At 33.6% G+C, this 144179-nt stretch overlaps 17 protein-coding genes across 17 annotated transcripts; 6 read left to right on the forward strand and 11 right to left on the reverse strand.

Moving 5' to 3' along the window:
• Window positions 1-748: 748 nt before the first annotated feature.
• TRIADDRAFT_52791 (uncharacterized protein) lies at window positions 749-1558 on the reverse strand (the record flags this gene model as incomplete). The annotated part of the gene is made up of 2 exons (XM_002109066.1): window positions 749-1264; window positions 1556-1558. The coding sequence occupies 2 exons, from the start codon at window positions 1556-1558 to the stop codon at window positions 749-751; spliced, it is 519 nt and encodes a 172-aa protein (XP_002109102.1).
• Window positions 1559-28141: 26583 nt separating this feature from the next.
• Window positions 28142-31409, reverse strand: TRIADDRAFT_52793 (uncharacterized protein; the record flags this gene model as incomplete). Its single annotated transcript, XM_002109067.1, has 3 exons — window positions 28142-28231; window positions 28607-28745; window positions 29896-31409. 3 exons carry the CDS (start codon window positions 31407-31409, stop codon window positions 28142-28144), a joined length of 1743 nt encoding a protein of 580 aa, XP_002109103.1.
• Window positions 31410-35548: 4139 nt separating this feature from the next.
• Window positions 35549-37072, reverse strand: TRIADDRAFT_19080 (uncharacterized protein; the record flags this gene model as incomplete). Its single annotated transcript, XM_002109068.1, has 1 exon — window positions 35549-37072. One exon carries the CDS (start codon window positions 37070-37072, stop codon window positions 35549-35551), a length of 1524 nt encoding a protein of 507 aa, XP_002109104.1.
• A 3881-nt stretch (window positions 37073-40953) lies between these two features.
• Window positions 40954-43372, reverse strand: TRIADDRAFT_19242 (uncharacterized protein; the record flags this gene model as incomplete). The annotated part of the gene is made up of 2 exons (XM_002109069.1): window positions 40954-41269; window positions 41868-43372. The coding sequence occupies 2 exons, from the start codon at window positions 43370-43372 to the stop codon at window positions 40954-40956; spliced, it is 1821 nt and encodes a 606-aa protein (XP_002109105.1).
• Window positions 43373-46990: 3618 nt separating this feature from the next.
• On the forward strand, window positions 46991-51538 carry TRIADDRAFT_52796 (uncharacterized protein; the record flags this gene model as incomplete). The annotated part of the gene is made up of 11 exons (XM_002108342.1): window positions 46991-47026; window positions 48712-48829; window positions 49154-49459; window positions 49716-49825; window positions 49934-50004; window positions 50120-50268; window positions 50424-50558; window positions 50745-50823; window positions 50950-50993; window positions 51098-51191; window positions 51322-51538. The coding sequence occupies 11 exons, from the start codon at window positions 46991-46993 to the stop codon at window positions 51536-51538; spliced, it is 1359 nt and encodes a 452-aa protein (XP_002108378.1).
• A 2481-nt stretch (window positions 51539-54019) lies between these two features.
• On the reverse strand, window positions 54020-55361 carry TRIADDRAFT_52797 (uncharacterized protein; the record flags this gene model as incomplete). The annotated part of the gene is made up of 2 exons (XM_002109070.1): window positions 54020-54869; window positions 55258-55361. The coding sequence occupies 2 exons, from the start codon at window positions 55359-55361 to the stop codon at window positions 54020-54022; spliced, it is 954 nt and encodes a 317-aa protein (XP_002109106.1).
• Window positions 55362-62980: 7619 nt separating this feature from the next.
• TRIADDRAFT_52798 (uncharacterized protein) lies at window positions 62981-63938 on the reverse strand (the record flags this gene model as incomplete). Its single annotated transcript, XM_002109071.1, has 2 exons — window positions 62981-63461; window positions 63865-63938. 2 exons carry the CDS (start codon window positions 63936-63938, stop codon window positions 62981-62983), a joined length of 555 nt encoding a protein of 184 aa, XP_002109107.1.
• A 2839-nt stretch (window positions 63939-66777) lies between these two features.
• On the reverse strand, window positions 66778-68050 carry TRIADDRAFT_52799 (uncharacterized protein; the record flags this gene model as incomplete). The annotated part of the gene is made up of 2 exons (XM_002109072.1): window positions 66778-67447; window positions 67977-68050. The coding sequence occupies 2 exons, from the start codon at window positions 68048-68050 to the stop codon at window positions 66778-66780; spliced, it is 744 nt and encodes a 247-aa protein (XP_002109108.1).
• Window positions 68051-74733: 6683 nt separating this feature from the next.
• TRIADDRAFT_49836 (uncharacterized protein) lies at window positions 74734-75599 on the forward strand (the record flags this gene model as incomplete). The annotated part of the gene is made up of 2 exons (XM_002108343.1): window positions 74734-75194; window positions 75233-75599. 2 exons carry the CDS (start codon window positions 74734-74736, stop codon window positions 75597-75599), a joined length of 828 nt encoding a protein of 275 aa, XP_002108379.1.
• A 10687-nt stretch (window positions 75600-86286) lies between these two features.
• Window positions 86287-89676, forward strand: TRIADDRAFT_63592 (uncharacterized protein; the record flags this gene model as incomplete). The annotated part of the gene is made up of 10 exons (XM_002108344.1): window positions 86287-86665; window positions 86780-86889; window positions 87013-87077; window positions 87216-87352; window positions 87446-87580; window positions 87742-87876; window positions 88007-88088; window positions 88449-88492; window positions 88641-88740; window positions 89469-89676. 10 exons carry the CDS (start codon window positions 86287-86289, stop codon window positions 89674-89676), a joined length of 1395 nt encoding a protein of 464 aa, XP_002108380.1.
• Window positions 89677-92924: 3248 nt separating this feature from the next.
• Window positions 92925-94667, forward strand: TRIADDRAFT_52802 (uncharacterized protein; the record flags this gene model as incomplete). Its single annotated transcript, XM_002108345.1, has 2 exons — window positions 92925-93075; window positions 93121-94667. 2 exons carry the CDS (start codon window positions 92925-92927, stop codon window positions 94665-94667), a joined length of 1698 nt encoding a protein of 565 aa, XP_002108381.1.
• A 1717-nt stretch (window positions 94668-96384) lies between these two features.
• TRIADDRAFT_37121 (uncharacterized protein) lies at window positions 96385-97708 on the reverse strand (the record flags this gene model as incomplete). Its single annotated transcript, XM_002109073.1, has 1 exon — window positions 96385-97708. One exon carries the CDS (start codon window positions 97706-97708, stop codon window positions 96737-96739), a length of 972 nt encoding a protein of 323 aa, XP_002109109.1. The 3' UTR covers window positions 96385-96736.
• Window positions 97709-100278: 2570 nt separating this feature from the next.
• Window positions 100279-103312, forward strand: TRIADDRAFT_18345 (uncharacterized protein; the record flags this gene model as incomplete). The annotated part of the gene is made up of 7 exons (XM_002108346.1): window positions 100279-100458; window positions 100831-101088; window positions 101413-101613; window positions 101816-101955; window positions 102379-102541; window positions 102916-103018; window positions 103134-103312. Coding segments are annotated over 7 exons (1224 nt in total), but the record flags the coding sequence as incomplete, so codon positions are not given.
• Window positions 103313-108825: 5513 nt separating this feature from the next.
• Window positions 108826-113088, reverse strand: TRIADDRAFT_18703 (uncharacterized protein; the record flags this gene model as incomplete). The annotated part of the gene is made up of 5 exons (XM_002109074.1): window positions 108826-109098; window positions 109392-109676; window positions 109987-110097; window positions 110511-110587; window positions 112995-113088. 5 exons carry the CDS (start codon window positions 113086-113088, stop codon window positions 108826-108828), a joined length of 840 nt encoding a protein of 279 aa, XP_002109110.1.
• A 3720-nt stretch (window positions 113089-116808) lies between these two features.
• TRIADDRAFT_52806 (uncharacterized protein) lies at window positions 116809-121969 on the reverse strand (the record flags this gene model as incomplete). Its single annotated transcript, XM_002109075.1, has 18 exons — window positions 116809-116925; window positions 117064-117180; window positions 117290-117472; window positions 117564-117659; window positions 117740-117843; window positions 117933-117999; window positions 118070-118155; window positions 118771-118861; window positions 118964-119043; window positions 119135-119252; window positions 119507-119554; window positions 119700-119775; window positions 119863-119938; window positions 120061-120235; window positions 120341-120409; window positions 120611-120730; window positions 120893-120947; window positions 121758-121969. The coding sequence occupies 18 exons, from the start codon at window positions 121967-121969 to the stop codon at window positions 116809-116811; spliced, it is 1890 nt and encodes a 629-aa protein (XP_002109111.1).
• A 2083-nt stretch (window positions 121970-124052) lies between these two features.
• TRIADDRAFT_18427 (uncharacterized protein) lies at window positions 124053-125921 on the forward strand (the record flags this gene model as incomplete). The annotated part of the gene is made up of 4 exons (XM_002108347.1): window positions 124053-124202; window positions 124566-124635; window positions 124939-125289; window positions 125356-125921. Coding segments are annotated over 4 exons (1137 nt in total), but the record flags the coding sequence as incomplete, so codon positions are not given.
• Window positions 125922-126673: 752 nt separating this feature from the next.
• TRIADDRAFT_20295 (uncharacterized protein) lies at window positions 126674-128284 on the reverse strand (the record flags this gene model as incomplete). Its single annotated transcript, XM_002109076.1, has 8 exons — window positions 126674-126778; window positions 126914-126993; window positions 127168-127307; window positions 127408-127485; window positions 127596-127670; window positions 127777-127833; window positions 127929-128017; window positions 128123-128284. 8 exons carry the CDS (start codon window positions 128282-128284, stop codon window positions 126674-126676), a joined length of 786 nt encoding a protein of 261 aa, XP_002109112.1.
• Between the last annotated feature and the right edge of the window lie 15895 nt (window positions 128285-144179).

The raw sequence follows: 144179 nt of genomic DNA on the forward strand, positions 1-144179 counted from the left end.
ATGTGAGTAACTACCAATGATCTCCGTATCCTCAGAAAGTTACAGCAACCACTGGTCTTTATGCGATAAAAAGTGAACTTAAACTTTATTAAAAGTTGAGTCAATTTGTACTTCAATGGCACTATCCATTAGTTATCAATACTTAAAGATAGAAATATTAATTAACATAGTTATCGATTAAAAATATTACACGCGTAATATGTCAATTTTATGATATTATCAATAAATTCCAAGATAAAGCCTACTAGAAAACTGTATTAGTCGGATACCATATTTTTCTATGTCTTACTTTCACAACGACAACAAAATCAGTTATTACGGTAGAAATTCTTGTTTACTTAGTTGCTATAGATAATTAAATTATTCACAGTCGTGATATACAATACTGATAGTAGTCCAACATTGCATGATAAATTTAAATTCTGCAAAATTGGATGTAGCGCGGAAAAGCTTGCCAGGGCAAATAAGCGAAGTTAGTCTATGCCTATTAGATATATAAATAGAAGTAGTACTTGATACATCTTTCTATAATCATGTCAACTTGAACAATATATAAGCTTAAACGGGATGTATATGACCCGAATATAATTTATAATTAAGGGCAAAACGGCCACTAATATAAACAAGGGAAGGATACAAAAGTATTTTATCGTGGTACTAAATTTAATAATTCTTTATCTGATATTAATTTAAACTTCTTCTATGGCAAGTTATGATCTTTGACTTATACAGCATAACAGAAAGTAAATTACGGTTCTACTATCAATTTAAATTTTACTTCCTGTTGTATACATGCACAATGGATTGGTACATATAATGAAAACACTGCTTTCTTATCCACTGAGGGCCAACTGTCATCTAAAACATCGTATTCAAACTCAATTCGCTGCTTCATATTCGCTTTTTCACATTTTTCAATCATTTTAGGTGAACAGCCTGCATAATCACAGCTTGTATAGGCATATTGAGAAGGCCCACGAAGCGTAAAGTTGGATAATACTTGTGGAGGTATGAATGCTTGTAGTTTCTCAGCGACAAAGCAAGTGAAACCAAAGTTGTCTGTTTCTAGCGATTTTTTAATCTTTGTGGATGTATGCTTCAAACCTTTGGTGTTATCGATTTCTTTCACTGAATGCGAACCCAATTTTGTTTCCTTGCACATTGCATCTTCGGATTGAGAAGATCGTGCACTACCATAGGGTAAGGCGATTAAAAGAATCATCATTACTGGGATTATCAACAATTTTGAAATGGTGGAGCGTACCTATATTTTCAAAGACAAAGCAAAATCAGTTAATGTTTCTCATGCATTCCATTGACGTAAGTTAGCAATGAATTAAGCTAAATAAAGAATTGAGACTAATTATTTAAATTTTAAATGTTATAAACTCTTAAATGAAATGGTTAGTAATAAACTTACTATGTATGACAATAATACCAACAATTACTACCATTATTATTACAAAAAACTAAGACTAATATCTATTCGAGCTAGCTAAGCAGGTTAAGAATTTAAATTAAGAACAAAAAACAGTACATTCTAAATTATTCTCACCATTTTGCCACTTGATGTCAACGATAATTAGATTGAAACTGACTTGAGAGATTAAAACTTTAACGAGTCCAAATTAATGATCGCCTTTTTAGTTTAGAAACTACCGGTGCTGGTGATGAATTGAATTTTGTAAGAAGATCAGCCCTTTTATGTTGTTCGCTTGCTCTCCAATTGTAAGTCGAGATGATGATCACTATGGCATAAATAAGCAGCATTGTTTATTATTTTAATATTATAATGTAGCAATATTGCATAAATTACGCAAATTACTATAAAATCACCTTCTAAATGATTCCTAAGCAGATTTTTTCCCTTTTCGATGATTTAATGAGATCTGGTTATAGACTGTAAATAAATAATCATGGTCTACACTGCTATTCAGCTATGAGCAAGTAAAGGGTTGTAGCACCGCATTAGCAGCACTACTGTTTTAAAAGTCTATCGAGATATTCTTCCCTGAAAACAGATAGCTGCAGCATCACGAGCGGAAAGTTCGACTAGTGCTACTTACTTCATTTTGGGCGATAGTTCGATTCATGAGGTTGAGCTGAGTTTATTCGAATTTATGCAAAATAATATGGATTCATTACAGGATTGTTGCTATTTGTTTACATAATGAATTGTGATGATGATTATGATACAGTATTATCTGTCGATACCCTACTTTTTCACTGTATAAGATATTGCATATTCTACAGTAATGACTGAAGTATGTCTATCGTATTTTGATTTAAAATTGGGGGAGTTGATATTACTGTTGAAAGTATCCCAATTATTCTAACCACTATGTTGAATTACTGTCAGTCCATGTTTAATGGACAAAGCGTCTTTATTGAGTTGAACAGCCCCTGACGGATTCGAAGATTACTTGCCAAAGTGTATCCTTTTCCCTACGATTGTATGTTTAACTAGGAGTACACCAGGGATTTGTCTTTCCCTGATGATTACCCATCCTCCTGAAAGGATACTTCGTATATAGTTGTGATACACGTCCATTTATCTCTACTAAACTAATATACACGCATTCATCCTCGGGGAAGAATTCGAATCCCAAAAGAAATGGATACCCCATACATGCATGTCACGATAGACAGAATTTCTAGATTATTTTAGAGATCTAAGAATGTAAAGATGCCGGTTTTATTTATTTTCTTGAATTCCCAAAAGGTGAAAGCTCGAATATTTATGGATTAAATTCCTATTTTGTAGGATAGACTAACAACCTAAAGATAATTAGATAAACGTAGATGTGGTTGATTGCTAAATCTATTTTCGTAGATAATCATTACAGTAATGAATTTTGGACTTTTCATGATCAATACATAAATAGCCAGCGAGTGTGATGTTAATTTTAAAGACACTTTGATATTGGATAGTTATTATCATAACGAGCATATAAACAAGAATCAATATCCTTCAACAACTAAAGGTCTAGCTCTTAGTCTACGTCCTACGGCAGTAAGCCAATCAACTCAATCTATTGGCAAGAAAACGATATCTAGACAGAATGATATTATTCACATGATATTATATCTAAAGTTAAAATTCAGCATGCTTTATGATATAGGACCGACGCTAAATTTTAAGAGGATGATACTATTTGCTTTCATGGCCAAGGTAAATCTTGTAATACAAATTATAAATGAATGGATTGAACTGGGGTTTACCTATGGAAGTCATTTATACAGTTGCGATTTAATTTCTTCAATTTAAAAGCTGACTAGCGATGCAGTACTGTCAAATGTTATAACGTTATCGTAGACAATGCCTTTGCATTTGTAATAAATCTGTTCTACTAACTCTACCCAGCATGTGAGTTACAAGAAGAATTTTATAATAACCAATTATATTTTTGATTCTCTAATGATTGAGATACTTCACTATGAAATAGTGTAACAAATTCTAACAGTCGAAGAAGAAAGCTTCTTGCAATAGATCTTGAAAAAGGAGAACTAAGAATAAAAGCGTAAGAAATGCATATCTGCTTGAATATTTAACCTACCTTATTTACAAGATAAAAATTAGTAACAAATCCCTTAATACTTAAAGAGCTACGTATAATGAAAACAATTCTATGATTAGTATTATATTTTTCAAAGTTCCAATCATTCTACTGAAATTGTCATAAATATTATTGTACGGGTATATACTTATTATCATCAGCTCTAGATTGGGTATTATATTCAAGTTCTACTTAGTTTACTCGACATAACCTGCTGATAAGAATAACTTTTCCAGCAGCTTTATTACAACATTGAAATGACATTTAATGACGGCAACTACACAATGATTTAGTCAATATCAATCGATTCTTCTTCAATGATTGCTTTAAATCAAGCGAATCTGATGATTACCCTTCCTCATGAAAGGTGCTTGGTGGTATATGGTTACGATACACATCCATTCACTTCTATAGCTCTACTATAGATGTACTAGTATTCATTTTTGGGGGAAGATGGCGAAACCCAACAGAAATGAGCATGCTATGCATGCATATAGTGATTGACAGAATTTTTGTATCACTTTATAGATCCTAAACTAGATTCGCAATCACTCGAATATATTGCTATAAATTTCATTCCTATTTCGTAAGATAGCTCAACAAAGTCAAGATAACGGCCGTTCCATACTTTATAATCATTACATAATTGGTCAGCGAGTGCCGAGAAAATTTGAAGGCACTTTAATATTGGAAAGTTATTATTATAATAAGCTTATAACTATGGGTCATACAATATCCATTAGTGATTAAAGAGCTTGCAGCTTAGTAAATGTCTTATTACAGTAAGCTAATTGACTCTGTTCTATTGGCCTAAAAACTCCATCCAGATAGACTAGTATTATGTGCTTGATATTACATCGAAGGAAATTTGAAGGGAAATATGATGTTATATTAATGATCATAGTGAAATCTTATAACAAGCATCATGAATCGATTGAACAGAGGTCACGTATGAAGATAATTATTCGTACAATTAAAGGTTTACTTCTTCAACTTCAAAACTAGCAGTTAAATATAATACTAGAAATGGTTATTATATTGTAGGCTGTATCGTTTAGTCCAAATCGGTTGAATACATGACAAAATGATCCGATTCCAAAAATTAGGGTAATTCCACATCGATGTTCAAAACAAATATTTTTCCGCACTTTTAATATGAACAATAATTCTTGCGTAGATAGCACAATCCATTCGGGGGTACATTGCTGATAATTTATGCATTGTCGTATTAAAAATGTGAAATGCTATCATGACTAATGTAGCTGGAGTCATGCTGTTCATCAGCAAGATACTCCACGGTGGTCTAATTGTCTCTTTGTTTCCGGTAAACTGCCACGGGGAAACGGCTGCTTGTTGCTATTAATAATTAATCTATGTTTTTCGTGCCACTTAAAGCTGCAATTTCGCTTCTATATGGGGATTTAAAGCAGTAGCTTTGGTTGATACTAAAACTTTTAATCGATTTCTCCATTTGGAGATAAAATAGCACTTGGGATTGTTGGCAGCTATGCCTAATAAGGGAGAAGTGAGATTCCAGAAGAATTCAGATTTAATGGCATTCCATAGAATTAAGAAACATCCTAAGGGATTGAAGCATATTGAAAGTCTTCCTAAGGGTGTTGATCTTTAAAAAGCTTCTGTAATTTTGCAATATAGTGAAATTGTTTTCTACATTGTGTTTTTTGTCATTAGATTATATTTCTGCAGCCGAATGTGGATAGGATACATCGAGCTGAATTTTTAAATATGCAAGGTTATGAGCACTGAACAAGGTAATTCTAACCTTAATTTAATAGAGTTCAATTATTCGTTATTCCTAGCACTCGTCCTTTTTAGATTAGCAATAATTCTCTTATGTCAGAACTTTGGGTCAAATTAATACACTCTATTATAATTGCAATTTCAATAGAATTTCAATAGATAGTCTATATCCTATATGTCAAACTTAGTTATTCTTCAATTGTAGTTTTTTTCATCTGAACTCTCATAAATATTATTTAAATCGAAAATACAAAGTGATACGAAGTTAGGGTAAGAAACGAAAAGGCCAGTTTTCAGCTATGGCTGTTACTAAATTTTATTTTAAAGTTTTTATGTGGTAAAAGGTTTGCATTTTGCTACTGTTGACGAACTATAATAAGCTAAAGTATTATAGAAATAGTAGATGTTGATAGGATCATCACGTTCAAATAAATAGGACCAGCTGTATCGTGAGCAAAATTAACTAACTAAAATAGCTGTTGAAATTAATATAAGAGATTCTATACTAATAGGGATGTATTATCCATTGTTAATGATTACAAGAACATTATCGATTAAAGGTTTATGAACAAGGTTATCAGTTATTTATGCCTTATTGGAAAACGTAGATAGTAATATGTGGTATATTGGTGTCAATAGAAGTCGCTACTGCACTAATTTGCAAGTTAATTTTACTTATCAGACGATAAATGATGTTTTTGTCAATTGCATATAAAGTAAAATCTTTCTCTAATGGGTAGTTTTTATCCTTCGTTAAGATTGCACTCCCAATAAATTGGAAGACAAGCTATTACTATTACTCCATGCTAAGGTTTTCTTTGGATTTGAATTTTATTGCACGGTCAATTTAATTTCCTAGCATAATGAACGAGTTATTTACGTTATTTTCTGGGGAATATTTTCTAACTTTGATAAACCTTAGAAAAATTTTCGAATAGGCGACCATAAACGTATACGAGTGTATATATACATACAATCTACAGGGCGATTCATTCTTTCAATTTGTCCTATAAATGAAGAGTTGTCTGTCATTCGTAATACCAATTTCATTATTGAGAAGTTAAAATAAATAAAATTGTATGAAAAGCATATTCAAGCGGTGTCAATATGCTATCATACAGCTCAGTTGGGTGAATTAAGATCATGCAAAGAGCTTAAATTAATTATATGCAATTCGGTCTTTGTGGACGAAGGGAACTAGTCAGCTTAAGAATAATCAAGAGCCGAAAATACTAATATTTTCCAGTAGACTTTGTAACAAGGGCAACATCAAAACTGTAAAATTATTTGCTGTAGATTTTAAGCGGTATTCTCTCAGTATTAATTATTATTCACTTGGGAATACATAACAAGGTGAGAATAATCAAGTGTACAATATGGCTTTCATGGAATAGTTATTGTATCTCTCTGCCACAAATTGCTTGTAACAAAGACACTCAATCCAAAAGTTTAGAGTAAACACTCTGCGATAATGTTGTAAATAGTGTTAGATATTACGATATATGTTACATTAGCTATTAGATAGAGCGTTAAGTATATGATTAGAATATCATGAATATCATCTGTATAAGTACTTACAATATGATGACTTGTATGTAGTCTTGTAATACCGTACACGATTATACTGTAAAAGGCGGACTGATAATTTATTATATATATATGTATATGTTGTAAAGTAAATAATAGCTATAATAGTTAGTAATTAGATGTAAGCTTAAAATGCCACGACGTAAAAAGGCAAAATGTGTAAACTGGAATATCTATAAATACCCAGCGTTTTTAATAATAAAGGCAACATAACAGGTTCTTTATTTAGTCAACAGCAGGCTAAGTTCATCTACGAATGCATGGATTAACTTACGTCTATTATATAATTATCCAAAACGATTGCATAGCATAAAGGTGTAGATTAACCTCCTTTTATTATCCAAGACCGATTGCCTGGTATACAGTATATTATACAGTATATTAATACAACGCCGACTATACTTTGAGTAGAATAAAAGACAACTATTAAACACTCATGATCAGTGATGTCAAACCATCCAACTTTGAGCTATAATTACGCCGAGCTTCTATGATTTTCTCAGCCTTTGCTGGTACACACGAAATTAATATTTACGTACAATGAATAAAACAAGTTAACGATGAAGAAGTTATTTTAAGGGTAAAGGGCTTTATTCGCTAATTCGTTTTTCAATAAAGATAGATAGCTTCTTCTATAACCAAGACTTCAAAAAATTCTTTAATCAGGCCAATCTCCATATAGATTTCATGAGAATATTGTTGTAACAAGCAATTTTAGTTCAAATAGCTGCTATCCTATCATCATTTACAGGCTCATATAAAGTTTCAAAGCATTATAGATTGCAAAACTTTTTCAAAGGCAATGAATTATGTTTTCCAATTGCGAGATAGTATGAGAGCACTCTGTATAATTATAAATTATATACCGTAGTGTATATGTTAATATATGCATACTTCAACTGTATTCCCTAACACATAACTAATGTAATTAGCTAAAGTCATTAAAAATGCGAAATTGTGGTCAATCCTCTTTCGCCTACTGTCGATCATATTTATAGCAACTTTATGTTTCGTAACAATTGAGTATAATTATAATTAGTTATGTTACATAACGTAGAATAAGACTAATTGTATATGGATAATTCAATGGATCGGTAGGATATAGGATTAGTTGCCATTTAGAGAATGGCACAAATGCCCTTAAAAGTAAGCAGATATTTTATGGTAGATAACAATTTGCATTCAAAAATGGGATAGTGAGTGAAAGCATTGAATGCGTATAAGCTGCCATGTACAATGTGAGAAATACAAGCACTGTAACTAGCACAAATGAAATTAGAGACAGGAATAAGTAGTATTATTGTTTGTATTATTTAAGATGGAAAGCATGTTGTGAGTAAGATTTCAGGATGAAATACGTCATTTTTTTTTATAATAGTAAATAGAACGGCGAAGAGTGAAGGATGGTAAGAAATGGTTAAACTGCTCGTAATTGCTGTATACGGTATAACAGGATGTACTACATTTTTATCTAGGGCAGGAGAACCTAAATAGAAGGTGTATTTAAAGTAATCTAGGATATCTATGATCAAGGAAATGCTGAAAGCACAATATATTTCTTAATCTACTGCAACTGGCGTCTTTACAATCATGATGCATGTTGACTTTGCTACGAAGAGAAATTGGATTTAGGATCTCACTTTATTCACATAATACTTCCTTCCAGTTCAATGTTCCATTTTTAATTAATCAATCATCTTTCACTTAGTGGTATTAACTTTTATTCATCAACTTTATACTTCTTCATTATAAATTACTGGGACTTGTTTCCTAGTATACAAGTACACTATGTGATGATACAAATAGTATATTACAACACTAAGCAGGTATGCTTCGCTATACGGACAAAAAAAAGTTAAAATTTTCACTTTGTTAGCGTGATTTCTCTCTCCTACTCTACAGCTTACTACCAAGGAATATCTATAATAATATATAATATATTTTGATCTGAAGCAAATTTGAGCTGCACTACATATTATAAGCTAATAAGATCCAAGAGAATACTCGTCCCATTCAAGCAAGTCTTGAGATAATAATAATATTATAAATGACCAGATCAATAAGGATTCAGTCGTCTAAAAATGTTTTAAGATCGCCACTAGTACTGTGATTGTATCCACAGTTCTTGCACTCCTGTTTGTTATCATCGTCTCATCCACGTGCATCAAAAACGAATTTTATTATTAATAAATTGTCTTGCTAATAAGAGCTTAAGAACATTAAAGGAACACATCGCGTGATCGGTACGGAAGCATAGCAAGAAATTACATGTTTATAATGGCTATGAAAGCATCCATTGAAAAATGATCACGAAGTGTTAGAATGGGGAAGACATAAAGTAATTGCATCCTAAAATCATGGTGATATGCAAATGAGACGGCTTCAAGGATTGAAGCGAGTAGAATTATCGTAATGCAGCATGCTTAATCCCCTTAGCTAGCTAGACGAATGATTTAACGCTGTGATATCATCGTATATGATAGCATTCTGTATCATATGCCGTCATCAATTGAAAAATAACCCAATAATAGCCAGTATTAAGATTACGGAAATAGTATTATAGCCAAAACAATAATATCTAATAGTGTGATATTGTTTATGAATGTTATCATCCACGCGTATCTTTCTTTTAATCAGTATCGCTATTATTGTTGTGCTGAAGATTATTGTTCTATCCTAGCGGATATAATCTTATTTACCCTTTCAAATAGTGACAAATAAATTAAATGTTATGATAATTGCATAAAAAAAATTTTAAGCGGATTCACTAGTTGTCACAGCATCAGTTGCATAATAGAAAAATGCTTCTTTCTCATTCATGATTATTCCGAATTGATTGGAGAAGAAATTAGTTGACGAGGTCCATAAGTCGAATGTGATCTTCATTCATGGTAGAATAATTATTTTGATACTGATTTAGTCGAGATATTGCGACTTTTTTACCCCTTGCTATAGTATAGTTATCACAGATTAGAGAAGAGCACTCTTGACTTGTTCATATTCGGAACTACAATAAATATTTTTAAATAGATTTGGGTAATAGTAGGATTTGTACTTTTTCGCTCAAATTCATGAAAACGATTTTCATCACCAGACACTAGTGGAGCCAATCCAAGAAGGAAACTACAGGCTTATTCATATCACAAATAAATTTAAACTCTACAATTAATGGTAAGTACCGGTATTGCATTTCAAGTTTTCGTGAGAGATGATTTTTGATTAAAGTTCCTCAAATAAGGGTGATTGATTGCCGTCAAGTTCTAGTTACTGCTTCGCTAGAATCAAAAATAAAACTGAACGTGACTTTGATGGTGATATTATGGATTAGAACTATTACAAGAAAAGTTATATATATTTAAATATCAAATACTGAGGGATTCTTCCTATTTTTATTGAGCTCTAGGTAATTAAGCAGGAAAGAAATTAATATATGCTGTACCTTTAAGGACGTTTTAATTACTATTACAATAGCGAGATCATGAATTCAAATGACTCAAATAAGGTATTCGGGATTTTTACGTATAAAATAATGAAAAGGCCCATGTAGTTCTAGCAGATAGTGAAAACAGGATTTGGAATTACTTATGACAACAAGTTCTGAGTATAATCTTAAAGATCAAAGATCCAAGGTGTTGAGTAGACATGCTGGATTTTTAAACCACTGATGATGCGAAATAATTCTAGATGGTGAACAACTAGTTTTGGCTGATAATATTTACTAGTTAGTAAAGATATTTAATGTATAAATTATCACATGATGATCGCATGAGTGAAATAGTATGTGCAACCTAATTTAAATTTCTAATTTGTTTCTGAATCGCCAAACCTTGGCTATTGTTGATTTATAGTCCTGACTAATGGCAAAAGGTGGCTGTGGATAAGTGAAATATGAAAGTTGCAGCTTTATTAAAATTAGGCTACGTAAGTTTAAAATTTGTCTACTCTGATCAATCTATTTATCTTTATATTATTTTTTCCTAATGTATTTCTCTAAAATTGTACTTAGATATTAATATTGTACCTAAGAATTGTGGTAGATGGCCATTCAATTTCCTTTAATAGTGAAGAAATCAATTTCCTTAGTCAATTTGTACATACGGAAAGCACCGATGTAGATGAAGTTTCCTACCCATCCTTGCAATCCAGTGCAACTGCAGGTATAACTGGGCATAACAGAAAATCAAAATTAACTTTAGAGAATTTATTGATGAATTACTCAATGCTTAAGATTATTAGCTATAAGTTTGATCACTAATCTGTAAGAATTGAACTTTCGTTTAACCTGTGTGTTGCCTGGATCACGTAGGATTGCAAATTACTGAATCGAGTTTTGATAAACCAACAACAATTACGGAATATTTAACACTGCTAGACGATGGATCTCACATTTTCTCAGGATCAAGTAGCTCCTTTGGTGATCTCACATCAGTTACTGCATTTTCTACACTAACTTCATCAGAAATTAAAGGTGATATTTTAGGACGCTTTCAAGCTTCTTCACTTGTTATAAAAACAAGTCTAATAGCTAGCATAGCTAAATATATATAGGCCGTAACATATACACCTTTATTCCGCTTTATCAAGCTGTATTAGTTTTACTAATCAAAAGTGTCGATATCATTCCTCCACAACAACGAATAATCTTGTTACTTTTACTATATTTTCAGATGTTCTTGCTGAAACTAGCAAAGCCAGCTCCAGCGAGGCCTCCTTAGAATGGATGGGATTTTCTTCTTCTAATGGGAGTATCATATCAGCGAGCCGTATTTATACTCTTAATAATCAACAGGAATCTTTACAAAGTTTAGATACAGAGGATCGTCAAACAACGGTTACTTCCGTGTTAACCATGTCTATCTTATTAGAAGACGACAGTAAAGCTTCCAGAAGTCAAGATAAATTATCACTGACTACTGCTACAGAAAATTCTTTCGTTATTTCGTCTTTTGATTCTAGTTCGTCCGATATTATAACATCAGCTATTAGTAACCTACATGAAGAAAACTCTTTAGATACGATGAAAGGCGAGAATTTAATATTATCTGTAATATCTACTCTAACTACAACTTTGGTTGATATGGTAAGAGAAAGTAGCAATACTGTGAATGTTAAAGATTCCTTATTGACTACAATAACTAAACGTGATTTCCTGTCTTCCACCTTGGATAATGCAGTCAAAGAATCGACTGCAAGCATGTCCAATGACGATATCATAACTTATCAGGATAAAAATTCGTTTATTACCTTTCTAGTTGACACTTCATCAACTTTAAGCGAAATGCCTACGCTCTTACTTCTAGAGAATAGCAATAGTTTAAACCGTGTAGATGATTCTATCCATTCGAGTGATAAATTCTCATCTACAGTCTCTTTGCCGTTAACGGAGGAAGCTTCTACAAAATCCGTTACGACTACCATCATTCCAAATGATCAAGGCGAAAAGCCATTAATTTTGCCCACAGACATTTTGTCATCGTTAAAATTCGACCATACCATATCGACGAGAAGTTTAAATACCCCGGATCAAAATGACTCGTTATCGAGTTTGCATCCAGAAAATCTTTACATGATAACCACAATTACTACAAGCGTAATCACATCTTTTATATTGAAAGAAAACAGCATGATTTCCAGTGATCAAAATACTTTTTCAGTCATTACCGCTACCGAAATTGTTTTAATGAATTCATCTCTGGCTATTAGTGCATCAAATGTCGCGATATCCAACAGTGATACCGTCAATGAAGACGAAAGTTCTTCAAATAAGATAGATACAGACAATTTGGCATCAACCATAACATCCAGTCTGACTACAACTTTAGTTAACATCGTAAAGGAAAGCAGTGGGACTGAAGATATTGAAGACAATTTATTATTGACTACGATAACTAAATCTGATTTTCTATCTTCTTCTTTGGACAATTTGGTACGAGATTCTGTAATAAGCATAACCAAAATTCAAACCTTCAGTATTCAAGATAAAAGTTTATTCAGTAATTATCTATTAGTCATGACGTCAACTTCAACTTTCATTTCTTCAACTGCAGCTACTGATGACCGGTACAGTCTAAACTATCTAAACCATTTCACGGATTCCATTGGTGAGTTTTCGTCTTCAATACCTGCAAAATCAACAGAAAACCTTAATACCTTAGGTGATCAAAAGGAATCTTTGCCGAGTTTTGACACAGAAAATCTTTCCATTGGAACCATAGTTACTTCGATATTAACCACCTCTTTCATAAAAGCAGAAGCTAGTATGGTATCTAGTAGTCAGAATGATTTTTCAATTGCTACCACTACCGAAAACTCGTTTCAGAGTTCACCTTTACCCTCGAATATTACAAATATCGTCATATCCAGTAGCAGTATCCTAAATGAAGAAGAAAATTCTTCAAGTAGGATAGATAAAGACAACTTGGCAACTACCATAACCTCAGATTTAACCACAACTTTAGTTATAACAGTAAAGGAAAGTAGCAGTACTACTGATGTTGAAGATAATTCATTATTGACTAGCATTACCAAATCTGATTTCCTACTTTCTTCAGTGGATCATTCAGTGAAAGATTTTGTTATAAGCAAGACCAATATCTATACCTTCAGTATTCAAGATAAAAGTTTTACTTCAATTTTAACCACTTCTTTAATAGAAAAAGAAACAAGTTTAGCTTTAAATAGTCAGCACGACTTTTCGATCGCTTCTACAATTGACAACTCATTCCATAGTCCATCTTTACATTCGGAAATATCCCATGCTGTCATATCAAGTAGCGGTATCCTAAATGAAGGAGAAAATTCTAAAATTACGCTACATACAAACAATTTGACATCTTATATCACATTTGATTTGACCACTACTACTTTGGTTGATATAATTAAAGAAAGTGGCAGTACTTTCGGTACTAAAGATGGTTCACCGATTACTGCATTTACTATCAGTAAAAATAATTTCCAATCTTCTTTCATGGACAATTCCATAAGAGATTCTGCTATAACTGAGACTGATGCATATACACAGAACATCCAAAATTCATTTCATAATCTCCTGTCTGAGTATACATCAACTTCAATTGAAATCTCTTCTATCCTATCCATAGGCAGCGAGAGTAGTTTAAAAAATCATGATGGTTTATCGTCCATTCCCATTACGAATCAACTTTCTACCATCCATAATTCATCCTTGATTATGACTGCAATAAATAATTATAACAGTCAATCCACTACCGGTATCAACGCCATAAATGATGAAAGCCTATTGCCAATCATTTCTGCTACAGACGATGTGGCATCTAGCATAGATTCGACTCCAGTGATAATGGCCTCGATGATATCACATGAAAATAACAGCATTGCCCCCTATCATTCTATTTCATCGACAATTATTTACACTGAAAATGTGTCTACCATTTCATCCATTAATTTTATTGAGGAAGAATCGAATACTTTAACCTCTAAGATCAATATCTCAAGTGAGCAAGAAGTACTCTCAAGAGTAACCACACCGGAAGATTATGCACTCAGTCTTTCATCGACTCTACCTGCACCCTTTTCTACTACATCCGAAGAATTTTCGAGTATCAATCATCCAGAGCGATCTTCTTTCATGGCCGATATTGACGGCAATTTACTCACTTCCTCTATCCAGCATACGGTAGGTGATTTTACTACACAAATCAGCAGCATCAACACTTTAAGTGGCCAAGATGAAATCTTAACCATCGTAGACACAAATATTCTGCTGCCGAGTACCGAATCTATTCTAGGTAAAATATCTTCCATATCCTCGATAAATAGCAATAGAATATCAGATTATCAAGACCATTTCATTTCAACCATAGAGAGTGAAGAACTTCCTACAATAGCATCTTCAATTGAAACGGAATATACTTTTACTTTAAAAACTCCAAGCCATTATGCGCAAAGTAACCAAGATGGTCATCAGGATAACTCTTTATCGATAATAAACACATATGATCGCTTCAATAGCATTACTTCTACTCTAGTTATAGCTGCATCCATCTTGCCAATAAGTGATAGTAGTCATAGTAAATTAGAGTACGACGAGAGTTTATCATCGATTGCTAATGTTGGCGTGCCAATGAATAGCGCCTTATACTTCTCAGAGAGTGAATCTGTTACATCAATCGCTAGCATCGCTATTCCAAGCGATGGAAAGAACTCTTTCATAGTCACAGATTCAAAAAATCTTGCATCCACTATTTTCTCCACGGAAATTGATACTGGATTGATCTCATCAGTGGACAGCCATAGCGCTTTCGAGTATCTAGAAAGCGTATCCTTTCAGCAAGCTATAACCTCAAAGGATTACTCGCTTAATCCATCTAGCAACTTGATAGAAAATGTATCTAGTGTAACAAGTAGCAATACGATAGAGCAAATTGACCAAGACAAGCCTTCATTTATAAGTAATGTAAGTCTACTTAGTAACGTTCTGTCAACTCCAGTAATGGTAGCATCTATCTTATCAACATTCTTCGATCATAGCAGTATTTTAAATCATCCAGATCAATCCTTAGCTAGTGATAGTGAACAAAATCTTGCTTCCATCACCGAATCCAATTTGGTTCTAATCCCATCTATTTTTCCAATCAATAATAGCAGTATTGAAGGTGATTTAGATAGTTTCTCCATCATTGTAGCATCAGGTTCGAATGCTGGTCCATCCACTGCAGATTTCAATAGAACACAAACGAATACTATTATAATATCAGCTACTGTTAATATCCTGAGCGATCAAGATGAATCTTTACTGATTGATGATACAAAAGAAGTACTAACCAACATTAAATCTATATTAGAAGTATCGGCATCGGCAACATTAAACTATCTTGATAATACTTCTGAAAACAGAGAAGAGTCGTCCATTCTATCCTCAATTGCTACAGCAGAGAATTCATTCTTTGCCAACTCTAAATCGAACGAAAAGGATTTCATTGCAACAACTATCGATTTATTAAGCGATGTAGATCTATCCTTACCTTTTATTAACCAACAAAATAGTCAATCCACTGTATCCAATCCGTCTGCGATGCTATCCATTTTCCTAACGGATGATAATAGTCTCGTCGATTCTTCAGACAGCCTGTTATTGACTCCAGATATTGGTCTTGATAATGGTTTATTGACTAAGAGCTTTGATTCAATACAAACTGCTACCACTATCATATCAACTAACGTCCATATCCAAAGTGATGAAGACGAATCTTTGGTGATCACAAATACAAAAGATTTCCTATCGAATCATCAATCCACGTTAATCATAACAACATCTACTACAATCATGAACAGTATTGATATCTCTCAATATGCAGAGGATTCTTTACTGGTATTCTCCATAACTACTGAGGATAATTCGTATGTGATTAGTTCTAAATCTGTACAAAAGGATATAACTACAACAAATGTTAATATCCTAAGTGACCAAAACGGGTCTTTGCTGATGATTACCACGGGAGAAGTGCAACAAAATGTCTTATCCGTCAGCGAATCTAACCTGAATATAACCGCATCGAATGCTCTTATAATCACATCTGTTTTATCAATAGACGATGACAGCTTTACAGCTTCTATAAGCAGTCTGCCATTGACTACAAATACTGATCATGAAGATAGCTTGCTAACAAATAACTCTGATTCAAAACAGATTACCTCCTTTACAATATCAACCAACATCAATATCTCAAGTGATGAAGATGAATCTTTGCTGATCGCGAACACAGAAGATTTCCTGTCAAATCATAAATCCACATTAGTTACAACCGATTTAATAGCGCTAATAAATACTAATGGTATCTCTCAATATGGAGATGATTCATCATTGATGTTACCCATTGCCACTAAAGATAATTCTTTGATGACTAATTCTAAATCTGTACAATACAATTTAGCCATTACAAGTATCCATATCATAAGCGATCAATCTTTGCTAATTAATACAGAAGAAGAGCCACAAAATCTCTTATCCATTAGCGAATCTAGCCTGGATATAACCGCGTCAAATTCTCTTATAATCACATCTGTTTTACTGGTAGACGATAGCAGCTTTACAGATTCTTTAGGCAGTCTGTCGTTGGCTACTACAAACACTGGCCTTGGTGATAGTCTGTTAACCAATAGCCTTAATTTAATACAAACTATTTCAGCTGCAGAATTAACTAATCTCAATATCTTAAGCGATAAAGACAAATCTTTGGTGATCGTTGACACAGACGATTTCCAATCGAATCATCAATCCACGTTAGCTATAACGGCGTCTGCTACATTTATGAACACCAACGGTATCTCTCAATATGGAGAGATTTCATCAATGATATTCCCTATTGCCACTGAGGATAATTCGTTCGCGACTAGTTCTAAATCTGTACAAAATAAATCAGCTACAACAAGTATCACCATCCTAAGTGATCAATCTGTACTGATTAATACAGAAGAAGTGCCACAAAATCTCTTATCCATTAGCGAATCTAACTTGAATATAACCGCATCTAATCCTCTTATAATCACATCTGTATTACTGTTAGACGATAGCAGCTTTATAGATTCTTCCGGCAGTTTGTCATTTATGACGAACAGCGGCCTTGATGATAGTCTATTAACTAACAACCTTAATTTAATACAAACCGTCTCTGCTGCAGAATCAACCGATCTCAATAGCTTAAGCAAAGAAGATGAATCTTTGGTGATCGCTAACACAGAAGATTTCCTATCGAATCATCAATCCACGTTAGTTAGTGGGGTATTCCTAAATACTAACGGTATCTCTCAATATGGAGAGGATTCATCATTGATGTTACCCATTGCCACTGAAGATTATTCGTTCACGACTGGTTCTAAATCTATACAAAACAATTTAGTTACAACAAGTATCGCTATCCTAAGTGATCAATCAGTACTGATTGAGACAGAAGAAGTGCCACAAAATCTCCTATCCATTAGCGAATCTAACTTGGATATAACCGCATCTAATCCTTTTACAACCACGTCTGTTTTACTAGTGGACGATAGCAGCTTTATAGATTCTTCCGCAATTCAGTCGTTTACTATGAATATCAATCTTGATAATAGCCTGTTGACGAACAGCCTTAATTTAATACAAACCGTCTCTGCTGCAAAATCAACCAATCTCAATAGCTTAAGCAAAGAAGATGAATCTTTGGTGATCGCTAACACAGAAGATTTCCTATCGAATCATCAATCCACGTTAGTTAGTGGGGTATTCCTGAATACTAACGGTATCTCTCAATATATGGAGGATTCATCATTGGTATTTCCTATTACCATAGAGGATAATTCGCTCACGGCTAGCTCTAAATCTGTTCAAAACAATTTAGCTACAACAAGTATCACTATCCTAAGTGATCAATCAGTACTGATTAAAACAGAAGAAGTGCCACAAAATCTCCTATCCATTAGCGAATCTAACTTGGATATAACTGCATCTAATCCTTTTACAACCACGTCTGTTTTACTAGTGGACGATAGCAGCTTTATAGATTCTTCCGCCATTCAGTCCTTTACTATAAATACCAATCTTGATAATAGCCTGTTGACGAACAGCCTTAATTTAATAGAAATCGTCTCTGCTGCAAAATCAACCAATCTCAATAGCTTAAGCAAAGAAGATGAATCTTTGGTGATCGCTAATACAGAAGATTTCCTATCGAATCATCAATCCACGTTAGTTAGTGGGGTATTCCTGAATACTAACGGTATCTCTCAATATATGGAGGACTCATCATTGGTATTTCCTATTACCATAGAGGATAATTCGCTCACGGCTAGCTCTAAATCTGTTCAAAACAATTTAGCTACAACAAGTATCAATATCATCAACGATCAATCTGTACTGATTAATACAGAAGAAGAGCCGCAAAATCTCCTATCCATTAGCCAATCTAACTTGGATACAACCATATCTAATCCTCTTATCATTACATCTGCTTTACTAGACGTTAGCATCTTTACAGATTCTTTTGGCAGTCTATCGCTCACTACAAATATCGGCCTTGATGATGGTCAGTTGATGAACAGCCTTAATTTACTACAAACTATCTCCAAAGTAACATCAACTGATCTCAATATCTATAGTGATGAAAAAGAATCTTTGCTGACTGCTGACACAGAAGACTTTCCATCGAATCATCCATCTGCATTAGTCATAACAACTTTGACTACATTAATTAATACCAACAGTATCTCTCAATATGTAGAGGATTCATCATGGAACTTCCCCATCGAGGATAATTCGTTTACGACTAGTTCTAAATCTGTACAAAACAATTTAGCTACAACAACCATCAATATCCTTAGTGATCAATCTGTACTGATTAATACAGAAGAAGTGTCACAAAATCTCTTATCCATTAGCGAATCTAACCTGGATATAACCGCATCTAATCCCCATATAATCCCATCTGTTTTACCAATAGACGATAGCAGTTTTACAGGTTCTTCAGCCAGTCTGTCGTTGACTACAAATTTCGGCCTTGATGATAGCCAGTTGACGAATAGCCTTCATTTAATACAAACAATCTCCGCTGCAAGATCTACTGATCTCAATAGTTTAAGCGATGAAGATGAGTCCTTAATGATCGCTGATACAGAAGACTTCCTATCGAATCATCCATCCTCATTTATTACTACAACTTTTACTACATTCATGACTAGTAATAATATCTCTGAATACGTAGAGGATTCATCATTGGTGTTCCCCATTGCCACCGAAGATGATTCGTTTACGACTAGTTCTAAATTTGTACAAAGCGATTTAGCTGCAACAAGTATCACTATCCTAAGCGATCAATCTGTGCTGATTAATACAGAAGAAGTGCTACAAAATCTCTTATCCATTAGCAAATCTAATCTGGATATAACCGCATCTAATCCCCTTATAATTACATCTGTTTTACCAATAGACGATAGTAGTTTTACAGGTTCTTCAGCCAGTTTATCGTTGACTACAAACACCAGCCATAATGATAGCCTATTGACGAACAGCCTTAATTTAGTACAAACCGTCTCCTCTGCAAGATCAACTGATCTTAATATCTTAAGCGATGAAGATGAATCTTTAATGATCTCTATCACAGAAGATTTCCTATCGAATCACCAATCTGCATTGGTTATAACAGCTTTAACTACATTAATTAACACCAACGGTATCTATCAATATGCAGAGGATTCATCGTTGTTGCTCTCCATGGACACTAAGGAATATTTGTTCACGACTAGCTCTAATTCTGTAGAAAAGGATTTAATCACAACCAATATCACTATCCTAAGTGATCAAAACGAATCTGTACAGATGATCACTATAGGAGAAGGGCCACAAAATCTCTTTTCCATCGTCCAATCCAATCTGGTTATAACTGCATCGAATCCTCTAGTAATCACATCTGCTTTTCCAATCCATGATGGCAGCTTAGTACATTCTTTAAACAGTCTATCGTGGACTACCAACACTGATCTTGTACATAATCTGTCAATAAACAGCTCTGACTTAATCCATACCACTTCCATTACAAAATCAAGCAACATTAATATCTTAAGTGATAAAGTTGATTCTTTACTAATCACTGACACAGAAGATTTCCTATCAGATCATCAATCCACGTTAGCCATAACTGTGTCTACAGTCATGAATAGTCACGATATCTCTCAATATGTACAAGATTCTACATTGGTATTCCCCACTGAGGCTAATTCGTTGACGATTAGCTCAAAATCTGCAGAAATGGATTTAGCTAAAACAAATGTTAATATCCTAAGTGATCAATCTTTGCTGATTACCACAGAACAAGTGCCAGGAAATCCCTCAGCTATAACCCAATCCAACCTGGGCATAACTACATCAAATCCTCTTACAATTCTAATTCCGTCTATTTTACCAATGGACGATAGCAGTTTTACAGATTCTTCAACCAGTCTATCGTTGACTATAAACATTAGTCTTAAAGACAGTTTGTCCACAAGTAGCTCCAATTCAATGCAAACCTCCCTCATTCGAATATCCACCAACATCAATATCTTAAGTGATGAAGATGAATCTTGGCTAATCACTAACACAGAAGATTTCCTATCGAATCACCAATCTACATTCGCCCTAACTGCATCGACAATATTGATCAATACCAATAGTTTCTCTCAAAATGGAGATGATTCAACATGGAGGTTCCCCATCGCCACGGAAGACAATTTGCTAAGGATTAGCTCAAACTCTGTCGAAAAAGAATTGACGACAGCCATCATCCCCATTTTAAGTCATCAAGAGGAATCAGTGCTGACAACAAATCTTGGGAATCTCCAACCGCTTTCCAGCATAGTATTGAGCATAGGTCCAGCTACCTTCCAACTCGAGGCAAGTATTTCAGAAGATTACCATGATTCCTCCAATGTTATTGCTAGCAACGAAATTCCTATTCTACCATCCTCTATCCTTACCGTCAAGGATACTCTACTCTTTAGCAGTGTTTTTAGCGCAGTAGATCAGTCTTTCATGACAAAAATGACCTTAAACGACCTATCTGACATAGTATCAATATCGGATGTCTCGAATCAATCACTAGCCATGTTGGACAGAAGTAGTCGTTCAGAATATCAAGAAGGTTCATTGCTCATTTCGCCAACTACTTCATCTCTAATAATGTCGCCTTCACAAATGGATGAGAACGATTTCATTTCAGCCTTTAGCATCACTCAATTAATCCATGATGAGGAATATTCTTCGTCAGCAGAAGCATTGCTTCATCAATCGCTCTATCTATCCAATTCTGCCTTTTCGCAATTCTCCCATCTACCAATCTACAGCAATACCATTCCAAGCCATCAAGGCAATTTACCTTCAACCATTTCCTCCTTGTATTCCAATGTTGTTCCCTCTAGCGGGATAGAGCTCGTTAGCAGCCGTGATATCTTCACTGATCAGGATGAAATTTTACTAGTAACTACAAAAGTAAATAACTTAATTTCTATGACAGCATCTGGAAATGTCTTGATCATTTCAACGAGTAGGATAAATGCTATAAGTGATGGCGAAGATTCGTTATCGTATGGAAGTACAAATACGATTCTATCTGATGTTCCATCGACTACTATTGCAACATGGTTGGACTCTAACACCATTTCAGATTATCAACAAGACTTATCGTTTGCAAGCACCAATATCCTTCAGCCGGATATTGCATCCACTACCACTGCTACCCCTATCCTCTTTCAACTAGACACTAACACCTTGTCAGATTATCAAGAAAATTTGCCGTTTGCGAGCACTCACAATCTCCAGCTGGATATTGCATTGATTACCATTGCTACACCAATCACCTTCCAACTAGATACTAACACCTTTTCGCATTACCAAGAAAGTTTATCGTTTGCAAGCATAAACAATATTTATCCTGAGATAGTGTCGAAAACCATTGCAACATCTATCGCTTTACAGCTAGATACGAACTCGATTTCAGATTATCAACAGAGTTTGCCGTTTGCAAGCACCAATATTCTTCAGCCGGATATTGCATCGGCTACCATTGCAACTGCAAACATCTTGCAGCTGGACACCAACACCATTTTAAATTATCAAGGAAGTTTATCGTTTGCAAGCACTAATAACTTTCAGCCGGATATCTCAAATTACAAGCAGAGTTTACCGCTAGTAAGCACTAAGATTTATCAGCCGGATATTGCATCGACTACCTTTGCAACACCAATCATCTTGCAGCTAGACTCAAACACCATTTCCAATTACCAAGAAAGTTTATCGTTTGCAAGCTCTAATAATCTTCAGCAGGATATTTCATATTACAAGCAGAGTTTACCGCTTGCAAGCACTAAGATTTATCAGCCGGATATTGCATCGACTACTATTGCAACGCCAATCATCTCGCAGCTAGACACAAACACCATTTCAGATTACCAAGAAAGTTTATCATTTGCTAACACAAATAATAATCATCTTGAAAATGCATCGACTACCATTGCCACACCAATCATCTTACAACTAAATGCTAGCACAACTTTAAAGGACCAACAGGGTTTATCATTGGCAAGCACAAATATTCTCCAATCCGATTTTAAATCGACTGCCAAGGAGAGTTTACCAACTACTGCAGAAACACATTGGATTCAAACACGATCCATTTCTGATTACAGTAATTTCTACAGTAAAGATGATCTATCAGCTGTAGTTTCCTTTGGCTTTAGTAGCATATCTATGAAACTGTCATCAACCCTCCTTGAAACTTTTCCAATGACCAGTTCGAAAGTTTATGAAGGTTTATCCAGTACTATTTTGGCTTCTGAAATAAGATCTTCTATAACGCTGTCTTCAACGGCTACCTTTAGCTTACCTACATTTTACACATTCAGTTCTAATCAGTACGTCTCTAGCTTTCGACCATCTTCATTAACAGCATCGACTGCAGCCAACATCAACACTTACGAAAGCTTGGCTTTCGCTTCGAACATTGCAAAGTCAGTGGAATCCATTAATACTCCATTTATTCCACAAAGTGAAGAATCCACGCAATTATTATCCAATATCATCACGTTATCCTTTCCTTCGTTCAGCATAGGCCATGTTACTTCATTCTATCCTCCTACGAGTAATTCGCCAACTCCTACTTCTGCTTTGGTTAACACTACCTTGCAGAGTTTATTAGACAGCATGCACACCTTGACATCAAGTTCTTCTGATATCAATGTAGCATCATCAGTTATTCCTAAACCTATAGCTAGCAGTTTAGACACTATCTCTCTGATTTTTAAGATAGACAATACGACTGGTAGCCTAATGGATTCGTATACTCCCTCTTATTCTCCAACATCATCTATCAATATCTTGCCCATATCGGCGAATCGATCATCCGCAGCATCGACTACCATTTCAGCTGATGTTGAAATATCGAGCTCCATCATCAGTATAGATAAATCCCCTTCTGGGTTAATAACTACTAAAAATTTAGCGTCTTTACCTTTATTATCTGGCTCAACAGCAGGAATGATTAGCTCTAAACTATTTACTACCGATATTCTATCCTATACGAACAATTCCACTTCAAGCATCCAAGTAGAAATATCTGCATCCAAGCCAATTTTAATTGCAACAAATCCTCTTACTAGCGGTATAAATAATTATAATCCAAGTCCAACAACCTTACTTACAACAACGTCTTCGGCTGTGTTTTCCGCTACGCCAACAATTAATCCTTGCCAAAGTAATCCTTGTAAACCGTTTGCAGTTTGTTATCCGCAACAATCTTTACCTAGCCAGTACTTCTGTCGATGTAGAGTAGGCTATTACCAGCTAAATCCGAACATTTTCTTAACAAGCAGCCAAGGATGTTTAGGTATCGTGATTGGAGTAATTCTGCATTATAGATAGTTACCTGGGGCTATAAATTGATTGCCTTGCCATACGTCTTGAAGAGCGTAGATTCTCCATTTATCGTTTCATAATGAATAATTTTTCGTGCTTGTGTACAAACTGAAAATTTTTACCGTCGTTATTTCAATCGTGTACTACGATGGCATTTTAAATTATTGTAATCGTATGTGAAAAATCTGAGGCTAAATATATCAATCTACAACTAAACAGTTTAAAATAGCGATTGATATGCTTTGTATTTTATCCACGGAATTGTAGAAGGAATCTATTTTTCTGGTCTGTTAACTCTCGATGCAGCTTTTTTCCCGTCGTTAAATGATGCCACTAGCCAAAAAGGACAACAAATTAAACATGAAAGCAAATTACTGGTATCGCCCTTTATTCGCACTAACGATAGTACCTTATCCAATCTATTAAACTACTGACATCTTTAACTGATCATTTTCATGTTGTCCTTAGATGGAAGAAGCAATACGAAATAGCGCAGTGACTGCTAGCAACTTTATCTATATTTTCATTGTTGGCCTTAGGTAAGGAAATCATGTTAAGTAATCCTTAATAGATAAAGCAAGCATGAGTAAAGGAATGGGAATCAGGCAATTATTTCTTACACATTACAGCAATCTACAAAGCTGTTTGCATTTTAAAATGGCTTTTACTTTAACCAATAGCGAATGATATTTGCAGTATATCCAGTACAAGTAATTAATAAATTAATAACTGTGTTTATATTATAGATCTGGAAGCATTCTGGTCGATTTTTATGCTATCTATGATAGTAACGCGACAGTCAATGAAATCATTCTTGAAACAACTATTAAACAACATGTACGATTCGTGGATAATTTTGTAGTTCAAACTGTTAATATGACAGGTAGGACAACTCGCTTTACATGTAATATTAGATATATCCGTTAAGTCTAACTCAGATATTACCATGGAAAATTAGAAACAAATGAATGCTTAGACGATAATGATCCCTGCTCTGGTGAAGAAAAGCTATGCATCGATTTAGAATATGGGTTTAAATGTGAAAACTGTCCTGTCGGCTTTCTATTTAATTCATCTAGCAAAGGGTGTTCAGGTAATTATTGCATACTATTCAATTTACAGTTTGCCATTAAATAGCCCTAGTGAGAGTATAGTCTTAGTTTTGACAAATCAACATTTATCAAATGCGAGAAATTATGTTTTAATAGAGTTAAAGCAGATTCATATCATTTATGCTGGTACTTGATCGATAATATGTACTAATGGATGAAAATACTATCTAGTGCTGCCTAAAATTTGGCTAATAGCAATAATCATTATTCCCGTACTAGACATCAACGAATGTATTGGCGGCACCAATCCTTGCAATAGCAATAAGAAATGTGTTAATACCAATGGAAGTTATGCATGCCGGCCGGAATCAACTACTAAACCACCTCTCGGTATTTGCCTCTTAGAGATTACATCAATAAAACTTAGAAATGTCTAAAAGTTCTAAATAGTTATTAATAAGCACACGTCAGTATCTAGGTCGACTAATCTTTTCCTTTTACATTTTGTAGTGACTTGTAGTCCTTCCCATTGCAAAAATGGCGGAATTTGTAGTTTTAATACTTCTTCAAATGTCACCTTTTGCAGGTAAGTTTCATACTCACTGATTATATATTAGAATGCTATATTAACCATTACGTTAAATAAAATAGAGGAACAGAATTGTTAAAATTACGGACTGTTGATCATTATTTCATAATGTATAGCAATCGAATTTTTATATTTAGTATCACTAGAGATACTATAATAGGAATGTAATAAAATCGATTTTAATTTTCTGTTTGCAATCTTTTTCAGATGTACAGCCTTCCATTCTGGTTCTCAGTGCCAAAATTTAAGCTGTAAGATTATTTTTATTGTACAGTACATAATTATTGGTATTCTTCTAAATTGATTATCATTTTTTAATTAGCGATCAGTATTATTATTATCACCCTTGGAATAGGAATATCTTCCGTTTTTGTTGTCATCATCGTGGTAATAATCTATTTTCGGAGTCAAAGGTAATAATCAAAGCAACTTTTAATGTTTCATGATAATAAATTTTATTGTAGCTACTTTCATGCACAACTGCTTCTTTATCTTTGGAACGTGAAAAAGCTGCATATGTGAGCTGCCGCTATAGTATTAAAATCATAGACAATGATGCAAATTTCGTAATAGTAAACGTAATATATCAATTCATCTGTTGCATTTCATGCTTATTACCAATTACTTACTTTATGTTTAAATATGTTACATCACCCTAAATTTTCTTGAATCAAAATCTTTTTAAAAGAAAAAGGTCAAACTTAAATATTGAACAACTAGCTGGAAGTTCTGATCAAAGCAGTGAAGCAATTGACTTGGAAAGCAGTAAATTGGAACCTATTCCTTCTAGACCTTACACCGGCCGTCTTGGTGGAGAGGATACTGTAGTAATTTACGATGAATAGTGGCCTAAAATTGGAATCAGTTTCGGGAGAAAGTACTTGCTAGTATAAAGACTTCGTATTAATTAATTGTATATAAAGTTGCACTATAATTTTGCTAAATTAGCATTTCAATGATAAAGCATAGAAAAATGACTTGTAAGGAAAAATTCTCTACTTAAAGTAATGACTTTTTAGGCAAGATACGTATAATTCTATCCTATATATCATAAAATAATTTTATCCAAGTATGTTTATGTGTACTTTTCAGTGCATACTATAAATAGAATAGACAAATATAGAATACACGAGTATTACGAGCGATGGGTGAACTAGTCAAGAAATAAATTATTTTTGAACAAATAAAATTATGAACGAAATAGATTACTCTTCAATTGTATCTTGATTATTAATTGTATCAACTTTATAGTGTTATCTAATATTCTTTATCTTATGTTGTGTTAGTCCTTGGAATTAGCACAAGAGCCCTAGCCTTTCGAATTTAAATTTCACTAAGCAAAGGTTCAATTACAATTTCTAGATGATATCTAAACAAACTGACATTAAATTTTGAGGTTCAATATACTAATTTTATATCGATCTACTGTTTATTATGGACTTTTTAAAGATAATCTTAATTAATCTAAATTTTAAATTCAACGGGCCTTTATTTATACGATACTACCTATTAACAGAGATAGACTAAAAATAACGGTAATATATTTTTGGGCAATAATTTCATAAATGGCTTGTATATTTTAATAACAATATTTCAAATTTTTATTTTGTTGTATTATGATGCTAATACTAAACTTATCAATCTTAATATGCTGTATTTTTGAAACTCATTAATAAAATGGTATAAGAAAAAATATCCAGAAAGACTAATAATCTATTTGATTTCTTTAAAACTTGTTACCTTCATGAATTGTCATGGTGACTGGTAAATATTATTACGCGATATAAACAAATAAATCTGCAATTCTACGATTGCATGTTGCGATAGATGCTATTCAATGGTGTTTGCACGTACTGTATAAGTGCTTATAATTGATAATACGATTTCAATATAAGGATGGGCTTTAGTTTTATATTCTGCTATAAAGTCATTGAATGCAGTGAGCATGCATGCAAGATAGAAAAATATACGTGCAAGAGTTAATGTTTTTGCAGCGATAGTACAGCTCCAAAATTAGCTTACAACTAAAGTTATAGGATTGTACGAAAATAAATGAATTAAACGTTTTATCGTAAGATGTTTAGTATCTGTTTGTAGGAGGTGATTATAGTAAATATACTGACATGTTCATGTTAGGATTCTGAGACATAAATTAATTGCATAAAGTATGTGAGAATTGTAAGACTTTTATTATCACATTTTAATTAGAAACGCGAATTTGAATTGGGGGCACTAGTAACTTCGATATGCTGATTGCAGCTAGATCGTCCTTGAAAGTTGTACGACAAACCTAATTTACGAGTGCATAATGTATTGAAGTTAACAAGAAAATAATAGTTCTTGTTTCATTATTTGAAGTTGCTTTATCACAAGCAATCTTAACTCTCAGAAAAATACTCCAAGAAGAAAAAAATTATAGAATCAGTAAGCTTCATAAGAACAAACAGCAATGTACTTATGGTAAGGAAGTGCAATTAAAACGTGTATTCTATCAGCAGAGCAGCTAAGTACTTGTTATGCACTGCTTGCTTCGGATACAGAACAAATTATATCCGCATTCCAAATTCTATGGAATAGCACCGAACTATAGCTCTTGCTTATTTCGACTATCTTCCTGTGGATTATGTGTATTTGCTGATTCAAAATTGCATTGAAAACTTTTCACCAGCGAAGGTAAAAGCTTATTCCAAAAGTTCCTTGCAGCTGGTATAAAATTCCCTTCTACTTGTAAATCTTTTCTAACTAGGAGATATCTTTCATCACCTTGAGCATAAGGACGCCAATCATCTATATCCATTGGTTTCCTGGTTGTAATATATAATAAAGCACTTGATTAAAATTTATAACATCTTGCTAGATTGCTTCCATGGTTTTTACTGAATTAGATAATTTTCAGAAATTTGCTAGCATAGGACCAATGAGGCATGGACTATCTACTTGATTCAAAGATATCCTGCATTGCTCAATTACATCCATATTTTGACAAGATAATGTTTAGAGATTTGCTGGCACAGGATTAATCAGGTATGGTTTATCTACTTGATTAAAGGATATCCTGCATTGCTCAATTATATCCATATTTTGGCAAAATAATATTTAGAGATTTACTGCCACCGGATTAATCAGGTATGGACTATCTATTTGATTAAAATATATCCTACATGGCTAAATTACATTTTAATTTTTGCTTTACAAAGATAATTTTACGGGATTTGTTGGCACGGAGCTAATCAGGTATGGACTCTCTACTTGATTAAAGTGTATCCTATATTGCTAAATTGCATCTTTTTTTTGCATATTAAGATAATTTTACCGAGGTTTACTAGAACTTGATCATTGAGATATGCACTATCCCTACGCGTATTCACGACTCACTTAAGGATTAAAATTAATTTCTGCACTGGATTTACTTGTTATCGTTACGTCAATTTGCGATCAAATGATGCAGCTAAGCATTTTCATAACATAGCGCTTGTAAGCCATTTTAAGCTGGTGCAACACAGAGAAAGTTTGTATCCAGTTAATTATGCCTATCGTCCAAAATTTGGACAAGAACTGCAAATTGTTAGAGATGTATACTTTTTGAAAACAGAAGTCATAGTATTGTAAGTCGTACATGCTCAAGATGGACTCATATTTCTTCAATCTAGTTTCCTAACGTATCATATCAATTTAATTAAATGTATGAAATATCGTAACATGCAAGCATCTCGAAATGATATAGGATAAACAACGCCTAGCTTTTAGTGTTCTAACGATATACTGTCATAACTGATACCGTTAGTCGATATTGCACACATCTTTTATCGCGATTGGAGATTCTAACTTGACGTTAGCTATTCTTGTCTTCATTCTTGCCGTTTAGATCAAGCTTTAAAATCAAATTAGCTTGTTCTAGCAATGTATCAAACTGCTAATGTCTTACTACTGGCAGTATTGATTTAGATTACTTACTCTCTTCTGGCTAATCCACCCATGATTCCCATCATATGCTTACTCACTTCTACATCATCTTTGGTATACGTATCTTTAATATAAGCTGGATGATGCAATGGATAGCCAAATATATAGGGTACTTCCATTTGATGGATAATTCCTGCGGCAGGTGGAAAATAGGCTGAACCCACTGTAAATTGATCAAATAGCATCATATATGGCGAATAGTTGTGGGTTGCTAATTGACCAGCAAGATAGGCAGCTGGGACTTGAAAAAGTGCATGAGTTGCAAGTCGATCCAATTGACAACGATTTCCAATGGGATTATTAATATCTGTATAATTTGTATATTCATGAACGATGAGAGAATGAAGAGAGTCAGGTATAAAGGGTAATTTTGTAATTTGAACGAAAGATTCCCTAGAAAAACCGGCATTATAGCCAGGGAGCGAGGATGTCATGACAGCACCATCATTTTGCACCGTACTTATAAGTACCTTTTCCATTGGATTGATTAAACCTTTATAGAGAAGGACTTTAGGATCATCAGGTATAAATTGTTTATCCACTGCTGGTCGAAATAGATACGGATCCAGATTTCTTATTTCCAGTTGTGCTGTTTGTAATTCATCTTCACTAAGCTTTCGTAAGCATTCTACGGATTCCTCAACCGAATTTTTGGTATTATTGCATGATGTCTTTGAAAGAAATTTAGTAAATGCCCCATCTAACTGTTCCCATTTGGTATAATATGCATTCATCATCATATTGGTACCACTAAACATAGCCACACTATGGAATAAACCACGACTGACAGGAGAAGTTAAATGATAGGATATTGAAATGGATCCCGCAGAATGCCCACTTAGCAAAACATTATTGGGGTTGCCACCAAAGGAGGCAATATTGGCTAGGACCCATTTCAAGGCTAGAGCTTGATCATAAAATCCTACGTTAGGCTCAATTAAGACTTTATGAGCAGCATTTCGTGCGGCTAGAAATCCAAAAGAACCTAACCGATAGTTGATCAAGACCACAATCACATTCTCATAGCTGGATAATGTTTGTCCATGCCACCATGATCCATCTCCATGCAACAAACTACCACCATGAACCCATACGATGACCGGTAGTTGATCTGAACTTTTTGTTGTAGGCGTAAAAACATCTAGGTAAAGACAATCTTCACTTATTTTCATTTCAGGACCGTTTGGATTACTTCGATCGAAAAACGACGTTGGAGATCGATACTGAGAGCAGGTTGATTTATACTGAAAACATGGAAGAGGTTTTTCCCATTTCGATTCATAAGGGACAGGTCGTTGATAGCGTAGCGAACCGATCGGAGGTTGTGCAAAGGGAATCCCTTTAAAGCTATAGATTGTTTTATCCAAAATTACTTGTTTTTTGCCTTGGATAGGACCATTACTAATATTGATGGTGATGGAATCATCCTTAGTGGCATCTAAATGAACGGCTAAAGATAGCAAGATCATCTTAATGATGATCAGATTACGCAAAAGACAAGCCATATCTTGCACTGCTTATTTCTTCGTCAACGGCAGTATTAGCAAATTGGAATGGTCAACAGGTCCTCTAGCAATATCCGACTGTCGAAGAGCTAGGCGCAATGCATCTCTAAATGATTTTTTTCCCACTTGTTCAATAATTTATAATTAAAATGAAGCATATTGCTTGACCAAACTGCTATCCTAAGGAAATAGTTTATGTACTCAACCATCACGTGTTGATTTAAAATAACAATCATGATAACCTATACTCCCATCACCTTTGCTTTGTTCGTTTATATTAGTATAATTACTCCTTATTTTGAAAGAGGGGATTGGAAAGAAGAGCAAGGGTACTGTTAGTTATGGACAAATCATGATACACCAACCGTATTGGCATTGAAAGCGAATTGGAGTGGCATAAACAACGTCAATAATATAAATTTCTGGATAAACGCTTGACGTGGGAATTTATGCTAATGATGTCTCATAAGCTAGGGCAAAAATGGTCGAGGTTGAAAATGATTTGATGATAATTCATTATTTTACTATTCGCTTAAATCACTATTCTATATTCTGCTTTACTCCTTCTACTTTTAAGTCTTTAAATGGCAGTCTCAAGTCCTAGAGCGATAAGTAGCAACTATACCTTAAAATGTGATCTATTCTATTTGACTTTAATTGCATTCGTATACCTTCCACCACATAAAAGGCCAGCAATCCAAACATACAAACTAGTTTGTAATAACTGCAGGGTGTTAGCAGAAAATCTTGTCTATTCTACATTCTTCTTTTACATGGTTTTACTGTTTGCTTGAATAACTATTCTATATTGTGCTTTACTTCTAATAAGTCCTTGCATAGCAGTTTCAAGTCCTAGTACTAACAAGTAACATCTCTAAATTACAATGGGATCGACGATACCTAAGCTTAGATAGAAAAATAGAAAATTTTTCCTAAGCATTCTAATTTAATTACATCGAAGGCCTCCCACTCCTATAAACGGCCAGAAACTCAAATATACATAACAGTATACTCGTATAATTACTATAGGGTATAAGTAAAAAATCCTGTTGCTTCGCCGATAGTATGCCTGCTTTTTACGTTTGCAAATATCGAATCGACAAGCCTGAAATACTCTGGCGTCTATCGCAACATCTTAGCCAAGAATGGCTACAAATGCCAAAAAAAATTAAACGCATTTCTGTCATAAAGGCCATTCAAAATGAAGTATCTTGTCAACACCATGTATTTGTGGTTACCTTTAGTTCATCTTTTGTAAAATCAGAATGTCGACTTAACTGATCAAAGACTGCTGCTACGGTACAAGGAATAGTTCAAGGTAGGATCAATCATTGTGTGCCGCAAGATTTTGTCCAAAATTTGCAAGCTATACTCCCTGCGGGTAAAAATGCTTTAAGAATAGGAAGGCTAATTTGCAATATTTCTTACTAACAGTGAATCGCACCAACTACTGCGTTGGCATGCATCTAATGCCGTCTAAATCAACATTGATCGCTAAACTAGGCGTTTTCTTTGCACAAAAGGCTTGAATATTTATAGATTTATACGTACAGTAAAATGATTTTAAGCTAAAGTAGAAAACAAAGATGTAAGGTATCACTGAGACTACATTCATGATACAGCGAATAAATTTTTTTAACTGCGAGAAGGGTTTTAATTTCTAGTTTCCTACTGGAAACATGAAATATATTTTTAGTCTTGCAATGACTCCAATGGCGCCATCATAAACCTTGATCAAGGATTGCAGCAGTATGAATGATGGCCAAACCCAATAATTATTTAATACAATTATTGCAATGAATCTCACATCATTCGACATCAGCTTGCAGCTAGAATAAATGGTCGGTAAAAGGAAATATATAACGGTTGATGACCTCCTTGTTGTAAATGGCCAAGTTCAGAAAAGATCATAGTACAGAAGAACTTTGTTTTAATGTTGTACCACGTATCAATTATGAAAACAGCTTTCCAATCGTAGCTTACGACGAGTAGCTCCAATGATCAGCGACAGGACATATTGTCTCCCACATTAAAAGACATTCAGAAATATTTCTTACACTATCGCCTAGGACTTGCATCACTAGCAATGCTATTATATAAAGTATCCAACTAATATTTTAATTTTAGGAGATCAATTGATCTCTCTTGATACATAGATGACAAATATTTTCCTTGTATTACATTGACTTTAAAAGTATTAGCATCAACTAAAATAATGGCGATAGTAGCATTTTTCTCAGATGAATCAGGTGTATCGGATACCCTATTAATTGATATTGATATTGCTATACCATCTATACTTTTCACATAAACCGAAATCTATATATTAAGCCGAAGAAAAATCGCATGATCAAGGCCTCCACTCTGTAATTAATTCGTAATATGCTATCTATAGTAGCTTGTTTAATAAAGTTCAATAGAATTGATATCATGTACATATACATTACAATAGCTGCAATATTTTCAGTAGTAAATTTGTTCATAAAGAGTAAGACGACTTAATACTACTAAAAGATGAGGCAGATTCCAAGTAATTTATTTAATTATATGCAGTTGGTACTAAATGGAAAGTTCATAAATATATCATCCAACAGCTTATAATAGATGAAATGATTAATATGGCCATTAATATGAATATAGAAATATCTTGTAAAATAGTTAACACGAAGAACACTTTTAACGTACTCATTTTACATACATGTCGGCATGGCTATAAGATATTATATCTGTGTCATGATTTAAAATAAGTTAACCTAACAAATACTATTATGTTTGTGTCGTAATTACAAATAAGTCAACTTAGCAAGTACATTATTTCCTTACAAACGAGTATGCGAGTATGTTAATAATTTCAACTTTTAGGTCATTAATTTGCAGTGGTCTAGAATATTCCTGTATCAGGTATGTAGGCTTATTTTAGCTTTGTTTCTCTTTCTTTCTTATTGCATACCAATTAAATACAGAAAAGAAGATAATTATAAAGGATAACATTATTGCAGTATAGAGATAGAAAATATTTTCTTGCTTTAGTCGATCATTTTCCATTTCGAATGCTTTGTTGGACGACTTTAAATCACTTTCACTATACTTCAACAACGAAGGAATGATTTCATTCCAAAACATCGTGGCTGCTGGTATAAAATTTTTCTGGACTTTCAACTCTTTCCCAACTAAGAGGTATTTTTTATCACTGTCGGTATAAGGAGTCCAACCATCAATATCGATTGGTTTTCTAATTATTGTAAAATATAATAAACATGTTTAACATACTTCCAATATTGCTACATGGCACAACAGTATCATTCTTTATCACTGCCTAGATCTGTTATCGAAGTTGGAGTTTTATAGAGAAGCAATAAAGAATCAAAAATGGTGTTAGTGGTATCTTATTGTGGTTCCTAAAACATAAATTATGGTCAGTTAATGCTAAAATGGATTAATTTTAGCATTATTTATTGGATAGTGCATGATTGAATTACAGCAAGGCCGAATTATGATTGAGTAAATTATCAAGCCAAGTTAAAGTATGGATCAAGTTATACTAAATTTCAGTGAGTTCAATAGCTAGATTACTAATAAACTTACGCAACTTTGCGATTGTGATGATTTTGTGAATTTTAATTTCATACTGTTATCCATTTTTATGCTAAAATCGATACTATACGTGTATATGCAATCTCCTATAGCGCTGTAATTTAGACTACCCATTTGACCTTTAGACAGGGTTGTCTATATTTGCTTAATTAAGGTACTGATACAAAGCAATGTCGCTGGTTTTACCATCGCTATTCTATTCGATATGTATCTCCTATATATTCACAAATGCATATATACTGTACATCTTGTATGCTATGCACATTAAAACTAGCCTTATCTTAAGCCAGCTTTATCCAGTCAAGCTGCCCATTTAAAAGAAGTTAGTAAAGGATAATGTATTGCTACGAAGAATGTTATAACATGTCGTCAAAGTGATGAATTATTCATAGCTTAAAACGAATAAATTACGACAATTAAAAATAGCTATTTACCACTTAATCGATGCCGAGACTGTTTAAACTATCAAACTAACTCAAACATAGACTCCACGCAAAATATCACCAGATTGTCTATCGCATTTTAATGTTAAAATAATCGACATATTACCCATTCTTAGCTAAACTGCTCATCATCTTCATCATATGCTTGCTCACTTCCACATCATCTTCTGTATAATTATCTTTAATATAATCGGGTTGATGCAATGGATAACCAAAGATATATGGCACTTCCATCTGATGAATAACTCCAGCATAATGTGGATAATATGCTGAACCAGCAGTAAATTGATCAAACAGAATCATGTACGAGGAATAATTATGCTCTCCTAATTTACTGGCAAGTTCAGCAGCGGGTGCTTGAAAAAATCCTTGAGTTAACATTCGATCGAGTAGATGGCGATTTTGAATGAAATCATTTACTTCCACATTACGAGTATATTCATGGGTGATTAGGGAGCGAATGGTCTCAGGATAGTCACTGTAGATATAGTGAATCATTTTATCCAGTACTTGTCGAGGGATACCATATTCCGAGCCCGGAAGCTCAGCGCTAAATACTGCACCATCATCTTTTACTGTACTTATAAGTATATTATTCATTGGGTTGATCAAACCTTGATCAAGTAGTAGTCTAGGATTATCAAGTATAAATTCAGAACCAACAACAGGTCGAAATGGAAATCTTGACGACTTCATGGCTTCTTCTTGCGCTATTAATAATTCATCATGACTAAGTTGCTTTAAACACTCTACCGATTTTTCAACTGCATCTCTGCTGTTATTGCAAGATGTCTTTGAAAGAAACAAATCAAATTCCCCATCTAACTCTTCCCATCCTTGATGATATGCTTCTTTCATCATATTTGTGCCACTAAATAAAGCCACACTATGAAACAAATCTCGACTCTCTGGAGACATCATATGATATGTTATAGAAAGGGATCCTGCAGAATGGCCACTTAGCACAATGTTTTTCGCGTTACCACCAAAGTAGGCAATATTATTTTGTATCCATTTCAATGCTTGATTTTGATCCCACAAGCTCAAATTGGGTTCAATAATTACTTTATTAGCGGAGTTTCGAGTAGCAAGTAGCCCAAAAGATCCTAAACGATAATTTATCGTAACTACAATCACATTCTCATGACTAGCTAACGTTTGTCCATGCCACCAAGCTCCATTACCATGCAACATGCTTCCACCGTGAATCCACACAATAACTGGTAGATTATCCGATGCTACAAGTGTAGGTGTAAAAACATTAACATAAAGACAATCTTCGCTGAAATTATATTCCGGACCATTTGGATTTGTTCGATCATAAAATGAGGTTGGAGATCGATGTTGAGAACATGATGATTGGTAGTGGAAACACTGGCGTGTTTTTTTCCATTTCGATTTAATTGGCACAGCTCGTTGATAACGTCGTGAACCGATCGGGGGTAGGGCATACGGAATCCCTAGAAAGCTATAAATTGTATTATTAAGAATAGCTTCTTTCTTGCCTTGGATAGGACCATTTGCGATATTGATCGTGGCTGAATCATCGTTATTGGCAGATATCAATACAGCTATAGAGAGCAAACCGGCATTAATGATAATCAGATACCGTAAAACATAAGCCATATCTTATACCAAGAAGACGAAGCATCAATCTATCCTATCCAAAGCATTCGGGCAATAATCATTCGCAAGCCTGAAATTTGGGTTGTAAAATAAAATACAATATTAGTATACAGATATTGTACCCTTGCCAAGACTACTAGTGATACAATATCCGACAATTATCACAACCATTTTGCATAACACAGTACTTAATAGAATGCCATGGATTGAATTTTTCGCCACAGTAGAATGGCTAGCGATACAATATCAAACAATTTTTCTAACCATTTTGCATGACAGAGAACTTAATAGAATTACTTGGATTTAATTAATTTTTAATTTTTATATTAGAATGGTTTATGTACGATATAAGCACGTGCCCATATCATATAATAGCTTTTCTACTAGTTATGCTTTGTTTTTTGATATTAGCATAATTGGACCATACTTTGAGATAAATGATTGAAAAGATTATATTTTAAGTCTAGGGTTAGTAATCTACGTGTAGTAAAACTTTTTTCTGATGAATATTAACGCTGCCTGCAGTAGCATAAGAACAATGAATGAGCAATGATGTCAATGTTTCGGTATGAATGAGACATGATTATATATTAATGAGATTGTTAAATTGGTATAAATATGATTATAGGTTGAGTCCAAAATTGGCTAAGCAATTATTATTTTACTTATAACTACAATTGTACACAATATGAATTTCTCTTCTAATTATAATCATTTAGAAGTAGCTTCGATACTATCGGATATGAATAATTGTAATCATATTATCAAAGATGACAAAACACTGAATAGAATATATCCTCAAAATTCTCTGTATTTGCTAATGGGATTTAATTCATACAGTATTGGCGAAAGGCTACGAGTGGGTTTTGATGATAAATATTAACGTAGCTCATGCAAAAACATAGACTTTATACATACGATATTGCAACAATTGAGTGAATCAATGTTACATTATTGCTCTTCCTATTGTAAATAAAACATTTTATGCAGACATTTAGATTAGACAAGATTAGTCAGAGTCAATGAGACATAAGTACCGTCTACATTGGCTTTGGGGACTAACTTGCTATATAGATTGATTCAAATTTCTTTTAAAAGTAAGTAGCAAATCTTTAGCTGCTACAAAAAATTTTGCCATTCTTATTGCATAGTAATAAAAAGAAATTGAAGCATATAAAATCCATGTAGCGAAATTATTGGCACAGATGATTGATGTAATTCATTTTTTATACCTGTAACTTTTATATACTGCTGGCTTCGAAAATTTCTTAGTTTGAAATTATTCATGTATCAAACATGAATTTAATTTACGATTAAGTTGGTGTTTGACTGATTTTCTGATATGTTTCTGCGGTCAACAAAATTTCATGCTAGCATTTTATTTGTAAATATATCAAACACCAACTTAATTTACAATTTAAGGTTCATATGGGCGACTTTCTGATAAAACAAAAAATTTGTAATCGATAAAATGTCCAGTTTAGATGCCAATTACTATAATAGCACAAATTATGCCGTATCTTTAAAAGGAAATGTAAGTTTTTGCGTTATGCTGCTTGTCTAATTGATTTATGAGTCAATCGCAAATTTACGATTGATTAACTTAAGTTAATCCTGTGATTCACTTAAGTTTCGATAAATCATTAATATCAAACTTTATTTCTAATACCAATTAAAATTCTCTCCGCTTCCGAGAAATAGCAAAAGTATAATGCTCCATTCACTATCTTCTATCATCTATGAATCTCATGGAAGCATCATAATGTAATTTATTTAAAATATTACAAGTAAATGCAAAATTTGAGATTTCTTTATCTCAAATCAATGGCTGTTAGTTCCTGTCCAACAAAAAACTGCCAAACTACGATTGAAAAATAGTTGTACATGCAATTTAATGAACATGCTTTGCCATCCTGAAAGGAATAACTAACTAGCTGTTGTTACTGTATCAAGATTAAAATTTCTTAAAACGGTGAATTTATTCCTGTATAGTAATTACATTTCATGCACTGAATAGACACAATTTATAATGCTAGTATAACAATTTATAATTCAATAGTGAATATTTCTATAATATAGGAAAGTACCGGTACGTACTTGTGACAAATTTCCACTTCTTAACCAGTGATTTGAAAGTTTAATTTTATTCACAAGAGGATAATGATGTAGATTGCCTTTAGTTGGTCTATCAGGAGAACTGGAACCTAAACGGTATCGGCCAAGAAGGTGCTAATATGGTGAAGGTACTGGTATGAATAATCAGTTAACAACTACGATAGATCATGAATATTTATGCATGCATTATTTACATAATGATTACCTTCGCCAGAGATCACTTCAAATAAGCTTTTACTTGTCGAAAAGCGCCACCCGCAGCGGTGGCATGTATCCAATATCATCTAAGTCTAGAGCATTGCAAGATTTGACATGACTCCTGGAGTTAGTATTGATGATGCTAATGATTTAAGTCGGTGCACACAGTATTTACTAGTTGCAAATTTCTTGGCCTACAGCATGAAATTGCAACTATCGAATCTAAAATCTACAGATATTTATAGTTATTAAAACACTAATTTTTATGGCTAGAGAAATTTCCGGCTGCAGGAATAATATAGTCTAGAGATTTTAGTAAATATATTAATAACCTTGTTTCATACTTGCAGAACTATACATTTAAGAGCATCATGTGTGTTTGTGTAAATGTTCCAATCCTTGCTCTTTATAGCTTTATAAATATCATACAGTAAGAGTAATAATTCATTCCTGTGCCATAACCATGCAACTTAAAATAGAATGATTAGTACACTATAGTTATCAAGAATCTGTAAATTGCAGAGTCTAATATCGAAATGATTCTGAATTGAGCGAAATTCACGCAAATAGTCAAAAATGTATAAACCACAGAATTTGGTTCTGTATTACGTTTATTTATCAAACCCTATCTTTCGTAGCCGCCTTTATTGCATAAAGACGTACGCAGATTGTACGCTAAAAAGTAAACGAAGGATAGTTGCGATTCCACTTCGTATCATGAAAACTTTATGTTTTAAGAAAGGAATAAGAAACATACAATGATGTATCCGATTTGATCATTATACGTAATACTGAAGAACAAGTAGCGATAATTATATATGCAAAAGAACCAAGTAAGCCCCAAAAAATACATTTAAAACGTTTAAATAAGTAAAGAGATGAAATTCTTAAAATTTTGCTCTATAGTATCAGAATATGATCGCTAGACGAGAGCTAAGAACGTTTAAATGGTCATCTATGAAAATCACTGTCTAGAATATCAACGCTACTTTGCTAGTGATATGTAGGATAACTATTGAAAAGAATATTTAACATTTCGCGAGAGCTAGATAATAATAACAATGTGCTAACGATTATGGCATCAAGTTCCCTATGAATCTAGAATAAAAATTTTTGGATAAATGAAGTATTTGATAGTTGAATAAATGCTAAATAGAAGTACTAGTTATAAATTGAAAGTAATAACTTGATCATCCATCAAGCCTTATTTCCTTCTTTAATAAATAGCCGATTAAATTTTTAGGCTATTGGTGATTAGTATTACCTTGATATAAATAAAAGTTCAAACAGGCATCCAACACCTTCTTAACAAAGATTGCCAAGATTAAATATCAGCAGAATTTACTTCTAGAAGAGCTGAATGATAGCTCATCTAAATATCTGTATTAGAAGTCCCCTCTTACTGCCTATATGGAGCACCAAGATCTAATTTTATGAAAGGCTTGATACAGTGTAAATTAAAATTTTTACTGAAATCTGTAACTACCTTTATAGTCTGCCATCATTTAAGATAGCAATTAGGCTACCAAAAGGGTATCATCTTATTATTCTCGAAAGCCTACTAGCAATTAATCTTGTTTGTTTTTGTCTTTGTTTAAATACTGAACTAACAAAATAATACTAAATGAAAATGCCAGTGATCCAACAGTAATGTAAAAATAGTTTCTATTTTCCTTTCGTAATTTATCATTTCCCAGTTGACATTTTATGAAAGACATTTGCGCGTCTGAATCACTTCGGTCTATAAGAGATGGAATCACTTTATTCCAAAATGTAGTTGCTTGAGGGAGGTAATTCTTCTCAATTTTCAATGGATTTTTAATATGCAAGTAAGATTTGTTACTGGATGAATAAGGCTGCCAGTCTACATCAACTTCAGGTTTCCTAGATACGTGGACATCACGAAATAAATTTAAAGCGAGAATTGAAATCTATATACATTGATCATGACTGGATTATAAGCAAATTGCCAGGATACTGTACGACTCTATAAATTCTTATATAGCTTATCCATACAGTGGTTGTTATTAAATTTTACGTTCGAGAATCTATTAAATCATTTCATTTGTAAAACTAAAGCGATTTGTAAGTAATGCTATGTAATTACAAAAATCTTATTTCATGCAAAATGAAATTATCAGAACATGCTACTTTTAAACCACATTCTCAATGCCTTAGATATTTCTAATTGAAATCAAGAAAGTAGCACTTAATAAATGAGAAGTAATACTTATTCGTCTTCAAAATGGGCCAGTCAATTGATTTAAAAGTAGGCACTATTTCTATGCATTAGCATTCATTTCCATGGAGTATTGTTGTATTCGCTACTTGGTAAATAAGTCTATCATGTTACCGTAAAGGAAAACTCTCTCATTTGTGTTTCTTTTCTTAATTTACATTCATATCAAAACTAAAGTATTCCTTTAATCCTGTTAGACTACCAGACATAACTACTAAACATCATTAAAGCCATAATACTGACCCATTTCGAGCTAGACCACCAATTATTTTCATCATGTTGATGCTAACTTGCCGATCGTCTTCAGTATAATTATCTTTAACGTAATCTGGATGATGTAGTGGATAACCGTAAATGTAAGGTATCTCCATCTGATGTATAACTCCACTGTAGGATGGATAATAAGCTGATTGTTCTGTCTTTTGATCAAATATAAAGACGAAAGCAGGATAACCTCGTTTAGCTAATTGAATTGCCAATTCATCAACAGGCGCTTGAAACAGTGCTTCTGTTAGAAATTGATCCACCATTTGTCGATTTTTAATCAAGTCATTAGGAAGAGAGTAATCAGTGTAATGATGAACTATAAGGGACCGAATCTCGTCTGGATAACTATGATAGAATCCATAAACCATTTGATTTAATAGTACGCCTGGAAAACCTTGTTCGTAACCTGGTATAGTAGCGCTAAATACAGCACCATCGTTGGCAGTGGTACCAATGATAACGTTGACTGGGTTAAAGGAGCCTTGAGATATTAGAAGGGCTGGATCATCTGGTAGGAAGTAGGAATCAACAATTGGCCTAAAAGGATAAATAGCAGCCATAGATGCTTGATGCTGAGCAGTTAATAGATCTTCAGTGCTCAATTTTTGTAAACATTCGAGAGATTGTTGAGGAGTGAAATGGCTGTCATTGCATGAGGTCTTTGATCGAAAGAGGTCAAAAACACGATTAGAATCGGACCATTTTGTATAATAGACGTCCTTTAACAAGCATGTACCTCCATATAAAGCGGCACTTCGAAATAAACCCCGACTTTGAGGCGATATCATATGATAAGTGGCAGAAATAGAACCCGCAGAATGGCCTGCTATAACAACATTCGTTGGATCGCCTCCAAATGCAGCAATGTTATCGCGTACCCAAGTTAAAGCCAAATGCTGATCTAATAAGCCAATATTAGCATCAATAACTGTATTTCCGTCGGAATCTTGAACTGTTAGGAAGCCAAGTGAACCTAATCGGTAGTTAATACTGACTACCACTACATTCTCTTGAGATGCAAGTGTTTGACCATGCCACCAAGCCGCGTTGCCAACTCTCAAACTACCTCCATGGATCCAGAAAATAACCGGCAATTTATCGGATGATTTTAATGAAGGTGTCATTATATTAAGGTATAGACAGTCTTCATTTAATTGCCAAGAAGGATCATTAGGATCCGTTCTCTCGAAAAATGCAGCCTCCAAGCGCTGCTGAGGACAAGACGCTTGAAATTGGATACTTTCTCGCGTTTTCTCCCATTTAGATTGAATTGGAACAGCTCGCTTGAAACGTCTTGCTCCGATCGGTGGTTCTGCATATGGAACTCCTAAAAACTGATAAATGGTCTTGCCTAAGACGACATCTTCCTTTCCACGGATTAAACCTTTATCGGTTTCAACAACGTTATTATCAGCTAGAACAGGTGTTAAAAGATAGGCTAGAAAGCAAGCTAGGATATTTGTCGCTAAAGATTTAGCCATTACTTCGTTATTTAGCTAAGAATTGGTTGATTTCTTGGTTTCGACGCCTAGTGTGATAAATTAGCATACGGCCACAAGTTACATCCACGACTAGTTGCTGTGCTAATTAAGGACAGATTTAAATAATTAGCAATTATAGAATAGAATTGTGTATCATCAGCGGTTAAGCTCACAGCATTGGAGCTGGTGTTTGAGCATCGTTGTTGCTATGCTAACTAATCTTGCCGACGCCCATCTTATAGCGACTAGGTAAATAATTTAGACTATTAGGCTTGCCGATACATTACTAGTTACTAGATACTAGTTATACCTTGTAGTCGTATTGATTTTACGGCACCTACGGCGTGTTTGTGATATATTATAGTGATATAGTAGTAAGAACTTCTCATGACTTATTCATATAAAGTATCGCAAACATGATATCGATTAGCCTATAAATATATATATATCATATACATAGATAAATATATATACAAATGACGTCAACATCATTTACAGTTCTAGTGTAGCCATTTAGCATCCCAAACAGTTCGTAAAGGTTTCTACTATTTACTGTCTCATACACTGTATTCTTAATATTGAAATAGCAAAGGATTTGAATGAGAGCATCTAGCCAAACCGGTTAACCTGTCAAATTGCTAAAACCGCAAAATCTGATTCGAGATGATATTCATCCGTAGTAATTTATTTTAAGCGGTCCTACCATATGATCATGTATTGCTATCTTCATGTTTACTCTTATTTACGACAATACTAAAAATAGTTCATAATAACATCTAATAACGTCATCCACGAACAAGCTATACCAGATTACATGGCTTACTATAGTATTATCACTGATCTTGCTTTGAATCAACGCTAAAGATTATAAAATATTATCATCTTCTTAAAAATTTTTCAAATATTGTATACGTAGTTGTGTACGAAGTATTTCCTGAGAATTTGTCCTTCGTAATTAGGATGCTTTGTGATCAATACCGATAATTATAAATTTCGATTTACTTAAAAGTTGTCCCAAATATTGTAATTAGACATTTATTAATACTTAAGCTATTCCTGAGAATCTGTCATCGGAAAGGATATCGAAAAAGAATGCTTGAAGATACGAACGCTGATAAATCTCTTTTTCACAATACGGTAGTATCATGCTATGTTTGAAATAACTATACTATGTATTACCCTAGATATTCAGGATGAGAAATATCAAATTATATAAATTTTCTGCCCTAAATTCCATATTTATAGTTTTATCTGTCTATGGATTTAATGCAGATAGGTGCTTCTGCTCAAGCCTAATCATAGACGAAAGGCAAATTGGTAATACTAAATTTGGTACAGAGCTTATTCATCGAAATGTGTAATAAAACTCTAAATAGTCCTATCCTATAACACTTGCCCCATATATTCGTAGATAGTTTTCTTCAACCAATCTATTCCAACTGATATAATAATGCAATAACTACCAAATTTCAGTAACTCATTTTATTATCCTGCATTATGAAAACGACAGATAATTATAAAATGCAGTCTCATTGCTATCCCACGTAAATTCTAACTAATTAAACCAATTAAGGCAACTGTCGTCAAAATATGGCCAAAAATTAGACTTGTAAAATTTTGATATAAAAAACAATTACGCTATAAATATATGCACGTAATGGCACTAACTATAGCAAGGGAAATGTCTTAAAATGAACGATATCATAATTTTTCCATAGGTAAAGTCATTGATTAGTGACTCTTGTATCCTATATGGCAGCATATTGTAGTAATAACTCAATAATTTTAAGGCTAACTGCCAAAAAATAAGTGTAAACAATTAAAGTATGATCAGTAAGAGCCTAAAAGCAAAATTTTCTATCGCTAAGAGCTTTATTTGATTCGATATTTTTAGCTTAACAAGATACATTTATATGTCCAAATTATTTGAGCATATTATTTGGCCTTAGCAAAGCCTAGATATGACAGACAACATTCGAGTTCGAAAAGCGGAGAACTGTAATAATTATACCGCCAAAGATTGAATAATAAGACCAAGTTATTTTAAGATTTCAAATATAAGGCTATTATAAGGCCACAAACTGCTACATAGGAACGAATTAAGCCAGAGTTTACGATCAGGATACATGCTAAGATAGTACTCACTAATTAAGTATCTAATGTAAATAATTATGTCTCTTTCATAAAGTAACTGTTAAGGATCGCGTCGACTTTTATTTATAAACAGGGTTGATAGCTGCTTATGAAATGTTAAATAAAGATTATAGTCTTAACTATTTAAGTCAGAAAATAGTTTCTGCCAATTTTAATTAATCACTATACTTTAGAGCTCGTCCCAACTAGAGTAAAATGCTTAATATTAAAATAAATCTAGTGATCTTATTCCTGGTGATTTTCTAACACTTAAATGCTTGGCTACAATTGCCAATGCATTAAAAGAAATGAACTAAAAATGAAATCCTATTGTACCCTACCAACTATGGGTACAACAACTGCTGGTAATAAGAAATTACCTTATTCGTATATTATTGTTAGTTGGTCAATGTTATTGATATTTATAAATAAACTCTATTACCCTTTAAAATTATCATCAATTGAGGCGTTATGGTTATTCGAATGAATGGTCTATAGTTATTTCAGTATGAAACCACAAATTATCAGTTACCTGTGAACAAAATTTATCGTTTTTATCATGAGATACACTATGTCAAAATAAGATAATCTATTTGTTCAAATACTCTGCCTAATTCAAGTTAAGAAATAAATTGGCTGTCAGTTCGTATACTTCTTACAATAAGCTAACATATACAGAATGATATCAAATCACAACCGTAATAGAACGCTTATTTCTCTCAAAATATCAATTCTACAATAGCTTATCACGGTCTTTTTAAAATATCTTATTGCTTTCTATTCTTAAGACAAAAGTAGTGAAGACCCATGCAAGACTGGAAATTTGTAAGAAACAATTCATCCTTGTGTATCTCCCATTGAGCAAGCGATGGAGATTTTTTAAACTCTTAAGTGGTTGTTTCGTGTTAAATGGAGAAACTAAGAAAATTATTTGTATTTCATTTTAGTACCCAGTTTGCTACTGGCAATTTATTTTTGCTGTATATAGCGATCAACAGTCAACTATTTGATTATTTATGACATAATACGGGCTATTTTAATGTAGATTATTTTTATAAAGCTGGTCTAATATTTCAATAGATGCTTTCCAAGGCTATTTCAACTACTAATTCTTTACCTGGAAAGTATTCTAAAACATCAATACAGGGTGGAGTTTATTGACATTAGCAGAGCTTCGACACAATAGCGATCAGCCAATCCTATAGCAATTCTCTAATTTAGAACAATAAAAATATAACTTATGTTTTGCATGATAGTTTACGCCTAATACATTATTTTCCACATTTCTGCGTAGGAGCCTGACTGCACTATAAGTTAATTAAAACGAGACAACGTGAAGTTATATATAAAAAAGGTTACTGCCTTTATTTCATAGTGTGCCAAGCTATCCCTTCATCCAAGGTTTGCGACCTAAATTGTTGATTTGATAAAACGTATAGAAATTTCGAATAAGTTCTTCAACGCGTCGATCGTTATTTCCTTAACATGAATTATTTGAAATTTTCCATCTCGCTTTATGTGGTAAGTTTATCCTTCAATCGATAATTGGGTTCAATATGAGGATAAAAGATGTCATTTAATGAATTAAAGCTTTATTATATGGATGATGATGATATCATGTTGAAAGTCGATACTTGCCAATCGTAGTCGAGTAGAGTTTCAATTAGAAGAAAACTATCTCAGTTGGATATTATTAACTCTAAACGATACTATTTTCTCTATTCGTCACGTCGTAAAATAGGAATAAATTTATTATAATTATCTTTCGTAGACTAAAATGCCATAAGTAGTCAATTTTCTAAACTAAAACGAACAATTTCCAAGAGTCTTTCAGGGCGTTATTAAGATAGTTTTTATATGAGTATAACTATTTACTATTTTCTCTCCTTTTAATTATGGATATGCATGTTTTTAGACTTTAGAATAGCAGATTAACAGATTATTCTTGGCATTACACCCAAGTAATTTTACACTAATTGAAAGCTGATTTATTTTCAAAGGAAAATTTGATGATTTCAACCTCGTGCCGATAAATGTTGGCTAGTATCATTAGAAATCTTGTTGGAACCATACACTACTTTTAAACACAGCTACAAATGTTAAACTATTTCAAGTCATCAACTTGAACTTTTACTAGCATTATCTTAGTCCAAGAGTCCAACATCGCTATTCCATTGGTTCTTGTACCATGCACTGACATCTTAGCTTACATTATTCATTTCTATTTACTTTAAAAATATTCTACTATACCTTCTATTTATTTTCTGTATGATGTCACGAGATGAAATTAACTAGCATTGCCAATTACTGTTATTTCTTTAACCTGGACAGAAATACTTTCATGACACATTTTGACTGATTACTTTCACTCGATGTGGAAAATCGATTAAAAATCATGATCATTTGGGTCGGTGATACCACTACTATTTCATTTCTTATTTCTACAAAATTCTCACTGGTGTCCGTAATTTAAAAAATTAAAGACATTATACTACAGGGCTAAATCGCAATAGAAATTTATTCCTATTCATCAATCACCCATTCAATTATTTTACAAATTGAATATATAGTATATACTATAGATTTGCCATAAAATGTACCTTTTAGCAAAGTATAAGTTGGCTGGAAAATCACACATTGTAAATTAGTTAAAGGATCATATAATCTATACGTCTTTATTAAATTTTAATTCTGCCATCTAGTAAATAGTAAACAGTAAGTTTGGCTGATTAAGTATGCTTTAGTTTGAAGTAGAATTAGCAACAATAAATATAATTAATTGAATATTCTAGTAGACATTTCTTACTACTATGCTCAGCAGTATTTTATAGCCTCCAATAGTGGATATTTTGTCAATGACTGTAGTCAAATGAATCAGTAAATTAACTGAAACAGCAAAACGCTCAGAGAAAGGAATCATAAGAATTAAACAACTAACATAAAGGGGGGGGGGGTAATCTAAACTCTATGAAGCTGCTAGAAAATTATCTTTGCCAGTCCTAGAACATATCCTCGAACTCTCATATACAGGACTGGCTGTAATCCTGCGTGCTTTATAGGAACTAAATAATTTTAAAATTTTAACGTATCACAACTCGTATAATTTGCCCATTTAGCTAACTTTCTAAATTTAAAGAATTAGCGTATCGTTACCAAATTATGATGAAATTAAAAATGATATTCTTTTCTATTGCGCTTCCTGCTAGGCCTTCATCCTTAGTTTATTTGCCAAAAACGATGTGTTTGCTCAGTTGACTATTTCAGAATTATCGGATCAAATCTTGATAACATCAGTTGACTATTTTGAATCCTCTTTCAGTGGAGGTAAGAAAAAAGAGTAGTGTAATGATCAATTAAATACTCCACCAAATGAAAGCTAGAAGTAACAATAATAGTGCAGATTGAGCAGGCTATTATCCATTTAATTCTAATTAAAGTATTCATTTTATGCTATCCTCATCGGTAAAGCTCCTAGCGCGGTTATCCAATCCTCAGCAGCTTTTGTAACAACTACTTCTGCATTAATTATGACCATTTCATCTACTTTACTTCCCACTTCTAACGTTGTTAGTAGCAAACCATCTGTAGATACCTCGACAAGTTCTCCAATGTCTACTACTACCAGCATTATCCAATCTTCATCAACAGCTTCAGTAGCATCCACAGCAACCTCTTCAGTAGTATCCACAGCAACCTCTTCAGTAGCTGGAACTACCGCTACTAGTATATCAAGTGCTGCTAGTACATCGGCTACATTAGCTACCACTGGAGCAAGCAGTCAAACTCCTATAACACCAACTCCAACCACTAATCCTTGCCTTCGTAATCCTTGTGGGCAAAAAGCGGTTTGTGTACTTAATGCGGCTCTCCAAAGTGGCTATAACTGCCAATGTCGAATAGGCTATTATCAACAAAATTCGACAGCCACTTTACAAAATGACCAAAGTTGCCAAGGTTAGTAAGGAATCTAAGTTATGCTTGAATGGATATATATATAATTCCAGGATATTAATTCCGAATTATAGCAAACACATAGCATACAGTAGCAAAAATTTAACCATTTATCATAATCTTCTAAATACTAAACGCTCATGCACTGTAAGTAAAGCTTCTGCAATGTAGCCTAATAATAAGAGCAGCAACCATTATTTCGTTTTAAATTCAACTGTTAATAATGAATATCTTCTACTTGTTTTCAATTTCTCAACAGCCGCAAAATACTTTACTGGTAATATTTCTATCAATACTGCCTTCAATAACAATCTCAATGATCCTAATAACGTAGAAGGAAAGAAAATTCGAAATCAGGCTAAACTAGAAGTCAGTTAAAAATTCTAGCATTCCATTAATTATAGTTGGATTACTGTATGTCTAGGCCAGATCAAGCAATAAATTAAAATTCATTCTTATTGTTACCCATCTTTCTAGTTGGAAAAAGCCATCAGAAACTCTTCAGACACCGCTCAAAATTTCTTAAGTGTCGTTATCGAAAAGATTAGGTTAGTCAAGTGGCCATAATTAGATATTTTTAGAAGTTCACATATCTTTTAGGAATAGACTATTGCATGATATAACGTAGAGTATTCTAATCTTACATAAACTTGTTTTTCTTAGCCAAAAACCTGGTGGTGGCATTACAATTTCATTTTATGCTGTATATGGTGCCAATGCAGCGGTTCTGCCTGCTGCTATTCAGAGTACCGTGGAAAATAACGTTCAGAGCATTGATAATTATAATGTTACTCAAGTTGCAGCAATAACACGTAAGATCAACTGATAGCTTGCTGGTTAAAATTTTCTATTTTTAGTTAATACAGCGTTGCATCAATTTAAAAACTCATACGATTTTATATACTGTTGCCAAAGTGTTGATACGTATCAAGAGAATAACAAGAGTTATTATGATTTCATATTATAGAAACTAACGAATGTCAACTTGCCAACGATCCATGTTCTGGAGTGATGCAGGAATGTCAAGACACGAATGATGGTTATACTTGTAAAGTCTGCACAACAGAACAGTATTTTAATTCTTCTACAAAGAAATGCACAGGTAATAATGATTGATATAAAGTGCGATGAGTTTAATACTGCTATCATATTTCTCTCTACTTTCTCACTAAAATGCAGAATAGGCTATAATAATAGCTCATCGTTAATATATTCACAAACCTTGTTCAGTCTTTTAATTTACAGAATGAAAGCTTTTACTTATTTGTAAATTAACTATTTTGATTAGCTAAGCCTATAAAGAGTTGTCCCAGTCCATGTCTCAATGGGGGCACTTGCCAGACTTCTCTTTCAGTTCCTACTTGCAGGTAATCCTTTACTCATTTTAGGCTATTATTCATCGAAATTTTAGACTAGAGTGATACTTGGATCATAAGCATTTTTAATTGGGTAGAAAAATATAAAATAGATGTCAATTTGATCTAATTTTCTAGCTGTACTCAATTTTTTACCGGTTCCGCGTGTGAAAGTCTTTCTAGTAAGATCTTTAACATTAAGTTAATGAAAAAATGAATAATGCTGTACACAGAAATCATTTCTGAAACTAAGACTTTCATTGTTTTTAATCTATACCTTCTATAGCTTTAACTATCATTTTAATTACCAGTGGTAGCACCGTCTTGGTCTTGGTTGTCATTGCTCTAGTAGTATGCTTAATTTATAAGAAAAGACAGCGGTAATGCAAAATTAGGAATTTCGTACATTATTTTGTAATAATGAGTTGACATTAATACGATATACAAGTAAAGATTAGTTCTATATTATTATACCTAAAGTTATTTTTAAATTATTCGTCATTCCTGTAGACCTATTAGATCAGGTACGAATTTATACGAAAATTCTGAGGACGGTAAAGGCCACGTTAACAATTACTATGAGATGGCAACAACGGAAGATTACGCAGAAGTGGATGCGGGAGTTCCTAAGCGACCCTATGCCGGCGTGCTTGGTGGAAATCAAACTACCGTCATTTATGATAGTAAACAAGCTTTAATTCGCCAGAGCCGAATATTCGAGGAATAGCATGGCAATGACTCTACTTAATTAGTTTAATGTACTTGCTTTTCTTTTTACAATATGGCAAGATCATATAAAAAATTGTAAAGCATTCTTCCAACGCCGGGCTGAATATCCCTCAATGTTTTTTAATGCAATATTCAGGAAAAGTTCAACTGATCGTGAGTACTTTAATTGCTTGAAACATTGTACTAGACATGGATTTAATCAATATTTATCATTACTATTACTGTTAATTTTTGTGTACCGGTAATAATATGATTAGTTTTAAATTTCAATGAATACCAACCACGTAAATAAGCCATCGATTTATGGTTGGTGCTAAGCCTGGCCAGCAGTTTTAAATTACCGGTAATAGGGCTTAAGTTTTGGTGCATCGATTCAACCAAAAATTGACAATATTTTTAATTTATGGAATGATGATCTATAAAAGAGATTATAAATGAAATCTAAACCATTACGAGATGTATTTTTAAATCAAGCTTTGTCATTTTTAAAAGTAATGATATATATTACACATATACAGTAAATGATTGGCTTATAGATCTGTAAACTCTTCCTTGTTAATGTATGAAACTCCACTTTGATAAGAAAAATTAGAATTGTAACATCTTGGCAAACATTCCTTGAACGATCATTCATATTTCGGACTCTTTTGCCATTTGATAATAAATCATTTATTCCTAAGATGATTAGTGTGATATTTATCCTCGTTGTCGATCTATTTTTGCGCGCTGTCTCCGTATTTTCTATCAGATTGTTTATAAAGTATGTGCAATCTGCTATTCAAATAAACGGTAAGTACGTACTATGAACGTTCTATGTTTATGCTTTGATTTTAATGATAGTAAAAATATACTTTTGGTGTAACAGCATGATAATGTCATCAATTCATTGTGACGATTAATGTAATTAGCAGTACTAGGAAAAGTGATGGATAAGGTTTCTATTTGGTCATGGATTACTCAAATAGCAATACTAGTAATAAATAATTTATTCCTGAAATGGATAGCGTGATATTTATTCTCGCTTTCGAACTGTTTTTGCGCGCTGGATTAGAGTTCTCGGTATTTTCTATCATCTCGTTAATGAAATATGTGCAATCGACTTTTGAAATAAGCCATCAATACGTACCATGAACGTTCTATATTTGTGCTCTGATTTTGATAATGGTAAAAATCATTTTAGGATAACAGCATGATAATATAACCAATTATTATTTTACCAATTAATTGTGTCTGTGTGTAATATGATTACTAGTGCTAGCTAGGAAGTGATGGTTAAGGTTTCTATTTGGGTATGGATTACACTAAAATTATTTTTTAAGTGGCCCATGATTCTATGGTTCGGGATTAGGGTTAGGTTTTAAATTAAATACTCGTAAGACAGATCTTTGGAAATGAGCTGATTTATCGATATGTCATGGAATACTAGTAGGGTAATATCATCTGAAGCTCCTGTATTCGAGTATTTCTAATTGCCTATCTACTACCGTACTTAGTAGAGGCTATAAAGGGGATAAATCGAGCCTATCTATGTGCTAGTCAAGCTGTAAGCGAGTTACCATAAGTTAATGTGTACGTCATGATAGCAGCTTTCATAATTCGTACTGCACAATCTATGTAATCCGATTCGAAATCATAAATTTCATAGCAAGCCATTTTATTTCATTGCGATCGACGTAAATTATTATCGACATCGGGGATGAAATAGGATCATCAAACATAATCTAGCATAAGTCGAAATGATGGCTAAACAGGCCATGATGCCAATGTAGAATATAGGCCGTAAGCAACGTTTTAAGTCATCGGATATACGTTTCAAAAGATGTTTATTGCCGCAATGAACATTTTGAACGTTTTTATTTACGTTAAGTTGTTAGTAGTAAATTTGAATTGGGCGACCCGTTGCGCATATTAGATATAAATGATCAGGAAAATAAATAATGCATAATGTTTCATTGCTGATGGTGGCAAGAATTTTCGAATCAATATCAACCAGTTAGAGAATTTCATGATGGCGTATTTTTATTACAGAATAGAGGCTACAGAGTTTCAACACCTTCATAACTAACTTAAACTATAAGCAAAGGCGACGGACTGTGTCGTCTATAACCTTGGCTTGTTTTGAAACACAAGTAATTGATTATCATTATAGGCAATCAAGCATTCGTTAAGGCCAATTAACAAGTTACACTACAACACTGTAAATGTAAATACTTATAGATATTTACTGATTCCATTTTCACTAGTTCATTAAGCTTCAGTAATAATATAATCGAGCGAAAGCAAAAGTACGTATGCGTACAGAACTCAATTCAAAACTACGCTTACAAATTAAATAGTGCAAACACGATTGTATATAGACGTTGGATACTAACTCAGATGCAAGTCATATTATAGGTAGGGTAAAAAAACTGAACGAATGATATCAAACGTAAACTGCGAGTAATTTGGCCATAACAATCCTTTCAAAAGCGCTAGGATGCTATTGATCTTTAGTTAGACTCGGTTCGGCGGATGCAGAAGCTGTACTTTCTGTAGGATTTTCATTTATACCAATATTATTATCCATGATGGACTCTTTACCTTCATATTGGCTATAAGCTTTTAGATCGGTTTCAAATTGTTCCACTTGATTTTCATGTACATTGATGTAATCCTCCGTAGTCTGCTGATTGCCATCTGCATCAATCAATGTTGTTAGCGTATGCTTTCGATCGCCAATACTTCTTGTGACAGTCACTTTCTTCTCTCCGTTACTTTTTGTGATGGTCGATTTATGATAGGTGTATCTCGCCTTGTCAATATTCTGATTTGCTTGTTTTGAAGAAGAATTATCCTCTTGCATTTTCCCCTCGCTCTCTTGGGGAAATGCGCGATTGTACATAGCGTTTCTTAATTTTAGATGGTGTTGAAACATGCTTTGAGGCGATAGTTCATCTAATGCTTCTTCAACAAATCTTAATGGCCATGCTGGCATGGAGCCAAACCATGGAGAGAACGGCTTACACCTTGCAATGGATGTTTTATAGTATACATCATTATCATCCCGGTTATTCTGACTGGAACTATTTTCAGACTGCTTTGTCGTTGTTTTGCCACTTAAATTCTTGGCTTGAGCTTGATTTTCATCGTGAGACGGTTGATTTTGTTCCGCGGAAGCATGGCTTGATTCATCTTTCGTTTTACATTGTGATTTGTGTCCACTTTCCTCTTTCCCATGTGATTTTCGATCAGTCGTTTTAACTTCCCTTAATTTTTCCAAGTGGTTGATGAGCGGATTGAAGAAGCATGCCTCCGATAGAAAGGGGGGTCTAGCCAGTCTTCTCAAATGCCTATCAACAATGTAGAAGTCCATATAGAAAAAAATAAATAAAAAAAAAACATCATGATCGAACTTTCCTTCAATTTACCAGATACCCTTCTAAAACAATATGCATGAAACAGAATTTTATAACAATAATTCTGCAGAATTTCTGCTACAGTACTGCTGAGCGATCGATATAAATGTAAATAAAAAAAAAAATCATCATTTTAATTCATTCCCAAACATCAAGTAAAAACACGCCGTCGCTATTGCATCATTGCTGATCAACATCATGACGGCTTCAATATCGATCAATGAGGTCGATTTTTCTTAGCAATGAGACATGACTAAAGCATCGGCTACCATCGTTCAGCAAACAAGGATATTGGATCTATCTACATGTGCAACTATACTACCATGGCAAGTGGCTGGCGGAGGCCCAGCTATCCAGGACGATTGCTCGCGGAGATTGATGCACCGCATAAGTCACCGTTCTCTGTACTACCGCACGGATGGACATTTTCCCAGCAGATCCAATTGGCAATTCTTCCAACAACTTATTTTTTTCAACGCTAAAGCAGTTGCAATGTGGCTTGCCCTAATTAATGGAACAACTGAAAGAATTGAAGCTCTTTTCCAACTTGGACAGAAAATGATATTTATATCCAGATACCGGTATCTATATATATGGGGCGGAGGACCGCTGCCGAACTGCTTGTTTACCTATGAAGATTTTGCCCGAGTTTTCTGGCTTTTTCTACGGTATCGCCTTACCGTACGCACAGTACTTTGCATTGTCATCATGCATTGTAACATGCGCCGTCATGCTTTTCATACTAACTAGTACTAAGTTTTATTTATAACTATTACGAAGTTTCTATACTAACTAGTACTAAGTTTAATTTATAACTAATACCAAGTTTTTATACTAACTAGTACTACGTTTTATTTCTAACTAACTATTACTAAGTTTCTACACTAACTAGTACTAAGTTTCATTTATAACTAATACCAAGTTTTCATACTAACTAGTACTAAGTTTTATTTATAACTAGTACTAAGTTTTATTTATAACTAGTACTAAGTTTTCATACGAACTAGTACTAAGTTCTATGTATAACTAGTACTAAATTTTCATACTAACTGGTACTAAGTTTTATTTATAGCTAGTACCAAGTTTTCATACTAACTAGCTGCCATAGCCTGGCATGGCCTCTTGCAGTACTTTACACTGTACTTTACAGTACTTTTGCAATGCCATCGTACCATACCTACTGTACATTCGTCAGCAAAATTGCCGCATCACTTTCTATCCAACGACACGAATAACACTTTCCGTTCTATAGTACAGTATATCCAATTGCAGACTCCAATTTGGTTGGCAGATCGGACAGCGAAGGATCGTGATGATGTAATATTGCCAGCAATTTTTGCAGGCAGGAGGTGGGTTGGCTCGAGCATTTGCATATCCACAATTCATGGTCAATACTATCAATCAAGGATAGTAATACCAATAGAAAATCAATGACGAACATCCATTGATTGACTTTAAACAGCCTAAACTGTAAATAATTTGCAAGTGGAGGCTGCAAAGTAAGAGCAAAGGTCCTCCGATTCCTTCTGTCATTGTGGTGGTGTGTCAATAGTGTACAGTCGACTTTTGAATGGTGCAACGGGAAGAGCATTTGCATCTCGAAAATTAGAGAATTGTAGAAGATTAATCAATGACTAAACTAAAATGAATTCATTGAACCTAAACGGTCTCAATTGTATCAATACTTTGCAAATGTAGAGTCAAAAGTAAGAGCAAAGGCCCTCCTATTTATTCGTTCATCGTGGTAGTGTGTCTATAGTGCACACTTGACTTTTGAACGGTGCAACGGGAAGAGCATTTGCATCTCGAGAATTGTAGAAGATCAATCAATGACTAAAATAAAATGAACTCATTGACCCTAACCGGTCTCAACTGTATCAATACTTTGCAAATGTAGAGTCTAAAGTAAGAGCAAAGGCCCGCCCTCCTATTTATTCTTTCATCGTGGTGGTATGTCATGAACGCCCTAAACTGTACATTATACAATAAATACTTTGCATAAGTAGTGTGCAAAGTAAAAGCAAAGGCCCTCCCATTATTTTTTTCCCATCGTAGCGGTGTGTCAATAGTGCACAGTTGACTTCTTAGCGGCCAACATTTGCTGTAGGTTAGCTGTAAAACGAGCTGGTCTTGTAAGGCAGAAGGATAACTTTTGCTCGATTACACCGCCATGAAGTGATCGATCGATTTGGATTGAAAATTATGCATCGTTTAGTTAATGATGTAATATTGCTTAATCAAATTTTCAGTTTCTTTTTTTATTTGCTTTCATTGCGATAAGATTACAGCCAAGATGAGTTGTTCCTGACATGAAATGATAAACCATCTCATTTATGGCCATGTGTGGAATTGAAAATGGAATAGTATTTTGTAGCAGACTAATCGCTTTTTCGTGGTCACATTACGAAGAAATGGCCACTATAGGATCTTAATCTGGAGCGCTGTGTGATAATAATTGCACTCTCAGAGTAGACCCATCTTGACGTTGTGGAATACTTGTAGATGATGCAATCATGCAGAAAATTGCATCTTTTTTTTCTATACGTTACAGTATGTCAAAATCGTTGGTCCATCTATTGGACTAGTGTATTTTTTCTTGAGCTCAGGTGATTGAGTTTAGAGTCAAATTCTTGCTTGTAATAACCGGCATGAAAATTACGTAAGTCATTTTGTACTGCTGTGCTTCTAAACTGTTGGATGGATTGATAGAATGATTAGGTTGCCGGGATCTATAAACAATCTGTGGCCGACTTATCACTATACCATTAAAATGTACATTTTTAATGATATATCCATTGGATAGATAGTAAAGACTAATTTACTGACGATTTAACGTTGGGGATCGAATTCAACAATTCTTCAAACACGTCAGGTATTACTCCTAACATCATCCAAGTGGCAGAGAACTAAACTGTAACGATACCCTTTCCCGAGAGCAAGCTACTAACATCCCAAACAACCAATATGGAGTTTCACGTATTCTGATTTTACGAATTTAACTTAACAGATTACTTGTTTTGGATCACTATAATCTAGAAACCAAGTCGGCATATCATGTCGGTATAGAAATCATACAAGAGAAATGAATTGAGATGGAAAAGATACCATGGTTAGGAACTACAATAAAAAAATTGGTACCTTTCCCTCCCCACTCTTCCACTTTATGAAGGAGACAAAATTGATGTTGTAATCCTTGCTATAGCTTAGCGGCAAGATCATCTGATGACGAGGATGATTAGAGAGAACTTGAGAAATAGATGAACAGTAATATCCGACTCCCTGTAGTTTTGATGAGTCCGGTAAAGCTAACGCTTTCAATCTCAACCCTATCGTCCTTCCTGTACGGATATGCTGTTGAGTAAAACTAATGGTTAATAATACCCTAATACCCAGAATAAAATCACAGGCCAAGAATTCTTGGCAAGTGATATATAAAATATCAAAAGAATGTATGAGAGCACATAAATTATCTACGATATAAGTTTTAACCTTTACCTGTCATAAATAGGAGTCTTACATAGTAAATCAATTACGAAATTTCGACTGTGTAAAAATAACTCCTACAATATTTAATACTTCTAAATTTCCCCCAATTTACGCTTACTTTGATGTATCACTGGATATAGAGGAGGTTGGCTAATGATGTTTCACCAACATCATTCAAATGACATGCTAATAATCATTCTAAGTATTTTCCAATAAAATATTGAAATGCCCTCGCTATAGCTAGTAATGTACCACTTTACGATATATAATATTACTTACTTATTTTTATTTAATAATTTGCACCGTGGAAATCCATACATCTAATCTACTTCAATAGTGGATGGATCATTCATTCATTCAGTATTGCCTTGGTCATCATTATAGCCGTCGATCTTAAGCAGATTTTAGCGCTTGTTGCCGCTATTCGTCTGAAATTAATAATTAGAAATAAAAACTTCTTCGCCCGCCTATTCTTTCTTCTCTCTACTCTGTCTCAGCTGCAACACTTTGTTGTTTAAACCTATTCTTACGCGATTTGCGATTCATTCACTGTCAATCATAAAATGCAAGTGCAGCTGTCTGTTAATTGCCAAATCATGTATCCTTGATACGTAAATTTTTACGTGTTGAATATATCGGACTTTTGTTGTTAGGCAAGTACGTGGGTCATAACTTTTAAAGCAGCAACATCGAGACAATAACGGAGTCTAGAATAGATCGTATGCAAGTTATAGCACTTATAGTAGGCAAATTTCCTTGATTTCACAGTCAATGTCATAAAATTGTTTGGAGTTACGTGAAAATTAATAGAAATAAACGCAATAAGCAGAATCCTGAATTGTCAAATTTCTTTAAATATCGACTAATTTTAACAAATACAATTTTACGTTGGAAAAATATTACAATTTAATGATATGCAAATTTATTTGTCCTCATCTAAACAGTCGCCTAGAAATGGATCCATCATCATGGCCACTATACAAATTAATCCAAGATCAGCGTCTATTATATCATAACAGGAAGAGTAAATTAAACTTTCAACAATAGATGATTGACAATTCCATAAAGGCTAGTATGTTGTATTACCTTCAACATCGATATCAATAGGGATAATTATGTCGATCCCAGAGTTTCAATGTTTTTTTGATTCCTTTGATTTACTTAGAGGGTATAGTTGCTGAAATTAAATATAGCTGACCGTAGCTAATTGAATTTTCTATTTAGACTTCTGCTTTGTTATTTTAAATAATTTATAACGGGTATTTTTGTTCAATGGGTCCGGCTGATCAGAAATTAATGTCACTATCATTTCTTAGTAATTGATACTGATGTCTTAGTGACGTATTGTACTCCAAAGTGTTAACAGGAAATAGATTACGCTAAAATACAATATCGATCATAATTATTCAAAAGTCCTAAATTCTAATTCAGTTATTGATAGATTACGGACGTTAAACAATTATCGGCCTATTAAAAGTGTACCTACATATTATGTACTTCATCTTAGAATCTGAATTTGGCGGTAGGGAACATTTGAATTTGTTAGCTATAAGTCATGAAACTAGAGGCACAATATTATATTAGCAAATTAATGTCATATTCTACCTAAATTCAAGTCTGTTCGATTTTAATTCATAACATTTCTAATGACACTATCGTTAAATGAAATTATGAACATCGAAAGAAGCAAAAGTTCTCTTAAACAAAGATCTAACTTGTGACTTATTGCCTTTGGGATATCATGTAAAAGATCTCTTCTTATTTTTCCAAAGTCATATATCAGTCAAGTAGCTGTACATTATAATATATCGAAGCTGTTGATCAAATAAATATTACCATACTAACTCTAATTATATTCGAATATAATGAAAGCTTCAAATTTGAAGCTCTGTAGGCATATATTAAATATTTAGCATGCATACCCGTAAGTGGATGACTTGTATTATTTCACGGCATAATAATAATGTCGTATTAATATTAGCCAGCTTGCTAACTAAAAAAAAATCATCTTAATCAATTATAAGCCAAATCATACCAATAGATACTAGCTAAATATTATATTAATGTGTTAGGCTTGTGTCTACTTTGACATGGATAAGCAATTTAAAGGACTATTTTAATATCTTCATAACGGAAGTAAGCTACATCCGATGACCACTACGCTTTTTAGTAAAACATTTTACTAACCGACATAATTTGTGATATTGAAAACATACGCAAATAATATCCTACATTCCAATTGCTAGCTTAATTGCTATTCAAAACCTTATCAGTAGACAGTATCAAGGCTATTTTAGGCTAGAATAGCTATGGCAATAAATATTTTAGGGCTTAGTATCTGAAAGTTAAAGTACTTAGCTTAGGAAGTGTAACACTGCAAGCAAATTACTTAAGTCTACGGTCTGCAAATTGCGATCTATTATGGAGCCTAAATCCTGGAATTGAGCTTTTATGCTTCAACGCTTCAGAAAAAAATATATTGGAAAACTTATTAACAAAGAAATAATTTCTTTCATAGTTATTAAACTTCTAGACTTTTTTGCCTATAGTCAAAGTAAACAAGCAACAAAACTTAAAATCAGATTCAACGATGCTAATCTTCCATTCTAATGAATAAAATGTTCTCGAGAAGTTGATAGAATAATAAAATATAGACTGTAATAATGCATTATTTAAAAAGTTAATGTGAGTGGCTACACTAGAATTTTACTATAATAACCAGCAAAATAGATTGATATTATTATTAAGTGCTAATAAATTCAAATCTCTGCCACAAAATTTAGATATTTACCTATATCATAATGTCTTAAAAATTAGTAATTCATAAACTTACCTCACTAAATTGTTTTAATAGGACACGCTAATGATACTAAAGGTTAATCATGCGTAAATTAAAACGATGTTATTTCTCTTTAATTAATAGTTACCTACGCAAAGGATATATAAACCAAAACTCTTAGTAATGATTAAGTTTGCATTTTGCTACTAATTCGATAGTATTTTTTCTTGTGTTATCGCATGAATTAGCTGACCAAACGAACTAGCTAACCTTGGATAAACTGAAAATTTATAAAACATATGCATATAATCAATTCAGTAGTATAGCCAGCTTACTTGGCCAAATAACTTCTTTTCAATTTTTTCTTAATTTCTTGTCCCGTAGCATTCAATTTCAAGTACAATTTTTACTCAGTTGCCGACATAACATATTCGCCTTACTGCAAGCGGGAAAAGCCAGAATAGAATACAGGTAGGTGATAAGTGATTAACACTAAATTGTTTGATTATGCTAATACGATTAATTTTCAAAATATGTTTATACAATATATTTTTGCTTAATAAATTAAATAGAAATTTGTAGTGCAAATGGATGTTTGGCAATAATATCGATCATTTACAGCCAGAATAAAATATAAAACTTACCTAAATGATATCTTCCTGATTTTGAGCGAGATCAGACAGTACAGAATGACAGTTGAAATTTTTCACCTTTATTACCAACACTGATAATAGCATAACTTCGTAGCACTGACTGAATGAAAAACACTACGAGCAGTATTAAAGCTATTTTCATGATATTACAGAAATAAGTAGAGAAGAGATTGAGAATTTTTCTTTATTACAGTCCTTTTCATAATCCATAGTCACATAAAATGAAATTAAAACAGGGACAAATACGACGATAAAATATACAACATCTGTAATTGTACCATCGTTGATAAGTTACATTTGCCTGTTAAATGTCTTACCGCGGATCAATACATTCATATCGCTAAGTGCTCGTAAAGTTGTCGCACTGTTTAAACTATAACTGAACCAAATGAATAAGGCCAAAGATAAACTGCGAAAGAGTTATCCATTTCATGATACACTGTTGCTTATTGCGAAATTATCAGATCAAGTAGATTTTAGTAAGTAAGCCATGTCATGAGTGAAATTTGGAGATGACGACTTACTGTACATGTACATTGCTCATCACATTCGCAATAAGAAAGAAATATAAAATTTCAAATTTGGAAGATTAGGAGATTGAATAAACATATTTGCGAGGTCTGCAATGTATTTACAGGTCTTACATTAATTTAATACCCAAAAATACACGACTTTTAAAGTAGCATCATAAATAGAATAAGATAAAAATAACTTGGGCAGATTTTTTGCAAGTATTTTATACACCATTGAACTACGGCTGAAACGTTATCACGACATTTTGATAATGACATATTTTATTTATCGTACCTTAACTATTAAGACTAACTTAAATAGGTGCTTATGCCATCAAGTATTTTTTTGCTGTTATGATTTTATTTTAGTAAATTTTACCGTAAAATTGCCGTATTTTTTCTCTTTATCGTTGGCATAATTGATATAAAGATTTCTTGACCTACATATGGATTGGAAGGTGGCGTTTCAAATTTGAAGATGGATAGTATTACTTTTGCATAACTGTTGAGCACTGTATCCAGTATTTTGGCGTTACAATAAATTTCAATTTCTGTAGAAGTTCGAACATCACTGGTATTTTATCTTCACTTCGTTTTTCTTTCGGTATCTATTTGCTACTCTTTGATTTTAATACAACTACTGGTATTTAATGAGCTTTGATTTATATGTAGACTTTCATTAGGCGGATCATCTGTAGTTTCCTCTTCTGTCACCTCTTCGATTCGCTGTAAAGGATAAGAAGGTACCACAGGAAGCCAAGTCGATAAGGGTTTATAAAGTCTTGTGATCGTCACAGCTTGGTAGTCATCCTTTCTACCGCTATCACTGTAGCATTTATCCTCCGGATGACATGTCGAATCAATATCTTCGCTTTCAAGTTGATTTTGACCTTGAAGCAATAAATCGCTTTCTTGATGAGAATCTGCAGGCGTTGTTTGATGCTGATATTTGGATTTACAAATTTTTTGCCGATTTTTTTTCATCGTGCATTTTCTGGAATAAAATTGCATGGATTCTTCAAAGTCATTGGTTATTTTATTTAAGAACCACCCATCGGAAGCTATCACAGGATTGATGACTGTTTTTCTATAATACCTAAAAAATTGCATTACGTGAATCAGTCAAGTTGTAGACGCGTACAAGAAAAAGGAGACCTTAATGCAACAATCATCGCTTTCGAGAGAATCTATATCTAAATCGATATTGATATCACGGATTAAGGTACACTATCGTATGCAAGTCGATTTTACAAAAGTTAAATACATCATAATTTCAAGTAAGATTACACTTTACTGTATTCATATCACCTTGGCATTAACATATCAAAATAAGTCATTTATTTACTTTATTTCTATCCTGTTCCACTATCCAAGAAATGATCAAACTAGATGCATTTCGTATCGATGCTATGCATGATATGTGCTACTTATTGGTCAATTAAACAAACTATAGCATAAGTAAATTAAAACACAGCAGTCAATACTGTATTTGAACGTACCACCAAGGCAAATTCTTGCAAGTTGTCCACCTTTCCAAGATAACTTCACGCGGACAAAAAATGGTAAAAGCCATGCTGTATTTGATTTAATCTATTGCTGGAGATGCACCAGTACCTATCGACAGTAGCATAATTAATTACAATCTACGTGACTCTAAAATCCACTTCAACGATCAGCTACTACGATCAATAAGAATGCACTATCCAATTACTTTCCAATCAATCGGATGATTGCTTTCACTTCTCACTGGTCTCCTGCTCAAGATCAATCCCTAAACAACCGATTCAATTCGACGCTAGTTCTCAATTTTTAAAGCTATCTCCATTCGCTCCTTCTACTGGTTAGCGTATCCAAACAATAGCACCACTAGAATATGTTCAAGATTTATATATATATATATATACCGTGAGCAAGGTTTGTTTATCTAAACTATTCTATTCTTCCTTTCTGGTCTATTCCAGAATCTCAGTCAGACGCTATAGGACGCCTAGTAGTGAATAGGTTTGTATACTCTTGTTGACTACGTTAGAATAGTTTAAAAATTTTATTGTATTGGCCTTATTTCCTGCAATTGTCTTTCCTTCAAGTATAATTAGACCAATATACAAGACGTGCTGTTATGCACGTTTAGCAGGCGGGTAATGAGGTAGCAAGAGTGCCCAATCCATCCTATTTATTTACTTATCGAGTATAGAAATCGATTTTTCTCGATGCAAGTATAGGCGATGTGCTTTGCTAATATTAGACAAGCCATTTCAATATCGTGGCTGCAGGATGACCTTGGTGACGTCAGATTGGGTGAAACCACTATGTACCGTATAGAGTGGTTTTGCCATTAGAAATTGAAAATTTTGAGCACTAAGTTTAGCTTGGTATTTTTTACTATATCAGTAGACTACAGCAACATGATTCATTCCTACTTAGATTCAACTGTGGCATGATAATGTGCTTGCAATGATAGTTAATCTCTGCTTGAGCTAGCAGTATACTGTATCCATGTCAATAATTTCTAGTCGTTTAGATAACATTAGAATTGGATAGATAATAACTCTTATCAATTCATTTGAAGTTATAGTATCTTGTAGAAGGATGTTTATTCAGAAAGCAAAAGCCAGCCTGCAATTAATTCGATGTTTAGTTACTACATACCCAAAATAATGTAGTAATAAATCGATATTGTATACGTCTTAATACAGAGAAATTGAATGGTGCTATTCAAGGTCAACTGAACAGTATCCTTAAATAAACCGGTGACATTTTTGCCAAATACATTTAGCAACAATAGCACGATGACGACTAATCTAAGGAATTAAACAATAGTAAAGTCTATATAATCGTAAGGTAGGTTTCCACGAGACAATGTATTTATGAAAAACACAACGATTATAATTATCCCCCAGTCACGTAGAACTGATCATTTTCATGATAAATATAGTATTTTAAGGTATCTTTAGAACGTCAAAAATTGGCTTTACAATTGTGAAAAATGTGTGCATTGAAGAAATTAAATTTAGACATAGTACTGGTACTCATCGAAATTTGTTGCCCTTTACTGAAATAACACTATCAAAGTACAGTGAGCAAGAAAGAGATCACCGCATGGTTAGTATTACCGTTCAAGTCAAATTCTTATTTATTGAGTAATTAATTGCTTAAGTAGAAATAGCTGTTCTTGTTGTACATAGGTACGGTGCGGGAATGCACCGAAGCAAGGCACTCTACTGTAAATCACCAATTCATCATTATATTTATAGAGTAATGAAAGCTTCTACGCGATAGTAGATAGATATTTATGTGTGTAGTGTTGCAGTTCCTTCAATAAATTTATCATTTTCATGAGTAGTAAGTAACCTTACTGCCACAGTGAACTGCTAGTTCTTCATTAACAGTCCAATTCACTTTACGAAGTATTGAAAATCAAAATTTCATTTAGTTTCAGAATAGAATGCTTTTAATATTAATTAGTATTAAAGCATTCTATTCTGAAACTAAATGAAATTTTGGATCTAAGTAACAGTTATATTATATATCACACGTTGAATAATGGTTATCAACGGGCTGGGAAATAGCCAATCACAATCTTTAGTCTCATTGGAAACGCTATATTTATTCCTGCTGATAATTTCAAAGAGAGTTGGAAACATCTTCGTGCTATCGATACTCACAGCAGTCCCGGTACTTAGCATTGGATCCTTGATTTTCAATACTTCGTAAAGACCAGTAGAAAATTTATCCTATCTAACCATCTTTTATTTACTACTAGATATTAAAATATTTTATTGTTGCAAATTTAAATTTTACTCCGTGAACCTTAGAACGAAAAACATAATAAAACTCGTAGATTAGCTGCTATCGGAATATCTTCGTATCGAAACCACTTCAGAGATCTATTTATGAAGAACACATTAACAAGTCAAATGCTTAAGTTACAGCAACTATAAATAACGTTTGTAATCGTACGATAGTCTAAATTAAAGGAATTCAATCCTTACTTTCCAGCACAAATTGCAAGCTATAATTACGGCGAATTAATAATTAACATTTTACATTTTACACCGATAGCCTTTTACAGAACAGTAAATCAATTACTGGAAATAATATTCCAATAATTTACGCCGTACAATAGAAGCGTGAAGTAAAAACAAAGCTGAATACAATAAGTAGAATAATACAAATTAATTAAACTAGTGAACTGTTAATTAATTAAAGGAGGTTGCTGATAATAGAAACTTCTAATGCATGAACTTACGCAGAAATTACTAGAGCAAGGCAACAGTTTATAGATTTTACTAAGTAATTGGCTTTGGTTGCTCCTGTTTTTCAGCTGCATCCAATGAGCGACCTGTCGGATTTTTAAATAAGTCATGCCACTGATCCGGTTTGTTAAAAACTTTCAAATTTTCGTGAAAATCTTAAATGTTATCCGTATCGACATTAACATAGTTCTCCAATTGGTGCTCATTACCATCGGCATCCATAATGGATGTAACAATATGTTTTTGATCACCGATACTACGAGTAATAGTCACCTTGTGTTCACCATCCTCAGAAATGATCGTTGATTTATTGTAGCTATAACTTTTTCCTCCATTCACTCTAGTTTGTGAAGTAGATTGATAGCTCGAGGATTTCTGATGGTGTTGATGTGGTATAGTTCCATGCTCGCTCAGGTAGGGATTTTGAGAGTCGTGCATAGCGTCGACTGTCAGATCGTCCATTGCTGCTTCTAATTCTTCTAGCGGATTTTGTCCGAAAAAGTGCAAATATCCTGGTACTGGACGGTAGAATCGTGATTGGCTGCGACGTTCTTCATGTCCAGGTCTGACGGCATGGTGTCCATGTAATGCCTGGTTTGCATGTCCATCTTGCTCTTTGCTTTCTTTTTGATCATTATTTACTTGATTACTAGCATTTTTATCCGTAGTAGCAGACCCAGGAGCATTCTTGTTACGGTGTTCATGCCTGCATCTTTCGCTAGGTAGCATTGGCCGAAAAACAAAGCAATCGCCAAATGCGTCCATTTCAACTTCTGGCATGTCATGGTATGGCCAGTAAGAAGGATATAAACTTCTTCTGTATGGCCTAGAATCAGCACATAATTTAAATATTTTACTTCTTGTAAAATAGACCAAATAAAAGTTATCCAAGATATGGAGATATAACCGATAAAGAAAATAAGAGTATAAATTCTCTTCAATTGATAACGTGCAGAGTGGTCAATACTACGTTTAAAATTAGATATAGTTTTACTTATTGTTTGATCAATAAAAAATTTTAAAATTTATAGCAGCATCTTTTCTAGAAATTTTAAATCTGCGCAGTATACTGTACTAATTATAATCGCAATTTTCAATATTTATTCGACAATTTCTTAAGGAATACAAGTAGTACAGTAGGTAGATGCACATCCATACTCATACAGTACAGCCAATATCCAGTAAATGGGTCTATTAAGTTACAGTAAGTAATCATAAGTAGTAACAAAACACTTACTAGTCGTAGGCTACACCATTCTGCATTTAAAATGTAGAATTAAATCATTGAACGCCTATATCAAATTGCTCAATCTTAAGTTACCATTTCCATCGTTTCTCAATAATATTCTACTTACCACCTAGGTGGCTGGTCGAAGAAATTTCTCCTACCGGATCGTAGTCCTTTAGGATACCAGGGTGAAAATGACATTCTGTTGATGGAATTGAGCAATTTCAGTCTCTAATAGTATCGATGAGTGCTGACTATTTATGTACCCAAAGCGTAGAAACAAATCTGGAAACTGATTTATCAACAAGCTAAAGGCAAACGGTGCAATTGGAAGAAACTGATCTATGCCATCGACAGCATCATCAAGTTCCCAGGCCGGCCACTTATATATCTTTGCCACCATGAATTTCTAGTTCATTCTAGTTCTCCTTGGTCTCGTAGACTATCCTATTGTTGCACTTACCTCTGTTGTGTATATCCATTAGCTTCGCTATTATTCAATGGATTTATTTACAATTTTTGACTAGGAATAATATTCTAAATCTTTTCTTCATGATGATAATCAATGGTCCGATATTGTAAATAGTGTATAACTACTGTACACAGTGTAACAACGTTATCCAAGGTTTAAGAGTTGATTTATGCTGTGATCATTGATCTGGTGCACTAGTTACTGAAAGTTTGCTTGTATATTAAGCGCCTTAATTAATAATGAGATCGACTTGAGTTGTAAACAAATAGTAAATGAATTAAAGATGACAACTTTTAGATTCTAAATATCGACATTATGCACTACACTTAACCTACAGCTATTTTACTGGCTGACTATGAAAGAAGCATTGAGAAACTACTGCTTCTGTTATCAAGCGGCCAGCAGAGTACTAAGAAATTACAGCATTACTTAATCAAGTGTTTCTTTGCTGAAGTCTATTGATGTTTTTTTGCCTTTTCCAGAACTTGATCCTAGCCGCTAGAATGGATGGCTTTACTGTAAAAATGCATCCGAAAAGGATTGCCTCAACTATAAATCAAGGCGCCGAGTAGTAAGGAACTGTTTATTCGTTTTGGTATGGATGCACTAACGTCCAGTAAACAGAAGGTTCTACGAATTGTTAACAACTCCAATCAACTTCTAGCAGTTCAATACTGACTGGCTTTCAAAACGCTACTTGAAAAGCTTTTAAAGTCCTGTAAAGCAATGTGTTAAGTAATAACAGACTGTTTATTAGTTGACTTAGTTATTTACCAACACCTACGGGAAGTACCTTATTATGCACCATTCTGGAAGTTTCGGGTAGTTCTAAATAACTTTGCTAATGTTAATTTCTTCTCAACTGTCAAAATGGCAATCCGTCCCCTACTGTGCAAATATCAAGGAAGCGTGAAATAGCAGTAATTTAGGAATCCTTAATGATGTCACTATAGTACGGCATCCATATTTGAAGAGTATTTGCAACGCTGCAGTAGACTACGTCTTCGGAAGCAAGCTCACCACTGCATCGCATAGTGCTTCAATAGCATACCCAGTCAAGTTTTTCGATGTTTCTGCCTTACCGAACGAGATATTGCTCTAATTGATTTTAACTGAGTTGAGAGTATTAGCAAATCAATTATGCAACGCTTTAGACCATCCAATACCAAAGTCTCATTTCATAAGGCAGACATCAAAAAATATTTGATGGAAGCGCCTGTCTAATACACATTGCAGAACTCGTCAAAGTCTACCGTTTTACTAATTTAAAATAGACGCCTAGAATCACCGAGTTTTCACGTCGAAAATGGTGTGCCTAGTCGTGTAATATCCTACAGAAATTTGCATTGACTTGTACAGTATAAATAAGGCATTTTATTGATTTGATGAATTTGGTAATTTACGTAACCTATTAATTACCCGTTACTTGAAGTTGTGAGCTTAATTTAAAGCAGTAGTTGCATCCATTTGATCGACAATCAAATCCCTGATAGACAAATGAAAGTCTTGCTTTGAGATTAACTCCAGGACACTTAAAGGGATAAACGAGATGAGACTACTATCAGCAGACCTTCACGTATTTTACTTGAAATTTCTAGAATGAAGAGATACTTTATGATATATTCACTCTTGTTTTTCTTAATTTAGAATTTATTTTGCTTCTGTTCAAGTATACGTAATATAGCTATTGTTAGTTGCAATGGAAATGCATTTGATCCGCAGTTTTATATTAAAATATAAATCCTAAACTAAACACTGTCATAATGCTTGGATCAAGTGCGTTTTAGTCAACATTTGTAAGATTTACTGCAATAAAAGCTATTTATCTACTGCTGAAATACGTAGAAGAAAAGTTTTATCCACTATGGATTTTCGAAAGAAACCTATAAATACTTCAAATTAAAGAGACTACCCATACTTGAAATTTATGGCATATTTTTACAATGAATAAAAAGAAATGACCTAAGGTAACAGGAACTGTGAGATAATAGTATGATTTGTTCCGTTTGAAAGTCAAAAACATTGTCTGCATATTTGCACTTGCTATCTATCATACTATTTTAAGGAATGTAAAGCTAAAATTTCTGTAATAATTGAATTATAGAGTTTTTATTATCTGTTTGGATTTGATTGATTAAAAATAATCATCTAACCGTAAAAGGTTATTCCAACTTTTAATCATTAATCCTGTACAGTATATACGGACTTAAGAAGCAATGGGGTTGAAAGATTACAGTTACTGTATACTATATAATAGCTTGTTACCTCCAGTTGGTAGTAAGAAGAGAAAAGAAGATAAAAATTCGAGATAAATAGCAATCCCTTGCGGCAAGGTACGATTGAACCTGCTTGATCAATAGACAGTAATGAGTAGGAAAAGAGGTAATCTGGAAACATGTCGGCAATTCTTACACGTAGCTAAATCCACAATTTAAATGAGATTGTACATAGTGCGTAATAGCTATAGCCTGATGTTTATCCTGTTTTAAGGCTTGATTTCAATTGTCACAAACATCATAATTATTTACGGCAGTATTTGAAAAGATGTATATCATTAATATACGAGATTTCTATCTAGTAATTATGAATGCTGTAGACAGTTATAACTTTACTGTAGAGCGAAACCTTAATCTAGGTGAATTCAGAAAGATCTTCATTTTAATGTAAAAGTATTAGCGAAGTATTTCCAGGTAGTTGCAGCTAGCATTTTACAGATATAATAAATAACACATTCGCATGATTCTAATAAAAGAATTAGCTAGCTTATTATTAGAAGACAATCTTTGTTATAGATAAGTACGGTAGTGTTAATGATGTAACTTAAACGAATTAAATATTGCATCATTTGCTATCATATTCAATCAATTACCATGTTCGTATATGATGCAACCCGTGTTCTTAATTATTAAAAATACAGTCACGAACTATAACTAGTGTCTAACTATAAATAATAAACTCTCAAATTCAGCAATAAAGCCTTTATCTGTAGATTTATGATACAGCTATGATGGCAATATTATCTTCTTAGGGAAGCATGAGAATAAAAAGAGGTTTTCTCTTATCAGACCAAGCTGATTCTAAATCTCAAGAGAATCTTTCTACAACTCGAATCAATATTTTAAATAGAATTTTGTTATCTTATTATACGCAATTAAATCGAAATTTGTCAGCAAACGCATGTGTTACCGAGTAATTTTTCATAGTTGTCGTAACATAGGTTCTATAAGATAATCTTTCTAGGAACGTATCTACATACCGCTATCTATATCCTTTTACCTATTTTTAATAAATAACTGCATAGTTTTCTAATATTATCTATAATTACTATTTAAATCGATTGACTATAAATTAACTGACTTCCCAATAAAGTCTAACGATAGAAGATCGCCAGTATTTAGTGTCATACTGTAGGTTAATGTCAGGGAGGACAAACCAGACAGTAGACTCGTAGTATAATTTCCAAAGCATATTAAAGCAAGTTTAGAATTTCCTAACTGCCTAAGTATTTAACAAGGGTATACAAGTCCAGAGAGAGAAATACCATGCTGACTTCGAGTATACATGTAATAAGATCTCCCTACCAATGCCTTTATAACCCTTACCATTATAATATGGTAAGATGGTTTAAAGTAATCTGAATTATTATTTTGATATTTTAGCAATATCTGCAAGTCTTTTGCTTGCACTCGTTGTCGTGTAATTAAGGAAAGAATCATATTTTCAGTTAACATTACATCATATCCCACTGGCGATGCTCTAGCGCTAAGGTTTGCTAAATTATGCAAAATTTAGATTTTATTTCGTCAAATAAACATCAATTATTAAAAATGTTTTTCTTCCATGTTATTTATTTATGTCGTAGCAATTAATGTTGTAGATCAGTCATAGTATTATTTCGATTGTAATGGACTTCAGCCTATTTTTTGATTATAATTTACCCGAAATGAGCATCATTTTCTTTATAGACGTAGATCATTAACTCGAAAGATAGCAAATAACATAAAAGAGGTTACGGGAAATTGAGTAACGGCGATTATTATCAATGTAAGTGGGTGGATATTAATCATAAATTTGGTGCTTATGAAAATTTTATTATTAATCTGTGCATGGTCTGCAACATATCGACAATTGATCGTGTTTCATGTAGTGCCATAAGCTTCATATTTCACTTCTAAACTGTTTCTTTGTGTTCATTTGAAGTAAAATACAGCTTAACACAAGCACAGTAAAAACTCATTTTAGTAACCTGTAAAACTGTAGTAAGTCATAATAAATCTGAATTATATTTGCCAATCATATAATCATACAATCATATCGCTGTCAATCTATTCCATCAACATTATTGATAATCTTGATGGAATCGAATTATAATTAAATTTGACCCCCCCCCCCCCATTCTCACCTAGTTGTAGCTGGATGCCATCAAATAGTTGAGCAATCCGTGATTGTCTAGCTATCATGTAATCAAATACAGATCGTATTAAAATCGCTGCAAAGTTAAATTCACCTGCCAAGGAAAAGAGAGATATTGCTTTTTTGAATAACGGCAAAGTGAATAGGTGTAACATTGCTCACCGGTCCGGTAACAATCTAGCGTTTAGCGTTAATTTGCTACTTTATAGTGCAGTAGTACACTCACAAGCTGGAGAATAGAATAGAAAATCCTTTAAACCTTGCTGTGCAGGGTGATGCGAATATCTGGAAACGCTTTACACCTATATGGAGGCAAAACTGTCATTGCTATAGGTATGAAATTTCGTACTTAGAAAGTTTCAGATCAAGAAAATATATTCCAGTTGTAATTAATTATTGATCTACCATCGTCGGGAGTGAAGCTATTTCACTTGAAAGGTTAGATAAAATGACAAGAATCAGTAGTAGGAGAAAGATTTGTAGCAAAATTCCTCATTTTCTCGTCATAATAGTAATTGTAGTTGCAGTAAAGACAAGCTCATAGAAGATTGAACTAGTAAAATTGTATCGTCAGAAAATATGAAATATGCAGTGTGCCTTGCCGCCAGGTTAATTCTTATAACGAAAATACATGCTTAATCATAGAATTTATGCACTATTTCTATTCCTCCCGACGATAGGATATCATCACGATTTCAACACGTACAGTAGGTAAATATTTGGATGAAAAATCTGACATTAGACTCATTATTTTACTTTCCTGTAGTAGTTTAACTTTCCTCTTTCCAACTTTGGATATTTGGTAATCAACTGCATGAGCTAAACGAGTTCTTAGGATAATATTCTTATATTATATTATATTATATTATATTTAGTCCGGTGTCCAATGTCCACTTTCGTTGCTTTAATTAATTATTATTCATTAATAACACCAGTCACAGAAGCAATCCGTCCATTAATGTGATAGTGTTAATTTATTTCCAACAGGTGTCTCAGTTAGTACTTTGACTACTTTCATCTTATTGTAAGCCATGTTGCTGTATAGGGCGGCAACCATACTGGAGGAGGATCTCTAATCTTCCTCAAAGCAGTACAGCACCTGCACAGGAGAATCAAAGTTTCCTCCTTCCAACTGTGCCTTGAAGCTTTTAACCCAAGGTTAAACGGTGATCTTAATAAACCTTGCGATCAATCGCTCTCAATTCTATAGAGTTAATTAATATCTCGTTTCACAAAGTAAAAATAAAAAACATTTGGCCCAAGCACTCGTCTAAGCCGGCCGGCATCGAAGAACTCTTCAAAGTCTACTCTATTGGAAGAGTTAAAATTCACTAAACTTGGGCACAAAAATTGGTGTGCGTTCACTATAATCGGAGTGCTACTGAAATTTGCTTGGATAGTACAGGACGTATATATAAGGAACTAAGGTGCGGTATTTTATTCATTCGATGAATTTTAATTTTACTATGTAAACGGATTAATTGTCCCTATTTCAAGTGGTGAGCATAATTACATTTCCATCAGTAGCCGTATCCATTGGACCGGCAATCAAACTGTTGTTAAACAAGGATAAGGCTTGATTTGAGGTTCATTTCATTGCACTAAAAGGGATGAACCTTAGAACCCTTGTATTTTTGCTAGATTATCTTATTACAACCGTAAGCTAAGTCTAAAATAAAAGCAAACTTTACAGTTTGAACTAAACAGTTAACATCGTCAGGATGCTTGGATCAAGCTCATTTCAATTTCAATAGTCATTTGGTCAAATTTACATTTACTGCATGATGAATGTTAATTAAAAACACACGAAACTACTGTATGCGCGTATTTACTTTTATTTTTTTATCCATCTACACTATTAACAGAATTACTAGATATCATCGTCATGAAAGATTCAACCTTCGCCATCACCACTTGTAGTATTGCTGCCGCGATTGGTGTTTCCCTATTTTTCTTACGTCGATACTTTGCTGGTAGATATTGCAACAGTAAGGCGATGATGCATCAGAAAACTATCATCATCACCGGCTGCAATACTGGCGTCGGCAAGGAAACGGCAATCGATCTGGCAAAACGAGGAGCACGCGTTATCATGGCTTGTCGTGATGATCAGCGTGGATTACAAGCCGCTCAACAGGTTCGCCAGCAAAGTGGTAACAACAATGTTACCTACAAACACTTGGATCTTGCATCTTTTGCTTCTATTCGTCAATTTGCCAATGATATTATTGATAATGAGAAACAAATTTCTGTACTAATCAACAACGCAGCTGTAGCTCATTGCCCTTATAGCACAACACAAGAAGGATTTGAGATGCAATTTGGTGTAAATCATCTTGGCCACTTTTTACTAACCAACTTGTTATTAGACAAGCTAAAGGAATCTGCTCCCAGTCGAATCGTTATGTCTCCTCCGGTATATACAAATATGCAACGATTGATTTCGATGATTTGCATGGTGTTCGATATTACTCACCTCAAGTAGCCTATAAGCAAAGTAAATTAGCTAACCTTCTCTTTGCCCATGAGTTAAATAAGAAACTTCAAGGCTCTGGTGTCACAGTCAATTCTTTGCATCCTGGAGTAGTCAGAACTGATTTAGGAAGGCACTACGAATGGGCCAAGTCATATTGGGTTGTTCTATTAAGGCCTTTGCTGATGTTAATATTAAAAACGCCTTTGCAAGGTGCTCAGACATCTATTTACTGCGCTGTTGCAGAAGAATTGGAAGGTGTTTCTGGTCGTTATTACAGCGATTGCATGGAAAAGAAATTACTACCAAGGGCTAAAGACGATGAAGTTGCCAAGAAACTATGGGATATTAGCTGCAAACTTGTCAATCTAACAGAAAGTAAAAAGAAATAGCCCCTTTATTACTTTCCTACCTACAGTCAATTCTGCTAGTTTATATAGTCAGTACGACATCAATGACGATGCTAAGAGATGTATCTGGCTATTAGTTGTGCTTATAAATAAATAATATTCATTAAGCCATACTGTAATTTTAGAGTTCTCAATTTTAGTTAACTAGTTGAAACTGACTTGGTACAGTAGTTGCTCCAATCGACCGTAAACCATTCTTGTCGCAGCTTCCAGCAATAAAATAGCCACTGCTGTTATGTCTACTAAAGTAACTTAGAAATTATTTTCGACAGCTTTTTATACATTGCCAGTCTTCTCTAGAATCAGAGGTAGAGCTCCCTCTGATGTAAAAAGTAACTACTTACATGCATTTGAGCTAGGTTTGCCAGCAATGATAACTGTACTCGTGTATGAGTATATTACACCTGAAAGTTTACGCAGTGTAACTCATATATAAAAATTATACTGCTTAAATTTTCAATTATTTCATCTGAAGGCAAGTGGTCCTTATTGTAAGCGATTATCTAATCTCTATAGACAATTAACTAGGTCATTTACGCGTAAAACTTCAAAATTGCTGGGAAATTGAATGATATCCATGGAATGGATAATACTGGTAAAGATGATACTTGCATAATGAAAAATAAATCGTTTATTAAAGTGATTTCTCTTCATGTTATTACCAGTTAATTTGCAAGAATTATAGGTGAATAGAAGTAAATACTCTTTTGCAGTAATTATAAGATCATGTACAATGGAAAACAATCGATTACACAGATTTCTTTTCATTTTTTAGACCAGCTCATTTTACAGGAGTTGTAAGTTAGTACCAATAAATGTATATTTGGGTAATTATTACATCATGTATATTGGAAATGGAATCGTTATTAGTGACTCCGATTTCTTTACCTTTTTGACTAACTAATTTGTGAGAATTGTACATTACTGTCGTATCAATAAATGTTCTTCTTGGATAATTATAAGATCATGTACAGTGGAAAAGGAATCGTTATTAGTGACTTTGATGCCTTTTCATTTTTGACATGCTCATTCGCAAGGATTGTAAGTTAGTATCAATAAATGTTCTTTATGGGCAATTATTACATCATTGTCACAAAACAGCTTGTGTGATCGAACCTAAACTAGCCTATCTACTCTATTTAATGAATCACCGATTAACTACGGGATATACAGAAACTAACCTATCCAATAGTCGAGAATCGAAGCAGACGGCAGGGGTTTAGTCGTAATCAAGGAGCATCAAGCTCCATAACAATCCTGTACAATGGTAATAGAATCGTTATTAGTGACAGAGAATTCTTTCCATTTCGGACTAGCTAATTTGCAAGAATTATACATTAGTGTTACGGAGTTCGCTCCGCGTATTTGGTAAATATTTTGATTATAAGTAGAACCATATTTTGTTACAGATTGTTGTGCTGATGAGTTATATAGCGTACAGTAGTATCATTTAAGACTAGTAACATAAAAAGTAATTAACCACTAGCATTAATTGGACTATTCACTGAAGGACAGTCAAGGAATAAGTTAGTTTTCCATACTGGAGCTTCCAGTGTGAATTAGACTAGGAATCGTTGATAAAGCTACTTTGTGACGATTAGTATCGATAAGTGTTCTTTTTTTGGGGGGGGGGGGTAATGATTACATCATGAATAATGGAAATGGAATCGTTATTAGTGACAGAGAATTCTTTCCATTTCGGACTAGCTAATTTGCAAGAATTATACATTAGTGTTACGGAGTTCGCTCCGCGTATTTGATAAATATTTTGATTATAAGTAGAACCATATTTTGTTACAGATTGTTGTGCTGATGAGTTATATAGCGTACAGTAGTATCATTTAAGACTAATAGCATAAAAGTAATTAACCACTAGCATTAATTAGACTATTCACTGAAGGACAGTCAAGGAATAAGTTAGTTTTCCATCCTGGAGCTTTCCTAAGTTAGCTAGAAAGCCTTCTAGAGTGAATTAGTTTGAGAATCGTTGATAAAGCTACTTTGTGACCATTAGTATCAATAGTATCAATAAGTGTTCTTTTGGGGTAATGATTACATCATGGATAGTGGAAAAGGAATCATTAACAGTGATCGAGATTTCTTTTAATTTTTAACCAACTAATTTGCAAGAATTGTACAAGAATAAAAATAATTATTCTTTTGGGGTATTTATAACATCAGAAAAGCTATTGTTCATAATGCAAATCTGTAACGTGAGAAAATTAAACTAACTACTGGACTTATATTCATCTTGTATATGTCTCCTAATCATACTGTCGATTGCTGTTGACATCATTGCTGTTGATATATCTTGTTGCTTTTACCTTGGCTGCTGCTGACTGTGGAGTAATTATTACTTTACTAGCAAGAAATTATTTTCTACCCTTGTTTATAACTACTTCAGCTTACATCTTGATAGCAAAAAGCCAGTGGAAAAGCCGATGATTGATATCTAAATGCGATCAGATCTACATCCAATTGCGCCTTTATTTGCGCTCATGTTATATTCTATCGTGCCATCCACTACTCCTTGCATTGCCATTACATATCAAGTTTGATGAGAGTATTTATAAGAAATAAGGTGAATTTATCAAAGGACACGATGCAGGAGTAAACCCGATCACTTTATCTGTGTTCTAATTTAGGGATATTAACCTATTTTTGCTTTTCATGATTATACTGTCTGCAGTGGTATACGAACGCATTAAATAAATATGAAATAGCGAATGAATGTTCAATTTACTTTACACTGGATGATCGCTATCATTTCTCAAGAAGAAAAATGGTAAATATCATTGTCAGGAATGAACCTATTTAAAAGCAGATCGATAAACATATTGAAAGTGTTAACAATCGCTTTCTCTCGAAATAAAAATTGTTGTTGCAACTCCAAGTCGTCCCAAACCTATTACAATGAGCAAGCTAGAAAATAAATCGAACCAATTTTTTATTGCTTGTTATTTGGTTAGGATGCTATTAAAATTAGAAGAATGTTTCAAGTCATAAGCAGAGATCGGTACCAAAAATTTAACTAATGTTGATCGCTAGTCGAAAATTTTTCATATTTTTGCCTTTCCCTGCTGTATTTCAATTAGCAGCTAATGAATGATTGTCGTATTTACTTCTTTATAAAAACAAAAAACAATCGTTGCAGAATAGTAATAGATTGGATAAAATAGTCCCAGATACTCTTATAGCAAATATGACCAATTTGAAGACGATCAAGGACCGTAGAAATTCTTTAACTACAAAATAACTATCGTAGCAGCTAGGCTATGACAATGATGTAACACTAGTTGTCAATTTATCGTATCAATCATATCATTATGCTAACTGATACCTTAGGGAAGAAAGCGTGTAATTTAGATTGATATATGTAGCTATTTATTATTCTTATAGAGTCGATAGTCATGGCGCTCTCTTTCAATGAAATTTGCCTCTCCACATCATTATCATTGCCGAAGTATTTACATAGAATGATATCATGATTGTGATATTATGAATTCCAGATTACTCCTACTCTTCGCTTCGTTGATACCTTAGCGTGGTAAGTTGATTATCGTTGATCAATCACTTTAGCGACAGTAGCTATTACCCAACTGGCTTACCGGCCTAACAAAATGGACGCCAATGTTACTATCTTTAACTTTTGTTTAAGTTCAGTATTGACGAAAGCAAATAGCTCAGTTTCAGTATTGGCCCTAGCCAAAGCACACTAATCATAATAATAACATTGAAATACATTGTCTCCTACTTATGTAACCCAAGGTAGGAATTCAATCATTTTACAACCTGAGCAATGACGATAACTAACGTTAATCCAATTCTCCTTCCTAATTGTGGTGTAATATTGACACAAGTCATTGAATACTTATTTATTTACGATCCTGTCATCATTGATTACTATCTTTGATTAGCCATTTTATAGAATAGGTAATGATGTCATAATATATGGATGATGTCGGTGCTCGATAGAGCGCTGTAGACGCAAATTGAGTGCACCCAATGGAGATCAACACAAACTCATGGCTGAAAATAGCATCACTGTAGGGTTACCTAACCTTGATCTATCTTCTTTAATCCATATTTATGAAGCCATTATAGATAGACAATATTCAGTTGCCTCGCCAATTTAACACCCTAATGATGAGTGAGAATTCAACCTGAAACAAATTGCTATCCATTAGAGCAATGTAGGTAGGGGGTTGGGTGGAGTAGGCAACTAGAGAATGGACCATATTCTTAAAGGCAAATGATGACAAAATAGAATCATTAATGTTCTTTTTCCACCATTCAATGATTCCTGTGAAAGTGATTGAATAGATTCTATGGAAATACAAGTCTTCTTCCATTCGGCCATCTATAAACTTCATTGTCTCTATTACTACGTCGACATAACTATTGATGATTGATCTACCGCATCGTATTGATGATCAGTTACACCCACTGAATGTTTATTCCTATTTTTTTCCTTTAATACAAGATTTGCTTTGTTTTGTCTTGTTCTTATTATTCCTCAATTGGACAAGTACCAGTCTCCTTCATTCACATCATTTCTCTATAGGTTATATTACTATTCTCTTTCCTCTATGTATCCATTCGATAATTATTTCGTCTACATCGTGGAGCGAGGTGTGGTAGAATGCAATCCTGGAGAATAAAGGCTAGCCATTATCGTAGTCCATAGTATGACCGTAGCGATATAATTAGATAGCGCAATTTTAGTTATAAATTGGCTGATTGTTGATTAGTTAAACTAGATAAAAACTCCATCCATTGACTTCTTTCATTCATATCATCATTACTTGTGTTTGAATGAGTACTATCGTATTTTAGATATTCTCCTTTTTGATTGAATTTCGTTTCTGGTCAGTCCTTCATCGTTATCTATAGTTTCGTCGGATTGAATTTCATATCTTGAAATCATTTATACCACTGTAAATTCAATTCTTTCCATTGATTTCAATCCGTTGGTTTGGGTTACACAATCGTTATATCGATCTTTGAAGTTAAATCTTTATTGGGTAAGAAAAACCATAGAGTACAGAAGGAAAAAAGAAATGATGCTGACGTCCAAACGTGTTCTCTTGGTAAGATTTGATGATGGTTATAGCCATCAAATAGCGTTAAACTCGGTTTATTTGCTGTATTAGTATCTTTTTTTCACGGATAGTCAGCCAATGAAGAATTTACTCGTAGAAAACTTATTCTATCATATCCTGAATATCATTTAAATGCGTCTAAATTCAATTTTTTCTTATACTCTTCACAAATCTGATCCATCGGTTCGTTGAACTCCATTTGACTGTAATGGATATTCATATAAAATTAGTAGACTCCTATTTGTTCCTTTAGCTATTTCAAAGTGATGCTTAGATAAGCATTTGCTTCTTCTAGACTTGCAAAATGACTTGATATTTTTGAAAACCACAACCAAGCCCATGATAATGTCCTGTCCGTAATACATCTTTCTTCTTAAACTCGGATAGTCCTGAAATAATACAACAAAGTCACAGAGTTGATTCTTAAACTGTATCATCCAACAGCAATCCAAGATTAATCCATTCGCGAAATAAGTTCAGCCATTCTAAAGTTGATATTCAACTACACTACTGTATAAACTCTCGTATTTTACAGACAAGAATAATCTGCATAATTTAAATATAGAGAGAATGGATCAAGTGAAATGATTGTCTACGGGTAATGAAATTCAATTCATCTTTACTACGTAATTACATTATCATGGACTATCCCAATTGAGAACTTTTTCTTCATTTCCTGGGAATAATCGTCCAAAGTCTACAAGTCCGCCTTGTATTCTAAAACTAAAACTGTTAATGTAATTACTTGACAAGAATTGAAAGATAGTTTACCAGTTGTTTGTTTAATTCACTTTCATCTAGAAGCAGTTATATCATCATCGTAGATTGACAAGTTAATTTACTCTAACCGTGTTTTATACTCATCATGATTATTGCAGTTTAATCGATTGGAAATGACCTCGTCATGATTTTAGATAATTTATTCTTGCTTCTAACAGTCCTTTCAAAAACATTCACTCAATCCCTACGTTTTAACAGTATTTCTATCATGATAACCATGACAATCCATTTCATTATCCAACAAGATGTAAAATATGAAAACAAAACCGTTTTTCCTCGGCAAGACAGCTTTTCAAATTGGCCATTTTCTCATCATTCTTTGTCGATTTCGTCTTGCATTCTTCCTCACTGATGGATCCTATAATATCAGTTAAGCTTTCTAAATGGATTTGACCTCGTTTTCAAGCGGCATAATTGAGCATAAACTGTCAAGAAGTGTGCCATCATTTTAGTCTAACGGTAGTTATAAATATAAATAGAATTTTAAAAGTGAATTAAAGGCAGTAAATCACTGGCTTCCATGGTGAAATGATTGATTTTTTTGCCTTACGCTATTGCTGTCAAGAAGGAGTGGAACAACCAAGATAAATGGATTGTTTCAACTCAAATGAACTTTCCGAATAGAGGTTACTCTTTTAACAAGGAAAATGTTGACTTTAGCGACGATGTTTGTTTAACTGGATCCGGAAATTGAATTTGAAATGATCTACCATCTCGTAACTTGTTTATTCCTACTTTCTATCTCTATTGCAATCCTTTTAATAAGGGAGAATGAGCTTCATTCCCCTATCCTAAGACCGACTAATATAGGACTAGTAAACTAGAAAATTAAATGGCAGCAAGCTTGATCAATATTATACCGGCTGTTTAAGGTAGTTTAATAAGGCGTGCCGTCGCCATTCCTTTAACATCTATTGTCATCGATGATGAAAATAGTCTAAGGAATTGAATAGCTCGAATGCAAATGTGAACAAGGTGTTGGCTAAAGGGAATTATATCCTGCTGATTTGCCTATCAAATTATAATACTATTCACCATCCATTTGTAATAATAAATGGTTTAAATCATTGCCATCAAGAGTAATCGTAGGACTACTGTCTATTTTAGCTTGAATCGAGTTTAGGTTACCAACGATTTGATTGTGCTCGTGAGTTGAAAAGACGCCTTCCATGGGGGTAATTTTTCATCTTTGTACATTACTTATGCTTAACTGTATTGATATGTTCATTCTTAAAGAACGTAATGGATGATTCACAACAGCAATGGAAAATACTAGCAGCAGTAGTCTGTTTGCTTAAATAGGCAAGAGTGGATTACGCCAATTGGCCTTGCAAGGCGTCTATTCTAAATCAACATCTAAATCCAAGTAGTTAGGAAATGCAGTTGTTCAGTTGTCGTTATTGACTTAACAAATTAGCTGTCAATATTCCATAACTTCTGGACTATTTAGAAGAAATGAAAGTTAACAGATGCAATTAGTACCGCCATTTTAACTCCATTCTTGCCACACGTAGTCTTGGGCAATTTTTTTATTCCCTAAATAATTCTCAGCGAGAAAAACGCTCCTGCCACGACATCAATATGCCTCCAGCACCATAGACTAGAGGCCGTATCTCGAATTACCCGATCGTCTATCATGCAATGGATTCTCTATCGATCATGATGGTGTCTTGCTGATGGATAAAATTTTCGAAAGGATTTTCCATTGATCATTGTTTCAAAATCACCCTATATCTGAAATACTTTCTTCTACTGACTTATTCTCAATCGTTCCTCTCAATCCATTGCATCGTACTATCGATTGAAGATATAAACAGTGTATTGGTAGAATAAAATATCGCTTTATCATAATTATCCATTCATCTTCCTGGGCAATCTTATGTTATTATCGATCCCCTATTTGGATTTATTCTATAAGCGATTTTTTGTATCCATTTTCGTCACATTTTCATTAGCAGCTAATTAACTCCAAATAAAAAGTTCATAAATAACAGTAATTACTGTAAGATGATACTACTACGACAGTAGAATCAATTTGTTTTTGATAGCATGATAGCACATTTTATAAATCATTCCCTCATTTCGATCTAATTTTCTTGAACGAAATTTATTGCGTGGCCAAAATCGAATGGAGACAAAAGCAGAATAAGCTAGTTTAACTTTTTGACGTATCTATTTTTAACAATGCTAATGGCTATAGCTCGATTCTTGACAATTGACGATGTGCATGCCTCCACATATTCTAGTCCAAATTTACTTTAGTTCCTAAAGTATTTTTCCAGCTTTTCTTCCTTGAACACTCTCCCTACCTTTTAAATGATATGCTGGAGATATTAAATGATTGGACAGAGCAAGGTATATCATTTCCCCGATCAGATTCAATATCGTTCCTCTAGATGGGCTAGGTAGCAGTCGAATAACCACCATATAAGTTACCAATTGGCTAAAGATGGATCCATAATTATAATCACTGTTAAATTATGGATTTTATACGATGATAAAATTTATTTGAATTCATTTCTTCGCGAATCTTCTCGTAATTTATTGGCTTGATTCGAGATTGATTTAAATAGAACTAGATTGAGATATGCGGTAGATTAGCGACAGATTCTACTGAATAGGAAGAATATTGTTACGTTCAACATAAATCTACAAGTATCATCGCTTGGAGAGACTTTTAGCCAGATTACAGATTTGGAAAGTAAGAAGTATTTTGCTCATGTTGTATCTTAAGAACTGAGTTCTCTATTCTATAGGATTATATTCTACGGGATAGAACAACTATTGCGGTGCTCACCATGAATTTACACACATTTTAGTTTCGAAGATTTTTAAGCTAGATTATGCCTTTAGATATCAAGCATAAATTGCCCATGTTGATTCGTTGGGTATCATGAATTGGGAATTTTTACTCCACGGGACTATAACTTATGGTGAATTGTAGAGTTTTTTTTTAATCGTTTTCTTGAATATTGTCGTCTATCTTCCAAACTAGTCTATTCCTAAATTAAAACTGCTGCGTCGTAGATGCCGCTGTGAAGATTCAATACGGACAGCCTTAGACCGATGTTTATTATTTCTTTCCGTACCATGGACAAAGATTTAATTTCACTTGCCTCAATCATCGTTTTACGTCCGTGTACACCTTTTGAGTTTTCTTGTAGAATATTGCAATTCGCATATACTGAATTGGAATTTTGTTCTTCACTTTTACCGGTTCAATTTGCTCTTTAACTCATGGATTGTTGAGTAGAAATACTAATGCGACAACCAGTAATCCAGTTGTGCTATTTCTATCTATTTGAATTCCAACAATCATTTTGAATGGCCCCAAAATCGAAAAGAGTAATAGTACCATTGTATCTTCACATCAATTCGTATATTGATGTGAAAAATGGCTAAACTAAAGTTCCATTTTCATCATGTTTGCCAGAATACTGGAATAATTGAGAGTTTGCCATGATTATTTGATGATAGAAAGGATTTTATTTTACTGAATCAGTCAAATTTCATTCTTCTGACTCATTGTCATTCTAATTATATGACACATTGTCATCATGCAAGACTGATTCTATCCATTTAACTTATGCTCTTTAATTTATTTTAATCATTCGACTGCAAATAACTTTGTTCCTCAATTCAATGTATTATATTGAGAGTTTATGGAGGGATTGGACAAATGCAAGCTAGAGATATGCTGTAAAAGGTCAGGGCAGATAGATGGGATAACGAAGCAATTGAAGGCTACCAAGAATCAATTTCTATTTATTTGTAGAGTAGATCCTCCTCCTCCATCCAATTGCTCTATAAAAATACAGTTAACTTGGCTTTTGTTAGTGGATTTCTAGCACATTTATACTATATATAGATTGGCAATAAATAAGAAAAGAATGGATCATCTCAGGCACAGAAATGAAAATATTTCGTTCTAGTTTGATGCGATTTTAAGAGAGGATCTTATACTTTTGTGTGTAGATTTCTAGTACATTTACACTATACCTATATAGATTAGTAATAAATAAGAAATGAATAGGTCATCTCAGGCACAAAAATGAAAACATTTCGTTCTAGTTTGATGCGATTTTAAGAGAAGATCTTATACTTTTGTGGGTAGATTTCTAGTACATTTATACTATACGTATATAGATTAGTAATAAATAAGAAAGGAATAGGTCATCTCAGGCACAGAAATGAAAATATTTCGTTCTAGTTTGATGCGATTTTAAGATATAGGCTGAGTTTGAAATGAATGCAGTTGATGATTGACGAGGCAATCTCTTCTAATGATAACTTAGAATCAGCTTAACTATCCCGATCAAATGAACTAAAATTAATTCAGCCAGTCTCTTTATTATGAACATTGTTTCGAATATTTAGGATATTTACGTATTATCTTTACCTTCTTCCGCAATGTTATCATTTTATTTCAAGCTTAGCGTACTCATTCCTAAGTGATAGTTATGATTACCTGATTTTCTATCTTCTTGATGTTCATAACCGAACAATTACAATCTTTTACATATATAACATAACATATATATTACATAATATTATCATTTCATTTCGAGCCCAATATGCTCATTCCTGAACGACAGCCATGATTAACTGGATTTCAATCTCTTGATACTCGTAGCCAAATAATTACAATCTTTAGAATATTGATATATTAGCTTGACTTCCTTGCATGATATTGTCCTTTCATTTCGAGCTTAAGATATTTATTCCTAAACGATAGCCATAATTAACAGGTTTAAAATCTTCTTGATACTCTATAGCCCTTGTTCTTCATGCTCTTTGCTACAACTTGCACTTGCTCAACCTCAAGCGCATCTGGAAATGATGAAATCTCTTTAGTTATGTTTATGACCAGCGAATATGTTATCGCGACAACAAGTGATCTCCTAATATCCAGTAAGAGTTCCATGCTTTTATCCGTGCAATCGTCAATGCAACCAACTAGTCCACCACCGACAGCACCTACCACAATAACTCCATCGCCAACTACTACCACCAATCCATGCCAAGGATCGAGAGCTTGTGGTAATACTGCTACCTGTGTAAGTAAATCGGCAGGCTTGTCATTTTATTGTCGATGTAAAGAAGGTCATTATCTTCGAAACGAATCTCTACCAATGGTCGAGAATCAATCCGGTGACAATTGCCGACGTAAGTTGATAGAGTAGAAAGATAGATGACAATATCATTAGATTACAGACATTAAGCAGTCATTATTTTGCATTGCTTGAGTTTTTCACGTCGAAATTGAATTAATTTCTTTAGCTGGACAATTTCTTGGTGGTAATTTAACTCTTGATACGACATATACTCCTGAGTTAGCCAATAAAAGCAGCACTCAATATAAAAATTTAGTGGCTACTGCCAAGCAAAAGGTAAAAAAAGTATTAATTTAGATATTATCGACTCCTGGAAATGTCCAAATCGTTTTGTACTCATATACCAATGTATTGGATTATTGAGCTCATTTTCAATATTTTCTCATCAATCTGTTCTAGTTGGAAGGAGTGCTACGGCAAGAATATGGAAATGTATTTGAACGTGTTGTGATTGATAGAATTAGGTACGAAAATAGATGGGATTAATTTGATTGCGTGTTGGAAACGATGGATGAATTATCGTCACAACACCAACTCATAACTTGTTACCCCTTCAAGTTTCTCGTAGTTCAATCGTTCATTCTTATTTTAATTTTATATAGAAATGGAAGCATTATCTTTGATTTCCGCATCATCATGAGATCAAATTCAACAAATAATGCAACTCAAATAGCCTTGACCATTTCCGACCTAGTAACAACAGTGGGAAATGCCAACGTTTCAAAAACTTATGTAGCAGGTAAGGATTTCAGAATTTTATACCACCAATTCACAATGACATCCAATTTGTTTTAACAGTTTTTATTTTCTCCCATTTTCAATCGTTTCATAGCACTTGATGTATGCGTTGGAAGTAATCGCCCATGTTTAAGTACAAATCAAGTTTGTACTCCTACAAATGGAGGCTTTCAATGTGGAAATTGTCGGACTGGTTACCGCTATAATAGTTCGACCAATATTTGTAATGGTAAGTTTTTATCCATTAAAACTATCTATTTTAATGAGTGTTTTTCTAACTCGTGATAACTCCTCAGTTAAGCTTAGTCTTTCCACTTCGAGCAGTTCCTACCTTTCATAATGCTATTACTTCATAACATCGTCCATAACTTTGCTCCCATTCTGTCTAAGATATCAATGAATGCATAGCCCAACCATCATTCTGCCATAATCAGAATCGTACTTGTACAAATGCCGTTGGCTCATTTAGCTGCCAGTCTTGTCCATCTGACAAGCAATACGATAGAGTCAATAGAAGTTGCGTTGGTAAGGCAATTTCTTTATGGATAGAAAACTTTAAAATTTTTCTCTAGTCATAACTGTTTGACAGCTTGGATCTATCATTTGATGACATATCAACTCAATTTTGTATTATCTTCTTTTCATTATCCTTTAGTTGCAGTATCGTGTACTCCAAATCCTTGCAGATATAGTGGCACCTGTATACAAATACGTAATGCTAATAGCATCACTTGCAAGTATGTTTTCCGTGTGTTTTAATTGATTTAATATTGCTAAGAAGAAACGAAATAATCTTGTCTTAGAAGCTTTACAGCAGTACATCGCTATTACATTAATGGAACTGTATATATTGATAGTCTAATCATGAGCTAATATGTGGATTGGTAATGAAAATATCAATTAGATTCGTATCTAACCTTTTGCATGTTATTATGGCCCAATATTCTATTTGGATAGCATAGGATGATTTCTTAACCCCCTTCATTCATCTTAGAATTATGATTCATTATTTAGCTATAGCTCGATACAATAACAATAGCTTAACGGAAGATGATGGCAAATAGACTTAATACTAAATTTTTTACTTATAATTTTAGGTGCATTATTTTTTTCAAAGGTGATCGATGCCAGAACTTGACTGGTATGTCAGTTAGATCAAATAGTAACATCCTTTCGAGCTAAAATTGTATTCTGAATATGTTCATTACTAATGCAATATAGATCCACTACAGTTGATTGATAGGGTTTCAATTTTGGAATTAACAATTGATTTATTTCTATATCATCAGATATCGGTATTGCTATCATTGCTATTGGTAGTACGGTGGTAATTCTGATTATTTTAGCTATTACTGCCGTTTGCTATTACGTTCGTACCAAACGAAAAGGGTGAGAATTCATCTTGAATAGAGAAGATTAGCAATTGCTTTAAAAATGATTTCAATTTTATGCATGACTAGCGATTTAAGGCATGAGGTAGTAGCCATAGTATGATTTACTTGATCTCTATAATATAGCATAGATTAACGCGTATACTCCGTTCATAGTCTATGGCTACTGTAATGTCTAATCATCACGATTTAAATTTATACGTACAATTAATCTTGATGATTTTTGACTACGTCATGAATAATATGCTACACTTAATGACCTCTAGCCTTATAGCAACATATAGAGGCTAAGATGAAAACAAAGTATTGCATTTAGACCCAATTCGTTCTATAGCACATTCTCCAATAATATTGGATAAATTAGCCTAATTTAAGATACAGATTTTTGATATCCTTTTGTTATTACGATCAATTTAGCGATATAAGGCACAAAATTTTGCTTCTACATTATAAAAATACATATCTGATACGGGACTCTATTGTGACATTGCTTATCAATATAGACGTATAAATCTATTTAGTTTTATTTTATATATATATGTGTGTGTGTGTGTTTTATTTTATATTAAATCGAGAAAAATAAATGAACGACTAGCATCCATATCTACTGTTTTGGCTAAATTAAATAATGAAATAGATATGTATTAGTGCAATTGAACGATCAAAATAAGTTTCTTTATCCCGATATCCCACTAAATTTTATTTTAAATTGAAATTTGGATTCAGAGTACGCCATCCAACTCGGCAATGCGCTGGAGTAAATGAAAGTGAACAGATTGTCATGGATAAATTACTGAAACCACAAATCAGAGCCGCTCAGTTAGAAACCAATGTGCCTACAAGACCTTATGCGGGTGAAATTGGTGGCAAACACACAAGTGTAACTTACGAAGATAGGCAAATGTTGACTAGAAGTAAAGTATTTGAAGAATAAGATGTGGCTTATTATAAATGTCGATCGAGATCGGTCTCCATCTACTTTATAGTTGAAAACTAAAGATACATAAGCAAGCCTATTTTCAAAAATAATCTTTTCAAGTGTAAACGCTATAATCGATATTAACATATCGGGATATAATCAAAGCTCGTTTTAAGCTAAGATTTTAATAATAAATTTCAATAGTAATGCGCTAAAACCACTAATAATGGTTTAATGATAATTCACATAATCCAAAATTCTAATGTAAAATTTCTCAGTATATTTGAAGCAGTTTTTTCGTCAATTTATTTATCATATTTTCATTTTTAATACTATATCATTCCTATTAGAATGAGGATTATTATTATTACACACCAGCAAGCAAAGCAATTTTTGCATACGTAAATTGAGCAACTGGTAAAATAACCTTGTGACTATAATTGATTTCTTATCCGGGCATACTTTAAATATTTCTATTCAAGGATAATCTATCGCAGTGCTGATTTAAATTATAATTAAGTGGGCTATCATTACATCTTCTGTGTGAATGTCTGCTTTAATCTATAACACCAGCAAATAATAATTGTTATATTGAATAAAGACTTGACTTTATTTCAGATATCGTGAGAGCTATGATTTATTAAAGATGGCATACACGAGGATAAATGAAATTAGTTTCTCGTCAAACAAACCTACTCCGTTAGCGTAATAAGCTAGTAGTATCTACTTGTTGTAATCACTATACAAAATAATTGTCCTATTCCAACAATTACTGATTAATTAACATAAAAATATGCTACGAATATTGTGCAAGATTGGAAACCATGGCAATAGATTAAAAAAATTACTTATTAAATGGGAAATTAAATGTTATAATATTCTTAGCAGGGCAAGTATGATGATGCTCTTACCTATGTTGAACGAGAAATTCCAAATCTACCTGGCAACACTTGGTGGGAATCATCCTCATGATGCTATATATTATCAAATTAGGGGCAGTTCATCGATAGAAGACTATCATCAAGCTATTCTCTTCTATCAAGAGTCCATTTCTATCATATACAATCTTTACGGAGAAGACTACCCTTAAATTCTTGACAATTTTTTACAAGTAACCGAATGTTGTGATCAACTAGAAGAATATCCTTAAAATAGCAGCAATGCCGGAGACAATCAATATCATACATCATCATGCACGGCTTGATCAGTAAATCAATCAGTTAATGATCATTCTACATCATCAGAAAGTAATCTCAACATTCGTGTATTATAGAAATAACTGATAACACAAACTTTAAATTCCATCCTACTAGAACGGCAGCAGTAGTGTCTGATGATACAGTCTCTTCTCTACTCTATGCCGTATCGCATTAGTCTATTTTACATAAAAGTAGTGATAGTATAAGTGGTATAGCATAAATATTTGTAAATTGGACTAAAGCACACTAATTCCGAGTTTTATTTTGTATTCCAATTGATTTCAATACTAGTTATAGTTATCACATGTTCAGAGATACGATATATTTTCATGTCTATTGTAATGCGATCCTAATAATTAACATAATTTAAAGCTACCAATGCAATCTTGGAATATTTCTAATTCTTATCAGACGCATGATTGTACTATATCTCCTGCTTAATAAATTCCAGACACACCCTATTAACGGAATATCAGTATTTATTCATTGTTTTCTAATTAAATAAGAAAATGTATTTATTTTATTGCTATAGTTCCATATGTATGCATTGAAGCAACTATTGTCAGTGTTGTCTTGGGTATGGACTTTGTAGTATATTTTTTTTTGTTTTTGGTTGTTTGATAAGTTGCTACAATCAAGTGCTAGGGTTATTAAAGTGTTGTTTTATGGATATTTCTGGACCGTTCGTACCTTATAATATACTGTTATTCTCCTTCCAAGCGTAGCAATCATACAGCAGATAAGGTCTAGTGAAGGTGTAGGATGGAAACTTGATCGCTTTATCCGGGTCATGATTTATCCTTGCTAGGTAATATTAATCTTTATGGAGTGTTATAGATAAAAGTCAGGTGTAATTTGTGCACCAGGTACTGCTTAATTTTAGTTAATGTAGCACCCAATTTGTTAGCTATTCAGAAAGACTACTGCAAAGTTTAGAGTAAGAAAATACATAACAATAATTCAATTAATCAGGAGTAATAATATAGGTTATATCAGCGGTAATACTCCTAACCGATTTTTTTCTAATTATACTCGCATCACTGTCTAAAATTGACATGACAAACCAGAAGCTATAGCACTAGTATTTTAAAAATTATTATCTAGTTTTATGAAGATATACTGTATGTATAAATCAGTAACTATATCATGTTGTCTGAAAATTAAAGTCAATTTACAATAAAATGATTCATCCTTTCTTACTGTCAATTCTTGTACGTTATTCAAGCTAATACAAAATTATTACAACGATACTATCATGTTAATTACCTAGTTCCTAAAGTTAATTTGCTATAAAATAGTCCATGCATTTTTAATGTATTATATATCATTAAAATATCATTTTATAACGGTATGCTGACTGCACAGCAAGGTGTGCGAGTTAGCTAGTATATGTATAAATCAGTACTTGTACCACGCAATTTAAAATTTAATACTACTTATCGATTTTTTGATGTATTGTACGTTATTAAAGCGAACACAAAATTGATATAACGATAATATCATGTTAATGTAGTGATCTAGGCATTAAAGTAAATTTACACTAAAATAATCCATTCATTTGTGGTGTATTAGACGTTATTAAAGCGTGTAAAAATTGATATAATGATATTGTCATGTTAATTTTCTGTTCTATTTACGAGGCTTTCTCTAATTTTACATTCATGATGTGATTAATACTCGTATTTACTCATTCCACACCAGCTTTATACTCATGCGTGCGTTATAATGATGATGGTAGATACCGTGGATTACTGATGCTGGAATAATGTTGATGAAAAAAAAGGATGGAAAATTAACAATTACACAGTTTGATCAATATTTTCTTCTTTAAAATTATGACAATCATGATTTGCACGTGGTAGTCGTTCCGTAAATTAAGCATCGCTAAATTGAAGTCCGCCCCTAACTGCAATCAAGGGGAAGGTAGCTATTTTATATATTACTGCCTACATCGACTGAATTCTTCTTTGGCACAACTATCAAAGTGGCATTCTATTTGGAAAAGAGCATTGGTGTCTATTTTATTTATATGATATCTTGTCATTCTTGTTCAATAAGTTAAATATGGCTAGCCAGTCCGAATTAGCGACTTTCCGTAAAGCAATAAAACATATGCATAAAATAGGCATGAAACGAGCACAAGAAGGCGATTCTGAAGGAGCATTATATTGCTATAAAGAGGCTGCAGCTCAAATTAAAGCGATTCCTGATAGAGGTAATTATTTTGATAAAGTTGAGTACTCTATCTGTCTGGATATAGCGATTCATTATGTACAAGAAGAGGAATTGGAAGAAGTTGATCAATGGCATAGTCAAGCGGAGGAGTTGGCTACAAAACTGCAAGATCAAACGAAAATATCGATGTGTTTAGATGTTAAGGGAGACATTAAACGATTAAGAGGTGATATCGACGGAGCTTTAAGCGATTACAAGAAAGCACTTGAAACAAAATTGACCAAGTTAGGGAGCGAAGACATCATTGTTGGCCTTTCCTATATAAATATTGGCAAGGTTTATGAAATTCAAGGCAAGTATGATGATGCTTTATCCATGCATAACAAAGCACTACAAACGCAATTAGCAGAATTTGGCGACGATGATCCATGTGTTGCCACATCCTATCACGACATGGGACAAATCCTTTATCATCAAGGCAAGTATGATGATGCTCTGTTGATGTATAAGAAAGCGCTGAAGATTAGGCTAGAAGAATTTGACGACGATGATCTTGACGTAGCCAAGACATATCACAATATTGGACTGGTCAATAGTAAACAAGGCAAGTATAAGGATGCTCTAGTTATGTATAACAAATCCCTGGAGATTGAACTTGCACAACTTGATGAAGATGATGCAAGTGTTGCAACAACTTATCTCAATATTGCAGTGGTCTATCAACATCAAGGCAAGTATGATGATGCTTTATCCATAATGAAAAAATCACTGGCGACTCAAGAAGCAAAACTTGGTGGAAATCATCCAAGTAATGCCACTACCTATCTCAATATGGGCCATGTCTTTTACAAGCAAGGTAAGTATGACGATGCTCTGTTGATGTATCATAAATCGTTGGAGATTGAACAAGCACAACATGGCGAAAATCATTCAAGTGTTGCAACGCCATATCACAATATTGGACAAGTCTACAGTAAGCAAGGCAAGTATGATGATGCTCTCTCCATATTGAATAAATCATTGCAGATTCAACTATCACAACTTGGTGAGAATCACTTCAGTGTTGCCACACTCTATCACACCATTGGACAAGTCTACTATGAACAAGGCAAATTTAATGATGCCCTATCCATGTATAATAAATCACTGAAGATAGAACAACCCCAACTTGGTGATAACCATCCAAGTATTGCCACATTATATAATAGCATTGGGCTTGCCTATATTGATCAAGGTAAGAACGATGATGCTCTATCCATGTTGAATAAATCACTAAAGATTGAGCTAGAACAACTTGGTGACAATCATCCAAATATTGCTACAACATATCACAACATGGCAAGTGTCTATGATCATCAAGGCAAGTACGATGATGCTCTATCCCTGTATAACAAATCGCTTACCATCCAACTAGCTCAATTGGGTGAAAACCATCCAAGTGTCGCCCGTTCATATCATAAAATTGGACTGACTTATGATCATCAAGGCAAGTATGATGATGCTCTAGCCATGTTAAACAAGGCATTGGCAATCTACATAGCAACACTTGGTGAGAATCATCCTGATACCGCTACTTGCCAAGAAAATCAAGCTGAAGTTAAGCATCATATCGCATCTTTCACATCAACATAAGATAGCTTCCAACGGCTGCTTAGCACAGACCCAAGTTTTCTTGATCATAAAAACTAGAATTTCCTTTAGTATAAATGGAGCTCATAATATGCCTCATATGTAGATCACTAGTAAACCTGCTGTTCAAATGGAGGGTCAGAAAAATTGATCCATTTCATTATCTCCTCTAGAATCTGTCATGAAGTTAACGATTGCACAAGCAATAGTAACTTATCGGTCAAGTACCTTACTGTACAGTTTAACTCCTTTCATAACTACCATCCAATTACTGACTGATATTTTTGATCAGCTTTTGCTGTAGTAGAAAGAATACACTACCGTATAATATAACTCGTTTTATAACTACCATCCAATTACTGACTGATATTTTTGATCAGCTTTTGCTGTAGTAGGAAGAATACACTACCGTATAATATAACTCGTTTTATAACTACCATCCAATTACTGACTGATATTTTTGATCAGCTTTTGCTGTAGTAGGAAGAATACACTACCGTATAATATAACTCGTTTTATAACTACCATCAAATTACTAACTGATATTTTTGATCAGCTTTTGCTGTAGTAGAAAGAATACATTACAGCGTAATATTGATGACATCTAGTCCGTAAATAACCTGTGAGATGAATACTTTTATTTCATTACAAATATAGATAGTTGAATAATTAATCTCGCCATACTTTCCAAATACTCCTTAATAAAATGTATGTCAACACTAACTTCCTGTTCCCTAATTGTTTGGGTTTAGACATTTCGAATGTAGAAGGAAGAATAAAAATTGAATTTCTGACTAGTCTATTGCGTGCATCTGTTATATCCGTATATCAAGAATAAAATTTCCCTGATCCCCATCTACTTGGATTTAGACATTTCGAATCCAGAATCTGTATGGAATTAGACATTTTGAATTCATAAGGAAGAGAGTAGTCATTTCATTCTCCATTAATCCATTGAGTGCATGTGTTATATCTACGAATAAATAATAGCTTTCCTGTTGCCTACTACATGGAATTAGACATTTTGAATCCATAAGGAAGAGAGTAGTCATTTCATTCTCCATTAATAAATTGAGTGCATGTGTTATATCTACGAATAAATAATAGCTTTCCTGTTGCCTACTACATGGAATTAGACATTTTGAATCCATAAGGAAGAGAGTAGTCATTTCATTCTCCATTAATCCATTGAGTGCATCTGTAATATCTACGTATAGATAATAGCTTTCCTGTTGCTGATTAAGTCAGTTTGGTGAAGATATTTTCAATCCGTAAAAAGGAAGAATCATCATTTTTATTTTCGACTACATGTAGTCCATTTAGTGCTTCTGCTATACCTATCGTTATTTACCCTGACTACAAGTATGAATCCATTGGAAATTGGTCATGCTATGCCGTTAATACGTATGTCATCGAAAATTAATGATAATTAGGTGAAAACAATACTAATCTCGCTAGCTCATTGCATTAAGTAGTTAGAATAACCTCAATTCATTTTGCTATAAATATAAGCCACATTAGCACAAGACAATAACATGCAATAGCTATCATTTATTTGACATTTTCAACTATTTCCTTTCAGAAAAGGAAAACTGTATATCATGCTTTCAATAATTATTGCAGTCATAAACACAAACGCCATCCTTGTTCGTTAAGTAGAAGAACCTATTCAATAATTGCCAACTGTTGCGCAGTTAAGGTAACGCAAATCAATTAACCGACGATGACCTCAATAAATGCTTAGTTTTAACGCCAAACACTTTCAATGCATTATCATCACTGCTGATATACGCATATTGTAGAGCAAGCTGGATAGTACTTCAAGAATAAACTATTAAATGATACTGTTTACGGATAGAGTATCTACAGATTATGCAAACGCTATTACGTAATACAAGTATTTGCTATCCTACGATCAAGACCTGATTGCATTTAGCTGAAGCAAAACTTCATTACTTCTATCACTGTATAACTATCTATGGATGAGAAATTGCTAGAATAAAAATACAAGTTTAGACCCTACTTTTAAGCCACCTACTAAGGAGAGAGCTTGATGCAAAGTTGCCTTTCTTTTAATCACGCTTTTTCGACAACCCTGTCAACTCTTCACTCAGGTGCCACAACCTTTTAGCAACATCATCGTCATAAGCCTGTTTTGCACACGTTTTTTCTCGACAATCGCTGAAATATTTACCACTAACTCCTTCTAATGATTCATCTACAGCGCAAAAGATGGAGGTTTGTGCTCCTTGCTTGGGTGTTTTAAATCCAAGCCAAATCAAGGGTGTAATTAGAGAATTGAGGAAGCTAAATTTACGAACACTAAAGTGACGCTGGAGTTCCGTATCGACAGCTCCAGGATGTAAGCTATTGGCAGTGACTGCAGTTCCTTGTAATCGTTTGGCTAATTCACGCGTAAACAAGACGTTGGCTAATTTACTTTGAGAATAAGCAGCTACAGAACCATACCCTTTCTCACTATTGATATCATCAAAATTGATCTTTCCCATCGTATGAGCCAACGATGATACATTGATAATCCTACTGGGTGCACAAGTTTTCAATTTATCCAGCAATAAATTGGTCAATAAAAAGTGGCCAAAATGATTGGTTCCTATCTGCATTTCAAATCCATCTTGTGTTTTGGAGTATGGACACATCATAATACCAGCGTTATTTAATAAAATATCCACTCGATCTTCTTTCTCATTGACATAGTCGGCAAAGTCTCGTACCGACTGCAAAGATGCTAAATCGAGTGGGCAAAAGATAACCTCACTATTGCCACTTTGCTGTATAATATCTTCCACTGCTTCTTTACCTTTGCTTTCACTACGACATGCTAAAATAACGCGAGCACCACGTTGAGCTAAATCGATGGCAGTCGCTTTGCCAATGCCAGTATTGCCTCCAGTAATGATGACGGTCTTATGATGGAGTTTAGCTTTACTATGGCATGAACCTCCTTGATTATAAGAACGTAAAATCAACAGAGCGATGCCAGCGACGCCGACAACAGCAGCAATTTCAGGTGTAGAAATCATGGTAGATCATCCAATAGCACACTTATCAACTAAGATATTATAGCCCAACACTAGACCAACAAGATGAAGAATAACGAGGAAAAAGTGCAACGTTGTGGAGGTTTTACTTCCTCTTCTACGTTGATGATCGATGAATATAATTTGTTTAATGGCGGCGAGAAAGCTTAAGCAGTACCGGCCGGTATATAACCTTACTGTCAATCGCCGGACATCTCCATCATTTGCTTCCTTCCTGCCGTCCGTCTCTTTCGCTGAGTCATCAAGAGTTGTACAGTACAATACTGTAGACCGAGTACTGTACGGTAGCATCATGGACGACTGGAATAGCGGACTTCAACGGCCGAGCTTGGAGCGAGAAAGAGGAAAATAGTACCTAGACCTAACCAAGGACTTGTAAGAGGAATCAATTTTCCTCTTAAACCAATCGCTGGCCTAACCATAACCGAATAAAGTAGCAATTTCCTTTAGCATGTCCTGGCCTAACCGAAATCCCTGGATTGAGGTGAGATTGTACTGTAATTCTCTGTACCGTAGGCCGTACGAACGGTACTGTAGCCATCGGATGAACGGACGAAGGACATACGGACGGCAGCCTACTTGGGCAAATCAGGTCTTGTTGGGCCAGACTTTCATGTCTACTTCTTCATTCCATGGCTGACAATTCATGATTGGTTTCTTGCCTTAAGCTACTTTCCTTCATCGTAGAACAATCATGCATAAGGATGATAAGGTAGGCAGGTTGCCTGTTGTATTGCTGTTGATTGTAGAGATGGGCATATAAAATGAGGTGTTTGAAGGATGCATTGATGGATCCATCAATCAATCATGGCCTAACATGCAATGCATTTTGATTGCATAGATTCGCTACTATCCTATCCATACTGTCACTGGTGTGAATAGTAAAGAAACTCTGGCGACATCCAATAATCTTCGTGTTTGCATTAAAGTTATCCTGGTTATTTCTGCCATTGCCATGGCTCTAATCTTATGTTACCATCGCCCATATGATATTTCCACCCAACATCCGCCCAAGCAATCGCAACGAGATGATGACCAAAACAACATCAATCTCTCTCAAGATCATTGTCAGTAAGTACTAATATTGATCATCATGTCCTTCCTTGTTGCTGTATTAAGAGCATTAATGGGATGCCTAAATGACGCACGGATGTTCTAGTAAAGTACATGTTGAATGATTATAATGGACTCAAAAACTAAAGTACCTGCAGATATGATCTAATAAAATAACGATAAAGACTAGACTAGTCAGTCGCTGGAGTGCCCACCATTAGATTTATTTAATCTGGCTAGAAAAGAGTTATATCAACACTTGTCTCCCGTAGCGCTACGAACGATAATTATTAACTGAAGGTCTCAATCGTCAATTACCATGTACTTGTTAATATTCTAGTCTACTCGCATTTATTATGTGAATAATAGCAATAATAATATTCGACTCAAGGAGTAAAATTTCTGCAGACTGTTTAAATAAAATAAGATAAGGATAAGACTAATTCCATCACTAGAGTGCTGACGATTTAATGTAACCTCACTAAAGAAAGAGTAAGACGTATTAGCAGCCATCTTCCTTGATTGCTACAAGCTTTAACTGAATGCCTACGTGCCCAATGATTAATTGTTCGTTAATGTTCTAGTAAATATCGTTCCTGTTGAATAATAATTACAATATCATCGACTCATAAACTAAATAAAAATACCTGCAGATTGATTGAATTAGTTAACATAAGGACAAAACGAGTCAATTACTAGAGTACCAACGATTTAATTTAGTCTTTTAAAATAATAGTACTATCAACGCTCGTCTCCTTTGGCAATGTTTAATACCTACATGCTCAATGACCATTTGCTTGCAAATGATCATAGTGACTACTTCTTGAATGATTATAGTCGACCCAGAAACTAAAGTACATACTGTGCAGTGCAGAATGATCAATGAAGACAAAGGCTAGAGTGTTGACGATTACATGTAGTCTCACTAGATAATAGCAACACTCATCTGCCGATGATTTGATTTAGTCGCCCTGAAAAGTAACAATGTTAACACCCATCTCTCTTGACTACTACGAACGTTAACTAAAAGCTTATGCTCAATGATCCTTTACGCATTAGTATTCTAGTACAGTACGTACAGCGTATCTTAAATGATAATATAATCGACTCCAAAACTAAATAATTATACCTGTAAATGAGTGATCAAATAAAATGAGAACGAGAGTACCGACGATTTGATGCATAACATAATCTCGCTAGAAAATAGGAATAGGAACACTTATCTCGCGTGGTTGTTACGACCGTTTAGCGAATGCCTCAATGCTTATGGGATCATTGGCTTTCAAAACTAAAATACCTGCAGAATGGTTAAAGAAGATACGGATAGAGTGCCAACGATTCGATTTAGTCTTGCTAAAAAAATACTAATACAGTATCAACACTCATCTACCTTGGCTGATATTCCAATTTAAAGCACTTTCGCGCATTCATCGACCATTTGTACATCCTATCTAATTATAATTATTTTACTTATCCATTCTCTGTTTCTTTCAAGAGCTGAACTGGTGGAAAGTGTACCTCAAAATTTAACTTACCCGGCCAAAGCAATTCATTTAAACAGCACTTATCAAGCTTGGATGAAACTCATCAAGTCTGCTCAGCACACCATCGATATTGCCTCCTTTTACTGGACGCTGCAAGGTTCTGACACCAGCTTTCATGATAATTCAGCAAATGAGGTAAATTTACAATACTTAATATTTAAAATTTCAATCGCAAATAAAAAACAACTTTTGTATCACATATTACGAATCTGTTACTCAATATGGACTTCCTTTATTTAATCACTTTGTATGCTTCTTTAAATGGACAACAATCATAGGAATGCTATATTCACTTACATTCGTATAACCTGCATACTAGCATAAATCGACGTACGTTATACCGTATACCGTACTTGAGATAAAAAATGAATGTTTTCTATCCAAGCAATTCTTCTCAGACTATCCTACCTAACAATGAATTAATTAATTAATTATTGAATCGATGAATTCGACTTTGACTGTTAATCGATTCTATTTTCTTAATTTTACAATGTTAAATATAAAAAGGGCCAATCAATATTTCATCAATTACTAAATGCTGGTACAAAGAGAAATATATCTATACGCATTGTCCAGAATGAGCCAAGCAAAAGAATGAAGGATGTCGATACCCAGGAATTAATGAATAAGCATGCAGCTCAAGTACGAAGTATAAATTTTACGCGATTATTACGTGCCGGAATATTGCATACCAAATTCATGTTAGTTGATAATCGCCATTTCTTAGTTGGAAGTGCCAATTTTGATTGGAGAGCCCTAACTCAAGTAAGTAGTAGAAGCGCCTCTGACCATTTATCATAGACTACACTAGATTTGTTTAAGATCATATAAAAGAATAAATAAAGAAAAAGAGGGATATCAACTAACAAACAACACTAAAGGATAACTTGTATATACAAACTGTTATGTCTTAATTTATTTAGCACTTTATCACTGTTCATATAGAATATCCTTTAAGATTGATGAGTCTACAAGTAGCAGAATAGTATGAGATTAAAAATACGTGTATAATTTTTGTTCTTTATTTTAAAGTAACTCATATCATGATTTTATTATTATCATTTCATGAAATCTGTGCAATGGTCGTAGATACATGAGGTGGGTATTATGATGTCTAATTGCAAAACCCTGGCTACGGATCTGCAAAAAATTTTCCAGATTTATTGGAAATTAAGCGAGCCTAATTCGGTTATTCCATCTTCTTGGAGTCCCAATTATGATACTAAAATCAATGTTAATCATCCTCTGAATGTCCGCTTGAACAAAGACAATTATCAAGTGTACTTATCGGTAGGGAATTGTACAATGGAGTCATATTCTACATTTCTATGTTCATCAAATAGATTTATGGCATTTGTAACATTGTATCTTGAATAGAATTATTCAATACTTGCATGCTATTCATGCAGATTTAGATTATATCTATTAAGTTACATAACGTAGTTAAATAATTCAAAACTTTCATTCTTTACACTTTGTCTTAACACGGTAGTCATCTCCACCTCAATTTTGCCCTCATGGAAGAACTACCGATATTGACTCAATTCTAGCAACTATAAAGTCTGCTAAGAAGAGCGTTTCTATTGCTGTTATGGACTATTCACCGACAACATTGTATGCACATCCAAACAAGTATGTTGTCACTAATTATTATTGTTAAACTATATACCTTTAAAATGATGATGTATACGCTATTACTTAGTCTAAAGTTCTTAGCCAGTTTCTGCTTATGAACCGTGATATCTCAGTTAGCGAAACGATAGGGTGTCAAGCTGGTAGCTCTTTTTAACTTAGATATTTAAATGATATGTAATATCTTAGATTTTATTCTCATTAAATGATTTCTCAGCAATTGCTTACTTCAAAGGCCGCAACTAATCTGCAAATTGATTCTAATACTGATAACAACCATTTTATATCTGCACATGTGCCTAATTAGCAATAACTTAAGATTTTATTTCCTTAGAATGATGTTTACGCTATCGTTCAGTTCAGATACGTTACTAGTTTCATGTTAATACTAATCTTCATTAACAACGTCTCTACATGAGCAAGGTACTGGCCAGTAATTGATGACGCTCTCCGAGATGCCATGTTTAACAGAGGTGTCAACGTCAAAGTAATGGGTAGCTACTGGAATCACACCAGATCAAATATGATACGATTTCTTAAGTCGCTGGCTAGCATAGACGGTACTTCCAAAGGATCAATGCAAGTTGTAAGTTGACTGACTATACTTATTGACATATTTCACCGTATTTCTGGTGCCATTTTCTGTTATGGCTATAATGAATGTACAGTACAAATACTCTCAAAGGCACAATTATCAAATACTTTAAATTTTTTACACAAGAAACTGCGCATGCTGCAGTTTAATATTTATTCGAGTGATGTGATACATTTTTGATTGTTTCAAATTGTAAAATTTCCATGCTGTATACCAAGTGTAATTGGTATTTGTTATATCCATATAAAAATTTAATTCTCATGCTGGGAATGAAAGTATTTACTTGTAATTTGTGCAATACATATTATTTTTCTTGGATCTACCTAGCATTTTATTGACTTCAATTATATAACTATCGGTAATAGAAATTATATAGAGTTCCTGTCTACACTGAAGATCAAAGAAAAATACCTTTCGCTCGTGTTAATCATAACAAGTACATGGTGACTGATTCAGTTGCTTACATAGGTAACCTAATTTGGATCACTTGATTAATAATATATGTATTGCAGTACCCGCATTGACTAATGTTCGATGTATATTATATACTGATTAGCAACATATTGGTGTGTTAATATTTTAGGTACGTCAAATTGGTCGGGTGATTATTTTATTAATACCGGCGGCGTAGGCGTGATAATTAAACCACAGTCGGACCATTCCAAGAAATCGATACGTGATCAACTGCAAGATGTCTTTGATCGTGATTGGTCATCAGAACATGCTGTTGATATCTTTAAATTTAAATCTGATTTCGTTTGAGAGTACAGGTTAAATACCTTTTATAGCTGTTATACGTAGAATAATAGTACATAATCAATCATTAACATTGCAAGAATGAAACATTATCAACGTTCAGTCTTCAATGCCCTCATCAATCCAAAATTTATTTTTTAATTGTACCATCTTTATCGATTATAACGTACCACATTATCATCATATACATATATATATATATGTTTAAATCGGAAAGTAGCTACTATTTACAAAATTATCTTTTTTAGATATATCCTTTATAATTCCTGATATAATTATCATGATAGTACAAGAGACCGTCATGACATAAAGTAATTGCCATGATCAGCAGTTCTATTTACAAAGTTTGACTAATTTTTATCCATTAACAAACTTTGATTTGTTGCTTCTTTGTCACCATACAAACTATCTTATCAGTAACATTATTTTCATTGTTAAACGGCCTAAAAAGTTGTTGTAAGTCACCGTTTATGGAATCAAATAAAGAATAGAAAATGAAATAAATCGTAAATTGTTGGTGAACGGACGCAGCCGAATGTATGTCGTATTTATTCTCAATATGTTGTCATAAAAATTTTCTACTTTATTTTCTATTGCACTGAAGCCGTCGAATATCATACTTTCAACTTGTTAGTTAGTGGATACCTCACTTCTAAATGGCAGTAACTGCGGTATAATAGGTACAGAAGACTGCGATAATGTTGAAATATTAATAGGTCTCTCTGACGCAAGAAGATTCTTTACTGGCGTTTCAGAAACCGAATTGAAAGAATTTAGCGGGTTAGAAGAGACAGGATTATTTACATTTACATTAGGTGTAGATCCGGCCGCTGGTGTGGCCATATTTACATTGCCGACTGTTAACGGAGAACTTGTAGATTGTTGGAGACTTGCTAAAAACTTAGACGGAGTAGATGGGCTTTCGTTGGATACAATCGCTGGTGTTATATCAACGGGATTAGGGTTCCCAAACGTAGGAGTCTGGGGAAGTGTTGAATTTTCCATTATGGTAGAACTAGATTCCGATTCCAAGAATTTGATAAACAGCTCTGTAAAGGACTGGTACAGGAATAAAATTGTATTAGGTAAAAATACACCATTCTCAGATAGATAGAGGATAAACCTTTCAAAGAGCGGCAGTTAAAGGTCTAGAATAGCACAGTAGAAAATAGAAATTACCTGATCGCTATTTGGCGCTGCCTGTACTGATTGTTCCTGAGGCTGACTGCTAAATCCTAACCAACTTGTCACCCAACTTCTGTTTGGTGCATTAAGTCCAACCTTTAAGTAGATCCATTATAGCAATTACAGTTAGACTTATTTACGGTGAATCATTATACGCATCCATAATTATTTTAAAATTATACCTTTGATTTCTCATCATCAGTTAATTCTAGTATATTACTCAATACTTTCAGCGCATCGCCCTTTTTGTTATTTGAAACAGTTAGGTAACTGACAAGCATATTCTTTACTAAAATCCTAGTTAGTTAATTTAAAAGAAACAATATTAACAAACAGAAAAGTTACAATGAAATTTTGATCTTTATATAAGATTTAAGAGAAAATATGTATTTATTCCATTATTAAATTTAGTAATAACTTATGTTGAACTTACTTATCAACTCGGGCCTGATTTGAAGTTTGCATCATTTTTAGATGTTTTTTAGCTTCTTGCAGGAATGATTCTTTTCTTCTAACTAATTGTCAATTTGATAATTTATCATATTAACCTCTAAGGATACCATATAAGCTATATACAATAAATTATTTTGGTTTATTCCTCAACGTTAATCAACGTCATTACCTTCATTTGTTAAATTTCGAATTATACTGTCTTTCGTTTTAAGTTGTGCATCGAGTTGTTCAACTTTACTCGCAGTAAGAATTGTCTGCTCTAATTGATCCTTTACAATAACAAATCATCGCCTTATAAATATCTATTAATATTTAAATCTACAGTCAAGGTAAAGGCTTTTACCCGAGCATCCTTTTCCTTCCTTTGTAGTTCTTCATTTTCTCGTTTCATCTTCTTTAGCTGTTGCTCTAAAAGCTGCAACTCGGTGGCATTCAAACTGGACTGATCTAATACGGCAAAGATAATAAAGGAAATAACTAAATTTACTTAAAAATAATACTGCACTCACTTTAGATGTACGAGTACCTCTCTGAAATTGCTCTAGCACAATTTGCAAATTGTTAAGGGAGAGCTCTCGCTGTTGTAGTTGTTCTTGGGTTAACATAAGTTGATGTAAAGCATTATCACGCTGTACAACAGCTGCATCTAACTGCTTCTGTAGACTTTCAATTTGTAGGAATGCTTGACGACTAATAATATACAAATAATTAGTCAACAATAGAACAGCCATGAACAAATAATTGAAGTAAATCTAAGGCTTTAGTGATCGCACGTTTGCAGGAGTTATCATAAGATAATAGCACGTATAATTATTTACTATATATACAACGGATACCTATTATTTTGAGCTAAACTGGTACTATTTAACATTTGAGCTTGTGCTGACGATAACTGTTGATATAGCGCTTCCTCTGTGCTTTTTGCCTTCAGTGCTTCCTGTGTGTATGACTCTTCAATCTACCATAACAAATGTCAATAGTCATTTAATGATAAATTAGAAGATATACCCACTAAAAATAAAGTCAACTAAAATTGCAAAAATGATAGCTAATGACAATATAACAGAGCATACCTGAACTAAGTGCTGTCGAAGTCGTTCAAGTTCTGTTTGGTGTTTCTGCTCATTTGTAGCTAATTTATTAAGTAATCCTTCGTTTTCTATCCTCATGGCACTTATATCATTATCATATTTCTTAACAACGTACTCTAATTGAGTTATGGTGCTTTGTTTGATTGAAGCATCTTCTTGAAGTTTCAATGAGTCCGACTGAAGCTTACTAATCGTATCTTTATCAACCCCAATTATATTTGTCAATTTATGAACTTCTGATTGCAAAGAACTAACTTCCCGCTGTCGCTCCATCACTGTTTGTAGAAGTTGATTACGTTCGTCATCTAAATCTTGTAATTTCTTCTTTAACTGATTATTTTCATTCGTAGCATCAGAATTATTTTCATGATTCACAAATGTAGCCTGTTGAATTTCATTAACACGTTTAGCCATATCATTGCGCTCAATTTGAAGTCTTTCAATTTCTTCAACAAGATTGTTCCTTTCTTGCTTCACTTTGCTAATTTCTATATCCTTCTGCATCACCAACTGTTGATAATCATTTTTATGAAGCTCTTTGATTTCCATTAATTTAGAATTGTGATTTTGAGATTCCAATTGTAATTGCTTCACTTGAGCTTGCATGCCTTCATTCCGTATTTCTGCCTGTCGTACTTCTTCTGTTAGAGCTTGATTAGCACTTTGTAGTTGTACTTTCTCATTTTCAAGATTTTTTATTGTGCTTCTTTGATTTTGTACTTCTTCTTTTAATTCCTCACTCTCACTTGAAACTTTAAAGTTAGCTTTGGCGTCGCTAAGTAATTTCGCATTTTCACTTCGTAAAGAATCTATTTCTACTGCTATTTGTCGATTAGAATCTTCACTGGCTTTTAATGTATCTGTTAAGGTTTGAATTTCGTCTTCAAGCTGAACTTTAGTATTATCTAAAGACTCAATAGTGTTACGTTTCTTCAGTATCTCCATTTCGAGTGTATCCTTCTCTTTTGATATCTTGCTATAATTGATATTAGCGCCTTGTAACTGTTCAGTAAGCTCGGTTATTTTAGCGTCGGTAGATTTCGTTAAATTCACTTTTAATTCTTCATATTCAGTCAATTTACTATTCAAAGTTTCAATTTCTTCGCGAAGATGTTCTATTTCCATTAGTAACTGTTCTTTTTCATCATTCCCTTCAATAACTTGCCTATTGGCAACTTTTAGCTGTTCATAATTGGCAATTAAAGACCTATTTTCTTGATTTAAGGCATCATTCGCATTTTTCAATGCTTTTAATTTGGTTCTACTATCCAGTAATGCATTTTCCAAACTTTCTTTTTCTAATTCCCAATTACTTAGTACTTCTTCAGACAAAGAAGCTGATGAAGATAATCCTAGCATCTACATAAATCATAAAATAAAATTTAGAGTATTGATAAAAAAATGGGAAACATAGATATGGATATTAAGCGAATTACCTGATCTTGCAAGGATTGAATATTGCCCGTTAAGGTTTCATTTCCTGCCTTGAGATTTTCCATAACTAAATGCAGCTCATCGTTCTTTACTTTTTCGCTGGCCAACTGATCTTCCGAAATTTTTAATTGTTCATGTAATGAACGACTTTCAGATTTTAACTCTTCCAATAAGTGAGTATGTTTTTGATCGCTTGAGATCTTGTTTTCCAGTGAGGAATCTCTTTCTTCAGTTAGTGCTAAGAGTTGAGATTCCAGACTAAGTATTTTCTTTTCATACGTTTGATTCTTTTCTTCTACACTTTGATCGCGTAACTTGTGGTCTTGTTGATTCTGCAATATTTCCATAGAAAGAGAGTCTTTCATTTTAGTTAATTCCTCCACTTTTTCCTCTAGTTCACGTTTCTGCTGTTCACTCTTTGTTGAAGCCATTTGGAATTTGTCTCTTTCTTTGGTAATGTTTTGTATCAATTTGTTTAAATTAGAAGTTTTATCCTCATAATCTTGCTTAACTTTTTCTATTTCATTATACTCAGTCGTCAAAGTAGACCATTGTTCTTTCAAATTCTTCAGCTCTGATTTGCACTCTTCCAATTGGATGTTCGCATCAGCTAATCTTTTTTCCGTAGTCATTAATTCTTCAATTGTAAATGATGTCTGGGTTAGTGTATCGGTATATTCTGTAGATAGTTTATTTCTACTAGACTCCAACTGTTCGTTCTGTCCTTTAATTTGCTCTTCCAATGCTACTATTTTTTTCCTAGATTTATCTTGATATTGCGTCAATTTAAGATTAAGTGCTTTTAGTTTATATTTTAAAGCCTCGGTTTCCTTACTAGTAGTTGCAGATGCTTTTTTCTCACGCTCCAGTTGAGCTTTGGTTTCTTCAAGGCATTTCAGGCTTTCTTCATATTTAGCAGTTATTTCTGTTAAATTGTCTTGTAATCGTTTGTTGTTGGAAACATTGATATCGTCAGTAATAACTAAATCTTTATTAATATCTTCGCCGTCCAATGAATCTTGAGATTGTGGTAAATTTTGTTGTCGCTTTACCTTTTGAACACCATCCTGCAGCCGTTGAAGGTGCTCAAAAACTTCGATATTATCTCCTGTATTCATAGATTTTAAATTTGACTGTAGACGTGATAGTCTCTTTGATATTTCACTAATACTTTCATTCAAATCTCCTTCGTTATCGTGAGTACTTTCTTCTGTCTTCGAATCGCTTTGTATCAACGATTCAACTAAGTGATGTGAAGAAGCGTATAAAATGTTGTTAATATACGCTATTATCAGAGTTGATAACATAATCAATAAGTATTAGCAATAAAAATCTATGACCTAAATTTTTAGTAATTTAGTTGATCAAAGAACTAATTTGATTTGTGGATCTTGCATTGAAAGCAAAACGAGAGACGCTCTGGAAAGTCTTACCTTGGGTAGAATTTTGAATTTGTTCTTTTAGAAGTTTAATTGTCTCAGCATCATCTAAGCGAGATTCATTCAAGGCGTTAGTTTCCTCTTTATGCTTCTGCATTACAGCGCGTATCCTCTCATTATGAACTTGTTCTAGAGCTACCATTTCACGATTATGGTCATCTATTTCTTTGCTTAATTGCGATTTCAGATCCTGTTAAAGTAAAGATTAGGTCATGTAGGTGTGTTAAGAACATATCTACGCCATGGTAAAAAATTCTATTCTACTGAAATCTATGACAATGATTTCATCAATAATGCATGCCTGAATAATGTTGTGCAAAGGTTCCAAATCAGCATTATCAGCGATAGGCTTGCTCTTCTTTTTCTCCTATATTAATTAAAGTTACATTTGCTGTTAGTACAATTTTTATATCCACTAATACATCAACTTTGGTAATTAATCAATGTCCACGTCTTAAGTAAATCTTGACTGTTGTCCCGTACGCTGTGTCGAAGATAACTTACTTCATCGGCAATATGTCTCCATCGATCGCGTTCAACTTGCATCTTCGAGAATTCCATTGATAATCTATTAATCTCTCTTTGACATGAAATTATATCAGTAAAGTCAACAGTTTCCGGAAACGTTAGACCGGTAGATGTATTGGGCATATTTAGGGTAACTTGTCTTTGCTGCTCCATCGAAGCCTTGTCAACTAAGGCAGCATCTATAAGTTGCTGTTTCTCCAACATTTCTTCGTTCTGTTGCTTAAGACTCTTCAGTTGATTCTATTCGACAAATTTCATATCAATTTAAAACATTTCAAATGTAAACAGCTGTGCCATATTAACATTATATGAATAGAATACGCACATGTCAATACTAGAGACATTGTTTGTATACAAAATGTAAAATTCGTATAGTTAGATCTACAGTATTAAGATTAACCAATATAAATGATACTGCTTAAAAAGTATCACATAAGGACCTTAAATGACTGAAATAATGATTGTATTATTTATGACAACAAATTGATTATTCTTTAACACGTAGACAATAATAGCTTTGTGTCAATCAAGGAGCGCTTATGATGTTTACCTCTTTTTCTAGTAAAAGTTGTCGATATTCTCGTGATATACTTGATATTTGCAATTCAGCAGCTTCAGAGCGCTCTTCCATTTCATTTTGATGCCTTTTCAATCTTTCATACTAGATATTGAACGCTCTTAATTAATAAAAGTAAAATTGTGCCAGGAGAATATTATCTGTGCCATTCATTGGTAGAACTGCACTACAACAATTGTACTCGTATTCATGAATTTTGTTAACCTTCTAGTAAAATTAATAATTAGGCATCGACTTTTAAAATGTACGGTTCAGTAGATTAATTTTTTTTCTATTCATGTTTTCATGTTTGAGCTCATACACTGCATCAAGACCAGTAATCACTATTTTGAGTTTTAAGGCTTAACACATTGACACATATTGTGTATAAATTGCTCTTTAGGCCTGACGATTATTAAATGTATGACACAGGTACTAAATAATTTTAAAATAGTGAAATTGATTTCATTGGTTAAGGTTGGTGATATCATTTACACCTTTAACATTAATTTTATTACCTCTTCCTTATGTTGCTGTGCATCAGCTTCTAATTGTGTAATGAGATTTCTAGCAATTTGCAGCTCAGTAAGATGATCTACATTTAAATATAAGACCACAGTCGGAAAGATGACCATTAGCTAATTCAATTATTTTATTACAAGGATAAAGTCGCACTCAATGTATATCAAGATATGTGACACTAAAGAGCTCTTCGATACCGGATATCCCCCCACAATACCATCGTTCACAATTAGCGAAAGATATGCATCGACTACGGGTTATCCAAAGAGGGATAAGATGGTTTTTATATCGTAAACACTTTACACAAACTGCCGTCTTATTCTATTTCATCTGTATTATGGTCAATCAAACGAGGCTATTAGTGTCTATTTACTATACCGATAAGTATGAGACAGACATTGGATACTTGATTAATCACAGCTACTTTAACATCTCTGTTCAGTTAAGTCATAAAATATTATGCAAAGATTTGTTTCCATCTCTACATGTATTTCATTTTCAACTTCAAACATGTTTTGTCGTGATAGCTCCAACAGGATATAACACTATCATCGGCATACGATCATCTTTACTTGGTTAACGCCATACATTTAAATTATTTCTTGTATCATTGCGGCGATTTAATATAGTCTGCGTATCAACAATGTATATCCAAGAGGACTAAATTAATGTCGTCTAACTTTACTAGCAAGAAAAAATAAATTGTATTTCGATTCCGTTAGCCGGTTTCTATAACATGTTGAGATCTTATGGTAGTATTGGAAAATTATTTACTGGATCGATAAGTATGATGCTTACAACGTTCTCTCTCACGATGAGTATGACCATTGCCACTACCCGTCATTATCTAGAGTGGTATATGAATTATTTATTTTACATTTATATCAGTATTTCATTTACAGTAGCAGCTTTTTCTAGTTCCATGACAGCAATACTATTCTTGTCATGGCAATCTATTATGTGTGTCTACCATGAACGTTGGAGAGGATTGCTTTGATTATCCGACCCGATTCATTGCAAACTGTAGCCTCCATGTTCTGTATTTTATCTATATCATGGTCTATCCTGAGAGATTATTAAAGCATCATTGATAAGCTATAAAGTATGGATGATACCCATTCCCTCCAAGCAGTAATATTACGACACTCATTATTATTCCATGTCTATCTATATCCAATCATCAACAGTCAAAGCTGAATTATTTTAGACATCTATTGTAATTCCAATTATAATAGAAATTATACATCTAGTTCCATCATACTAGAGACATGGTGTGATCCTTCTATCATTACCGAAGTTGTCCATGATATGCATCCACTATGGATGCCCGAGAGGATTACAATAATCGTCTTACCTTATTCATTTCAATCTAACTGTAGCCTTTTCACAGTCTTTTAACCATATCAACATCGATCGTAGTACGACATTAAAATATCATTGATTGACTGCATGCATAAGTAGGACCAAGACGCCCTTCTATGACTAGGATAACGATCACTATTGCTCTACAGTATATCTTGAATATACCATTAACAACCATACTAGACGAATTATTCTACATTTCTACACGTATTTCAATATCACTGTAGTCTTTACATCATCCAACTCGTATACCCATATCAAGCTCATCGTATTACAACATTAGAGTATGATTCATTCAGCCGGTGGATCAATAAGATCCAACACGCTCTTCCATCACTAGAATGACGATCATCATTGCTGTACAGTATGTCTTTAAATATCTCGTCAACAGTCAAAGTAAACGAATTCGATAACTACTGTACATTTCTAGGCATATTTCAATGGAACTACAGTACATCCTTTTCTTAATCTATATCATCCTCTACGACGATCGAGTTGGATTCATTAACCCTATCGACAAGGAGGACCACTACACTCTTCTATCTATCCAATGACAATCATCATTCCTGTATATCTTTAACATGCCAATTACTGTGGTACTACACGAATGATTCTACCCTTTGACACCTATTTCATTTACAAACATCGTCTAACATGGCTGGAAAGGCGTAGTCATGTTATCCAACTGTGGGTAACCGTATCAGTCGTTTGACAGAGACAGGAATGGAATTATGGTCATAATGTATTCTGGTTTTGTACCCATTCTAATCTATTTTCCATTTATACAAGGATTCCTTTTGAAAAGAGTCTGTTCTGACTGCACTAGAATCGAGTTATCATAATATCCTACTGGTGTTATTAAATTGTCAACCATCCTCTTGCTCTCCAATGGCGATTTCATTGAATTTGCTGTACCTTGAGGGATAATCGTTGATTGCACATGGGAATCATTGGGCCAATCCAACTACTCCATGGATGATTTTAGCCCGTTGATTTCATCCTCATGCTATTGCACTCTCCCGTCTATTGGTCATTGATCGATTGGCATTTCTCGCATCGATCTTGTGTATCCAATGGCTCCATTTTTATTGTGGTTACTAAGCAATGGAAAGACTTACCTGGAATCTCTTGTGTTCCTTCGACCAAGACATCTTTAGTAAAGTTGGAAATTTGATCGGTGATATTATTAAAACTGCCAGTAAACCACGCCATAATGGCGCTACAGTGGTCTCACTTGGTGATAATTGGCTTGGAAATAAATAAATACCAATAACCAATTCAAGAAGGGGAAAAATAACCAGCAAAAACGAAGCAAATTCACCAACTAAGAGATGGTCCAAGTTGAACTATTTAAGCGTCCATTGGCCTCTTTGTTACGTCATTTTGCCCGCTGACCGGACTGTCCACAACGATCCGTCTGTCGGCTGAGCTGACCAAGATTGATGCGTCCCCGGTGGTGACTTGGCCTATGGTTTGCCAGGTCGTCACGCTGTCACTTCTGTCTGTCAAAGGGATTTCTACTCAGTGTACTGTAGATCAAGAGGGAAATGAAGTGACTGAAACAGTCGATGAAAGTAATACTATAGTAATAAAAAAGTCGTTAACCGTGGATAGTAGTCGACAGGGTGATGTTGATGTGGCCAGTCTATTAGCGAGAATGGATGGCATGGATTTGTCGAGAATGTCGACAATAAGCAAACAGAAACAACATGGACGAATGAATAGCGTCTTGACAACTTGAAACACATGCTGTATTGTCAGCACTTGCAGCTTCTACAAGTCAACATTAGTTTAGGTCGAGTAGGTTGCTGGACGTGAATGAAATTCACTTTAAAGCGATCGCTGGAACTTGTCACGCTGTCACTTCTGTCTGTAAAAGGGACTTGTGTATTGTGTACTCACTGTACTGTACACTGTACACTGTACAGTATTGTACGGACCGGACTGTCCGCAACGATCCGTCTGTCGGCCGAGCTGACTATGGTTTGCCAGGTCGTCACGCTGTCACTTCTGTCTGTCAAAGGGATTTCTACTCAGTGTACTGTAGATCAAGAGGGAAATGAAGTGACTGAAACAGTCGATGAAAGTGATACTATAGTAATAAAAAAGTCGTTAACCGTGGATAGTAGTGGACAGGGTGATGTTGATGTGGCCAGTCTATTAGCGAGAATGGATGGCGTGGATTTGTCGAGAATGTCGACAATAAGCAAACAGAAACAACATGGACGAATGAATAGCGTCTTGACAACTTGAAACACATGTTGTATCGTCTGCTTTTGCAGCTTCTACAAGTCAACATTAGTTTAGGTCGAGTGGGTTGATGGACGTGAACGAATTTCACTTTAGAGTACAGTGCAAGGAAAAGCGATCGTTGGAACTTGGAATATGGCTTGTCCGTCTGTCCATTTGCAATGGTATCAAGTCTGGAAAGAGTAGTTCTAACGATAGAGCTTAGTGCAGGACTGTTCATAGTCGGTAGACCAACTTCGGTTTACCAATGTAGTCAAGGCCAGCGTTATTGATAATATAATGTTTAATGTTATAGGTCATTTCATCATGGCCAATCGGCCGTAGTCAGAACCAAGTTAGTTTGCTTTCTCATACTACCGTAAATACATGTGTAAAATAGATGTCATATTATTTCTTGGTGTTATAGTGGAAACAACACTGAAGTGAATGACATCTGTTTTACATCTAGATGTACGGTGTACAGTAAGTCATTTCATCATGGCCGATCGGCCGTAGTCAGAACCAAGTTAGTTTGCTTTCTCATACAGTACTACCTTACACACATGCGCAAAATAGATGTCATATTATTTCTTGCTGTTTTAGTAGAAACAATGTTTAATCGAATGACATCTGTTTTACATCGAGGTGTACAGTGCACAGTGTACACGGCACAGTACAGCACAGTACAGTACAGTTCATTTCATCATACAGTACTGTACAGTACTGTAGCCCATGGACCGTACAGTACAGCTACAGTAAAAAGATTCTAGACTTAGTACTGTAGACTCTACTTACAAGCAGCTATGCAACCAGCACAGCTGGCGATTGCAGATTGCAGAAACCTGCAAGCATCGTTGACATATTGACTTTGCTCCTACGCCATCTTCGCGCTTTTCTCAGCTGTTTAAAGCGTCTTATTGATTTTATGGAGGTTTACTAAGTCAATCATGACAGCTACCTTGTCTGTTATTGGTGAATTGATTGGTGAATAACTGTTGGGTGAGTCATGGAGGACGCAGTCCAATGCCCACAATCGGAGAACATCAACTTCGCTTTGAGAGCATACCAGCAATGGGACCATCAAAACAGATTACTCTTCTTAACATCATTTCATACCAAGTGCTGCCAATGCAGTGTGATTGAAATGTTAAGTCAAAGCTTTGAAGGGCTAGCCAGCGCACCCAAGTTACCGGATACTTTTTTCCAAGTGGATGTAGAATGGATCATCAATCAATGGGAAGGATGGAATGAAGAAGATCGATCACAATTTATAACGGCCATTCGCTGCATCGATCAGCCGCTATTTAGACTGGTATTTCAATGCCAGCAATAGCGCTCGTACACTGTACTTAATCTTCCCTTTAAAGTTATTTTATATCTTTCTTGCTATAGCATCATTAGCATCGCTTACAAGGCTTCTTTACTATATGCCAATTTTCATCAATGATGTCCATGCTGAGAACTGAATGAAGCATGATACAAGGTTCATCAATCATTTTTTCTACTTTGACGCGTGTATCACACCTTCTTCGTCGTTTCTTAAACTATAGTGGATGCGATTGTTGCGATACATTAACTCAGCAATACCTCGTATGATCGTTATTAAGATGCTCGTTGTGACAGAGATGTTGACCTTGATATGGCAAAGTTATTTTCCACCATGCTAGATTCCAATCCACGCTAGGGTACTCATTTATAGTCATATTGCTTCAAAACTTGGACATGGTTATAATTGTCATTCCAATTCTGTACGACTGCCACGAAACCTTAGCAGATATTGGCTTGGAGGCTCCTTTGGTAATGGTTGATGTGATCAACTTTAAATTGCCACTTAATGAAGAATATTACAATACTCTGTTCAAATTAGTTTTCGTAAAGTTTGAAACTTTCCTAGGATTCGTAATTTTAAAAAATCGAATCTAATAATTTATTCTTTTAACTGCAATAAACAGAATCTCTAACAGGTGTAAAATAATTGAATCTGTGAAACTGTACCATTGCAGTATCAAATGCAATGTAATCCTAATTTGTCATTCCAATTCCTGGACCAAATATACTAACGGCCATGCAGACCAATACCAGCATTATTTACATTTCATTCATACTATTTGTTTTCGTTCGTTGGATAACCTTGTAGGGGTGCTTAAATTTCTTTTAATCATGAAAAATAGTCTTACAGTTAATTATCTCTGTAAAGACCTGAAATTCATAACCTCAATAGATGTTCAATAATTTTAAATAAATTGCAATATGTCCTGTTCTAGATAGGGTCATTTTACTAATGAAATATCTCCGATCTCGAATCTCGCGCAATTTAGTAGTATATTAATAAAACTCTGGATGTATCTGACATCTATCCTTCGTGTGATGGATCTAGTACTATTACTCAATCATTGCGTTATCAGGTGTATTATGGGTAAACTCCAAATCGTGCATCATTCCTTCCAGTTTCAACAAGGTAAATAATAAGCCGCACAAGAAAGAAAGTAGCTACAGTAGTTCATGCAGCTTTGGACAACAAGAAACCCTTTATAAGCCTACAGCAAAATAAATCTACCCCTTCCAAGTATGATCTATGAGCCTTACAATACTGGATTAAAACGCGCAAATTTTTTTATTTAATATACGCAATGTACAGTATATTATCATACATGATAGCTGTCGATATGTATACAAAAATATGTATGTAACGATGTAGTCATTTCAGGTTCCGAAAACTTTCCTTTCCAAAACAGGCGGTAGACTCTCCAACATTGAAAAAGGAGGTATCTCCACTACGTATATACTACCATCAGACAAGTAATCTGCATGCAAAATAAGCTAAAAATAAACAAAAAGACCCATCAATATGAGGATAAAGAGCTTGAGTATTTGTCATTTCTTACAACTAGGAGTGACAATCCGTAGCTTACAGGATGATGTTTTTAACATTCCGTAAAAAATATTTAACCTTCTCACCTTATATCGATCATATATTACAAAATTATCTGCAACAGGAGACAAATCAGAAACGGCTTTACTTCTCTTTCGCTTCCTCTTTTTGGAAGATAAAACAGCATCGACCGAAGGAATGGGCTAAAGACATAAAGATATTTAAACTGCACTATTGCAACAGCGTAAACGAACATGCGTACTATAGTATTGCAAACAGTAATCGAAAGATGGAAATTATCAAAGTCTTTACCTTGACAAGGTCAATGAAGTACAGAGCCTTACAATCATGTAACATGATACGAGAAGAATTACTTGGATCGAAAGTAATATGAACCATAACTTCACTTTTATACCAATCCTTAGGCATGCTACGCATAATGCATTCCTTTGACCATTGGGTCAGCTCTTTTTCATCACAGTCGTACAGTTGAATCTAAAGTATCCATTTCATGCATAATAAAACAAAATTAATGCACCATTCAGATACCCAGGGCAAATCCACAAAATATTCATAATTTAATAACCTGATTATTAACACAGGCAATTGCTAATATATGACTATCTGGTTGGAAAGATACGCATGCAGGCTGAGCATCAAATCTTGGTACTTCACAATATTTCTTTGAAAGAACAAGACAGTATTAGTAGGCCATCAAGCCGAAGATCCATTGTATTAAGTGACATTTACGTAACATCAAACCTCTTCTTCCGATACATCGAATACAAATATCTGGCCAGAGCTATCGGCATAAGCGACCAAATTAGTGTCGCAGCTACAGCAAAGGGATACACCAGGTCCAAAATCTGCTTAAAAATTTATCAAGACATATAAAACTAGAAATAAGATTATAAAATGTACGTTACAGACATCAATATTTCACTGCAGATCCTACCCTCTATATCATTTTGAATATTATATTCCAATTGAAGAGAGACGCCTTCTGGTCTGAGTTCCAATACCTGGACGAATTACCAATTAACGATCACAAGCTTGTACGTATAAATAAATATGATCAAAAAGTAAACCAACCTGAATAATACCATTTGTGGTTGCGATTATTAATTTACAATCATCCGATGTAAAGCACATTCTATGAGCACTTTTTACGGCCGGTCCTAAAGGAACCTAACAGGTTCATCACGTACATGAAAAATTTTAGCGTTTGGTTTCATTGAACAGATCCAGTTAAAAAAGTATCATCTAAGTACCGATTTAACCACACTGGCCGTTTCAGAACTATTCCTATCCTGCGTTATGTTAAACAAGAAAAAAATTTAATGTCGTAGCGGTAGCAATTATTATGATAATTGAATGTCTTTATATTCCAAAAAAATACCAGTTCCAGTTTGTACAATTTAATCCGCTTGCAGTCAGAATACACAGCCCACTTAGCCGACGGCGAAATAGCACTGCATACAATGTTGTTATCACCCTAGAAAATGTTGCTAAATAAGCACATTTGTATATTTCATAATGTACGTAAAAAAGTGCAAGCCTTAACAGTAGATTTGCCTTTGATTTTATCTCTAATAACATTAATGGCAATTCCTTCAAGGGTAATTTTGTGCCTGAAGTCGCAGCAGCAGTTGTAGCTGTAACCAAGATACACAAATTCGGTAATTGTTACAAGAAGCATGACATTAAAGGTTGCCAATATAACACCTCATGACATGATAACACAGGAACATATTAGCAATTAAGTAAAAAGTAAATTGATTTATGTAACTCACTCTCGGCCGATCCTAAAGACCAAAATTGGAGTGAACGTTGCTTTTGATAGAGGACAATATTATTCTTAGCTGCATGAGAAACTACGGGATACTGAAATATAAAGAAGGCAACTTATTTGTTCAATGCGCACAAATACATCACCACCTAAAACTAGAATAATGAAAGTGATTTGCTTAAATTTACTAAACGAACCTGTGGAAATGGTACCACTTTTATAGGTGGTTTCAATCCAAAAGCATGACTTTTATGCATTACAAGGCTACCATCAACCCCTTATTAAAAATTAATTATTGAAAGTTGTCAGAATACGCGTAGTACAAAATTCTTCAGTTATAACTATTCAGCCGCATAATAAGATTCTACCTCCTGAAATTACCACCCAATTGTCAGTTTTAATTTCAGCCATAGCTAAAGAGTTGACATCATGAGTATGACCACGAGTTGAAAATCCGGATCTTACCCATTTAACCGATTTTGAATCCTATATTTAAAGAAGTTGATTGTTAGTACTGTCATTTCGATTGAAATTATTTCTGCTGGCGTTATTAACAAAATCAAATTCACTTAAAAGAACTGGTATTACCTTGGAGGCAAAGGATTGGTACTGCACAATCGTATGGTCTACTCCACTAGAATAGAGTACATTTTCAGACTGAAACACAGCGATATTGAAAGTTAGTACAGTGATTATTATAGTAAAACTGATCTTCAAGTAAAAAGAGGAGTTTCAATTACCTTATTCAGACATAGAGTCAAAGCATCTGCTTGATGACATTGAAATGCCTAGTAATGCGGGTACGAGTAATTAGTTTACACACTCGCAGTTTGGAGGTATTACATTCCATTTTAAAGATTATCACGTCTTCACTATGACAAAACAATTGGTAAATCTGCAAAGACTGTTTACAATACTTTGTTAATTTCTTACGGAAATTAAGGTGCCGAAATTTCCATTCCAAAATTGTATTTTGCCTAAAGAGTCCGCACTAATGATGGTTTTGTCCCTAATTTGATTCATTACCGGGTGCGCAAATCATTAATGTTGGAAATTACATCAATACCATTGATTGATCTTATAACGATAATCATACTTCATTATGGTTACTGCCCATACAACCGTCGATTTTTTCTGAAATTCATCTAAAGTTATTCTCATTTTGGAAGTACCTAGCATTGTCATAATTCAAATAACGAATGGATTTTATACCTTAATTATATTTAACGTGATTTCTAATACATACATATACATGACAGTCCACATATACTGTAGTAACTGTGTGAAGTTTTACCTGTGCTAACATCCCAAATCCACATCATACTTTTATCTGTTCCAGTTACAATAACATCGTCATCATAGCTCCATGCAAGCGATACGACTTGGCATTCAAGTCTAATGAATACTTTCTCTAAAGCTAATTCCGGATCAACAGCAAACAATCTAACAGAACCATCCTGACAGCCGATCTAATCAGTTTTGGGGGGAAGTAAAGTTTATCTTTACTTCTAATGATTGCTTTAAAACGAATATTTGAAAAGAGATCTCTTGCAGATAGCAGAACTTTATTTTACCGCTAAAGTTGTTTTGCTGTGATTGCATGCCATACACCAAATCGATCCAGCTCCAGACGCAGTACTTGCCTATTGATGACAGGGAATAGGTTAGCAAAGTAGTATGCTTGATATTCTATTGCATACTACAGTATTATATTTGGTATCTCAAAATGGGACTGATCAAATTTACCGTCAACAAACTGTGTATTACTGGTATATGATATAACCAATCAGCCATGACTAACACTGTTTATCTTATGGACGTTATCCATGTTGCTAATACAGTACCTTCATTCTTAATCGTTTGATATCCCATTCTGCAATACTCCCGTGAAGACCAGCAGAATAAAGGCGGCCGTTGATCCACAATAACGACCTAAGAGATGTTCCAGTAATACCAGGAATAACCTAACAATACATGAATGAAATATCAAGCGAGAAATCAAGTACAATCACCTACTTTCCCTGCATAGCTGAAGGTCTAACTACCCTACAGTATACTACGTTCAGGCTAGGAAATGGAATAAATCACGAATAACTTTCAATAATCTCGATTATCAGTTTCATTACCCCTTCTTGGAACCATCTATCAAGATATCTCCAAATTTCAATGCTACCATCCGATCTAGTCATAAAATAAATATCCCACCATCAGTATCTTATTCCTTATTGTCGATCAATACATTAAGCAAATGCTACTGTAGTAGCAGAAATATCCCATTTGGCCTGTCAAATTAGAGTTGGTTCAAGCGTTGACATTGGCCATTTTTAAGCAGAGCTATGTACGTAGTACCGCAATGCATGGCGTGATATTTACATTTCAATGTACAGAGCAATTCAAGGTTTCATTTTAGTTGATGATGACAGAAATACAGATTGTATCAACAACTGAAGCTCGACTATGACTAAAATCATTCAACCAGCTGTGTCAGCACTCAGTAGGAAAATTGACTGTACAAGTTGCTTTATCCATTTCATTTGATAGTGCAACGGCCCAATTTCCACGTAACAATATTGATACAGGCATTGACGATAATGACAATGACAATACTGTATCGACCAGCTACAGAAGAATTGGGAAGAAAAGTTTAATTTTGTCTGCACAGTGCACAATCAATGCTTGTACGGTAAGGGGCAGGTATTCGTGGACGCAGTCCATCTAGTCCACGCTATCGCTTGACAAAACTTGGCAAAGCTGTATTACCATGGTCCTGCTGTGAAGAAATCGTCACAGCTATATCAGTATTTCATGGCCGCTAAGTCATTCTAACCACAAACAGACAAGGCTGGTTCTAGTTTGCAAGCGATCGTACGAAACGAATGGATCCATCCATGATCGTCTTCGCTGATGAGGCCGAAATCCTCTTTGCTGACATCTCTGATGGCCGATGGATCGACTAAATGAGCCGATTGCACGTTGATCAACACTCATTACCTGGCTAATGCGAGCTTGAACGGTTTTTCTACTTCATCCACAGCAATCCATTCAATGCTTTGAGGTATAAATTGCATAAATCGTGCACGATGAACCATTTGATTGCATTTGCCAGCATTGGCCTGATTCCGATCGGACTCCATGATGAGCACTAGGGCAAGGTAGCCAGGGTAATGCAGCCGTCGACTATCCATCGTCACCACACCACACATGCTCGGATGACGCTGAAATATAGTACTGTGCTTCAAACCGATACTCTGGGTTAGTCTCCAGACTAGCCCAATCGGCCGTTACCCTATACGATCAGTCTAGCCATGTCGTGACGTAACATGGGTACTGCACGTCACCCACCATGGAGTGAATCGCCTCACCCCCAACACCCGGTGCTGGGGCTGAGGCCGAAATGAACCGCATAGTTTATCACTATAGTACTACTGGAACACGGGTTTGTCTCGCCAAAGGATGACCAAACAGCTGTGCGAGTCTGTTACTGTGTCAGCTGTCGTGCGCTTCCTCGTGGATAGAACCAGTTTGGATCGAGTTAACCCCCCCCCTACCCCCATTTCAGCCCTTGTTAACCCTGGCCGGTGTTTAGGGGTGGTCAGAAAGACATTTGGAAACCCTTGGAAACCATGGCTGCAAGTGTGGAATTCTAACTTTAGGACATGGAATGACTGCCACTCGTTATGCTAGATATTGTTCTCATCTAACAAGGATGCAATCCACATCAGGTGCTATTCGAGTAGTTGTAATTATCATCAGTGAATGGATGACATGGATAGGCAACCATTGGGGTCGAGTAGATGATCAGTTGTTGTTGAAATGGGCCATTTGAATTGGACTTGGAGTCCAAAGTCATCGTAATGGACGATAGCTATCCATCGTTCTAGGACTAAATGGAGCTATAGTTGAAATAGACTATTTTAATCCAGCCTTCATTCAGATTATAGTTATAGTATAACAGTGATCTGACAGTGAGCTAGAGTTGAAATGGACCATTTGAATTCGACCTGAATTCAGTCTACTGTAAAGGTTATACTATCATGATAAAATGCATCTTTCAAATCATATCTCAATTCGGTCGCAAGTTGTATTTAATTCTAGACGATAGATTATTTTAAAGCTAAATGGAGCTTCTCTGATCTTTATTTAGTAAAATATCACGCTATGATAGACTATTGTTCACTGTAGCTATAAGTTCGATCATCTATCTTGATTTTATTACATGAATGATTCTGGCCTTGTAATGAATTGTAAATTAATTCCTCCCTTTCTTCAGTACTTTCTGTCAATTCATCCAACGTCATTTCACTATATTTGTCAGGTGATAGCCGTATACAAGAAGATATACTCGTACTATTAGGTAGCGAGAACAAGTTGGTGACAATTTAGGCACATTTCATAAGGTGTATTGACAGTTTGGAAACCCCTAAACCACAACTTTCACTGTGATAGCTACCTCTAGTTAGACAGTTATTGATTCTCTGATATGATTTAGTGTATTGGAGTCAGCGGTTACTCTACTGTTAATCCGGCTAGTTTAGCGTTAATATCGCTACGATCTGCATTGAACGAGTTATAATTCATATGAACTGCACCATAATATTCATTTCATCAACGCCCTTATAAGGGCCTCGTTGTAACACGATGTGGTTCGATAGGCTATGTTATGGTTCGTCAACTCGAGTAACAACTAGTAGTAATTAATCTTAAGCCATTCCACGAGCTAGTTTAAATGTAGATGATCTCTTTCACTACACAGAAATCCAGTCCTACAAGCATGCAATCCATCGGTTATGTAATACGTGCCTAATATTAACTTCACTACGAGCTATATTTTAAACGATGATATGTTCACTTACCACATACTATCTTCACTTTATTATTTACATAGCGTATATTATATACCTGACTCTGTCATCAATAAGTTACGGGTGTATTAGTTACCATGGCGGAATAAGTTCAAATATATTTATAAAGCGTAAGACAAGTGAGATAATATATAATTAGCCAGATCATGCTGATACTAGCATCGATGATGGTAATCCTTAATGAAGCAAAGTGTAATGGTGTACGCTTAAATGGAACTACTAACTAGTATTCATAAATGTACAGTCTATTTGTACACCCATCATTCAATATCCCAATTAATATCTATGTATTTTTCTATCAATCAAATATGTCGTTATTGATGCAGGTTTAACAACGCAAGTTTATAACCTGGCTGGTCAAGTACCGACGAGGAAATGGGTTAATGTACCCGGAGTACATTTTGGCGACAAGGACAAGAAATTATTCGACTTTACTATCTTGTCTTATAATATATTAGCAGATAACTTGCTATGGAAACATTCGTATTTATACAACCTTTGTCCTCCTGAAGCATTACAATGGGATTTTAGGAAAGAAAAAATCATTAACGAACTCTATCAATTAAATGCAGATGTATGTAGATTCGGTTAGAATTAGCTATGAAAACTTATTCTACAATACTACATTGATGTGTTTTAGAACGCCTGTGCTTTATGGAGACAGACCAACAGTTTTTCTACAGCTGTATATTTACCATTTTATTTATTATAGCATCTCTGTACTGAAATGTAGTTATATAATTTTACTTACTTGAAAGAACGTGATGTATACAATAGAGTAATGTTGCGTCATGTCTAATAAATAATAGGGCAATCTTAGTAGCATAAGTGTAATACTTGGCTAATTATAATTATATGCAAAATTCATAAATAATATATAGTGTTAAGGAATTAATTAATCAGCTGTCCAGGTCACACTTTATCGCTATTCTAACAGATTGTATGCCTTCAAGAAGTACATGATCAACATTATCATAACTACATTAAACCCATGATGAAAAGGAAAGGTATGAATATTTCATGTATGGTATTAATGTGATTGATCTTAAAATTTGTAAATTACAGTATCTTCGTTGCGCATTACTTGACTATTACGCGATAAATGTTCTTCTAAGTCAAATTCCATCAATGCTCCTGATAATAATGTCAAAAAATATTAAGAACATTTCTCCATAACAGCGCCCTGATGTAACTGTCTATACTGAAATTATTGCATTTAGCTATTCTTATGCACTAGATATTATACTATTTAGCTCTATTAGGGAGGGTTAACTAAGGAAGCATTTCTTCTAATAACATTTATGTATTAGGATACATTGGAGCCTATGAAAAACGTTTTGGAAATAACTTCGACGGTTGTGCAACATTTTTTAAGAAAACTAAATTTAACATGGTGCAACGCTGTCGCGTGGATTATCACGTCAACGGTGTCTCTTTAATGGATCGCGATAATATTGGGCTTATAGTTATGTTAGAATATCGAAATCCAACATCAAATAGACGCCATGGTCAAAGTAATCATGCTACCGAAGCGAGTGGACTGTCTGAGCCTAATCTTAAGCTTTGTATCGCCAATACTCACTTACTTTATAATCCCAAACGTGGAGACGTAAAATTAGCTCAGTTGACGAAATTATTTGCTGAAATTAATAACCTTACTAGTAATACAGGAAGGATGCCATGCGATCATGCTAATTGCGCTACTTCTAATCAGGATGTTGGCCAAGCATCTGCCAATTGTCCTGTAATTTTATGTGGCGATTTCAATAGTACCCCAACTAGTGCACTTTTTCAGTTTATCTCTGAAGGTCATTTAGTTTATGACGGTTTAAATCGAAAGACATTATCAGGCCAACGAAAATCAAAAGTACGCTATTCTGACGAATATGGTGACGGATTCAACCTACGTCGTGGTGCACTGCCACCATGGGGATTGAAAATTAGCAATTATTGCAAATATGATAGCGATTGTGACATTGAAACTCACCAAAATTATGATGCACTATTTCATCACTTAAATTTGCGTAGTGTTTATCGGTATTTAGAGGATTCTGTGACGACAGATTCACAAGCCGTAGACTATATTTTTTACTCTACTGATGCAGCTTGTAATTCCACAGATGTTAAAAACAATCAACCCCAGGTTTCTCATCGAATTCAACCCATAAACTATTTAAATTTGTATTCTATGGAAGATATGGAGAAAATGCAATTTTTGCCTAATTTTCAGCTAGCATCAGATCATATATCACTAATAAGTAAATTAAGGTACTTTGAAAGTAAAGTCGAATAGCAGTATTATGAACTTCTGTTGCAAATTAATAAATTCTTTGTCATGAATCTTTATCAATCCATTATAATGTCCGCTATTGTAAAAGTTTAGCAGTATGATAAAATACTGCACAACAAGATTGAGCATAAAGCAATAATTATTGAGATTTTATTTACATACGCTCTTACCAAAGGAAAATTCTAATTGTAAAAGTCATTGTATAACTAAAAGAAATCTATTACTGATGGATTCGTAAATGTGTAATTAAAGTCTTTCATTTTCCTTGGTCGCAATTCATTACAATTTTTTTAATTGAAATAATGGTGTTGATATATAAATTAAATATTTAATAATTTAATCAAAATAAAATATTAATTCGAGTCCATTAGAAATAGCGCCGCGTTGATATTGATTTTATATTAAAATGGATGTTATCTAAGATTGACTCTAAATTTTAATTTGATACAAAACAGGTTGCCTGTAAAAAGTAAACCGAGATGGTAATTAATCGAGGACAGTACAGTCAATGCAAGAATTCAGATTGATTAGTAATAACGTTACACACTTTTTGGTCTTATTTTTGTTCGTTGCCTTGGTTTCCGATGAATTATGATTTTGGGAAGATCCGTAAGGAGATTTCTGACTTTTGCTTGAAGTTGCAATCTTAATTTCTGAATACATCTAATAAGCCATTTGAATGATTATTATGGAATAATTAGCGCATTAGAAATCATTCGGAAATTAAAAAATTATTATCATAATTTAGACCGAAATCAAATTATTAGTTGTGACACCTTAGTTTTAATTTGTTTGGAGAATTTTTCCAACGCTTTTCGAACATTATCGGTGGAGGACTTTTTGTAATTAATCGCTACGTGCTGTAAGGATAAAAAATTCCTCTTAAAATGTAACGAATAAACAGCAAAGAAATAAATCAAATGACAGCCATGGGTATATTTCACGATATTAACTACTCATGAAAATCGCTTGTACTAGAAATAAACCAAATTTACCTTCCACTTAATAGGCTCGCAGCTGTGCACACTATGATCTACAGGTAGCCCAATTTTAACTTTTTCCAATTCATGATAGCCTAATACAACAGAATTCGCGTATGGTTCACTTTAAGAAGGGATAAATATTTTTGATTGTATGATATAGTCTACAACAATGTTATATATTTGTATGAATAAGAAATTACGAGAATAAGGATATAACTACAATATAGCCCCAAATTTGTTAAGCTTATATATCAAAGTTGACTAACATTCTTCATAAGATGTTTTATACTGTTGAATTAGATCCATAAGCGATCTATATATTAATGGTTTATACATCAAAGTTCTTCGTCTACTTAATCCAAGAGCTCCGTATCTGCCTGAGTAATGAATCCCTAAAACAACATGTCTGACGTTGATAAACAGGAAAGTTAATGATTAAGTTAGTTCTTAAAATTCGTCAGTTACAAGCAGCGGTTAAATTAGAAAAATTATTCGAAAAGTAATACCTGTGATGATGAGAATTAAAACATGATTTAAAGGATATAGGAAAGCGATCAAGGCCTTCTAAGCCACACGTAAAATAGCTGCAATGAAAAAACAACGTAAGATGTAGAGATGAATAAATATACGAATAAGTACATAATATTCTCCTATTTAGTTTTATATGTGAATACTATAAACTACTAGAACTTACATGGAAAGAATTACTGCCTCTAAGCATTTAATTGGTAGCGATTCTTTAATCATATCTTTTGCAATCTCCATCAGTCTGTCAAAATGAGTAAAACATAAATCATAGCTTTGCATCCAGTTTCATTTCTTAAAATCGAAGTATGTAAATAAATTTCATCTTAAATTTAAAGTCTAATTATTACCCTGACATCGGTCTACTCTTCTTAATTTCGAAAAATTGTAAACCAGTAAAGTTGTAACTATTAAAACAAATATCATTTCATCATGTTTAGGTCTAAGTAAGTATTAAGGTAAAGATTAGATATACTGTACGAGATGTCAACAAGATCCTTACTGAAGATCAGAGATATAATTTTGAATACAAATAATTCGCTCCTCTGTTGTCATTCCCGGTGTAATTGTGGGTGCTATCGGGACAGGAACCTGATGTATATTAATTTATATGAAATTACACTTTTCTACACGCATTGAAGCTTTACGATAGTTTTAAATCATCTTTCAAAAGGCTAAGTATATTTTAAATTCTACTTTTGATAGAGATCGGTTTCCTCGGATTTGATTTTCAGCCTCTTCACCTTTTGCTGAATGGTGACGCTTGGTGTGCTTCCATAATTTGTGCCAATATTCCTGCTGTATAGGAAATCCACCGCGATTAATATAAAAATTAACGTCTTCGTCGTCACTTTCCATCGAAAACTTGTGCTCTAAATAAAGCAAAAGTGTAATATCATATCTATGTCTGCTCTTACTGTGTCCAGACATGAAATTATAGTGTTTAAATTGTACAATGAATTCTTGTAGCTTATTTGATAGAAAATTAAACTGCCTATCTTTCGTTTTCGTAAAAGTAACATTTAAAATGATCTTATTACTATTAAATCACAGTATTCACTTATGCAAAATTTAGGCTTTAAACATGGAGTCATTCGAGCACTTTAGTATTGAAAGGTCATGAGGAAGATTTAGGCTGTTTAAAGAATTATTACATCCGCTATTTCTTTTTGTATAACGTTATCATAGATATCTGTGGAAAGAACTTCCACTCAAACTAATGAGATCAATGCTACCTTCTACGTAGGTTAATTAAAGATATACGCTAAATCTTATGGAAATACAACAAAATAATAGTCTTAAGGTAGCATGCTTTCAGGAAAAACTTTTTTAACAGTTAAGAAAAAGCGTGAATACTAGCACGACATGTATGATCGTTTATTTCGAATAAATATCATCCTTAGACTTAAACAGAAAGGTTTTCAATCAATCTATAATCTTTGAAGCATAATATAAAGCTATTGAATTCAATATGAACGGTTAGATATCAAGAAGAAATTGAATGTGTGTATTTCTAACGATCAATCCTATCATTTAGCTCATTCTCTTATAACAAATGCTGAGTCGTGAATTTGGTAACTACTACTTATAGGGTCATGGGTTCTAGTAGTAAGGCTCGATGGTAAAGAGTAAGTTAACGGCACCAGTCCATAGGAGACTAATGGTGTCAAAGATACTTTATTTAGGTATTAGAATAGTTAAATGCCATTACTGAGTAATTTAGAACCGATAGCTGTATCCCTAAAGTGAGAATGTAGGGGAATTCATTCTGATATCTAGCTACGTATAGAATACGTTGTCTAAGTTGCTACTGTAATATTCAGCAATAAGTTCGGTACAGAACTGTTTTAATTAGCTAACCTAGGGAGACAATTTTATTGAGAGATAGTTCCGTAGTCGGGATAGAAATTTTACTTATTACACTTCCTTTTCGTTTTAGATATATAACAAAAATTACAATAGAATTCAAGAGTATATGATTCACAAGAATTTGCGATATAGAGAGTATGTTTCGAACGATCAGTTCTCGATTTGTTTTATTTTCACACATCGAATACCAACTGCGGTACTACGTTACTGGTAACAAATTTAGTAATCAGCTTCTATTTCTATTTTAGCTATACGACAAAGAAGCCTATATGATTTTAAATTAATAACCACTTCTTTAAATTGTCGAAGAAAGGAAAGAAATCATCCGATTACGATAAAATATGCATTAGAAAATATTCTTTATTCCATAACTTACGTCAAATTTTTCTCTGTCCCTTCCACGATCGTGTTTGTACTTCCAATCCAATAATGAATATTTACCGTAGAATAAAAACCATCCTATAGGATGGGTTAAATTTATTCGAAACTGCTTGCCTGCGATTTGATGCCAGGAGCAGGAAACTGATTTTGGTGCTTGTATACCGTTGCGTAGATACGAGCTATTCATTCCGATCACACTCGGACACTCGGATAGCAGGACGGGTTTCCACTTCTCTAATTAGTACGCAGAATTTAAATTTATTTTTGCAAATGGTGCATTATATACCACAAATAGCAGGCACTTCTATGTAATATGCTATAATGGAAAGATTTATTAATTCTCTATCCTGTTTTAATACAACAAATTCGTGTTTTAGCACATTACCCGCTATTCAATACTGCTTGGAATGGCAGAAAAGATAAAATAGCGGTATTAAAAACGGTATCTTAATGGTTATTCAATTTAAAATTATTCCTACATTAATAAATGATATAATGGCTTTTTAATAATTTTATCATATAAAGAAACTATCGTAGAATAACCATTAAAATAAATGGTTTTATAAACTATCTCAGTACTAAATTTCAGTGCAATAGTAATTACATTTCCTATGTTCATTGGTTCTAATACAATCTAAAGTTTCTAGAAATTACGATACGTGACAGAATTATTAGACCAATAAAGAACATTTCTTTATTTATTTATTATGATAAATAAGTAAGTGTTTCTTTTGGTCAGTTAAAATTGCTATCCATCAAACTAAATGTAAGGATTTAATAAAAAATGACACCTAGCTCGGCATTAAATTAAGTATCCTACTAAATAAAATTATCAGATCATTTACTTTATGGTATTGGATTCAGAAGTTGAAAAATGACCTTCAATCTTATCCCCTGCAGTTCTCTCAAGTTTAGTGCAATATTTGAAAAAATAATTATTAAATTTGGTATCAAATTGATAGAAGTCCGTGATAAAATGTCTTCTCAAAAATACAACAAGAACTACAGTTTCTTGTAAACTTCACTTTAAGGCATAAAATTAAGTTTGTCTTCCAACTACTAAGGTCTGCCAAACTGCAACCAGACTATCTTTGGACTATCTAGCGTACAATTTAAACTATTCTCGTACAATCTTGGATCGTAATCTAAGCTATTTTGAGGCTGTACTACAAAATGATGTCTGCATGCTGGTTCTGTAGCATGTTATGCTTTCAAAACTACTTGATTTCTTCATAAATAAATGATTATGATTAAGGCCTAACTATGAATTTTGAGATACTTCTAATACAATTTTCTAAAGATAAAATATCGTTTTGGCAAGATCAAGTACTTTATCAGCAGCTGATCCTTAACTATTATATCTACTAAATCGTAATTCAGTTTAAGTAACGAACTCAAATGGAATCAATTTAAGTGAATGCTTGTTCAAGATATTCTTAACCAACTGACAAACTGATAGAATAATAAAACATTGCAAGGAGAGCCAATAAACCCCAGTAGTCAATTAAACTGTCTTTGACAAAGCAAACTGGAATGGATTATGGTTATAGGGTAATCTACTCCTTATCAGCATCTCATCTTCTCTACTTCTGAATTTCTTAACTACTTGTTATGAAGTGACTTTTCCTATAAAATACTTATCTTAATTTCGTCAGATAAAATGCCGTTATCGATGATGTTATACATACTTTTAATCGATAACTACATAGCTTTATAATATTGTCTATAAACCGATCATTAATGTTTAGGTCGATTTACTATTGAATGAATGATTTTTTCAATAAAATTTAGGTTCAGTTAGGCCTAAGAGTGACCAGTATGGCGTTACTGTTCCTCCTGACGAATGGAGATCGTCTGCATTCCGAGTCGTAATATAGGTTAATGTCAGGGAGGACAAACCTGACTCTAGACTCATAGAGTATATAGTTTCTACAACAGTTTGATTTTTTCTTGTTAAAAATTTCGATTTGTAACACTACTACAGTATACACCACCTTTTATATGCTGCATTTAGCAGTTGGTAGTATCAAACCAAAGGATTATCATTCTGAAGTCATTTAAATTAATCTTACAATTAATCACTTAGCTATAGAAAGAATTTACGGCAGATGACATGATATTATTAAAATAAACAACAAATCTTATCACAAATAAAATTCTGTCACATATCCAACATATACAGCGTTACAATTACAAAGATTTGCATTTCAAGTTGGTTACATACAGCAATCTCTTATCATGTTCTGTATATTACCGTACTCAACAAAACTTACGACTTCCTAACTATAACATATTATAACCAAAGTGTCGAAGTCAAATTTACAAGATCTACTTTAATCAACAAATTAAATTAGTCTCAGTTATAAGCATTAACAGTATGTTGCAATACTTAGACTACTTTCGTGTATTTTATCTAAGACATACACACTGCTACAATACTTAATATAGTAGAATTCTGAAAACTAAGCATAATTACAGATGGAAGTGTTTGTCATATTATATGTTATATTTTAAGACACTTTTACTTCAAGCATATTAATCAATGGTATGAACATTAATGAATTCTATAATTGATATTTATTATTATTCTGCGCTATAGCTTTCATTAACATAAGTCGATTTCAAAATTTTGTTACTGTCACAACTGCAAATTAAACTTAAAAAAATCTCCCTTATTTTCACGTTACCAACAAGTAACCACGAATAACCAATTGCCAACGAGCAACTTAATGATTTATTCAACTTTAACATAAGCAGAAGTCTCCCATTCCTCTATCGTAATTCCTTTTTATATCATTACAGTTAATACATCAATACTCCAAATTTGTAAGGTAAGCGAATAAAATCACGGCAACAGTAAATATGTTTAAAACATAATCTCACGACAGTAATTATCCTTAAAATGGCGAACATAACCAGTAATAATCCCTAATATGGAAATCAATTGAATATAATAGTTAGTGACTATCAACGTCTTGCATAATTTTTTCTCCTACTATATAATTCAATTTATTTCAATAAATACAATGCAATTTAATTTGCATAAACCGTGCACGTAGGTACTATTGCATAAAATTTGTGTAACATCAAGTTACTGTTATAGCGTTAGCACACCATTTGTCGAAGGATTAAGTGTATACAGATCATTTATAAGAGGCCTTTAGGGCTTATCCTCTTACATAAATAGACAGAAAATATTAATTTATTGGATAGCAGCTTATTTTTAGTTATCGTATTTGATCAATAAATGAACAGCTTACTCGTGATACTTAAGGTGTCGAAGGGCATGGAAAGCCTTAAGTTAAGGTCTAAATTGATAGCTAGGGATTAAATAGCAAAGAATATAATAAATTTGATTACGGTCTCCGGCATTAATTAAACAAGACATAAAGGCATTCTTAGCAGATTTTCATGCAAAATGATGATTTTACAACGTAAGCAAACATTAAAACAATTAAAATGAATCAGTAATGATTACATCAAGTGCAATTCACAATGAATGTACTGATATGTATAAATAGCATATTACGGATTGATGGCAGGGTTGGAAAGGCTTGATGGATTACTTGCTACGATACAGTAATTTCGTAAATTTTGAGATCATTCCAGTGCTAACCCGTTTGTCAAACTTTACATCAATAACTGGATTTATGAGGTGGAACGATGTCATGTTACCGATGATAATATGGAATAATACAAAAGCAAATACGTTGCTTACTGAGATACTAAAAGACCGATTTATGACAGATTACAAATATTATAGAACCTAAAATATGAGGAGAAATTATTACAACTTAACATATCGCTATAGAAATTAACATTTTGATAAATTTCTATCTTTTATAAAATTCGCTACGAAGCTGTTGTGATGTCCAATTACAGGTACCTTCAGGGATCGGAGATAGATAGAATCCAAATGCAACGTTTCACACATTGATACTGACCAAATACGAAGTTCAGTTGTAATCAGAAATTTTCTTTTATGTTTTCGATAAAAGGGTGAGAATAGCCATACGACGACAATTTAGTGATCAACAGCAATCAATGCAAAGTTCATGATGGAAATTACATTTGATGCAAATACTATCGTTGTGGTAGCACTACAATGATAAACGATATAGTCTGAATGGACTAGCAATAATATAGTATGCATGGTTATAGATGCTACCGCCATAATATCCGATGTTACTGACATTCGAAGTAACCGATAGGTGGTATTTTGGAAATGTTTTGCGTGAAAGTAGATTGAGAAAAATTATGTTTCCTGTGAACCCAATTACAAATAAGGGAGGAAAAATTATATAAATACAACCATAAATTTGGAAACAAAGCAATTCAAACGAGTTTGTTGTATTGGAGATATTCATTCTTTTAGTCAAGAAAACGATCGGTTATTAGATAGTTTATAAATATTCGTAGGTTCTATAATATTCGGCTTCTAATTGAATTTTTAAATGAAAAGTCGGACAGTTGCTGGTAAATAGACAAGGAAATATATAAACGGTATTTTTGAGGCTTCCTTAGCAAATGATGCACAATATAAATAGATGCCACTATTCAATGTGCTACAATAGGCATCTTAATTAACTTTCTTTACAATTCAGTATCATCAAACTATCAGAATATTGCCGTATTGCCTTATGTATAAGTTTACTGCTATTCGATGTTGCTTAATCAAGAAACAGTTTTCAAAAAGAAATCAGGAGATTATAAATATCCATCTCTTTCAACTTGCGGATTGAGGATATTGCTTTGGAAAATGGTTTATATGTGATTGAGTTCAACAATAGAAGACTTAAATCTAGCCCGTTAAAACTAACGATTCGAACTCTTCATATAAGCTGGAATGACAAGAACTGCTATAATCTTGACTATTGCAGTCCAGCATTAAGCCCGACTCATCAATTAACTAAAATAGCTAGTTTAGTTACTAGGCCAAGTGGCAGCCAGATGGATCAAAATTTAATTACTCTTTCATTAATGAAATACAAATCAATAATTAATTTTAAGTGCTTACAGCTAAATCCTATAAAAATATGTCCCTTTCATGTTGTAGATTGTGAACAGGATGTTGCTTTAATAATGGCTTGTACGAGATCAAGAAGTGGAAATTAAGATTGAAATAATAATATAGTTAGGCGAAAGTAAGTATCGATCCCTTTCATCTAGTAGATTGGAGGACGTCGCTTCAAAAAATAATGGCTAAAAGGAAACAATGCTCAGCAATAGAGGAATGAGAGAGTGATCAAGTAAAATGCTGGGTTAAAACACTTCATTAACCCTGGAATGAAGAAATCTACTATCGCCTCGACTATTACAGAAAGATTTTAAGCTCAAAGTCTGTCTGTTAGTTTATCCATTTCACCAAACCAATACAGTTATGAACTCCACATATCGACTTTCATCGAGCGTGATCTATCTATATAAAATTTAGTTCGATGATGGGACATTTTTAGGTAATAGTTTTGATGCAACAAGGCGTTAAAATGATACGTTGAATGTCTCGTATCAATAGTCTAAAATGAGATCTGTTAATAGAAAGTTAATTTTACCTCTTGCTAAGCAATGTTGGCATCACACATTACATATCGTAAAAGTCTATACAGTAGTATTAGCTAATTAAATAATCATTTACGTACCATAAATGCATAAATAGTGCTTTATCACCTATTCATTTTTAGTATCATGATGACTGCTATTTTGATGCAAGTATAAAGATGTAATGACATGTAAGCTAATATCTGCTGGCATAATTGTCTAATACAGTTATTTGTAGCCTGTGTACACTATTACATTGAACTAACGAATAATTGCTGAACTTCTAAACAATCAATAGCTCTTCAAACAAGTTTCAAATTTAATTACACAAAACTTCGCTTTATTTGTCAATCGAAGGTCTTCTGATTTGAGGTCTATTAGCTCCATACTAAAGAAGTTCTATTTAGCAACTGTCATTGAATACTTTGTACTGATGCTGAGTAATATTGATATTAAGTGTTTTCTTGTCTAATACAAGATAAGAAATTATTGATTAATTCACGTAAGAGAGTTAACAATTTGTGAGGACTAATTTTATTGTTGATACAATGACGTAATTAGCTAAATGTTACAAACTTTAGTTCAGTAATAATTCTTAAAATGGAAACTATGCTCATTTCACATACCCTAACCCTACAACTAACACTAATATTACTGCTTCATAAAAAATTATCGCAATTTTAAAATTAAAAATATTTACGTGTTTGTTTAATTTTGTAATATTTATGTAGCCAACGACGAAGAAATTAATTATATATTATATATAAAACCACATTACTAAGCAACTTAATCTATTGACAATCAGACTTGACTCATCGAATAGAAGACTTTATCTCAAATAGAACATCATTATCTTCTACAATCTGAATCATTCTACTTAAGATATCCCTACTCTTCTATTAATTTCCAGCGCCTTTAGGTGTTAGGTATCTACACAATTGCAGTGTTTCTTGTCATATATATCTTGTATCATAATTATATATCTGGCTAGTATTAGTCATCAACAATTTCTAATGTAATAGTTGTCAATCATTTATATTAGCTTCACGTTAATATCTATTTGTCACAAAACAGCTTTGCAACAAGATAACGCAATATACGATCAATAAGTCAATTCCTTGAACCACGTATCAAGGAACGATATCTGCACTATCACAAACACTTTTGCTCTACTAGCAGACTACACAAAGACTTAAACGCCTCGTATTTTACGTTAAACACTAAGTTGGAGAAATTCTCTTTATTTCACGATATACTGCATTTATATACTACTCCTCAATAGTCCATGAGTCATAGTTAATACAATTAACATTAGAATCATTTACTGAATTAGATATTTATTATAGCTACTGCTCCCTTAATGCAGACAACAGTATTTACGAACATAGACATGTAATGACTAATACAGAATAGTCAGATTACGATATGTCCTATCACGGAACATTTCCATGATAATTTACAGTCTACCATAAGTAAATTACAATCACAATGATTCGAACTGTAAGTAGATGATTTGTATTCCCTATTATAACTATTAATTTCAGTATGTGTATAAGTGTCACTGTCATAAAAAGTCAGTGCTATATTAAAACACAGTATATCCAAATTAGAAGTTAACTAAATAAGGATAGTCTAACAGAATTATCCTAACATAGATATTTCTACTGTAATACAGTAACACTGTAGCACTATTCTTAGTGTCTAACTATATCAAATATAGCTATTAAAAAAATCAAACATAGCTATCCTTATTATCAAATATGGCGCATCATTACTCTCTCCCTCTAAGCAAACAATCTAGTTTTTAATACCCACGGCATTCACACATCATTATGAAATAAACATTTCCCGGCGTATGAGTAAGTAGAAAAACTACAACTTTGTTTTAGTCAGCAATTGTCGTAAAAGAATCTAAAAGATATGCACTCACAGTCAATTTAAATAGCCTCGATAAATCAAATTATTTGAAGCTTACTCATGACATTAAAGTGTCCTACTTCTTATCCTCTCCTCGTTGTTTCCATCTAGGAATAGAGCTTGTTAACGACAAGTTTATATCACATTTTATGCGTAATAGTTTGTATAGAATATATTATGTTGGTGGATCGCGACTGATGATTAAACGGTGAAGTACGGTATTCATTCTTATGCTATACCAAGTACTGAAAGACATAACTGATAGCTTATAAAACTGTGCCCAATAAGATTAGACATTTTAATGCTATTACTAAATCCAAGTCAGTCTAAGACCATAGAAATTGTTAAATTACTATCCTACTGTAGTAATAAGGCGATAGCAGTAATATAGTATTGTGATATACCAATCACGAAATTCCAAATTTTAGAAAAATAAGGGCTTTATTCAATCTTATATAAAGATTAACTACACAGGTCTACTCTAGCCGAATACTACTTCTAAAGACTTCTAGAACGAACTAACAGAATAATCTAAAGTTGCATGCTTTTATACTTTCCGTAGCATTCGCAGCTACAATCCGCATGGCAACCTTTTACCTTATTTTACACATAGTTAAATTATTCTTAGTAAGACTATTCTACTGCGGACCATCATTAATCCAATATGGATACGACTACAGTACTTACGTAGACATTATTCACACCAGCCAAAGTACAATGAATTAACCATATCCTAATATATGATTTACAGTTCTATTTTTACCTACAGCCATATTAGTAACTCAACAGCTTACTGTATATAGTCATCTGTACTCTAGCATAGAGTCTCTATCACTACAGTCTATAGTTACAGCTACCAAATATCTCTTAGGATAAATATCTACCGTACATTATACTACACATGGCTAACAGTCTACAATCACAATACTAAGTTACATTACAAGTATATTAAGAAAAAGTTAGCGATTCTAAATTAAAGAATTCTCACCTTGAACCGGTTTAAATTAATGTCATAATCGATCACTTAAGTTCAGGGAATTTTACCGTGGAAGCCTCGATATTACTAAATTCAATTATGAATTTAACCATAGATGAATTACTATCACATATGATATCTACTATGCACAGTACTAAAATTACTAAATGTATGCATTTTCTATTGGTTGTAGTCTATTAAACGCGTATGACACAATATATATTGCTCAACCAAAGTAACAATTACATAACAACCATTAATCACAGCCCAGATAAAGTAGTTAGAATTATAATATCTACTTTAATCAGTTAACTAAATGATTCACTGTCGCAAATATCCAAGGTAAGTTATATTACTTTATTATTAAATATCACTCTTGCATAGTGTCACAGTCATCAAAATAACTTAGATATGGATGTTTAGTTTATGAATAAGATATTGTTTTGAACTTTTAGAAGTATTAACTACTACTTTAGGAATTGTTATTGTTAGTAATACACTAAGTTATTATGATGTTATGATGATATAGTAATATGTTACAAGCAAGTATCGAGAGCAAAGGAACTTGACAGAGCTTACTGTCGAACTAGATTTACATATGAAACTGTTTATTACCTCGAATATCCGTATTCGATAATTCAATCGTAATAACATGTTTGTTATTGAATGTTGATAGCATAGTAAATATATTTATAACTGCTGAAAGAGTATATAAGAAGGACTGTGAACAATAGAAAGTGAATCAGGTTAAGGCTAAGTTGGATGATAGCTTTATACCGCATATTGTGTTGAGCGAGCTAGTTCTTCTTAAGGATTCCGATTACTATACCGTAGATTAGGGAAGTAGTTGTGCGGATTAAAGTAAAGTTTATTATAAACGCTGTGTTTTTTTCTTGTGTCGCAAGGGTAGTTGTGGCACATATATTTTATTGAAGCTAAAATTATTTCTTCTACAATATAACAATAAGTATAGAATCTAAAAGCAAACATTATTGGTAGATCAAGGACTTTCATATTATTTTTTGAAGCGCATTATGCTTTTCGTTAAACTATCAGTAGCCTGTATTATATAGAGTATTGTATTGAAATTTCTCAGACATAAAATTTATTCAATTGCTTCAAACAATTGCCCCTGTGTTCGTTCTTATTAATTTATGCCTTCGCTATTAATTAATTCTATATCGATAACTTATTTCCCCAACTCTTACATAGCCTTTACTAACATAAATGGATTGCATGACTTTGCTATTGTCTATCGATACGCGATTATTGATTTGTGCTTCAAAGTTTTCTTTGTTTAGGTCCCTCAAACGATATCAACAGTTATGATGCACGTTAATTTGCATGAACTGTGCACATGGTCATAATGACTAAATATGTAAGGATTTAATATCGAGTTCTGATATTATTCTGTTATCATAATAACTACAGGATAGAGTATTTTTAGATCATTACAACAAAAATTTAGCAATTATCTAGCTGCGGCATGTACTTTCCATTTAATAAATGCCTTGATTACGATAAATATATTAAATTACGCGAAATTTATTTTTTATTCTAATTTATTAGCAAGGATAACAGTTTGATTATTACAAAGTAAATATTCAGTTCAGTTACAATAAACTTGAGAACTTGTTATTAATTATGGTACTTTATGGACTATTGCAAATATTGCATGCTAGTAAATTTTTAGGTATTACACAAGATGAAAGCTTAAGTTAAGGACTGATTTCATAACTTGAAGTTACAACCAAGGATATTATTACTTGCAGTTTCGCCCTTCTACATCAAATAGGGTATACGGCTTGTGTAAGAAATGTAGGAATAGTAACTTTGTTAACGTTAGCGGACATCAAACGATTCAGACCAAATAGTAATGATCTAATCTAATATTACCGATACATGATGCATAGATAGCGAGTATATTTATATATTGCTGGTAAAATAAAAATTAGATGTATTACTGTGATAGAGGGTTCGAAGAGTCAGATAATGTGGTTTTAGTTGCCATGCAGAGAATTGCACCAGGAGCTTAAGAAAAGAGGATACTTTATTGTAGATAGTAGTTAGGTACAATGTGATAATTACGGTAGGTCAGCGTGGTAGCTGCCGTGAGTAAAGTGTGAATACTAACTGTGACTAATAATGCAACTTAAGAAGTCTAAGGCAGAAAACGGCAGTATTAAAGCTATAGCATTAAAACACATGCAGAGAACATGATTGTAGGATTAGATACAACATATACCATAACAGATTATAGAATAGCAGATGATTGTAGAAAATAGCGAGGACAGTAATCACTAAATGTAGTAAGCCATATTTGAATGTAGAGCGACCAGACTGTAGATATGTCTAAATATAAGATTAATACAACATGTCTATATTTAAGAGTAGAATATAGTGACAGTATAATCTAAATACACTACAATTACATACTAGAATGGAATAGCTTTTTAACTTCAGATATTATACCGGCCCTGATTTGTTTATCAAATGTCACGTAAATAAGTGGATTCAGAAAATGTATCGATAGGACTAGACCATTTATAAAATAGTTCACTATAAACAAATAAATGTTACCAGGTAAAAGGCGAATTAGGGATTTTTGAGTTATTGAAGCTATAACGCAGCATACAAAATAAGGTAAGCTTAGAAGTATATAGCATAAGGTTATATAAATCAAAACTTTAATAAATTTTCTTCTCTTTGTAAAGTCTTCATAGAGTTGCTCTGATGTCCGAATGCCAGGTCGAACATAATTCTTTTGATAGATTGCAACTTTTGCATAAGACATGACAATCGTTGCAGTAGGCATGACATATGAAATAAATGACCAATGCAATACATATACTGATTCATTAACGCCCATTTCTGGAAAATCACATGTTGTAGGAAAATCTGGATACGAAGACACATACAATAACATTATTGATGTTACAGATATTGATACCAACCAAATGAGAATCTCAGTTGTAATCAGAAATCTTCGTTTGTGATTTCGGTAAAATGGCGAGAATGGTCTTACAACAATAAAATAGCGATCCACAGCGATCAATGCTAAATTCATCATGGAAACCGTGTATGATGTATATAAAATCGTTATACCAATACGACATAGATTGGAACCAGCGACGAAATCTAAATTACCAAAGGTTATCATAATAAACATGATCACGGCTGTACTTGCCGAAATAGTATCAGATATAACTGATATTCGAATCAAGCGATAGGTAGTCTTTTGGAATGTTTTGTCTGTAAAAAGCAATTTGAGTATAAGTATATTTAATATCAATCCAGTTATGTGTGTCGGAATAAAAAATGCCGCAGCATAGCGATAAATTTGTCTAAAATTCGGTGGAAATAAGTTTGTCGAATTGAAGGTATTCATTCTGTCAGTAACGTAAACGATGGATTGATAGATAGCTAGCTATATTTGATGACTAGATAATACCTAGTTTACAATTAAATTTTCGAATATGAAATTATAATATATTCAACGAATAGAGAAGAAAATTGCACTCAGCGCCTGAACTAATCTTAGAAAACGATGCTGGATAATTAAATACCAAGTGACTTAAACAGAGAAATAGACTTCATACATTTACCTGAACAATCATAAACTAAGAAAATTTTAATAGAAATTCAATAGTTCTTATCAAATATTGTAATAAGTGTGTTTTATTCAAAATTTATAACTAATCAATGAAACAATTATTTCTATAATAAAATTAGACATTAAATGAAATTTTAAAACTACTCTATATTGCGGTCGAATTTTAATAGAAAAAAAAACTGATATTTGCAGTAGTTATCATAAAACTTGGAGATTGATGTTGTAAGTTAAGTTACCGTATGTAATCTATTATAGCCTTTACTGGATTCCTGGGCTATTCCTTTCTCAAAATTACTTTCAGTTCCGGCATTCAAGACATGATGATATTATAATTTTCTGGGTAACTTATTAATTCTTATAGGGTTTTTGAATTCTAATATTTATAAACTATGCTTTTCAATAAGGTTTAGTCTATTCTTAGTAAAGTTATATTCTACACGGTGGAAATCTGTTTACACTCTAGTTTGATTATAGTATATCGTAGAACTACCATAATATTAAAGTAAGATGTTCTTATTAGTCACTCGCGTATATAAAAAATTTCCTCTTTCTGTGCTTCTTACCTTATAAAAGCGATCTTTATGCATTTATTTCGTTAGTGAATTTTGCCAGTTACACACCAAACTTGTACACTTTATCTATTCTACTTTTCCTATCGCTATTTCGACTAGTAACGTCGTTATACATGCTGCTTCCTTCTCGCACTACTTGCAATAAAGACTGTTTTTGACTAAGCTATTCTCCTGTCATTTCTTGCGATTGCTATAAACGTACAATCTTCCGAAATATTACAATAAACTAAAATGAATTAGCTGTTCTGTGAAGATTTTACTTCTTCCCCAAATCCTAAGATCGAGTGAATATTTAGCTAACTAAAATTTTAATAATGCATTAAGCATAAATAAGACTCCATTAACTTTAGGGATACAAAGAACTATAGAGATTAAAATAGCAACAATCAGTGCGGAACATCTAGGATAAATTCAACTGGAAAAGCCGTTCTTTTTAATTAATTATTAACTATTGAGAGAAAAATTTAAAACAAGTTATACTATGATAATACGTAACTTTAACAGATCACTTAGCAATAAAATCAAACTTAGAATAGGGATTTACGAGTAAATTATAGTAACCCATCATGAAAAGCAATAAACAATTGCTAAAATAATTCAAATTTTTATGAACAAAGTTTAATAAAAATTTTTCCGGGAACTTTCTGGCAGTGATAATAATTGGAAAAATTTCACGTGCTGCTACTTCGACAGTATTCCTATTTTCATTGAAATATATAATCAATCTAAGATAAAATTGACATTTGAGCATGTAACATAGTAGTTATCATCGAATTTGTATTAATCGTTAAGGTAATTTTACTTATCTTTAAGAATTCCAATTTAGTATAATAAGACTTTCGGGATATACTAACCCGATAATTCACAATCAGCCATAAATCACACTTTATGTTCTAAGCCAAGACTTTTAGTCACATTTATATATCAATTAGCCTTAGCAACGGTTTCATTTGTTAAAATTATGAGAAAGAGAATTTTAATCGCATTTTTCATTCAGGAATAATTTTTTCAAATACTTTTCTGATAGATTGTCAAGCAGTCGACTGCGGTAAAAACTCAAATCAGCAAACGCATGCCATAAACTTCTGTGATTGTAAAGAATATTGCTCTAACAAGTTCTATGCATCCAATATTGATCAGTTAGCAATATTTTCAAAATAGATAAAGATGTAAAAAGAATCGAACAAGTTATGACTAGTAGGTGCAATGATTTTATGCATATTTTTTTGATCTATGATCACAAGTATTTTAGATCACATTTCTAATCATCACTTGTCATATTACTCAAAAACCCAAATTTGTAAATCAACTCAATTCTCGCTCTAGAATATCTACTAGCTACTCTTCCATTTCACCTACGATCAAAAATATCTTTAAGTACGCATTTATGACGCATCTCAATAACAGTATAGTTCTGAGCGATAAAACTGAGAGTCATTTCATACGATTGAGAAAACCATAGCCAAAGTGATATCTCACTTGAAATTCACATTTTGTTTATACAACATCATTAAATTTTCCATCTATTATAGCTCTTAATAATAGTCTTAATAGCATTGACTATTCTGATTGCACATTTTGATTAAAAAAATAGACTAATAATTTACTGGCGATAACATCTTATGTGTAAGTACATTGAATGTAGATCTATTTTCTAAATCATCTACATGAGTTACAACTACTTTAGTAAACCGTAAAGAAACATATACCTTATTATAAGACAAAGTATTTGTGAGATACTTTTATTATAAAATCATATACACTGGAATGTTTAAAAATTACGCGCTTAGATGTTAAGATGTACATTGATAAAATTCGCAGGAGATGTCGATGTTTGCTTATATATTAACTGATAGACATCTCTACCAATAATTATCTTGTAATTTT

Source organism: Trichoplax adhaerens, genomic scaffold (assembly GCF_000150275.1).
Source record: "Trichoplax adhaerens TRIADscaffold_1 genomic scaffold, whole genome shotgun sequence".
Taxonomy (NCBI): Eukaryota; Metazoa; Placozoa; class Uniplacotomia; order Trichoplacea; family Trichoplacidae; genus Trichoplax; species Trichoplax adhaerens.